The 144,179-nt window shown below is 43.6% G+C and overlaps 1 protein-coding gene and 1 long non-coding RNA gene across 11 annotated transcripts; one reads left to right on the top strand and one right to left on the bottom strand.

Annotated features, from left to right (window-relative positions):
• Positions 1-60,391: 60,391 nt before the first annotated feature.
• On the bottom strand, positions 60,392-96,802 carry LOC128934944 (uncharacterized). 9 transcript variants are annotated; one of them, XR_008482905.1, is made up of 10 exons: positions 94,309-96,802; positions 86,444-86,491; positions 79,936-80,184; positions 77,816-78,160; positions 74,848-75,115; positions 70,613-71,424; positions 69,828-70,098; positions 64,484-64,548; positions 61,684-61,810; positions 60,392-60,653 (listed from the first exon to the last, which is right to left on the bottom strand). It is a non-coding gene; the product is annotated as an uncharacterized LOC128934944 (long non-coding RNA). The 9 variants fall into 9 exon arrangements; XR_008482904.1 differs by lacking the exon at positions 60,392-60,653 and having other exon boundaries at positions 60,702-61,810; positions 70,613-70,726; positions 71,350-71,424; XR_008482909.1 differs by lacking the exon at positions 60,392-60,653 and having other exon boundaries at positions 60,702-61,810; positions 77,816-77,996; positions 78,109-78,160.
• On the top strand, positions 93,265-107,182 carry NR2F2 (nuclear receptor subfamily 2 group F member 2). Of its 2 annotated transcripts, none has more exons than XM_054272889.1 (3): positions 93,265-93,646; positions 101,471-101,998; positions 105,226-107,182. In XM_054272889.1, exons 1-3 carry the CDS (start codon positions 93,604-93,606, stop codon positions 105,498-105,500), a joined length of 846 nt encoding a protein of 281 aa, XP_054128864.1. In that variant the 5' UTR covers positions 93,265-93,603; the 3' UTR covers positions 105,501-107,182. The 2 variants fall into 2 exon arrangements, with proteins under 2 accessions (XP_054128864.1, XP_054128863.1); XM_054272888.1 differs by lacking the exon at positions 93,265-93,646 and adding an exon at positions 98,192-99,643.
• The last annotated feature ends 36,997 nt before the right edge of the window (positions 107,183-144,179 follow it).

The raw sequence follows: 144,179 nt of genomic DNA, 5'->3' as shown, positions 1-144,179 counted from the left end.
AGGGGAGCAGTATTTGGTTTTGAAATTCATGATGTGGGCTAAGAGATATAAAACTTTAACCTGTTCTGTCTGAGCACAGGTTTGGAAAGCAGGAAGCTCTTTGCTCCAAAGCCAATTATCTACAAATATTGACCTGTTCTCTTATACAGAGAACTCTGGCTATTTATCCTGAAACCAAGTCACATAGGAAGTTGTATTAAAGGGTCTGGGGACCAAATTATCTCAATTTTGTCCCAATACCTTGTTACAGGGCACTCCTCAGAAAGGCCTTGCAGGAAACAAAACAGTGTATTAAATCAGATGTGATTAAACTCAATATAAATGATACATATTAATAAAACAGATTTCTTTGTCTGAGAAGCAAGAGATATTTAAGACAAGGAATGGGTTGGGAGGACTAGACTGAAGGAATAATATTCAATGTTAAGAAAATGAAGTCATAAAATCTTTGTCAAGCATTGCTCAACTCTTCAAACCATATGGAGCATGACTGCTGGGCTTCATATAATGCCCCAAATGTTTTTCATTTTCTATTCCACCGTTCACAGCAAAGGCACAGTGCTGTAATCCCGTCCTTCCGTTAACTACCAATTGTTTCTTTTGCCAACCTTTTTGCTTTAAAATATCATTTTTTATGAAGGATAATGTTATATAGTGGAAAACTGTAAAAATTTTATGGATAGCCTTGGTGCTGAGAAAATGCATTCTTTTAACAGTTTTATTATATATATATTTTTTTGTCCATTACACATTTACAGGGTTTTCTCCACTGTATATATGTGTGTTTTATAGTTCATTCTAGACAAAAGGCATTATGTTAACAGTCCTATCATTTAGGACTTTAATTCACTATTATGTTTTTACCTTTTTGGGGAAAGAATATTATTTTTTTTCCTTCTCCTTGGTAGTGCTTGCTGTTGTTAATAAGAGTAATGGGTAATCCTAAAATGGGTTGGATGTGAATAACCACGGAATGGTTCTGTGAGCCACCAGAACAAGTGTGTAGGTCCAGCTCCCAGCGCATCACAGGGGATGATTTAGTCCCAATATAAGGCAGGCTTACAGGTTATGGGCCCTCAGTCAAATGTTAACCAGTTCCCCAGTCTCTGTGCTTCCCCCATGTCCTTCCAAGCATCTGTTAACCAGCTCCAGCTCTTGTGACATCCACTGGCAGGTAAATCAAGGAGAAACGTGCTCATATCAAAGGAACGAAATACATTTGCTTCAACTTTAAGAGATTCCTATAAACTCCCTTTTGACATTCCTTCCTACTAACCGGCCCATTCCACTCTTTTAAAGATTGACATTTCTTTGCTCTACAGCAGGCCTCAAGCCTTTAAATGTCAGCCTGCACTCCAAAGGTGTAGTTATCATCTCCGCTGGTTCACAACCAGCCCACTGCAGCCCTGCCTGTCTTTGAAGCTGAGCTCTGAGGCAGGGCTGAGCCACTGGAGCCTTTTCTCTCCCTTTCTGTGCTCTCCTGAGCAGCCCAGTACCCAGGAACAGGACCCAGGGAGGATTTCACACTGGTAACCACAGCCCAGCCAGGTCACCACAGCCAAAAGAGGATCAGAAACTGAGAGAGCAGAGGGTCAAGGATGCCAATCAGAGAGCATGACCTCCCGAAAACCTCCTGTTATCCCAGTTCCTCAGCCAAGTGGTTTTGAAACTTTTACAGTGATTAATGGGATCCAATTTGAGATGAAATTTAAGAGCAAGGGGGTTTTTTTATGCTATGGATTTTGATAGGATATGGTCCTTACACTTTCAAGCAGCTAATCACATTCACAAGTAATTAAATAGTGCAACTTGTCTTCCTTCTTTTCACCATAAATTGATATTTGCAGCAACCCAGAACTGCTATGGTTATAAGGGATATATTTTTAGCTCCATTGTTCATTGTCTTTCATACACGACATTTTATGGGCAGTCCCTGATCACCTTCTTTCCCCCTCTAGAAGAAAGGAGTTTCAGAAAGTTTCTACCACAAATAGAACAAGTTGATCACACAAGACTCAAACTCAGAGGTGGGAGACATGAATCAGATTTCCTTGTTAGACGTGGCTAGATCATCAAGAAAAATTAATAATAATTAAAGTAAAAGTAGAAGTACTTTTAGAAAGATAAAACCCTATGTTTCCACTTGCACAAAAATTACTTGCACTAAAGTCAGACTCTAGTTCTATGTTTACATCAGGAGTCATAAATTGTGAATATCCAAAGCAAAGTGTTCTCAAATAACCTGCAAGCCAGATCAGAAATTATTTAACTAATAATTTGAGATGATAAACAGAACCCCCCAAAAAAAAATAGAGCAGCAGATTATTTGCAGACCATTCATAAACAGCAGAAAGAGATTAAATATCAGATAAACGATTCATTATGGATTTTTCATTCAGTCTGTGTGTGAACATGTGACCAGAGAAAACCAGTTATTTCCATTCCCTGGATTTTTGCTTTAAATGAGCATGCTCAGTATAGGCTATTGTTTAGTTGGATTACAGAAGCATTTCATAAGAAGGGCTTCCCCATTTATCACTCAAAAAAAAAATTAGAATTTAAAAAAAAAAATGAAAAAAGTGAGGACAACGACCCTTCTGGAGTCTGAGTATACATATGTTCAAAGTAACTCTGCTGCATAAGCCAACAGAAAATTGGCCCCCAAAATGACTTATAAAGGGATTTTGTAAGACATGAACAGAACAGCATGGGCTCTGGCTAGGCAAAGTATTCAGAGTTGTAATAGAAAACATTTATTTGGCTACAGCTAAACATCCCAACACATGTTAGCATTTGCTGCCAATATGCTTCCTAATTAAGAACAACATAAAATCATAGGAAATCCTGTATCCCTGTCTTCATGCACTTTCCTTGTATCTTCGGTGTCCTGGCTCTGTTTCTCAAGTAGAGCCTGCACAAGAGAAAGGTTAATTCAAAAGTAATGTTTTGCCAGCCATTAACTGTGTTGTCATTAACAAGATTAATGTACATTCCACTATGCATCACCAAGTGCATTCCCCCTCCCGCCCCCACCCACCCCTTAAACAACTGCTCCTATTAAAACCTAATGAGCAAAGCACAATTTAAAGAATAGCACCATTTCTGTTGGGCAAAGTGTCGTCTGTAAACCATATAAAGCTGCAGGATTATTACAGATCTAATTGAAGGGCAGCCGAAAAAAAAAATCTGTTCTCTTTTGGGCTATGAAGTCCTGGCCGTGTTTATATATTTTATCACAATGAACAGATTTCAAGACGAAGGGCAGACTAGTATCTGCTTTTCTTCCTATCCCCCTCTTCCTTCAATCTCCACTCTTTCTTCATCGGAAACCATTCCGAGGCTCCTGCTGTGCACAGTCCCACACCCAGGTTACCTCCAACTCATCATCCAGTGATTACTGCACAGATAAACAGTTGACTGGATCCTTCTAAACAATCATGAGATACATTTTTTTATAAGCTGCTCTTAGAGGGCCCTAATTCATCAGCATGGATGGAGCCTGGACTCTCTTGCCTGGCCAAACTCACTGTTTTTCCCAGCGGAAGCAGCAAACAAATTGCTGGGCAATTATACAGAGTGCTCCTCCTTCATTTTCATATTGAAAGGGCCACCAGTTTGGAGATCAAAAGATCAGCCATGAGACGCTTCCAGTTTTTCATCAGATCCTTGAGAGTTCTCAGAATTATTTATTTTATTTCCAGAAAATCCATACTCTCCGCCCTGCTCTTTTCCTGCTTGGTTGCTTTACATTTCTGTTCCCTCCACAACTTCTTTTTTTTAAATCTATTTATTGCATGTTTTTCTTGGCTCATTCTCACTTTCCATTTTTCATTATTAGTTCTTTATGATCTTCTGTTTCCTTTTTTTTTTTTTCCTCTGTCATGGCTGCTCTCCCAGTTGTTCTCCTCTGGGGCCCTGAGTTTCCCTTAGCTAATGAAACTAGAGCTGCCTACCTCCCTTGCTTTTGCAATCCAGCTGTTTCCTTTTTAAAATATAAACTCATCTTTATTCAGTGAAGTTCCTGTGCAGGGTCTGATCCTTTAAGAGGAGATTGCATTTTGTGACAGCAAGTGGGAGGGAAAAAATAAACTTTGCTGGAGGAAAAGCCCTTTGGGTAGAAATCCAACCAGCTCGCTCTTGGAAGGCAGAACCTTCTGCAGTAAAACTGGGTCATTATTTCGCTTTGGCACCTTGACATTGCAAAAGTCTCCTCGTCAGTCTCCCCTCCCTTTTCCTCCTAAAGCCTCCCACCTTGAAAGCTTAACGTTTCCTGGCCTCTGTGAGAGTGTAGTCCAACTAACACCACAAACCTGGATTTTATATGATTAGTCAGTGAAAACTTGCCAACTTTAGGTGCTGCCTGCCAAGTCAAGTCAATTTACTGTGATGCTTTGACTGTGCAAGTAGGCCTTAATCCCCCTTTAATCTCCAGTGTACCCTTGACATCATGGAAATTACTTACAAAGCTAATGTCATCAGATGATCCATGTTAGCTATTTCAGTGAATGTTCTTCTGCACAATAGAGCAAGTTTACCTTGCAAGACACAGGCCCCAAAATATTTTCGTTTAATGAGCCCAGCAGATATCATCTTACAAATGGGGAATGAAAACTCCTTCTTCTGCACTGTAGCTCCCCAAGCCTCATGTGACTTGGAATTTACATGCAAGCCAAGCATCAAGTCAGTGTATTTTATTTCATGTCTGATTGATTGGATAAAGAGATTTGCATAGTAGCCACAACAGCCATGAGTGGTTAGGAAAGCAACTTTCCCTTTTCAACTCTGCAAGGCCTCTCCTGTGCTGACAACATTGGTCCAACATAAAAATATCTAAAATAATAATTTTTGAAAGTGTGTTCAGCCATCAAGAACATAATGGAAATGGAAAAATCAGGCCATGTTTTGCACGTGGCAACCAAGGTGAGAATCAGCATGTCTGACAGCAAGGAGCCAACTCTGGTATTATTTATTGACTTAATAATAAGGAATTCCATTTATATTCTCGCCTTTATCTCAAAATGACCTATAGTTCTCCATATAACCAAAGAAATTATGGAACTAAGGTAAAAGTATAATTTCAGCCATGACAGGAGCAGTGGCAGTGCTGGGAGAGGAGCAGGACACATGGATAGCCCGGGCTAAGGCTGGGGCTGGGGTTTGAGACAGGAAGTGGAAGGAATGCTATATACCCTCACATCCATGGGATGAGCTCATGGTTTGGAGAGGAGCAAGGTCGCCGGGGTCAGCTATCTCCTGTAAAAGAAGGAAAGCCTAGAGGGCTCATTTTAAAGGTCTGCAGAGGTGAAGCTTGTCCTTATGTCAGGAGGACAGTGCTCTGCATAGGCAGTTTGTGATTAAGGACGGACTAATTAGTGTCTTAGAGGGAAGAGGAGCACTTACAAATGCTCCTTCCTGGGTCACTCAAGAGGCTTTTAGGAGTGCCTCCTCCCAGCACCATCCTACCTCTCCCTCATTTAGGTTTGACATTGCCCCCTGAAAGCCAAGGAGATGTCTAACATTCATTTGCTTGGGAACAGGCCCAGATACTTCACTTGTGATACAAGATGAGAAAATAACACACAGCAGAACCTCTGTGACCAATAGACCCTGAGAAAACCAAAAAAAAAAAAAAAAAAAAGGAAAAAAAAAGCATATATCAAAATGAAAGAATGAAAGTGCAAAAGATTGCATGTGCTCTGTATCTGTGTGCAAAACTCCTTCTTCAATTGCAAAGTGCAAAATTGGATGTACAGGACGGGTATTTATGTAGGCTCTTGGAGCATTTGAGAATAAACACCAACTTTCCTTCAACATATGTCTCCAGTCAGCTAAAACTTTTCTCACTGTCAGAGGGGATCTCTTTTCTTCCCAACCATGTGACCCCGGGGACAACAAGCAGTGGCTCCATGTCAAAGGACATTACAACAGTTGAGGGAGAGAGTAAGATACAAATCCAGATTCAGAATTTACATGGGGAATAGATGGTGCTAATCCGCGTCAGTGAGAGAAAGGGAAAATAAAAATTAACCTGGGCAACAAAAACTAAGAGATTGTTTAATTAGGAAGGTAAAGTACAGCCACCCTCTTTGAGGTTTCGCTAATACACTGAGCTCTCAGCCTCCCAGGCTCTCACAGCAATTTTTAACTAACAGATGCAGTCAAGCTTTCCGTTTTATATTGCCCTCATAACTCATGATACACAATCTTGGGCTGTTTCAGAAGGTCCAGCTTGCGATTTCATTCCGGAGCTGTGGCGCTGCTCCGCTGCCAGCACCTGTGCCCGACATCTGATCTTAGGGCTGGAGCACATCCTCTCCCCCCTCTTCCCTCTGCGACACTGGCTATGCCAAGCCAGCTAAGAAGCATTCCAGCAGATTATGAAGCACAACTATCTTGGCCCTCGCTGCTCAGAAGAAACTGGACCTGGCAGGAATTTTGCACGCCATTCTCGTGGATCTAAAGCGGGCTGCAGGGGCAGGCCTGTGTCCATGTGCTCATCCGTGACCACGGGACACCAGGAGCCCCACATGCTATCCTTAGGTCAAGGATAATGGCAGGGACAACTGCTGGGCTGAAACATGGCATCAATGAAATGGACACATTCTCAGAAAAGGTGGCAAAGACGTAAATGGGAGGCACTGGTGCTTCCAGAGAATTGCTTGGATTACTGAATCCGTACTGGGATGGGTGTACCAAACATGAGGGAGAGAGGAAATGGGGAAAAGCATCATGTTGGGTGCTGCCTCAGGAATACTAAGGCCTCCTAAACAAAGGCCATTATCTCTGAGCCAGGCATTTGGATAGAGGGAAGTATGAGCCTAACTCTAAGCTTCCACAACTCTAATCCTCCTGGGACAGTGACAGGAATGAAACAGAAATCCCTCAACACTGTCGCTCTTTTTATAGATCCCAAAGCAATGCAACGAAGAATGGAAAAGCACTTTGGTGTCACAAAGTGCACAGGAGGGGTCACGACAGATCAAATGATTGAAAAGGAAAATATGACATTCACCTTCTCCTGAACTGCAAAAAACAGGGGAAAAAAGAAAGTTCACCATTCTCTCTCTCAACTGAAGGATCCAAAGTAAGGATTTTTTTAGTAAGGATTTTTTCCCAGAATATTAGAATCCCCACAAAAAATCCTGCAGCTGTTTTAACAGGAATCAGTGGTCGTTTCTCATCAGTTTTGAAGGTCAGAGCTCTGACTCCTGGCTGTCAGGCAGGTGAGCTAAATGGGGCTAAGGCCAGTCCCACAAGAGGTATTGAGGCACCTCACTCCTACTGAAGTGCCTAAATATCTTTGTGGATATGGCCTTTAATCTTTGCATGAGCTGTGATCCCAGCAGAGAAATCTGAGTCCTCTAGATGAAATCTTCACTTCTGCCTGATCCAGGGTAATTCCAAGGATTACTACTCAGAATATTGGGAGAATCGACTGTCATGCTGTTTCCAGGCAGACAGCACTTTCAAGTACCCAGCTAACACAAGCTGCACACCAAGCTCCTGTGTCAAGCTAAAGGGTAGGAATTGCAGTGAAATCCTATTAACCAAGGGCATTACAGTCATTAAGTGAAGCGCTGAATGCAATTTTGTGTTGAGGAACAAGAGGAAGGAGATAAAAAAGGAAACTACATCTCATGAGAGAAGGGAATTCCCTGTCCTTTCAGATGGAAGCTTTGGGATTTGGAGACATTGAGAAGCTCCAGAAACAAGACATACAACAACTGACACATGCTATTTTTTAAATTTCTTTAGTGCAAGACTACATGCTTGGTCTTGCTTGCAGCTCTGATACTTTATGTTCCCTTTTGCCTTTTAATGCCAAGGGAACTGATAGGCTTTATAGTCCTGCAAACAGACAGCATTCCACCTGCATCCGCCAAAGCATTTACAGATTTCATTAATCTGATATTTTAATTGTTTTTGAGATTAGCAAACAGCGGGGCCTTTGTTCCGACAATGTCAGTGCTCTCCTGGAGCAGTGGCAGAGGTTGTTTGATTTTGGTATATTGAGGCTGTTGATAGGACAGGGAAAGGAACATGACTCAGTGCAGGTGATTCATAAGGATCACAGACTAGAAGCCAGCTTCTCTGGAAGCTCATGACATTTCACAGATCAAGGAATAAAATGTTCTACTGGGTTGTCCCTGCACAGTAGCTCTGTGGCCACAGAGCTCCTGTTCTACCCATCTATCTGCTGTTGTCTGCCAAAAGTACAAATCATGTTTGCTCACATTTCAGGGCTGTTAAATTAGGAGCAAAGGACTTTTCCTCCTGGATTTTATGCCAAGTGAAGTAGGACATTTAGACTGATTATAGCTCTTTCCAAATGTCAAGGCAGGGTCAGAGTGGGATAAAAATGAGATTACCAGAGGGGACAAGAACAGAGAAGGATCAAAAGGAGAAAAAGATGTAGTGTTGGGAGGAAAATGGAAAGTGGAAAAATCAGACTACCAAGTCTTTACCAAGAGTCTCCACAGGGCTGTTGAGGCAGAAAGACCAGACATTACTGAAGAGGACAGTCCATAGCTGTCGGGTAAGCAGTGTCCCTGCCAGTCACCATAAATGTCCTGATGCAAACAATAAAAAGAAAAGGGCATGATAAAAGTGTTACACAACTCGGTCAATACCCTGCTCAAATCAGAAGAGAGCAGGGTGGAGATAAGGAACTCCAAAGGGAAGCAACAATAAGATCTGAGCTCCTGTAAAGCATTTCATGGGGAGGCACCTACCAGCAAAGCTTGGATGAACCAACAGTGATTTATCCTTAGGTCTGAGGGGATAGAGGTGGGTGACAGTGAGGAAACGGACTTTTCATATATCACCTGGAGAGACCAAAGAATACAAAATCCTATCTAGCTGTTCTATGGACTCCTAGTTATGCCGTATGGACTACACCAAAATGTATCTGTGAGTTCCAGGAACGGTTCCTGCTTTTTCCACACAGGATAGCCCAAGCTAACAACACTTGGAGTGTCCCTTCCATGTATGAATGAACTTTGTTGGTAGAAATGCCCCTCAGCCATTACCCAGCCCCATGAGTTTTACAGCACAGCAGACACTTTATGGAGTGGCACAGCCAGCACACCCTGTTGACTTTCTAGTAGCAATAGATTTTTTTTTCCTTTGCTTGAGACTCCTATGATCTTATTTACAGAGTCAATTAACAAAAGATAACCTCCCATTGTGCAATCATCAATAAATCAATTGTGTTAATACTATCTTGGAATGTCCTCCACTATTTACTTTAATATTGTTGACTGTCGGCACTTAAGAAAGGCAGCACCTTCAAGTTTCACTTGATTATGAGCAAATGGATTTTGTAGTAGCCATTAATAAATATAAATTGTTTTGGAAAATATTTAAGTTTGTCGAATTTAACCCCTTCCTGAGCATTAAAAACTGCCCCTTATTGAACATGTTTGACAACTACTTCAAGAGAGTGAATCCCACACTCTAAAACCATACTCCTGCCCCTGTGTATTTTAGTGGTTTACCACTCTTAGAGCTCTGAAGTGTAATTATTGATATAAACATATAAAAGGCAATATATAAAAGACAATTTAACCATCCAGCTCAGTAAAGTGCTTTTCTGTCATTTAGCAGATTCCCACCCCAGGTAGTTTACTCCTCCCCTTAGCTGATGTGTTGCTGCATTTACTCATACTTTACTCCATGAGCAGTGCCACTGCTTTATCTCCACCAGGATGGACGATGCCACATCCATTAATGTTCATCAGCACAGAAGGGTCTGTTAGTCACACTGAATTGTGCCTGCTTCCACAGCAGGATGATTTATATCTACATGGCTGCTCAGCATGAGCAAGGACAGTGGAATGTTTCCCTAAATAGACAATATATAGGCATAGGAATGGGGCAGGGTCATGTTAAGGAAATCCGATGCCCTCTGCTCATTCTGCAAGGACCTCCACCCAAAGCTGCCACAAAAACATTTCTTTCTGGGCAGAATACAGAGAGTGGCAAAGGGGTAGTTTAGGTTTTGTTGCAGGCTGTTTGCAATCTCAGGCAGACAAAAAGCCTGGTTTTTGGTAGGCATGTATTTCAGGTTTTTCATTGCACACCTAACATACTGAGGGTGTTTTCATGGTATGGCTCCAAGAAAGCCTTAAAGAACTTCTGCTTTTACAGAGAACTAATACAGAATCCAGAAAGTTGCTTTAAAAGAGACAATTAGCATGTCTAGTGTAATTCTTATGCCATATTACCTTCAAGGTAAGAAATCAATTATTTCACTTATACTCCTATTGCTCCACAAGTCAGTAGCCTTGGCAGTAAATTGAATACTATGCTGCCACAGACAGCATCTTCCTTGTCAAGCATGCATCTCCATTCTTCTCTTGATGATGATTGGTGACTTTAGAACTCACATGACTTCTAGATAATAAATGAAAACTGTCATTGTTCTGAAGCTGTTGGGAATCTTTTTTTTTTTTTTTCCCTTTCCTCTGCTTTGACCTCATTGTGATGTATTGTCTACTTTAGGGTGTTTGGAAAAGTAAGGGAAATTCTAGGCAAGGACTTTTAAAGGAAAAACAGACCTCTAATTAGATCCCTCCAAGAGACCCTGCAGTGACCCTGTTTAGCCAGACATTAATGGATGGGCCTAACATCCATGTCTGAAAGTGCTGTCCTGCTCAAAACAGACCCAACAGAGGATTTTTGCTGGTGCCCAAGCTGCTGCCAACCTCATCTTCATCTTCCTCGTGGGCTGCACATCCCTGACATGCCCATTGCATGGCAGATGTGTGAATGCACACTCAGCCAGGTCAGGGCATGGAACAGCCTGATAACCAACCTTACTGAGGGCTCAAAGGGCCAGCAGCTCTCAGTGAGGCTAACCTGGCCAAATATTGGGTGTAGATGTGAATTAAATTGCAAGAGTGTGTAATTAAGGCCAGAGCTGCCTTCTATAAGCAACCTTGGCTAAATTGACCACTCCTGTAACTATCTGCAGCTTAAACACTTGATACTCATCCATTCATTTTATCAATCAGGAAGAAAATTAAGTAGTTTTTTTCAGAGAATACCTTTGGCCAAAACCCCACGCTAGACACTTCCAGAACTTCAGAACATTTCAGCTCTTATAACTCAGTATAACTCCAAAACTCAAGCTACGTTTCAGTGTTCAAATGCTTTTTGAATTGCTCATCTGGGATATAAATCAGAATTAGGTTTCTGGAAGAAAGAAAATATTTTGTGTTTTCAGAGGCCTGTAGTGGAGCTGGAACTGAACCAGCTGACTATGGGGAGGCATGAGCAGAACGTGACAGAGGACTGAGAACTTGCTGACAGGGCAGTTTCTTTGAAGAAAGGGGCTGTGAGAGAAAGGAGTCACAGAGCCGGATGAAATGCACAATGTGGAAAAAAAGAAATTCAACAGTTTAGTCATCATGCATGCAGCTCAGCCATCATCACGTGTAGGTGAAAAACACAATCACACCATGCAGCATCTTTGGTTAGCTTCTTAAATAAAGAAAATCATATACACCAAATGTGGTGCCTACCTCTGCTTCTGTGGCTGCATATTGACATACTGGCTAAGGGAGACACAAAGTCTGGAAAAATAAGTTAGAGAAGGGTGTTCCCTGATGGATCATATCTTTCAGCACAAGAGAAAGTGGTTTGGACATGTTTTGCACTTAGTTCTGAAGTGACTACATTTGACTCTCTGTATTAATTGATTATAAGACCAAATTATTAAAAGAAATGAGAAGAAGAATGAGGCCTGATCAAAAATAAGGGAATATGATGCAGATAAAAAAGTTTCTTTTAAATATGGGAATTAAGACTAGGAATTAAGAGATATAAAATGTGTGTAAATGCCATCATTTAGCATCATGGACCCCCAAGCCCACTGAATACTCTGGTAATTTAAGTTGTTAATTTTCCTTGCTGGGTGAATTAATCCCAAGGTTTTTGAAAGTGTAAGGCAGCAATGCCCACACATGAGGAAACCACTGCAGCAGAAACATCTCCTTTATATCACCAGGAAGTACTTTGAATTATACCATTGGAAAGTGCTTCTGAACATGTATCTGCTCTGCTGCAGTCTTTATGGTATCAAGCACTCTGCTAGCTCTCCAAAAATAAATAACAAACCAGTGCCTATCCCTTCAGTATGGATTTTTGCTCCTGCCTTCTGAGGCCACACAAAAATAAAGCAGGAAAGTAATAATCACATGGAAATTATTCTTGTGCTTTCTTATATACACACACATCTATACATGTATATAACAAAATCATGCCCTAACCACTCACCTTGTCAGCATACAGGCATTTAAAATATCTCCCACCTGCACTGCACAGAACACATGGCTGAATAACCTGCTCTCACACTGAACTGGAGGGAGAAATGAGCGATACATTATAAATAAAAATAGTCATGGAAGCAGTTGGTTCTTAATCTCTCCCTATTATCTCTGGATCTGCAACCAGAGTTCCAGAAGATGATGGGCTGCACGAGACAACCCTTGCCCCTTTTACTCACTCACCCAGGTGATCCCCATCCACTTGGGTACAAAATAAGTAATGCAAGCAGAATCTGTATTTAAATAATTGTGGCATAATAGAGGGAGTAAAGGCTAAGAAGGAGCTGTTCTGGTCCATTGGGTAAATATTATGATCTTTACAGTGGAAAATAAATGCCCAGCTATCTATGAAACCAATAGAGCTGTTCCCGTCTATCAAATTATACCTTGTGTTTTTAAAAAACAATTTTAAATGGAGTTGCTCAGATCTGTAGAGCACATTATATGATTTGGAAAGACTCTGAATACATATTTATCTGGAAAACTTAAACAGCTCTCTATAAATAATAAGCACTGGAGGGGGGGTAGGTGGAAACCCTGTTTAAATATGTCATTGCTTTGCACATAAAAGCAGATGAACAGAGAACACCCCTTCCCACAGGAATATTACATTTGATCCTTGTCCCTTGTCTCACAAGCTGAGATGTGTCAAGTTAGGTCACTCTTAGATTAGACACCTCCTTTGGCTATTGCAAAGGATGGTGCTGACAATTCCAGCTTGTGCACTGTCCTCTGAGTCAGCACTGGATCCCTTTTCTGCCCTGACAATGCTGAGGTGTGCTGAGCTGCTGTCTTTCAGTGGTGTCTAAAAGAAAAGCCCCCCCTGCACAACTGCAGCCCATTAACGTTTCCGCGGCGCGCTTCGCGAGGCCGGGGTGCCGGAGCCAATGTTCTGAAGAAGTTCCAGCAGAAATAATTAAATTCCCACTCAGGTCTCCCTGCGGTTCCAATCGGATGTGGAATGCTTCCTCGCGTCCTCCCCCGGTGTGCAGTGTCACTGTACCCCATTAGACAGCTGTTGTGCTTGAACCTGGGGATAGCTCCCCACCAGCCGCGGGTGACGCTAATTCCGCGTAACGCTCATCCAGCTCACGAGGCTCTTGGTGACTTAATTAAGGTGCTGGTTAAAAACAGTCTTGAAAAAGTATAGTATACTTCTTTCCCCCTTTTGGTAATATATTTACACATTTAACAAATAAACCACATGGTTATCACAACAAAAAGCAGGAACACAGAGTGGATTAATGGCTGTATTACCACTTGTCCCTATCCCCAGGCTAAGATGGATTTGACCAAGTCCTGCCCCTCAGTCATTCACGCTAATAATGCACATTTTAAAGTATATTTTTCTTTGTTTCCAAAGTGCTGTAACTCCAGGTCAAAATGTCAGAAGAGCTTGATATTCTTGCCTTTTTTCAGGTTTTGTCATACCGTTATTTAAACATAGGTTTTTGGATTTAATTTGACAATCTTCATGTAGTTGCTGGCATGGTAATTGAGTCTACTTGTCTTTTTCAGGACACCAGAAGATCTAACTAAGTCAGAATGTCTCAGTTACAGTCCAGATTTCTATTTATTACCTACCTCACCGAGAAAGACAAGGTGAGTTATCATTCAGTACAGAAAACCTGAAAGGCATTTATATGCTTGAAGTACTGTATAACCACCCTGTACAGAAGCACAGGGCTTAAGTAAATGTGTTACAGCACAGACAAACCCCTTTGAAACAATACTATTGAGCCCAAATTGTCTCTGTAACTGAGGGTACAAATCTAGAAAGCTTACCTCCCAGCCAGGACCAAAACAAACCCTTTCAGAGATTATTGATACAATGGCTTATGACAGATTGCTCCTCAGCCTTACAACTCACATGCTGTACGATAAATTCAACATAAAGTGACAGTCACAGCAAGTGTTCAAGGCTATAACTAAAAAAAAAAATAAAAAAGAAACCTAATTTTTACTGGAGTTAGAACTCCAATGAACGAGAAAATGTGAACATATACCTATGTATATATCAAAGCTGCAATGTCTGTAAATGCCATCACCATTACTTATGGCTGGGATGATGCTAATATTTGAAAATATTTCAATAGGAAGCCAATTTCCAACCTGCAAATTGTAATCACAAAGACAATATTTCAAGGCTTTTCTTAGGAAAGGATGTTAGTGGACCAAGGAAAAAGAAACCTGCCTGTTTCACTTATCTCTGTAGCAGATTGGATGAGGCCATCCTACAGCTACATCAATTTGGGTGGGAAGTGCCCTCATATTCTTTTTAATTCTGGGCTGCTGCTTGTCTTTTTAAATTAGGCACATTTAGTGAGCAAAAATATACATAGGGTATGCTATCATGGGTAAAAATTAGTGTCATCACTTTAAGGTTTAATCCAATTGTATCCTTCGTGTAGCCTTTAACTAATAGTAGAACGTGTAGAAGAGACATCTTACTTGTGTTCAGATTAATACTGAAATTATGATGGAAAAAACACAAAGATTTACCTACTATAATTATTTTAGTGAAGCATTTTATTATGCCTGAATGCTGGACCTATACTTTTTCCTGTGGTAACGTATTTTAAAACAAAACCATAAGTAAGGAATTTAAGTAAAGATTTTTTTTATCCTTTACTTTTACTGTGCCATTTGACTGCAAAATCCTTATACAGATGTATGTGAATTATAAGTAATATTTAAATTTTGTTTTTCACATCAGAAAAACTTTGGGTAGATAAGCTATGAAGAGTATTTTTTAGGTTATTAAAAAATGTTGACATTTACTGGCCATGTGCCTGGCATGTAGTTGCAAAGGTCATCAATGAGTAAACAGACATTAATGGTTAGCTGGATAACTGGTACATAAACAGGTCATATTAATAATTAACAGAGAGGAAAACTGGCAGTTTATAGCAAGCCTAGGAAAATAGCTAATAGAAATAACTTGGGAAAGGGCAAGGACCAATATTTTAAAAGCATCAGAAAATCAAACCTAGAGGAGACTGAGTTTTAAGACATTCATTTCTCAGTTTTTCTAATCTCTCTCATCTCATGAACAAATTATTTTTTAATTCATGGAGAGCAAATTTATTTGAATCACTGAAAAAAGTACTGCACAGCTGTTCGTTCTGCAATTGATTCTCAGACTGATGCTGTCCTGTTGACAACCCTGCAGCATATAAAATATTTAAAGAATTGGTTCCATCCCCAAACATATCGCTAGTCCCTTTGTTCATTACAAGAAAGATATTAAAATATATGAATATTTGGATTTAATATTCCACCAGCAATTACTAGAGCTGCTTATTAATTCTAAATATATTCTAACTATAATTTAAATTGCCAATGGTAAAAGTTTTACCAACACCTTTTTTTTTCCCTGAAATATAAATTCTCAGCATGTCTCCCCCACATCCTAAAAGCTGAGATTTTTTCTTTTCAGTTCCTTTTGGCTTATCAGCTCAGCAGCAGTTTTCCTGTGCAGTCCTATCTGTTTTTCCAGTTGAATATCAAACTCACCATGAAGCCAGGCCTTACTCTTAGGCCCACAATTAGTCCTAGTTGACTTGGCTCTAAATAGGTCCCTGGTTGTTCAGGTTGGGAAATAAAGGCAGCCAGATCTGAGACTAATTACACCTCTCCTGCCATGTTTTCATCATGAAAACTTCAGTGGACAAGAATCAGTTGGCTTTTACCTTTAATTATTATTTTAACTAAAAATTATACAAAATGTACAGAACTTTACGTTAGAAGGGAGAGTAATTTCCAGTTTTTCAACAATAATCATCATGGTTCTCACACTATGGGAAAATATTTCTGTGCATAAATACTACACTTTTCTAGTGTTTAAAAAATGCTGGGTTTGAATATTAAGCAAAGCACTGCTATCTGAACACTGAGTAAATTTGAAGAAGCATCTAAGATCATCTAAAATATATAGTCAAAAAGCAGAGGGCATTTTAGGCGCACTGAAATAAAATTGGTGGGATATTTTGTGGTGCAACTGAAAAGGTTTCTGGGCCTGTGGATGTAGCACACAATTCATGCTACACTGGCAGGAGAAGAGCCTTTCTCCCTGACTTCTACCAAAATGAAATTTATTAAAGTTTCCTTAATGATATACAGAAGTCACCCTCTCTGTGTGCCAGCATGTGCACAAGCATTTATGTTTTATATATTTTATAGGCAGTCTCAGGCTAAAAATGCAACTCAGACTAATGGCTTGGCTGAAGAACTGAGAATTAATACTTCTATCTTCTCATGAACATATGACCATTTTATTTTGTGGTTCCTGTTCCCTGCTTGTCAAAATGAAATCTAACTCATGATTCTGAAAGCTAGTTAATGATAGAGACCTATTAATTAATACCTGTGTTACCCACCAAATAAAATAAAATATTGAAAATATATTTTTTAAATATTTCTTGTTACAGCAGAATAAGAGAAGAGCAGCTGTAGATGTTTCTACCTTTGATGTTTTTAACATGCCTCTCCTTTTGGCATCCTGTTTAGTATCACAGAAGCACAGACTGGTTTGGTTTGGAAGGGACCACAGAGATCATCTGGTTCCAACCCTCTGCCATGGGCAGGGACACCTTCCCCTAGAGCAGGTTATTCACAGCCCCATCCAGGCTGGCCAGGAACATTTCCAGGGATGGGGCATTCACAGTGCCTCACTAGTCTCCCAGTGAAGAATTTTTTTTCCTAATATCCAATCTAAGCCAGCCCTTTCTGAGTTTAAAGCCATTCCCTTTGTCCTATCACTGCCCTTGTATGACCTGAGGTCCAATCCCACCTAAAACACTTCACTCCCCTCCTCCCCTCATCCCATGAACTCTAGCTCTGTCCAAAGACCAGTACAGGCCTTGAGTTACTAAAGACCTCTAGACTTGATCTAGATTGGAAAATACATCTTTACACAGTAGAAATCTCTGTGAAGGATGAAGATCTGTCCATTTGGTGTGGGTGTCTGATTTGTTAACTGCTTGTTTCAGTGGCTCAGGAGACTCATGATAGCAAAAGGTCAATAGTTATTGATGTTCATTGCAACAAAATTCTGTTTAATGTTTTTAGAAATAGACCATCTTCTATTTGTTCAAATTCCTTATTCAATACAGCTAAGGTTCTTGAAGACTTTTAATGGCTACACTTTAAAATGTAACTACACTTATCCTAGGACAACAATATTTCTCCACCTTCTTCTGCCTTTATGAGTATCTTTTTCTTAGAAATTTACCTTTAAAAATCTATTTATAATTAACTATGCCAATTTTTAATCCTTTTCCTGCCACTAAAATATATACTGAAGAACTTTTGAGTCAAAAGGGCATTTTGGCAAAAGAATATTGCAGCTGCGTTGCCTGACGCATCTTAGAAGATAGTCCACAGGGAGCAGGGGAGCTGAGTAAAACACTGACAGATGTAAATAACAGTGTCACATTTTGGGATGAAAACCAGTTCATGGCTGTGCTCATTAAGAGCAATTTCTGTGTCTCTGCAAGGCTCCACGGAAATGGGGAGGTCTGCACCCCAGGCAGCAGATACTGCAGCGGCAGAGAGAGGAGGCTCGCTCTGCACCGCTAATCCAGTTAATCCCAGCGATTCCAGGGTTCCCTCTGCAGCAATGCAGGCAGAGATGTGCCTGGGAGGAAGGGATGAGCCTCAAAGAGATAGTGGGCAAGGGCAAAGCAGCAGATTGCCCCTGGTGCTCCCGATGTTCAGGGATCTCTCCAGCCATCAGGCCACAATGGTTAACACAAAGCGACACTTTCGTCCCCTGAAAATTTCACTGCTCAGCAGAAACAACGAAGCTGTGCATGGTGGACACAATTTTCCCCAAGGCCCTAATTTGGCAGCCCTTCCTGTGCTAAACCCACCGAGGAGATCCAAAATAGAGGCTGTCTGGAGGATGGAAGGAAGGAGCACAAGCACAGGTTCTGCTCCACCATCCAAGCTCCAGCCTGCGGTGCCCATCAGTAGGGCAGGAAAAAGCAGAGTGAGCTGGAAATGGCTGTAGAAAAATGTGTTTGGGATTTCAAGGGGAAAAAAATAAAAATCAAAATAAAACACATCAATAAAATAAACTGAGAAATAAAAATGTGAAAGCCATTAAAAAACATGGTTTAAACTTAAGAATAAATGCAATGGCATAGTCACATTCTTTTAAAAGCTTCGCTCTGCTCAGAATGGCTTTGTTATTAGTGATTCTTAATGCATGAGATAGTGGTTTGGAATAAATCTTTAAGTAATTCAAAACAAGGACTCTTCAGTAAATAGTTGAAATTAAAGGGGGAGTTAGAGTCATCTGGTTTCCATTAGGATGATAAAATAGTTCACTTGAAACCTTTTACAAGATGCTTTGTTACTGGGAGGTGTCTGTGCATCTCACTCCATCACTAGCCATTTGACACAACATAAAAGGCTTCAAAAGCCATGCTAGCCTTCTTAATCAAAAACTAATTGTAATAGATATTGGGGAGTGTTAACACTGTGACCGCTAGGTTGTATCTTCAGTATATAAGCAGGAGTGAACATTAAACACAACCCTGAGTTGATAGGGCTTATCAGAATTTCAGAGTTAAGTGCTAAGTACTGCAGCCCGGTATCTGCGCGCCGTTGCTTTGTACCACTTTTGGAGTTAATTGCGCTGTAGGACTTCATCTTCCCAACAAAATTTATAGCATTGGCAAAGAAATTGGAAGCCCGCTGAAGAAACTGCAGTTTACAGGAGTTCTGTGAAATCATGGGGGGAAATATTGTGGTTTCTACTTCGGCATCTAAGAAGGGTTCCCTCTGTGGCCCCTCCTCTGCTCGCCCCACAATAAAAATGAATTGTTTCTCCCTCTTGAAGCTTTACTTGCTGCTAGTGCTGTAGCAGAGGAATTGCAGCACCAGCTCCCCAAAACAATGCCTGCCCTAAAATTATCACTAAATTGTCATACATGCATGCTTTACATTCCCATATGTCTTATGATTGTTGACATGAATATTCACAGTGCTCATGGAAACAGCTTTATTGATTTTACTGATACAGTGGGCTCACAGTTACCGATTTTAACTTAATTCATGCATTTTTCCAGATAACAGATGACCTTAATATTTACACACAATTGCACCATAATAAACCCAGGCCAAATCCTCTCCTGTTATGAACTGTTGAAAATGAGAGTTGAGATTTTTTTTTAAGCAAGGGGCTCAGAACCAGGCTGTTGTACAGTGAGGAAATCAGAGACATGGCAATTTACCCCAGCTGAGAATGTAGCCCACAGTGTAAAATTCCTTGTTCAGTGCAGTAAAGTGCATTAAGGAGACTGCTATGTTATTTCTCATGAGTTCATTATAACCTGTATGCTACCAAAATCTCCAGACAGCTGTGTTCCTTTTTACTCCAATTTCAAACAATATAATTAAAAAAGCATTTGATGAAATGTAGACACTTTTACCATTTACACTGGAATGCTGGCACCATCCAAAATCAGCCAGTCTGTAAATACCAGATTAGGATCTGTGTAGTCAAGGTTTTTACTCTAGGAAAGCCTACTCCAAAGAAAGTCTCAACCTTTCTTGGTGAAGAATAAGCTTTATTTGTAAAACCCATAATTATCTCAAATGTTCCGAGAAGCTGAGAGAGCTGCAAATGGTAAAGCAAAACATAAGGAAACAGTTTTGGGCATTTAAGTGAAAGCAAATAAGGATGATGTACTTTTTCCCTATTAGTTTACTGTATAAATGAGAAGACATTACAGAGTGAAATTTAATTAAAGTAATTGACCAAATTGCATTTTGTAGTAGTTATTGTCGTTAGCAGCCCTGACTCCTCTGTCAAAAGGATTTGCTGAAGATTATTTCTAAGGGGTATTTATTATGAATATTAATCTCTCCAGTAAGTACCATCAACATATTAAAATTCACTTGAAGCACTTTATGGAAGACTGCAAACAGAAATGACTGGTGAAAAACAAGGTGTCTAATCATGTTAGCTTGGTTCACACTTGGTTAAACCACAAGTAGAACAGGGAAAGGAGATAAAATAAAATGTATATTGGTTATATTATTATGAAAATATGCTTAAAGGGTGCCTGATTTTCAAAGATACACAGCTGCACTACCAGGAACGCTGATGACTCTGCTGTTTAGGGCAGGTTTTTAAATAGTCTTACACTGTCTCACTGGGAAAGTTTCATTCTCAGCCTGTGTGTTAATTTCTGTTTGATCTTTTCAGTGCTTGTTTGCAGGAAGTTTATAGTTAAAGAAGGCTATACCTCCCATGGTTATAGAGAACTTGGTTCACAGGTGCCACCCACACTACTGATACCATCTTGGGTTTGATATTCCATATCCCAAATTGTTTTGGTCAAGCCCCTTTCTTCAGCAGGGGGAAAGACACAACTTTTAATTACATTATCCATATGAAGTGCACAGAGTTTCATCACTGTGTCTTCCAGCAGTTAGATGAGGCAGTTTCTTCTCTTCAGTTTTGTTTGGTCTTCTTGATGAGAAAATAAGAAAAGCGGAGGGAAGATGAGAAAGTAGGGATTGGCACTGAAAGAAAAGCACAAAGGAAGAAAAACTAGGAAATCTTGATCTGCCCTTTTCAATTTTCCATGCTCTGGAGACAGGGTTTGAGGACTGATGGCTGTATCCTGGAGGAACAAAGGGTGGGTTTGAGTTTGCCAGGGTTGCAAGATGCACATTGGATCAGTCTCCATCCTACTCAGACTCACCTTATTCTTCCTCTCCTTCACCCCTTTGCTTTGAACATTTTTTCTTCCCTTCCAACAAAGTCACCTGGAACTTTCACACCACCTGTGTTTAAAATAAACACCTGGCATCAACTTAGCCATGAGTTGGGCATCCCAAGTTGTGCTGCAGCTCCGGACTCAGATTTGCTTGTCCTTTTAATAAAGGCTCAGAATCACATTGTCCTAGTGCTCTGCCTCTGCTCTGCCAGGAGGCATTCCTTCCCCTCCCTTACGAAACAGGCTGAACATTTTCCCCATGTAAACATTGTTCCACATCTGTTCATGCTGAAGAACATCAGAGCGCCACTTCCCAGAAACCATTCTGGCTATGTGTGACCAAATGCACCACAGAGGAACCAGCACGAGGTCAGGAATTTCCTCAAAGTTGAGGCTGGGAAGAGTCACTTCACCACAATGACACAGTTACTAGGATAACTTTTTTGTAGGTTTTTTTCACCTATTAGTCCCAGTCAGTGTGGCTGTGGCAGTACAATCCCTCTGCACAGACCAGGGTTGTGGAGGCCACTAAAGCACCAACCTGAAAGTGAAAATCCCAAACTAACTCTGATCCTGAATAGAGGAAAAAAAGAGAAACCATTTCAATTGCTGAATATGACAAAAATCCTTAAGGGAGTCCACTGATTACACTACTGAGATTTGTATGAACTAACTAGGGTAAATAATTAGTCTATATTTTAATTAATATATCAGTGCCTGCTAGCACAATATAGTTAAATTTGTGCCACTATTAGAGCTGAATGAAAGAAAATTGTCCTATTTGTAGTGAAATTATAATCATAATCTTTCCAAGAAAAAAAGAAAACAAGAAAAATCCTGCAACTCTTTTTGTGCTGAAAGAAGTCAAAAGGTGCCTTTAGCTCACCAAGTGCCCATGTGCCTCTTCTCTAGGTAGCAAACCTGAATATGGCAAAAGTGTCTCTGGTGAGCAGGGAAATGAGCCACACACACATATATATATGTGACACAGATCACAAAATGAGGGCTAAAAATACAGCTCAATTATTCAAAGTATATAATTTTTTTTTCAAGCTTGACCTTGTTATTACATTGAAGCACCTGTGTCACTTGAAAGGCGCCCTTCTTGCACAAACAAGGAAAAATATCTATACAATGCAATGCAGACCTTTCCCAAAACCTTTCTCCTAGAATAATATTGCAGGCTTTCCCCAAAATTTTGCTCCATGGATAATGTTGCAGTTTTGGGTAACAGAAAACTCCCTCCCTGTGGAGTGCTAGCAGTGTTTTTACACAACCAGATATGATCAAGACACAGAGTGAATCTTTTTTCCTGCCTCCACAAATCAGACTTTCTTCCTCATTGCCAGAGGAGGCAGCTCTTTACCATCTTTCCATCAAGGATGGAGAGATAATAATTTTATAGAATGAGAGGTAATGGTTTTAAGCTGAAAAAGGGAAAACTTAGATTGGATATAAGGAAGAAATTCCTTTATGTGAGGGTGTTGATGCCCTGGCACAGGGTGCCCAGAGAAGCTGTGGATGCCCCATCCCTGGAAATGTTCAAGGACTGGATGGGGCTTGGAGCCACCTGGGATAGTGGGTGGCATCTCTGCCCAGAGCAGGGGGTGGAACAAGATGACCTTTAAGGTCCCTTCCAACACAAACCAGTCTTTGACTCAACAATTTTGTGATTATTAATCCTTTGGAGTTCTCTGTATAAGAGGTGGTGTTCGCAAGAGCAAAGCAGGGCAAGGCTGGCACCAGAGCTCTTATTTGACATTCCATTGGAGCTCCTTTATCCTGAGGGTCAGCAGGAGCCCAGGGATGTGGAGGGAGAGCTCACCAGCAGAACAGTGTGATGGGGGCTATTTTCTGACCACTGCTTTGATGGCACCTAAAGACCTAAAGACCATGCTGGCCCACCCCAGGCCTCCAAAGATGTCAGGGAAATGCACTGATGGGGAGCCTGAGACAGGGAACTGCTTTCCAGCAGCAAAGAGCCCAGCTCTGCAGAGGAATCTCCCTGTGGTGGCTCTGCAGGAGGAGAGGCTTTGCTTCCCAAGGGGGCAGCTGATCTCTGCTCAGTGGTAGCCAGCGCGAAACACGAGGGCTTGGTTTGCAGAAGGTGGGAGGCTTAACACTGGCTGAAAATAAGACCCATGTAAGTTGTCAAGACAGCAGTCACCTTGAAAGATTTAGGCCACACTGTCTGGTTAGCTGTTTGTTCCCCTCACTCTGCCACATTTACCAACCTCCCAACAATTCCTTCCCATTCAACAAGACATTTATTTTTGATCTCCTCGTGAAAGTTATCACATTGGTTAATATTATCGTTCCTCCAAATTTTCCCACTTTTGGCCCACACAAGGCTGAGGATAACCCCTTCCCTGCGGCCCCAGCACCACTTATCAAAAACACAGAGTGAAGGAGGCACCACACAACTCAGTTTTAACATTAATCTTCCCACCAGTTTCTCATTACTTTGCCAATAAGATGATCTCCCTCACACCACGTTTCGATATATTTGACATCTGTCATAAAACTCAGGTCACACATATCTGTCTTCTGGTAAAATGAGTCATCCTACAGAGACCCATGCTACACTGTTCAGGTCTCACCAGAAATAATTATTGATATATTGTCAACACATCCAGCCTACAGTATTAACAGGAATCATAAATTACCAGCCTTTTTTCTACCCACTGCCTAGCAGGGAAACCAGGGGACATACAGCAAGAAAACAGGTACATGGAAGTTGGGCAATGGATCCAGGCATGGCCTTTCACTGTTTTGTGAAGATTTGCACAATATATTTAAGCAAGTAAATAATTTCAGAAGTCATTCAAAACTAGTAATAACTTTCCCTTCGTTTTGGTGCTTTTAGGACTCGTACAGGCCCTGATCTCTCATCAAACCAACCAGCCACAAACTCTCTAAAACTTGTAGCTGATAAACAGCAGTTATTTAGAGAAGAATGATTACAAACAGATAAAAGCTGAACTATTCTTAGTATAAGGTCATTGACTGCATTGAGGAGAAAAATTTAAAATTTAACCTGCAAGGCAAAGGCAACTTTTCTGTTTTGTCACATATATGAGGTGTCCCCCAGCTGATATCATTAACAACTTAGGCATTGGTAACTTAGGCATTAGTTTGTTATTATTCTGCTCTTTTTCTTTTAAACTGCAAGCTCACACAGCTAAAGGTGAATGAAGAGAGATTCCAGCCTGAGATGGAAGAGAGGCAAAGCTGCAGTACAATCACTGGGTTCAAACACTGTTGTATTTCCCTTTGAGGGTTGCTTCAGTGGGCTCCCACCTCCTCACAATTTAGGGACCAGGGGCTCTTCTCGATTCACATTTTCATGTCAGAGGCACAAGGTCAAGGTGGGTACAACACCTTCCTGCAGGCCCAGAGAGAGGAGCACAAGCTCTGCTTTGAGAGCAGGCCCGAGCTGTGGGTGGAACTGGGAAATGGTGATAGACATCACATGATGTTCTGCTCCATCAGCTGCACAGCAAGGCCATTACTGCTGTGATTGAGGTGTGCTGGGCCGCAGCCAGGCAGGCTCTGACCTTGGCCTTTAGCAGGTGAATGCTGTGGTGTGCGGAGCTCCTCCTGTGAATGCTGTGGTGTGCAGAGCTCCTCCTGTGCCCTTTGGAGACTATGATTGCCTTGCTAGAGACCAGAGAGGACCACGAGCACCTTGGGGAGGCCCTCCCTGGGAAGGAAATTCATTTTGTACCACCAAACCTCCACAGGCTGCTGTTGCTGAGGACAGGGGAGTGCAAACCCACCAAATATCACATGCAATATTGTGGAGTTGTGGGAGAATATTCCTCCCTGTATCAATCTAGCACAAATCCCAAAACCCAGCTTCAGTGTCAAAATCTCAAAATTTTTTGTGCAACTTTTTGACACTGAGAGTGATTTACCCAAGAAAGGGTGTTTTGCACATCACAGTAACACTGCACAGGCCCAGCAGCTGCTAAAATGTCACCTCGGTATTTTACATTTTTAGCCCTTCCATATATGCAGGAGCACTGAGAGCACCTCACACTAATTAATAAGCTGCTCTGTATCTTCGTGCATTACCTTTCTTTTCCCCCTTTGATTCACATACAAATTATTTTTAGAAAAGGGAAAAAGATTTCGGGGAGGGGGGTCTAGGAAAAAGCAATGAAGTGAGGTCTGGCACTGCTCATCTGCTCTGTTCAGTGCCTCAGCAGTGTATTAGGTTTGTGGGAAAGTGGAGGAGGGGGAAAATGAGAAGAGTCCCTTCACTCCTGTCACCTCCTTCATCCCAAAACCTCCCAGGTCCTCAACAAGCACCAACTCCCTTCCTTCCTCCCCCTCAAAAAGTCCTGTGGTTTTACTGGCAAAATCCTGGTGGGAATCTTTGAACTGTGCTCTGCCCACTTTCCATCATTTTTGTAAGGGAAATCTGTGGCCCCAAGGCAGTTTGTTTTCCTGGAGTACCTGTGGGTTTCACATACCCGGGTTGGCTGCCTTGGTGGCACCTCCAGCCTTTCTCTGCAGGCACCATGTGATGGCACAGGCACCCCAGATATTCGGTTCAGGTGTCGAGTTCTTGGGCAATTCTGGGCCAAGAAAAGTGACCTGCAGAGATCATTTTAAATCCTGCTAATTACAGTATCCCTGAATCTGCTCCAGTTTTTTTCCAGGTTGAATTTAGCAGATAGGAGTGCAGAGAGGCACTCTTGCTTCTCTTCTTGGGCACTGAGCTCTGACACACCAGAGGATGTCGTCTTTCATTATTAACTTTGGCAGCATTTAAATTAAGTAATATCTTGACAGGGGAAAGGAAGGGAATGAAGGGCCCTGGGAATATTTTTTTTTCCTCCTGTTTAATTGTACTGCATTTGATGTGTTCCAAAAAACACTAGAAAAGCTGCTCTTCAGAGACCAGGAAAAAAAAAGGTTTATAAACCCCCACCAGTTGAGGTAGTTTGGCAGCACATAGAAGGATGGAGAATTATCATCTGTCCAGGGAAATCCACCCCCCACTCCTCCCAACCCTCTTTCAGCTGGTGCACGCAAGATGTTCCTGCTCACTTCATCTTCAAACATTTAAACACTTTGAGGACCACACACCTACAGTGTGTTATTTGCAGGGCTTTCCGAGCCGAAATCCAGCATGTGTGTGTGCATCTGTGGGTGGGAATGGCTGGATAATGTTACCCTGATAGTTGATGATAATATTTCTACCAATTGTTAAGCTTCCTAAGTCTCCACTTTGCAAATGCTTCAGAGGCTGGGTCTCTGAAAAACCCAGCTCCCCTTGCCTAGGGAAAGGGACCAGTCAATAACGTGTTTGTGCAGATTATCTCAGAGGCTCTGATTTACTCCAGAGGGGGAAAAAAAAAGTCTCCCTTACACAAATGCGCCTTTCTAAACACTTCAGGGGTCGCATGGTTCACTGCAGGGTTGTGTCAGTGCAGCCATAAAACGAGGGGGCCATTCGAGCTGTCCTGGGCTGGCAGCAGAGCAGGTCCTGCAGAAACACAGATGTGCTGGGGCTGGGCTCCTCAGAACTGCCTCCCTGCCTCTGAGCTCTCTGCTTTGGGTCCAAACAGGCATTAGGGAAATGTGTGAGGAACAAGAGAGTGTGTTCCTTCAGTGTTTCAGGGGGGGAAAAAGCGTGGGATGAGGGATAATTTTGTTGAGTCAAATTCCTAATTCCCTTCAGACCTGTAAAGTCAGTGGGAGTTGCTTCACTTTCATCTTAACATGCAAAGAGGGGTGAAGTTAGAACAAAGGAAGGTGGAAAAAAATAAATAAGCTGGTTTTTATAAAGTGAGTTTAAGGAAAACCAAAAGAACCAGCAATGTTCTTGGTGTAAGGACAAAGACAAAAGCAAACTGCATTCTTCATAACATGCTTTTATCTCATAATACTTTTTCAGATCCTGGCTTCTGAGAAGTCCTCTGCTCATCTTTATTCCATTTCCTCCACTGTGGTGACCCTTCTGGGCTGTGCATGCCTCACACAAAGCACAATATCTTCTGGGACTTGGTTAAAATACTATTTAAGACCAACTTCAAGCCCACTTCTGATTTTATTAGGCCTTTGCTTCATATTTTCCATCAGTGCCTCCTCTTCATCCACTGAATTAAGGCACAAGATTCTTCTTTTATTTGAAGATATTTACAAGTTAAATCCTCCATAACATTCTTCTCAGCTGTTTTTGTCCCCAAAAAATCAAACCTGACTGTACACTTCTCTGCCAAGTATTTGCATTCTCAACAATTCTCAAACTCCACAAATTAACAATTTCTTGTGGGGCAGGGATTCCCATTCTACTATTCCAAATTTACCTTAGACTGAGCAGTTTTGCACCTCAAGTTCTGCACAAATTTTTTGTTTACTCTTCAGCAGAGAATATCTTTTTAGAGATCCATGGGCGGCAATTTATATATGTAAACCTGATTGCTAGAGTGTTCAAATCTGCCAGAGAGGACAAAAATGCTGTGCATTCGCAATTCAGAATGAGCTGAAAAATCACAGTTTAGATATTTGTAGATTTCCTGGCACTAAGAGGTTCTGACTTTAATAAAACCATCTGGATTCTACTGTAAAATATACAGTAAAAGCTGTGCTGTCCCCATCACAATGTTAGGCTCCCATACTCTTACCCTGAGAGCTCCCAGGCTCTCCCTTTCTTCTGGAGGGCACTGAAGAAATAGATTACACAAAAACTCTGTTTGTGCACAAGGGGGGAAAAAACCCAGCACCAAGGCTAAGCTAAGCAGCAGCAATGAATCACTCGTTTCATTGGGGAAGCAGAGAGCTCCAGTTTTGTTTATCTTTTGTGTGCACAAGTTCCCTGCTCTGGGTCCCTATCTTTGCTGAAAGCCCCATCCCCCAGCAGGCCCCAGCTGACAGCCCCATTGTCCCCATGGCTGTCGTGGGCAGTCGTGATAGATGGTGGCACCCCGACCCTTTTAGGAGGTGCTTGTTCATGTTATGCTCAGAGACCCTTTTTTTTTTTTTTTTTTGATCAATAGTCGTTTTGAACCTTTCCACTCGTGGAGACACACAGATACATTTATGTTTATGATATATGTGTGTATAAATAAGTGGCTGGAGAATTGTTGAGCGAAACTGCTTCAAGAGGTTTCAGCGTTCTGGAGCCCAAAGCAGTGATATCTCATGAGTAAATGTGGTCATTTGCAGTTTCTGCAGTATTTTTTTTTTTTCAGTATTTTAGTCAAAGGAAGAGCAGCCAGAATACTTTCATTGTGGGGAGCACAGAGACTTGAAATAGCTGGGGTTTGATACTAGCCATATTGCACTTCACTTTTCCTCAGCACAGAATGCCAGCTTGTTTCTTCAAATTAAGACAATATGCTTATAGTGATGAACCTTATTGGCCATCTATCTTCCTTTTGTAATCTGGCTCTCATCAAGCTGAAATGAAGCCATTTCTTCTGACTGTGGCTGATTAAACACAGAGTAAACCTAGATCTCTGAGGAGGCTCTAATGATTCTCCACAGGCCTAGTGTCAGCCCAGCACCTGCAGCATTCAGCTTCCCCATTTCCATCATAAAATGAAGCATCTGTTACAGAGAAGTGTTATCTTTTTATCATCGATGGTATCTTTCTGTTTGAATTCACCTACCCCATTTGGTATAAATTACAGCCATTTCATATGTAATGAATGGTCACACAGGATGCACTCTGGTTATTGAGGGTTAAAAGGGCACAAAATCCTTTTACTAAACCTTTATTTAACTTGGTGAAAGTTAAGACTGCATGGCTTGTGTAAAACCCTCTTTCTTACAACAAACAGGAGGAAATACTTACCACAGCTTAATGCTGAAGCATTTTGATATTGCTTATCTAAATACTGGCCTTTGAGTTTTTTGGAAGCGATTCCTGAAGAAACATTATTAGTTGCAGAGAAGAGAAACAGAGAAACGTGTTCATGCCAAAGACATTTCTGTCTCAGTAAGTTGATTAACTATAAGCCTGAGATGTAAAAGTAGACAAGATTTGTTTGCTAGAAAGGGTAGTTGCCAGCTTAGAACCTGCTGCAAATCCCACAGAAGTCAATTGGCATATTTTCAATTATTTCAACAGCATTTGTTTGGATCAGGCCAAAGATCAGGTGGCTGTTTACTTTTTGTGTGGCCCACATGCTCCTCTATGTTTTACCTTCTCCAGCTTTCCATCTGAGCTGAAAGAGGCAATTTCATCTCAGAAACAATTTCTTTTCCTCTGAGGAGGATTTGGGACACAACTTTGCCAAGCATTTTGCTGTTTCCAGCCTACAACATGGATAGTCTGGACAACTTCACATCTCAGAAAAGGAAAGAAAAACTTCCAGAGACTCTAACTCGGAAGTGAAACTTTGCTCACTGAAGTAGCAACGTAAAAATGGCAAAAGCAGCCGTAAAACTGCTGAATAATTCCACTTGGTAACATGTAGCTACAGGATATAGAGGTGGGGACAGCAAGAGCACAATGGCCTTCCTGGTCACATGGACCTGAAAGAGTTTACAGCATAGCAACCACTGTGATAACATCTGAAGATTGCAAATAAGAAGTGGCTTGATGTAAGTGGAGATAAAGACTTCAGTGAGCCAAAGAGCAGCACAGAGAGGCTCCAAAGCAGCTTGCTCAGGTATTGGTGTGAGGCTGTTGGAAATACCAGCACCAGCTATTTCCTGGCAAATTCTTGGGGTGCTGAGCTATTCAGGTGTTACAGAAATCTGGGACAGGAGAGGCAGTTACAGTCCAAAAATTTCATTCCACTCATTGGCCTATGCCACAGTCTGAACAGTGCAGGCCAATGTAGCCCAGCAGCCACAAAAAGCAGCACTGTTCTATTGAATTACAGATCAAACAATCAAAAAGGAAATTATAATCACCAAAAAATAACATATCCACAGCCTCTCTGGTGGATCATAGGTGTTTTTCATTCTTCTCTACAGGTGAAATAATTTCACTCTATAAAATTAACTTAAAATAATGTACTTTATTGTCATAAAGTTTAAACTTTCAACTACCTGTTATTTCCAAAGCCAGGAATTGCTTAATGGACTCATCAGTAGGGGGAGAGGGGAAATCATCCTTGTGAAAATAATGAAGAATGAGCAATTTTGTACCAACATGCATTTTCATGATAGCTTTGCTAACCTGAATTATGTAGTGACTTTCTGCTGATCCATTTTGTAGCAAGCAAAATCATATTGTCCTACCACAAGAGCACACTTGTTATTCAAAATAATTAAGACGTGAGTCATCTTAGTATCAAAGTTGGCATTGGTGATATATGGGGCTGATGACTGATGAGTCCAATGAATGTTTGACTCATGTAGACTTAAAATATGCAGCTGAAAAGCTCAGTTAATTCAGAAGAGACACAGCAGAGCAGTGATAGCATCTTGTAAAAGCAAGATCCAAGACAAGTAGAGATGCAGTAACACTAGTGATGAAAACAGCTGAGGCCTTAGGATTTCTCAGGACAGCTGAATAAAGGAAGAACTTTTTCATTAAAAATTTTAAAATTCCATTGTTTTCCCCTTGACAAGGTACAAAACGTAACAATTTTTTTATACCATTTACATAGTATTTTTTGTAAGCACTGGAAATATTTTTGTTGCCTGTCCATTTCCTTTCATTTTTCTTTTTTGTTGCTTTAGTTGAATAAGAGAATAATATCCAAAATTTCAGTTTGGTTTGGAAAAGCTGTAATAGCAGAAAGAAAAATGAAACTACTTTAACCACTTTAGAGAGTTTCAGTTTTCCTTTGTTTTCCTCTGTAAGTTCTCCAGAATTAACAATTTTTAAGAATTAGTCTGAAAAGAGGAAAAATAAGGAGAACAAGTATGAGAAGTGCAAAAGGAGGGGGAAAGAAAAATAAGGGGAAAAATCCATACTACTACTTATTCTCTTACAGGGGGAAAAAAGGAAAAAATGGGAAATAGGTGTTTAATATTTGTTTCAAACAAAATAAATGGGAAAATATAAAATGATGCTTTTGTTTTAGTCTTTTCTTGTGGATGCCAACCATTTCCCTGTCAGCAACTGTGTAATTGACTTATACAGTGAACATGTGGCAACTATTTTCAGCTGTATTTAGCCAAGTCTGCTGCCTTGTTTCAGACATAATGAAAGCCTCCAATGCCCAACAGTTGCTTTTCCAGCTTTACTATGGGGTCTAACAGAAGCCATTGCACCTAACAGCCTTTGACTCAGTTTAAAAAGTAGCAATGTTTGCATCTAAATATGATTTAGGACAGTATCAAGGGATAAATCTGTGTCTGGTACAATTAATTTTGAAGGCCAGCTCTGGTAAGGATTTCCACTTAGTAGCCCAGTCAAGGTGTCCCAAAATCAGCTACCTTCAAAGCTGCTTCATGGAGCTGTAAAACCAATAAAAGCTTGTACTTCAGCAGCTGGACACCCTGAGGCAAAGAGAAAGCAATCAGAGGCAGAAACTCAACTCCAATGAGTGTTTTCCTCCTCCATGGGACAGTTCTGGGTGACACGAGGGTGTTCCCCACCTCTGTGTCAGATCCAAATGTCACTGGAGTTAACAGGCTGTAAAGCAGTGGGGACCACAGCATTTAACTGCAAACTGTAAAACTTAGGGGATCTTGTTTCTCTACCAGACACCTCACAGAGAAATCTGGTTTGTAATGACTCAAAAACAAACATTTTTTGAGAGAATATATGAGTGTCTCCCTAACAATGGCAAATATCAAGGCATCTAACCACAAGCTTAATGTTAAAGGATTTGAAATCTCTGGAACCAGTCTTAGGTTTGTGTTCCCCTAGAAAAAAAATTGACTGTTTCACTCCTCTTATTCTTTTTTGAAGTGTTTCTCTTTTACATTTAAAATGTTCAAGTGACACAACTATATTTGTGATCAAGTGTCTTCTTGCTGTAAGGCTTTTTTTCTTCACTGATTCAAATGCTGTAATATATAGAGCTCATATATAATGGTGTCTGTAGAGGCTCCATTAATGGACTGAGACTATTCAGTGCTTTATTCCAAGCCATCAAATCATTCTGTAGTTATTCTGTGGGGGAAAAAATTACCTGAGCTAGAATGAAATATCAGAGGTGGACACCAACTTACGTGATTGTGAGGAATATGTGAAAAATGTTGTGATCACAGGAGATGAAGAAACTTTGAGATGAAATTGGTCTTTCACAGAAATATCAGTTCTCTTCATCAACAACAATGCATCTGGACAATGCACCAGTGTCATTGACTTTCACCATTTTAAAGGCTTTTAATACTGATTACTGCCCAGTGAACAAAAGCTTTTCTTGTGAGGAGTCTGAAAAAGTTGATTGTATGTACATTACAGCTGAAAATGGATCAGAGGAGTAGTAAGTTATGAAAGTAGGAACACAAGAGAATAAAACCATTCACTGGGCTTGAATTACTTTAGTTTATCTTCTTAGGCTGAATTGTGGCTGTGGTCTTTTGCAACTCAAATAGAAAGCATAGATCAAGATGAGATAAAGATAACAGAGTATTGCCAGCATTAGGCAATAAAATCAGTAGCAGGAATGGAAGAAAACTTTGATAACCAGAGAGAAAAATTTTTAAAAGTTATAGTAATAGAGGCAAAAGTCCTCCATAGCTACTGCAGTTGAGTGAATTAGGCACTGAGACAATGAAAAGATGCAAACATCTGCTCTTGCATTTCTTCATGAAGATATTTGGAACTGAAATTATTCTGACCAGCTGAAGGGACTGTCTCTGATGTTCCAGTTAAACATGGTTTGAGAGTGGTAACAACTTTCATGTTGGGGCCCACACAGGATGGTAATTGAGATTCAAAATTCATTCAAAGTTCTGTTTTACACTGGGGAAAAAGAAACAATTCTTTTCGAAAAAGCAGTTTGGTTCTCAAATGGATTGTCCAAGGTCTTTTAAATCATGTTTCTTTCCATACCTTGCAAAGAAACTTAAGTTTTATTTAATTTACTTTATGTTTGTTTTAGCACGAAGGAGGCAACAAAGCCACCACTGGAAGAATTTGTGTTGGTAACAAGAGCTCACACCTCAGGAGGAGCACAGCCTGGTCTCCAAGGTTGAGCAGAGTTTGCAGATTGAGCAGACAGGGAAAAAAAGTATCATAAATATCTTTCAAAAACGCATTTTTGCTCTAAGTCACAATGAATGCCATGGAAGCCCCATTGTTGTTCCTGTACAACAAAGCACACACCTTTTAAAACAAAAGATCCTAAATTAAATTTTAGCCACTGCATTAAAGGGTCATTTCCAAAAGATGAAAGTACATACTGTGGCAGTGTAAAAGGATAATAGAGGGCAAAAAAAGAATTACAACACACTCGTATTGTGGAAAAAAGAGCATGAGTTTTGATATCCATGAAATGTTAGATTTTCCGCTATTCACAAGGCTCTGCATTCTTAATATCTGTAAAGAATGGTCATCTCACTTGCTAAAATATAACCCAAATGCTCAAGCCACTCAGCTAAAATACTCCAAAGTAGCCACTCCATCCAGCTGATTCTGCCATTTAGCAGTTCTCCTGTAACATCAGCAGTGTAACCTTAGTCCCCAAAAATTGGAGGGCGAGTTATGCCATTGACCTCAGTCTGATCTGGCTCTAGGACAAGCAGCTGTGCAGTCCCTTGGGGCTATGAGCCATGGGGAAACTCCAGGGATCTGGAAGGGGGAAACAGCCCCAGATGCTTCAGCTGGAGGGGAAAGTCAGAGCTATAACCTCTCCCTGCAGCTGCCAGGAGCCTGAGGTAGTGGGGCCAGGTTTTTGGACAATCACAGAATGGTTTGGGTTGGAAGGACCCTTAAAAATCATCTTGTTCCACCCTCTGCCGTGGGCAGGGACACCTTCCATGAGAACCAGGTTGCTAAAAGCCCTGTCCAGCCTGGCCTTGAACACTTTGAAGGACCTGTTCCACCCTCACAGTAAAGAATTTCTTCCAAATATCTAATCTAACCTGGCCATCTTTCAATTTGAGGTCATTACCCTTCATCCTGTCACTCCATGCTCGGGTCAAAAATCCCTTTTTGGGATTTTTGGAGCCCCTTTAGGCACTGAAAGGTGCTGTGAGATCTCCCCAGAGCCTTCTCCTCTCCAGGCTGAACAATCCCAGCTCTCTCAGGCTGTCTCCATAGCAGAGAAATTCCAGCTCTTGGATCATCTGGACTCACTCCAACATCCTTCTTATCCTGGGGCTCTCAGGCTGGATGCAGAGCTCCAGGTGGAGTCTCACAAGAGTCATCCTGGCACACAAAAATGGAGAAATCCCAAATCAGAGCCCACCTGGTGGCACACTGGAAGGTGCTGGTGCAGCCTCATGTATGAACAGCCAGTGTTGGTGTTGATGTGTGTTCATCATAGTGAGAAATTCACGTGCCCAAGTCTTTAGATACATTGCTCAGACTCCAAACCCTTGTATTCAACACTGGGGGACACGTGAGACCCTCGTGCTGCCTCTCCATGTGTCACACTCTCCAAAGTGCACGTCCATATCCACACGCACCCCTGTAGAGACACTTGCATGCAAGCACTGTCTTCTCAGCCACAGAGCAAAACTGACTAATTAATGTTTGTTGAAATTAATATTTTTGCCAGTCAGTATTAGTCACACTTGAAGCATCCTGAGCTTCCAGTAGGCTGTCTTAATTAAAGTTTTATCTCCCACTTAATGGAAGAATTATTACCAATTTTGATCACTCTTTTTCTTGCAGATTAAAGCAGTGCTGTATCAGACTTTGCATCCCTGTACACAAAGCAAAATTTCTTTCAGATTTCAAAGGCAGGCTGATTTATTTTGCAATATTCTGCTGCATCCTGGGGTGTCTTGGATCCAATGCTCTCACCCCACAGTGCAGAAACCACCAAACAGGTGTTCCCACAAAAGGAAAGGACAGTCCCCATGATGGATATTTTTATGGAAAGCAGTACCATTTGCACAGCTTTGTTTTCCACTGCTTCAGATATTTTCAACAGCAAAAAGCCATCCAAGTACTGCTTCTACTGACAACTGAAGGTTCTTTCTTCCTTTTTTTTTATCAAATAATAATTTAGCAACACTGATTTCCCTAACGTAAGGTCTATTGCCCTCATGCAAGTCTGGAATAATAGCACCATCATGAATGGAATTCAATCTGGAGTCATTCAGGAGCAGCTGAGATCCAAATTCCCCAATCAGTAACATTTTGTTCCAGATTGCAAAACTTCTTGCTAGAGCAAAAACACTCTCTTTACAAGAGTTTAAATGAGTTGTTAGTGACGTCTTCACAGAGAGAGTTGGAGAATTTATTTGTATTTCACAAAGAACCTCTTCCTCTCTTTAAAAGTACCAGTTGTTTTAATTTAAACTATTATTAAAGGTTTCTTGCCCTGAGTGTGGTGTTGGACGTACAACTGTACAGCATCTCTCTATCAGTGGAGGGATTCAATGGCATAAAGACCAGGCACTGGAGTGAGACAGATCCTTGCATTGCTCCCCTCAGCTTGCCAGAATTAATCCAGATTTACACGCCACTCATCCGTAAGGGATGGCTAGTGCCTAATTCTTCCCTCATAACCCTGGAGCAGCAGGGAAGACAAGACCCTCTATGTATTTTAATTGAAATGAATGGATTGGTAAACCAAAATGTCCCTTTTTTCAGTCACAGACTCAGACCTGGATCAAGTGACAGTATGTCCTAGAAACTGCCGCGTCACCAGCACAGTGACCCAAGTCAGGAACTCTTTGGTGGCACTTTTAAGCATTTCTTTTTCTCTTTAAAAAAAAAAAAAAATAGCAGCCAATCTTCCCCTTGTGCCACGTTGACGTCAGGAAACACAGAAATCTACAGAATTCTCTTTAATGTATTTTGGCCCCATGCGGCGGAGCTTAAATAGGATCAGCTCTTTCCTGACAGGTCACAGTATGCTGACTAAGTTTAGTTACACTTTATGATTTCAAAGGCTTCTCCCCCAAAAGATACTCCCCTCTCTCCTCTGTTGTTTTTTTTTTAACAGCACCATGATCAAAGTGCTTTTCAAAATGCTATTCATGACGACTTTGAGCTAAAAAATGAAACCTAAAGTGATTCCGAGCAGCATTTCATTTTTATTTAAGTGATGCATAAATTTTGCACGACTGCTCAGCTTCTTCTGTCCAACCACTATAGATAATAAAGAGTTATTTAAAATATGTGGAATATGTGAATAGTTCTATTAGTGAGAAATGATGCCATGTACATGCCAAAAGCTGAAGAGATGCCCAAGAACTTTAAAATGCCCAAGAACTTTAAACCAGTGCAAGGGTGCTGGGTACCATGAAGAATTAAGGCAAGAATACACAACTGAAACAGATTCATCACCTTTGATTTAATTGCTATCATTTTATTCAAGCTTTGAGTTATATGGAGCAAAGTTTTAAAAAACTGGAGAGTTTTATTATTGCAACTGAAAGGGAGAAAGAGGAATATTTCTGCCACTTGCACAGGGTATCTCAAGCATGTAACATGAAATGCAGCCTTGTGCAGAACTTCAGCAGAGATGAAAAGCACTTTAGTCTCCAGAGCAAGTTTATATTTTTGTGGTGTTATCTGAAATAGCCACTCAATGCAAACTCCATACTTACCTTGGGGGGAAAAGCCAAGTTCTTTCTGCCAGGATTTAAACACCCTGTTCCTGGGAAGTGTATGTTTTCCATGCTCAGACTGCCAAACCTCCTGCACCAGCACTCATTACATGGTCCAGTGAGAGTTAAGGGCAATCTACTTCCCCCAAAAAAACAGACTTTTTGCTCATTTCACCATTCTTTCCTGAAATATAGGGCTTCTCCAGGGGACCAGCTCCAGCTCCTAAGTAGGTAGTATATAATGACATAATATTCTGGGCACAGTGTCTGCGAAGGTACACCCATCCTATATGAAAGGCCGTTACTAAAAAACATTGCCACCTCTTTGGTATCCTTGGGAAAAAATTGAAGGGGAAAAGCAGATTAAGTGTTAGAGCAGAGAAGGGGGAGCCACTGGCATTTGTGCTGCTGATTCTCTTGCAGTTTGGGGGCTGAGAAGTTAATGCATTCAGCTCATCTTGAACAGCAGCCTTGCCTCACGTTATTCATACAACTTAACTCCAGCTGCCTCCTCCTCGTCCCTCCTGCTTCGCCTTGTGCTTCTCAAAAGGCATTTCTCTGCACGGCACATCAGAAACTAAAAATCTAAGTTGCTATCTTACTTCCAAACCAAGCTGTTGTCAGCATTAAACCTACACAATGCATTACAATATAATCCATTTACAGGGTGTCTTATCATGCAAATAACTCAAGGTGCCTCACAATAAAATAAAAAGGACGAGAGGAATAAACCTCAGCCATTGGAACGCACAAAAAGGAAACCTTGAAATTTACTTTTAAACACACTAATGGCTCTTTTCTCCCAGTGAGGCATGAAGAGGGACAGGGCAGAGGATTTGACCAAGGAATTCCTATTAGCATTTGATGTGACTTAAATGTGTAAATCCACCCCAAGGTTACTGGGAGACCAGACTTCTTAAAAGGAGAAACTTCCTCCATACCTTGAAGAGAGAAGATTCATAAAGGCACAAATGTTAGAGGAAACCTTGGTCAACAAAAGATCATCCCATTGGCCTAGATCTAAACAGGAGTAAGGCCTGAATTATTCAATTCAGGGCACAAACCATGGAAGTTCCCCATAATACAGAAGCAGAAATAGTGTTTAAAAGTAAGAACAGCTTTGACCAGGGCTTACCTCTGACTCATTTCCAAAAAGGGTCCTTAAAATTAATGGTCCATTATCAGTGTAGAAGTAGAAAATAAAAGGTGCTTTTTTACCATCCTACTTAATTTGTTTTCATTTTCCATAGTTTTTCCTTAGACTTATAAAATGCTCTTTGAAAGAGATGGATTGGCAGTTTCCCCCTCTCCTTAGCCCCCCTGAGTTGAAGCATGAAGCAGTCAGAAATTATTGCAAAAATGCCAAATACTGGAGATAAAAGGCAGGACTATGAACAAATATGTGAAGGTGCAGCTCTTGTAGCACAGTCCAGGTATTTCCTTTATTTTCTCTTCACCATTTTTCAGATGTACCTGTGGGTTCAAATTAAAAATATTTGGTGAGTGTTCAGGTTTGGGGCATTCAGGAGGGGAATTAGGGGGACTGGAGCACCTCAACCATTAGGAGACAATGGAAAGCATAGGATTCAGCCTAGAATGAAAAACCCATGGATATTTTGGCAGAGTTGAACAATTCTTCCTCCTCCCAGAACAGAAAAAACCTTCACAATCCAAATATATCCAGCACATATCCAGTAGTTGTTTACTACTTTTTAAATGAGTGGGCATTAACACAACATCCAAACCGTAGTTCAGCTAGCATCCATCTATTCCATTCTAATTTTACTGAGGAATGTATAACCTATTTCCAAATCTATACTAGCAGCCATTATAGAAAATTATTATTATGCACCAATATTTGCTCTACTTCTAGGGCTCATTGCAGCCAGCCTTGCCTACAAGCTGGGTTAATTCTACAGACAAATTATCAGAAATATAAATTGCCATTTTACATTTTAAACACCACTCCCTTTCTTTCAAGGTCACAGCAGCCATGGTTTCTGTGTTGCTGAACACTGGCTCTACTCAGATTTGAGTGATCTTTCTCTTCAGGATTTCCATTTCCACATTCGTTCCCACAGATTTAAATCCAGAGTAATACTTAAATAGTGAGTGATTTTCCACATTTCTAAATGCTATCAGATATTTTCCTATGGCCCAGGCTAAGCAGTAATGAACTCCTAAAGTTACTCTAAGAAATAAAAGACTAAAGCAAAAATGCAATTTAAATTGGAAAGCACTGTGTTGTTTGACTTCTCTTGCTTCAAAGTAAAAAGGCCAATTTATTTGCCATTTGAAGAGGATGAAAGCCTTTCTAAGACACTATTCCCCCTTCATCTATCACATATTGCTGGACATGTATTGCACCCATGGTTTGTGAGAGCCCTTCCTGAGGGATCATAGCTAATTTCAGAGGAGACAGAGGGATATGTATCATCTGCCTTGCCAAGATCAGAATCAGGTCTGCCTTGGTAAGCTAAGCTTTAGCTTGAAGAGAGGTTTTTATGGCTGAGTTATAAAAACCCTGCAAACAGGGGAGTTTATGACAGAACCACTGACAGACCCTTAACTATGGCAGTATTCATGGTTACCACTACAAGACAGGCATTATGTTGGAGGGCAGTAAAGTTAAACCTGCCCATAGGGCATTCCCAAATGTTAACTGCTGGTGCATACAGTAAAATTTTTAGCACAGGTGCACTCTCCAAATAAACTTGACTTCCAGAAACCCCCTTTAAAAGAAAAAAATAGGGAAAAAAAAATAAAAGGTTTTCATCTGTGCCACTGGAAACATTTCTATAGTTGTGAACAACTACATTTGATTAAAAACTGTCAGATTTATCTTCTTAGCAGGAGGGAAGAAATATGTGTTTTCCTCCAAAAGGAAATCAATGTGTCTTTATGACAGACACAGGGTGAAAACAGGGATGGTGTCACTTTAAAAGGGGAGGGAGGAAGGAGTGTGACCCATTGGATGTGGCCATTAGCTGCTGGCATAATCATTGTGAGGAAATGCCCTGGTCAGGACTTATATTCTGCATTTACAGGGCTGGTGTATATTCACTGACCCAACAGTTACTACTCACTCTCTTAAGGCACAGCATCTTCAGTGCAGAGGCACTGTGATTCTTTGTCTTCTTCCCATTTCTTAATTAGCACACCTTAATGAAATCTCATGGAAAAGGCCCTTGGCTTTTTCTTTACTGATATTATCACTGCTAGAGTCCAACCAGCTTCTTTAAAACAGCAGAATAAAAGCAAATTCATTTTACTTGAAATAACAGAGATTTTTTTTTTATTATGGCATACTGGTTGATTTAGTGGCCAAAACAAATATTCTCACTGAGACAATGTATCACTGAAATTAAATATATATATATTAACTGAAAAATTGAAATGGAGCTTGATTAAAACCAGTGACTTAATGCCCTTATCAGGCTATTTGACCTTAACAAATGCATTATCAGCTTGGATTATGACAACGCCCAGAGTTACCATACAACATGGTTAAAAGAAAAATCCAGAGGTAAAGATGCTGCCCCTATCCTGAAAAGCTTAGAAGCTGAAGAGAGGTGATGGAAGAAATAAATAATGATGGCACCTCTGAGCAACTGCACTGCAGGAAGATGAAACAACTTGCTCAGTAAGACAGATTTTTGGCAGAGGAGTACAGTCTGTATACCCCAAATGCCAGATCACAGCCTTAAGCAGAAAAATGCATTCTCCTTTTGAAATTATTTTAAATTTAACTAAGCAAAACCACCGTGGCTTTTAATGCCAGGTGATGCTCAGAACCATCCCTTGCTCTGCACAAATTCCTTTTAATGAGGTTCTGCCAAAGGAATCAGTAACTTCACGTGCATCTCCAGCAAGGGCACACAGATTTTTAGAAAGGCTTTGAGAAGGTTTCAGTGCTTTAAACTGAGCTGTCCTAAAATGTGATGGTTGCAAGAATAAATACTCAGTTTTCAGAGTAGGGGCAGCTACTGAGCAGGAGTCTGTCACCAACTATGCTGATCATATATGGATAAATGAGAGAGAATTATCCAACACTCTCCAAGCTGAAATATCTCACTGTACTAAGTGCCAGAGTATTAGAAAAACAGGAGAAATTCAGTGTCACTGGGTGGAGAGTAATAAAAGTGCAATGCAGACACACACAGAGGCTGTAGATGCATCTGTGCCAGAAAGATCTCAGTGACTGTGAATAATTCACTGTAAAGCATCAATTCAGTGCCCCACAAAAGGGAAAATAAGATACAAGATTATGAGTGGAGAAGGAAAATGCAGAAAATATCCTCATGCCATGTATAAATCCACTGTAGTTCTGGTCACTCTGACTCAAAATAGATGCAGAAAATTGCAACACCTTCCTGCTTCTTTTAAGTAAAGAATATCTGAAAAAGAAAAAGGGAGCACAATATCTGGCCTATAAAATCTGGAATAGGGAAGGTAAGTAGGGAATGATTATTCACTCTTTTTCATAATACAATATAGGGCACTTGCTGCAAGAAAGTATTTTTCTCCTCAGCATGAATTCAATGATGGAACTCATTTTCAAAGATGTTGGAGAGAACAAAAGTATAGATGGATTTTAAAAACCATGAAACCACACTGAGTAATATTAAACATCATCTTTGGATGTCTTTTAACTGCAGATTTTGACATCAGGAAGGTACAGAGTTCTCCTTCCAATAATCTTTCCCTAATCTGTCACAGACTATGGCTGGGCCAGGTTTTACTTTGGTTTGACACAACTTGAAGTTTATGGTATCATGAACTTTATTATGAAATTTTCACATAGCACATAAAATTGTGCCAGTAAAATCTGCAGATGACAGGAAGAATTATTTTAGCAAGTGATGGGAGAGGATGAGGTTCTGATTCAGGGCATTCTGTTATGCTGTATTTGCTGCAATGTAGCTAAACAATGCGAAAATCAGGGAACAAGGCTGATTTTATAGAATGGGAAACTGTCTCAAAACATTTGAACCTGAAGTATTTAATCTCCACCTCTACTCAGCATAACAAGGCCAAAACTCTCTGGAGTCCAGAGCCAGAATAAAAAAAAAAAAAAAAAGAAAAAGAAAAGAAAACAAAAAAAGGAGAAAGTTTCAAGTAGAAACAAGGAAATTATCTGCTCTGACAAAAACTGGTAATTCAAATCATTAGATATCTGGGTCTGACTTTACTTTCAAAAGAGAGACCTAACAAAGTAAGACCATAAAATAATCCAGATATTAGAAACAAGCACTGCTGGCAACATATAAACTCAAATTCCTCAGCTGAACAAGAAAGGAGGAAGAGGACTTGATTTCTAAGCAGTGGGACCTGCTGGTGGCAGGGAGTGGCACAGGGAGAATATTGGATAACATGGGGCATTTGACCTTGCTGCCAACAACATGACAAGATGCAAAAATGGAAACAGGAGTTACAGAAACTCAGCTTTGAAGTAAGATGCAGTTTCCCAGTGCTGCAAACTGCTATATTTTGAGATCATTGGGCTTGGACAATGTAGAATTTATCTTCGTCATCATCTGACTTGGAACACCTAGCAGTTTGTACACCCTCTTGTTTGAGAGGATATGGGGAAAGGAGGAGAATTCTTGCGCAAGTGAGAGAAATGCAGATGCTCAACATCCACAAAGCAGAGTCTATTTTTACCAGTCTGTGAATCTGGGGCTTTGCCTTGTCCCCTTTTATTATCCTTGTTGCCCAACATTAGGAAAATATTTATGCTTCAGAGTCCCAAGCATTAGACAGGTACTTGCAGTGTCAAGAATAATTCTCACACCTTGGTGTATAACTCAGTTTCTGGCCTTGCTTTATGCCAGTATTTCTTCCTTTGGCTACATGCAAGATTTCGCAATGCTAGACATGAAATGCTGAAAAGGTGATCAGAGTCTGGGGGGGGCAATGAAGAGGTCTCACAGGTGGCAGCTGGTACCTGTTCCTGTCATGTTCAGGATTGCACTGATCACCAGTTTCAGACCTGAGAGTGAAATTATCCCAGGTCAGGTTATCAGGGACAATGAGGGAATTCTTACTGGGCAGGAATCCCCAGATGTATTTCAGCCAGTTTCTCTGGACTTTAGTATTGCCTTGCTGTGACCCATTCTCTGCCTACACTTAATATTTGAGGAACAAGAAAGGGCAGAGCAGGGGGGGAAATGCACAGAGTTTTAAATAGGTTGCAATCTCTGCTCTTATCATAGGTAATTTGTAGTATTTAATAGCCCTGATATACAGGAGGTCACATGAAATCATTTAGAAGTCCTGTCTGGATTCAATTTCTAAGAATGTATTAATCTCTGCCTGGCACGGGGAAGATAATGGCATTTCCTTCAGCAGAGCCTCGCTGTGTGCCAAGAGCAGGAGCCCGACTGTCATCAGATCAGCCAGTGAAAACTAGAGGGCTGCATGGTTGTTTATTTATTGAGTCATTCCAGCCTGATATTGGCTTTGTGCCAATGCATATAAGGCCAGAGATAAAGAGTTATTCCTGACGATAGCAGGACAATCCATTCCTCCCCATCGCGGCGCAGAAATCCGGGGCTAAATTAAATCCAAGCCCAGATATGCAGGTAACCTGAATCTCGGCTTTCACAAGGGAGAAAAGGTTCAGGAGACAAGTTGGGACAAATCCAGAGAAGGGTCATAAAGGCACAACGAGCCAGATCCCTGCACAAACCCTTTGCTGTCTTTCAACAGCCCGGTGCAGATCTGAACTTGGAAAGGTCCAAAGGAAACTATTTAAAGCCAGGTCCCAGAATGCAAAGTGAGCTGGTGGGATTGCTCAGGAGCCTGAAGTGGCATTTTTTTATAGAGCAAACAATATAAAGTAAATAAAGGAGAATGACAACCCTCTAAAAGAAGACTAAAAGCCTCACTGGTGTGTGCTGCCTGTCAGAGAATACAGGAGCAAAATGCAAGTGTGGTAAAAGGTTCTAGCCTGGAAAAACCTTTTTTTTTTCCTTCTTCTTTAAAGTAATGAAATGGTTCAACAACCTTCTGAGAAGGTGAAAAATCTTGCCTGTTTACATTTGTAAGAGAAGCCTGAATTACCTGCCTTTCCCTTTAAGCATTTTCAGATACAAATCAAACACAGATGGCCCATTATGTTTATGACCTCACTGTCAATTGCTCTAGATAGTGCATGCATTAATTATTGAAATATTTTCATAGTATACAACTTTTTAGTGTTCACATTGTCACAGATAATTTCAACTTTCTGATTAGGAGATATAAACAGTGTTATTTACGAGAATTAATCTCTCGAATGCCATAAAAGTCACAAATATACTGGGGGGAAGGGAGGTTTTCCATATATATGTATATATATGTACACAATGAATCCAGCCCAAAAAAATAAAATAAAAAAAATTGGCCTCAGTCCTGAAAGTCAACATTATGTTAACATTCCCTGTGATACATAAACGATGCCAAAACCTATTACAATTGCAGTAAATTTTGATTACCAGAGTTGTTTGTTATTTATGTCTAGAAGATAAAGATAATATTGGGAATAGCCCTCTTCTTTTCTGCTTATAAATTACATCCATAAAATACTGTGTTCTTCAAAGACTAAGAAAGTTGATTGAGGTTTTTTTAAATTGTGTCTATTCTGCTGCAAGAAAACCAACTTTGGTGAGTGAGCAGGTAGTAGGACTTTTTTTAATTCTCATTTAGTTTCATTATTAAAATTGAGCAGCTCTAGATTATGTCCAGAGTAACAAACAGCTTGTAGGGGTGGCAAAATGTTCATTTTATGGTGAGGTCATTAAAAACACCAGTTCCACCAGAAACAGCCCATTGTAACATGCCTGTTAATCACTGTATAGCTTTAAAAATTTAAAAAAAAAAAATGAACCTTGACTTCCAATACTATTTTTCCCCTCCCAATACTATTTTTCCCCTCCCAAAAAATCTGCATTCATACTGTGATAAACTTTTCTAGGCTTCCTCCAGCAGAAAAGCATGAAATTTTTATCCTAGCTACTGTTTTAAAGGAAAGAAGGAAAGGAGATCACCTGCTCATTAAGGTTGCAAAAGTATATCTATGTAGGAAAAGCTTTTCCGTTTCTTTTACTGATACTTCTCTTGCCTTAGTATTTCTGCAAGGCAAAACTAGAGTGGAAACCCCAAATTTATGGGGTGAAGAATTCAAAGAATTAATCCTCCCCACAATGTTCCAGATGAGCCAACAGAAAACATGCCTTTTTAATATTTCTATTTTCAGCAAACCCCTCCAACCAGCTGATGGCATCCAAAAGAGCAAAGGTAGAATGAGGAGGGGGGAAGGAAGAGAAAGAAACATCTCATGGAAGTAGCCCAAGGGAGAAATAAGTTCATGACTAGCACATTTACACCTTTCTTGATTTATTTAAGGTACAAGAATAGTGTAATATGACCTGTTTGCTTCCCTAACAAGCATTTCTATTTGCAGCAGATCAAGTCCAGACCCACTTCTCGTGGCACAGGCTCCTCTCAGAAGAGCACAGAGCTGAGCCCTCTGCAGCATCCCATGAGCATGGGGGGAAAGAGCAGCTGAAGTAGGAGGAAAAATCCCACATTACTCCTTTTTAACCGAATTTAGTGGTGAGGCAGGATTCTCTCTTTTAACCACAGCCCCCAGCTTCACACATATACCAGCTCTGTTCCAGCCAAGTGGGTTTTGGGTTCTCACAGACCCCAGGTTTGTTTGTGCACCCCAAGGAGGAACCACACCTGACCATGAGACCCTCCCAAATAATTATTTCCCCTCTCCTCACTTCACTCTCCTCAAACATGTCTGTCATAGATTTCCTGATAGTCAAAATAACAGAAAAACATCTGGCAAATAAAAGCCTAACTTTTCCAAGACACCCCTTGTCTCATGATGGAGATTTTTAGGTTCTGCAAGGACCCAGAATTCCTTTAGTCCAATTTACACCCAGGTCCCAACTCTCCATAAGTTTCCTTAATGCAACTTCTTCCCCTGTGGTGTCCTGTGCATTGTTAGAAGGGAATTGGGAAGGAAAGAAGAGGTTTGCTTCTAGGTAGAAGTTTTTCTGACCTTGAAGGAAGGAAAGGTGTAGGTTTTCCATACCCCTGTTTCTATGCAAAACTGCTCTTAATCTATCCTGCTGATTTTGTTGATTCTGAAATTGTTAGCACTGGGTTTAGCTGGAGCTGAGAAACAGGAGAAGAAATAGGTTTCTTGACTTTTTTGGTGGGTCTTTTTTTATTCTGTAGAGGATTGTTATGGTTTTCTATGGCTTGAAGAGCTAAATCTCACACTTGTGATCATTTCAGATGGATTGTCCCTATCAACTCTTCCAGGACTAGTGCTTATGAGAAATAGTAAATATTAACCCTTTCTTCTTTGACTTTTTGCTTCCAAACAGAAAGCAGAGGCCAGATGAAGCTTCTGTCCAGGCAGATAACTAGGAGGTTTATTGTTTAACTATCATTTAACAGCAAACCTTTCCTGCTTTTTTTTTTCCTATAAACTGTGAGGAAAAGTAGATGTTCAGGAAGGACAGACCCTACTGAAACATGTTTGGGGCTGATGGAAGCAGGCTGGCTGTGCAAACAGATCTTTAGGGATTTATGATGATCAGTTTTTCAAGCATTAGGAAAGCCTGAGAGCACATTATTTTTAAATGAGTTATATATTTAGCACTATGCCCACCATTCTTTCAGTTCTAATTTTAGAGGGCAGGGGACAACTCTGGCACTGTTGTAGCCTTGTCTAAATTTAATATAGTTGAGCAGCTGATGATTATCAGAGAGATTGGCTTTTTGCTCCTTCAGGAATTTTTCACTCAGGAAAAAAAAATCACTGCGTAGTACTCTGCTCAGGGTATTGTACAAGCTGTTGTAGTACTTGAGAAGAAAGTGTGCTCTGAAATAGTCTTTTAAGCATTATCTCCTATTCCAGATAGGGATTTTAGATACAGGAGAAGGGGATGAGGTTGGTTTTGTCAAGGTTTTCCTTTCCCTTCTGCAGGAAGAGCAGTACCTCATGTACCAATGGACAACTCCTTATGAGTACAGACACAACTGGAGACAGAGCTCAGGAACTTCCAGGTCACCAGCTGTCCTGTGGGAGGGGAGAGGAGAGGTGTTCCCAACTTCTTGCCCACTGCCAAAAGTCCATCCAGAGCAATGGGTTGAAGACCAGAAGAGGAACTTCTGTAATCCTTCAGCTCAGTCTCCCATAAACCCCCCAGTCCCAGTCAAATGTGAATTTTAACTCTTACCTGGTGCTGCCTTTCTTGCTGTGGCCTCAGTGAGCAGTGTCATCTCAAGCAGCGTATCTGAGTTTGACAGATGAAATGCCAGTCATAGTTTACGGAAACAGGGGCATGATGCAGGCAGGGTGTTTAAGTGTTTGTAAGTGATTAAAGGCAGCATTCAGAGACACTTCAGTATTAGAGGCAAGCTCAATCTGCATAACTCTACACAGTGTCAAAGACTCATTCGAGACAAGGGATGTTTAAGGAAAATCTCTGTAAAAAGAGGCCTTGCAACTTCCTATAAATATTAGGCTTTCTGCCTTCCTTCTGAAATATATTAACAGCCTCAAGAGGGATTATTGATGCTGGCAAGTTTAAACAGCCCTCAGAAGTCCCTGACGCTGTGTGCAGCATTAGAATTTTGCATATGGTTCCCCCCTCATGCACTGAAGTGTTTTGAGGTTGGGGTGGCTGCAGGTCTCTGAGAAAGCAAGATTGATAAAGCAAAGCAATCGGAGTTATTTCCTATGCATGAAATTGATTAAATGCTTCACTAAATGGCTTATAAATTTGGCTCTCATATTTCTGTCACCCACTGCAAAGATTACAGAAATTCCGTCTATAACCATGTTGTATACAATACCAAATTACAAAAGGTTGTAAAAACTAATGTTTTGTTTAAAGTTTTGAGCAGGACCATATGCCTTTGGTGACCTTGAGTAAGCTATTTTAATTCAAAACATTTTAAAGAGTAGAGGAGAAGGAAAAAAAATCCATCTGCATAACAAAACTGAACTAACAGAATTTAGTACTTAGGATGCTGCACATCATTTTTCACTTGTTGCCAGAAAAAATGTTGAATCCCCTTGTACCAGAGTATTCTAATTTTATAGCTACTAAATGTACATGGCATGAAACCTAGAAGCTCAGGTTTCCCCAGATTGAATTTGCTTTTCTTATTTTATGAATTCTGTTATCAAATCTACCTGGGAACTTGCATGGTCCCCTCTACTCTTGAACCCATGTGCATCAGGCACTGGTGTTTTCTTGACCTCATCAACCCTTTAAAGTGAAGCTTTATTGATTCTTGCCTTAGCATAGAGTTTCATTACCTCCCAAAATAGGGTGAAAAACTGAGCCACGGAGACCCTGAGGATCTTTAGATGCCAAAAACAGGTGTGAGTGTAGTTTGCACCCAGATCTGCTTGTTTTCCTTTCACGTGAGAGAGCCACAGGACTTCCCAGAGTTTGTGCAATGCTCTGTGAGCATTGTCAGCTGCTGAGACCCACTGGTACAACATTAATTTCCTGGCTGTGCTCAGCCATGTGCAGTGTTCTGCACACATTTGACAACAGCTGCTGCTCACACCCAGTTGTGCTCTCAGTCCGCAGCAGAACAAACTTTGGGGCATCTGAGTATTCTGTTATTTTAAAATCTTGTGTTGGATTATGCCTTGGCTGCCCTTGTGTAAGCACCTGACCTGGAAACCTAAGCCCTCCCAAAGTGTCCAATTGTGGATGTCCCATCCCTGGCAGTGCCCAGTGTCAGGGTAGACAAAGCTTGGAGCAACCTGTTTTAGAGGAAATTTCCCTGCCCACAGCAGGGGAGTGGGAACAGGATGATCCTGAAGGTTTCAACACAAATCATTCAGTGATTTTCTGACTGTAGGAAAGGACATTACTTAGAAAGCTACAGAAATATAGTTAGCCCCACTGAAATAGCCAGATTTTTTTATGGATCCAATAAACACTGGACTTCTCACAGCCACAAATAAAATTTTACAGGATCCTTTTTACATGGAGCACCATTGTACAGATGAGAAGAGCAAAGTTCAGTGAGCACATTGCTTTTGCTCAGCTTCACAGTGCAAGACCTTTGGCAAAACTTGAGGCTGAGCTCTGGCTCTTTCACTCCCCAGTGCTTCAAGAACTCAACCATTCTCTCCTCAACTATACAAATAAAGACTTTAAGTGATTAAATGTAAGTACTGAAGCGAAGCTCATAGCAAGCAAGAGTGAATTGGCATGAAATGCAAACACAAGCATGAGAAAACAATCCATGTTTTAACCATAAATGCCTGTTTTCTACAGGAAAAGCTGTGTTCTCCCATAACATTTACAAGCCATCTTGTCCCCAGCAAGGATTAACATTTGGCATCGAAGTACTGATCTGGCAAAGGGCTGCCAGTAACGTAATCTTTTTTACAACCAACAACATGCTTAAAGTCTTGACAGACTTGACCTCTGCCCATTGCTAATCCCTAACTTTCTTGCCCACTCAGATATACATCTTTAAAGAGATGGCACCGAATGTATAGCAAACAGCTACACTTGAAGTGATGGTGAAACAAGAGCTGCCCAGGGAAAATCATTGGGTGGAGAGCTAACCCACCCAATGGAACCCAGCCTGGCTGGGATTTTGGCTCCATGGTGGGGAGAGGTTAGCCTGCTCAGTTAGACATTTGTGGAGACTTTGTTGCTGCCCAGATGGGAGAACACACCTTTTGGCAAGAGAGGATGAAATGTATTTGCTTGGATTACTGGAGAGCCCAAAACTGTAATGAGACTCATTGTGCTCAGACAGTCTGAAAAGTCCTTGATCCCGAAGGATAAAGCTAAACAAAGTAGATGAAACTCACACATGGAAAAATGAGATATAAAGAGGCCTTATATTTTACTGAATCAGTTTCTGGTTGAAAAACCAGAGTGGTAGATTGACATTATATTCACAGAAAATAACAGCCAATCCAAAAAGATTCCAGCTGTCTTTTCTTTCATTTGTATGACAACCAGTCCTGGGACACATGCCAGCTCCTCAGATATTGCTGCTCCACAGTCTAGTTATTTTAACTTCTGGCAACTGGTTATTTGACCTCTTGGTGGCTTGTCATTTTAGTATCACTTTCTCTATCTGGATAATCTAGTGGGAATCCTTCTTTTATAATGCAACGTGGTAATTGGCGAGAACACTTAAGCATTGTGCTGTTAAGTCCAGTCTTGAGCTACAGCTGAGGAATTGTGGCTGGGAAGCACAGAAAGTACATTTCAGGGTCTTGTTCATGAATTGATGGTCATCAGACACTGGGAGAAAACAAGTTTTTTCTGAGCCATGTGTTATATATCAGCTTTGGATCACTCCATAAAGCCTTGTGATAGCAAACCCTTCTCCTGGATGAGCACAGGCTCCAAAGGACACACAAGGAGGAGATTTGAACAGCATCATCCTCAGCTTTCACTGGCTTGAGAATGCTGAGTTAGACCGCTCTGGCCAGAGAAACCAGCCAGGTGTAAGACCTGATCTATCCTTCTCTATCCAGTGATTCCAAAGTGGCACAAAATCCAGCGGACTCCTCTGTATCCTATGGAATTCCTCCAGGGATTGGCCAGCACTGCTGGATGAGAGTTGCTTTTCAACAGTTCCAAAGCAGCTTGAAAGCACTTCAGAAGAGTCTTGTGTCTGTAAACAATCTCATCTTCTGATGAGAAAAAGCAGTGAGAAATGTCAACAAAAGGGACAGCCATATATCTTTAATTTAAGGCAATATTCCTTTGTCCACCTTGAGCAGTCAAAGCACAGCCATAGATTTTTCCAGTAGTCTGGGAATGGGATCTTAGAAAATGGTGTACTCAGTCTGACATGGACTTAAATAGGTTTCAGAATAATCCATTATGCATCATGTGTTTAATTGACATAATTAATATTTTTAAGGGGAGCCATTTACATTGTGAGTTCTATACACATTATTTACAATTTCAACAGTAACAGTTAATGCTCTGTGACAAACTATATTGTTTCCAGCTTGTTATCCATTCATAACAAGGTCAATCTATTACCATTATTTTTGTGAATGTAGCTGTTACCTTGAGGCAAAAAGTTAATTGTAAATTACAGAGGAGGGATTATTGAGTTGGATTTTTTAACTGTATTCACTGCAATGTATGGTAATGCTGCTATTTTATGAAACCTTTACATTTAAAAGCATTTTGTTATTCATATCACACATGCTGGACAAATTCACTTTTAAACTTTTCAAGAACTCGCTCAATGGGAAGGGAAGAGCCTTTTGGAAGGATCCAGCTGAACACTCCATAACCACTGCAGTTAAAACCAGATGGAGCCTCCTCTATTTTTCCCCCTTTGTCTGAGGCTGGTCCCTCTGCCACCACCATCCAACACAACTCTGAGAAGGGCTTAGTGCTCTGAGGAGCAGGAGCAGATTTGACTGTAATTTAGAGTAACACCACAAAAGTGATCTGTAAGAGACGTATCTGCAGATTTTATTCAGCCCCTGACACCCAGCAAGTACACAGGGCCACTCTGATGGCTGAACTCTTCTCCTCCCTTCTTCTTATTTCCAATTTCTACTGCATTGGTTGATGCTCTGGCAGGCAGAGTTAAATTTTATATTTACACCCTGCCTTGTTTGCTCCCACCTGAGCAAAAGTCAAAGGGTCCATGGCATTGCTGCTTCCCAGATGGCAGTAAAATTGTCATTCAGAGACTACACAGAAAAGGATGGAGAACCATCATAAAACCTGTCCTTTTTTTTTTTTTACATCATTTTAACAATGCATCTCAGGGCAAAACCCATGAGCTTTCCATTAGATCATGGACTTGTCCATCTCAGTGGAGAGCTGACACCATTTAACTCCAATCTAGATCTGTCTGAAACGCTGATCTCCACTTTAGTTTTCTTCTATATTGCACTTGGAATTAGGTGATTTATATAATCCCATTCTATCCTGGCTTCAATTAAAATACTGTCATTTTATCTTCACAATCACTTCCAGAATAAGAGAAGACAAACTCATAAACACTGAATATTTTGAGCACACTAAAGAATGTAAGAGCCTGATCAGATGCAGAAATGCATTTGCAGTCACACAGAAATAAGAAAGTGTGTTAGAGTTTTATCTTACTTTCTTTACTTAAGAATAGGCAGGTGAGAGTTGTTGGGATATTTCCTTAACCAAGCTATAGGAGATATGTTCTAACTTCTCAGTGATGAAATTTGTGTAGCATGCTGAGGGTGTTTAGGTGAAATTTTATAGAGAACAATTTAAGTCTGTTAGAATCTCAGCTGCTCACTTGAAAAAAATTTATTCCTTTCTTCCTCAAGTCCTGATGAAAAATAAATTTGTCAGGCCTGTGTCTTATATTTCAAATGTTTAATGCGCTATATCAGACCAAGGTTTTTTCCTACCTCATGCTCTCAGAAACTTCAAGGCATCATCAGGCATTAGCATATCAAGCTTGGAATGGGTTAATTAACATTATTTCCGTGGTCTCCTTTGCTGGCAGCATGTTCAAAGTGCACAAAGCTCGGGACATGTGCATTCTTCGTCCAATAACTTGTCCAGTAATTGGTATATTGATTGCTAATGTCATCATGTTTTAGTATATATAAACCCTCTCACTCTATCACACAGCAGCCAACAATCCAAGAAGTCATTGTTTATTCATTGTAACTCCCAAACTGGCCCGTGTCAGATTCTGCTTCAGGCCTTGCTGATAAAAATCAGCAGATGATTGGGCACACACATTCTTGACATGGCTGACCCATGACATCTTAGGGCCAGCAGGGAGCCTGTCATTATGTGTACAATACTCTTCTTTCTTCCCCCTTATCTATTCCCAGATGACTTTGAGATTTTTATTAACTCATTAATGACTGAAGATGTCATTAAAGAAAGTGGGGAGGGAGGGGGAAGAAGGGCATTGTGTTTGTTTGTTTAAAAGTGGGGAGCAGCGAGCCATGGGCTCCACTTGGAGAAAGGTGAGGAGCCTTAAAGCTGAAGTATATCCAATGGAAAAGATCATTAGTTCATTAGGATTAATAAAGCCAAGCTTTAAATAGGGAAAAAAATATATTAGGTCATATTTGAAACAGAACTAAAAAGGGAGGGATGAATTTCTCAACAAAAAGAGCAAAAAAGGCTGGTCAGGTTTATTTAGCACAATCAAGAGCCCTCACAAGCACATAAGGATATGTCCCTGGCACTGCCTGGGTGTTCAAACACTTCAGAATTCAGTCAGAAGGAGTTTTGTGTTCAGGCTTAGAATTTTATCATGTCTTTAAAAGAGCATCACTTCACAAAGAGAAATAGTGCCTGGGTTTATGGGTGTTTTTAATTTTCTTGTATACATGTCAGTTGAAAGGACATTGAAAAGCATTAAATAGTAATAACATCGGAAGTTTTTCTCAGGTTTTTTTTTCCTAAGTTTATGAATTCTATCTGTAAATGTAGAAAACAACTACATATATAATTTTGCAGATTTTTACTATATGGTCAGAATTTTGTTACATTCAAATATATATATTTAAAGCAGAATTTTCATGTGAGTCTGTTGATAGCCTATTTCTGATCCTACAACACTCAGTCACAAGAATTACCCTAAATTCAGGATAAACAGCTAGTGCTACCTTATAGATTTTTCTTCCACCTCAAAATATTGCTTATATTTCTTAATTTCCGAAACAATCGCAAACCTGATACTTTATTGGAAGCTGGATTCATATGACAATGAAAGTAGCCTTTTTCTCCTGAAATTTCTGTGTTTCCTATAATTAGAGTCCTGTCAGTTTAGAACCAAGGACTTAATATTTTAAAGATTGCAATTATTTTATTTTAATGATTGCCATTTGTGGGCTGACTGAGGAGTAGTGAATGTTTTCCTTTCCTGGGCAGCTGCCCTCCATATGGTTGTTGATCTCAGCCTAGAAAACTCTGATGTGATTCTGTGATTCCTGGGTGCTAAAGTGACCCAGAGCTTGGTGTCACCTCCATTGGTTGTCCCTTAATATTCCTTGTTTCCGTGTCTTTCTGCTCCATGAGGTGAGTGGAATAAAGATGAGCCTGTTTCTCAAAGGGAGCTTCAGGTATTGGTATAAAATAATGGAATAACCTCCACAGATTGGACCTGTGAGTTCCTGCAACCAACTCAAACAGGAATTTGCTCATTCCATCACATAAACTGCAGATAACGGATCAGATGTATCAATCTGATCTCATAGACTGAGTACAGTCAGTTTTAGTACTCCTAATAGGAGCTAAATTAAAATAATTTAATTAAACCACATTGTTTGTGACAACTCTCCATTCTCTCCACTCAATAGGTGATCAGATCACCTGGGTCATAGGGCAAACATTTATTCTCAGGAATAATGATAATATTTGCTGTGTCCCAAGTCCTTGTGAAGACAGTGGACATTTTCTCCAATATTAGATGTCATTTCTGGTTTGCCTCATTAAGAGTGATTTCTATTCTTCTTTTGTCTCCTGATAATTAACAGAACATTGTTTGTATTGTAGTGGGAGCTGGAGTTCTCCATCATAGGTCACAGACTTTGTGGAAGATGCTGTCAGGGGCTTTAAAAAACTGCACATACATATATTTTTATATACCTATATTCTCCAAAGGAGCACAGATGGTTTTAAAAAAGAAAAAAAAAAAAAAAAAAAAAAAAACAGCAAGCATTTGCTGGCCTAATCAGCTATGCCCTGATTAATCAAGGTGTGTCATTTCCCAAATGCACCTTTCTGAGAGGAATCTTTCCTTCCTCCTCCCTCTCTGACATCCAGCCTCTCTTCCATCGTGTACCAGAGTGGGAACCTGTCATGAATCTTTGGATAATGGACTGTTGCCTTGACAAACTACTCCTGGTCAAACACGTGGCTGTCTTGGCAACAATAATAGCAAAGTGCAGATTTTGGGGAAGAAATAGAGGTTTTGAGGCCCTCAGCGCCAGACTTTGAGTCTATAAATTGCTGGCCTGGGATGTTAGATGCCTTTTAATATTTTCAAACATCCAGTAGAGTAATGAAAGGACTGTAGGGCTACCCTGATGTAAGACCTCGGGAGAGTTGTTTTCAGAGATCATGGGAGCTCAAAACTTGTTTAAGAACATGAAGTCCTATCCAAGTAATAGCTGGAAATAAGTTGCTTGATTTTTCTATCCCTAAAGACAAATTCTTGTAATAGCAAAAGTGTAAAATCCAACAAAGAGGGGCTTGATACTTTCAGATATTCCAGCCACTTCACAGTAGGGAAAAAAAAAAAAGGGCAGACTGACAGTGAAACTATTTGGGGTAAATAATGAGGACAGACTTCTCAGAAATAAACTGGCATGGATTTGGCCATGAGATGTCAGATTCATAACTTGGGAAATGAAAGCCTCTATATACTAGAGAGCAGGCCCTAGCCCAGCAGTGGCAATTCAGCCTTCTGAGCCACAGGGATTTCTTTATAAGCAGTGGTATATTAAATGTGGGATCGGGCAGGCCAAAGGGACAGCAGTAAAACAGAGACAACGTGCAACGACCAAAAATGAGCTAAAGCCAGACACTAATTACTTCACAGTAATTTGGTTTTCCTGTAGAGTTGACTAATATTGCTTGCTCCTGGAGAGTAAATGCTTTCCCTATCAGTTGTGTTTTAGACCTAGTAAGGTTTTTTTTTTCGTTTAAGTGAAACTGGGGAGAAAGCAGTTTTTGTTTATTTATCTGATTTTGCGCCTTTTTCGACATGAAGATGAGGGGAGGACTGTTACACTGTGCACATAGATGGAGTGGGCTGAGGAGGAGACAGGCTTAGGTCAACAAAACAGATTCATCCATCACATCTGCCAGAGTGGAAAGATAGTTGTCTGGATGCTCGGTCAACCCGAGACCTTTCTGCTGAGTCAACTGACAAGATTGCAGATACTTGTGACAACGAGGACACTTATCCACCAGTAAGTGGACTGAAGACCACCAACACCTTTTTGGCGGTGGGTCTTCAGCTTAGGAAGCTCTGAACTCTTGAACACCAGAGTTTGCAACACTCCTCTCCTTATCGCCTGAGAATCGTTGCCAAAAACTAAGATGGAATAAGGTAAAAGAACAAAAGGAAGGGATTCTGAGGTGCTAATGGTGGAAGGTGTGAGAGTCAGTAGAAAGTACAGTAAAGAAACCCATGACAAGTCATGATAAATGGGTCGTTATAAAATTCATGTTTAGGCTGCACCAGTCTGGGGATAATGCCATTCGTCATGGCAACACTGGGGCACTAATGAGCCCTCATTGCATATTCATGGCTTTGGCGCCTCTCTCCTCTCTCTGCCTCCCTCCCACCCCGAACCAATGCCTGGTAAATATCTCCACCTCAAGCTGAAACTCGACTTAGGCTGCTTTTTTTTTTTTTTTTTTATTTGTTATGTTGCAGCAATTACACTGTAAAAGTGCTGCACAAGATTGATTGCTCTGATCTGTAGTTCAATTGTAAATTAGAATACACATCCCCCTGGGGACACACGGCCCCTATTTGTGATTAAGAAAAAAGCCCCATAATAGACTAATAGCTAAAGTTCTCTCTCTTTTACTTTCAGGCAATTAGCTTGATGAAATGGCCTCTTTTTGTGTACCCTGGAAGTGTAAACCGATATCATAATGAAGTATATGATGTTTATTCTATTATTTTCACCTTGCCATGTATGCAGGAATGCATAAATAATGGCTGCTTTGTCTAGTACATTTACTGATTCAGAAGTAAACTCTGTCTTAAAGATGCAGCCCGTGATCGCATAGCCTTCTGGACACTGTGACTAGTCCCTGTAAAAACTCATATTTTGCCCAAAGAAATTGGAGACCATTTTTGGCCAGGTGATTAAATACTGTTTGCCAGACAGTTTCCTTTATGATGAACCTTAATTGGCAAATCCTCCTAATAACCTTGTGGAAAACAAGGTATGCCCATTTTACAGAAAGGAAAACTGAGGGGCAGATGCTGAGCGCGTTACACAAGCCCACACAGGACCTTAATAAGTACTTAAGAAATCCTACCTCCTGGAAGGTTTTTTCAGGCAATCAGAGGCTCCCTTTCCTCCCTCTTGTGAAGTTATTAATGCTGTCATGGATGGGTCATGGAGTGGCTCTGACCTTACTCTTCCTCACCGGCGCACGACTCCGCGGTGTCACGGTCGCCTCCATTTCCACGTGACACACAGAGCTAAAGCTCTTTCACCCGAATCCGAGGTGGATGTGGTCATGCCCGTTCTCAATGTTGTGTGCTGGATGTTGGCTTTCCCAAGGCTCAATTTGAGCTGTCAGTCTGAGCCAAAGGAGTGGTGTTGTGCAACAGCCTTGAAACGTGGGGATGGTGTTCGTGCAGTCGAGCTCCAGATAAATATCTGGGAAGCAAACTGCCATGTGATGATAGCTCTGGGCATATCAGCCTGCTGAGGAAAGGTGCTCCTGCATTAGCCTTTCACTTTGGCCCAGGATTGCACTTTTGAAGAGAATCCCCCAAATATAACCGTGCTTACCACATCCCACGAGGCCAGGCAGCCTTGGAGCACGCAAACGGAATTCTTTAGTGGGGAATTAAAGCAGGTGATGTGGTCTGGGAGCTGCAGCAGCAGCTAACAGGAATTCTGTCCACAGGAGCATGCTAGAGTTAGTCTGAGTAAACCTCCACCTGGGCCAGTCCCTGCTCCTCAGAGCAGGGTGCAGACAGAGCTTTCTTTGCCCATTTGCAGGGCTCCTATCCAAGGAGTTATGACAAACCTGGGTAGTATGGTAGGGAGGACGTGTGAAATGGCCTGAAAATCCTGCCTGAGGAAATGCACTGCTTTATGTACACCCAAATCAGTTTGCCTGCAGTAGAAATGTCTCCATTTAGTTTAAATTCTATGTGAGAGGGGTTCTGTAGGGGAATATAACAGAGCTTGGAAACATTTTGCTAAGAAGCACTACCAGTGCAAACCTTCAAAGGGTAACTCTGTACATGGCTACAAAACCATATTCTGTTTAAACTTGTTCATCATTGTCTTCTTGCATGACAGCCCTGGCATTTAAAATATGTTAGGGGTGACACAATACTTTCACCTGGTGCAGACATATATCACTGGAAGGATGTTCTCATAAACAAAGTGCTGCAGGCTATGATCTTATCATTCTCCTCTTCCTTCTTCTCAGTTCAGTTCAATGACAAACACGTATTTCTCTTCTTTGCTCCAGTTTCTGCTCTACGGGAGCCTGGTGCTGGAGCAACAGGTGATGTTGCAAATCAGGAATGACAAGCGTTGGTGGTGGCCTGGTGAGGGGAAAGCATCAGAAGGAGCAGAAAACAAATGGAACAAATTTCATCCCAATCCAGCTGGTGCAGTTTCATGGCACGGGCAGAAGTGCACTGGTGTGTGCGTGCCTGCACACGCGTGAGATTTTTTGAGGAAGACAAAGCAAATTAGAGTGTTCATGTGTAATTAGCTGACTATTAGTGTGGTTCAGCCAAGGCAATAGGCAGACAGTTAACTCGAAGATAGCTCGCAGATAAAAGGGCTGGGAAGGGTGTTCTGGGGAAAGCTGGAGGTAATAGTTCAGAAGATAAAATCCTGACAAATTGAGCAGGCATCTCAGAAGTTCTTTCCCCACACCATTAGCACAGTGAAGCTACACAGGCCTTCCCTCTCTGCCCTACAAAGCTTAACCCTTCACGGCATCTGGGGCTCTTTACACTTGGATAGCTCACTTCTGAATTATTTAATTATCATTTCCTGTTTAGATGCGTTCGTTTGAAATAAAACTGTGAAATTTCCTGCCCTCCTTCTTGTGCTAGCATATGAAACAGAGATTATTACCCCTGCAGAGGCTGGAATACCTCCAGCTCTTTATCTGAGAGGGTGTGTGACCAGGTCTAATAAAAATATCATTAAGCATCACACCTGGGGAGAAACAAAAAGTGTGTCCGAGTTCAAGTCTTTGCAACTTCTGTGAAAAATGTGGGTGTTTTAGTAAATCTCTGTGCTAAATGAAAATGTCATTATAATTTTCACTCATTTTATAGCTGACAGGGAAGTGCTTTCTTCTGTCCCTTGGGAGTTTACAGGATTTCATATTTTTTCAGCTAATTCTGTGGCTAACCAATAAGCTGCTAAAAAGTGAAAAATCTAACTGAGCCATTTGCTTCAGTAGTTTCAAAATATTTCACTTTTTTACTTTCACTTATAAATTAAAAATTAAAATCAAAAATATTTCAAAGCAAATATACGTTCACTTAGAATAATATTATTGCGACACTTGCAATGATTTTTAAAAATCTTTAACATCTTTTTTTTTGCAGCGGAGAAGCCTCATGAAAACTTCATTATTCAATCCAAACATTTTTGCTTGTTTGATATTTTCCAGGAAAAAGTTCTCATGGAAAACCCTAGTCACAATCCATTTTTATCATTAATTCAGTATATCAGGGAGTTCTTATTTGGGATGACTTCCAGGAAAGAATAATTGAGAACTTCATGCTAAGTTGATCCAGCAGCAAAATTCTCAAATACTGCTGAAATTATCCATACTTCTGAGTATCCATTCATGGAAAACTTACATTTCTCTAAGGTCTATATGCGCATGGCCCCTTCAATTCCTCTCAAACAGGATTGATTAAAAGTTCTTTTTGTTGAAGTAAAAGTTTATCATGGGTTTTGCACAACCTGTGCACCGTTTCTCTGTCAGTGTGTAAACTTTGCAGCAGGACTCTTAGAACTTTTTCCTGCAAGGAAAATGCACTCGGGGTATTCCAGATGAGATGGTCTTTTCTGTGATTCCAGACACAGAATTCACCAAACAGACAGGAAAACCTGCACTGTCGGGGTGGGTAAAGCCACATTCACTGAAGAACATGTTATTTTTTGCAGGAAAAAAAATCACCTCTCAAGGTACAGTTAGCAATTTCTGCTTCATAGCTATTCTTTAACCCCCAAAAGAAAATTCCCACTGCTACTTTTATTGCTTGTTTGTCCAAGCCTTGTGCAGGCATTTGTCACGAGCCAAATTTGGAGCGAATTCTCTGCAGAAGAAATGAGGAATGAAGAGTGGGCAAGACTGTGTTGGTGTTTCTGTTCATCTTGAAGGAGGGAACCTTCTGCTGCAGCTCTCAAGTGATGCTCGAGGGGAAGAACAGCACGTACAAGGAGGAGAGCCAAGTGCCTGCCACTAGAGAGAAGCCCTGGGGACAGCACCAAGGTAAGGGCCCTCACCAGCCACTCAGAAAATGCTTTCCTTGTGACTTTTGCTGCCCCACTCACCTTCCTCCCATGTCCTGTCGTTTCCCTCATCCCATTTTGCACAATGACAGGGAAGCCTGAGGTTTTACACAGGTTTCTGAAGTGAGGAGCAAGCTTTCAAACAACTGCTTACCTTGCCTAAAAATAGGAGTAGGGTTACACCAGAGGTCCTGCAAGCCCCTCACCATCTCCTCTGAGCTTAGGGGTGTTCAGCCTGGAGAAAAGGAGGCTCAGGGGGGACATTATCACTCTCTACAAGTCCCTGATAGGAGGTGCAGCCGGGTGTGGGCTGGTCTCTTCCCCCAGGTAACAAGCCACAGGACAAGAAGAAGAAGACTCAAGTTGCACCAGGGGAGATTTATGTTGGATATTAGGGAAAATTCCATCACTGAGAGACTCATCAAACACTAGAACAAGCTGCCCAGAGAGGAAGTGCAGTCACTGTACCTGGAGGTCCTCAAAAATGTGTGGATATGGTGCTCAGGAACATGGTTTAGTGCTAGACCTGGCAGTGTTGGGCTCATGGTTGAACTGATGATCTCAGAGGTCTTTTCCCACCTTAAGGACTCCATGATTCCATGGCCCCTGTGATTCTGTGGTCCCACCTTAATGATTCCATGATTTAATTGCCCCTGTGGCAGAAACTCCCAGCAAATGTACAGAAAAATGTCAGAAGTCAAACTAATTCTTCTCATGAGGTATTTCTCTCATTCCTAGCACGCAGTGCATTAGAGACTGGTAATAGAAGTTGCATAAAACAAGAATGTTTAATGGTATTTTAAGTTGATTATATTTTTGGTATTCTTTTGGCAGAAAGTCCTGCAATTTAATTAACTAATTGTGCTGCATGACAAAATTTTATTCACTTTAAACCTCTTTTGCTCCTTGTATTAACATAGTATATAAATATTCCCCTCCTAAGAACATTCTCCATAACATTTGCCACGGTATAAACTTCAGCCCCCTCCTCCCAAAGAGTTCTAAATTTATCTGGTTTATCCTGGCATGGAAGCAGATACATACAATTACTGACAAGACAACCACTATCAAACCCAACTGTTGTTACCCAGACTGAAATTCTTCCAAAAATTAATTATTTAAAATAATCCAAACGGTGCAAATATCCAAAGATCAGACAGATCCATAAAACTTGCCTGTAGCAAAATCATGCAATTAGAATCATGCTCATAAGTGTTGCAGTCTTAAAACATTAATGGAAGGAGTTATTAAAATTGTATTTGATTTGCATTATTACAACACTGAATGCACTATGGAAAACTGAGTCCATGAGTGAGGTGCAGCACAAACCAGAGTATTATTATCTCAGTTGGAACTTTAAAATAGACTCTGCTTTACAGTTCTGCCTGAATTTTCTTTAGTTTTATTGCTCTTGTAAATTGATAAGGATTCCTGGTTTTATATTAGAAATAGAAAATGAGGAGGAGGATAAGAAAATAGTTGTAGATAAAGACTCAGAAAAGCAATTTGAGAAAAAAACAATCCTTCCCAAAGTAAGTAATTTTTATCAGAAATAGGATGTGTTGTTGTGATCATAAGTGCCATCAGAAGCCCCAAGAATTGCAGGGTTTCTGTAGACAACCTAGAGAAAAGTTTCCCCAAATGTGGAAGCAATTATAAAGAAATTCATGACTCACAGTAAGAATTCCTGGTTTTATTTCCATTACAAATAGTCTGCAATTTGTGCATCTCTGTCTGACATCTTTTTATTGGGCACTTACCCTCCCTGACATGTTTATAAAATTACCTGCTTCATTAGTGGGGCATCACCAGCAAATCTGATGCACAAATATTGCCTTTAATCCAGCAGAAAACAGAGTTTGCTGAAGTCAATGGAATAATTTCAATCAATTCCAACAGAATTAGAGATAAACCTGTGAGGGTTAAAAAAGATATATATATAACCACTATTACAAAGTGGAAGAAGGAATACAGGGAATTTTCTTTGCAACTGAGATATTTTTAGGTTTTTTATTCTTTAGAATCCCTGTACAGGCATGTCCCTCATGCACAGTTGTCAAAAATAGTGTTTAGGCATTTAGACTCAAGTTGATTTAATCCAGTACAGAAGTGTGCTCTAAATTTTTCAGGGCAGTGAAAATGTGAAAAAATACTATCTTCATGTTCAAAAACTCCATTTCATTAAGAAGAACAGTGCTAATAAATTAAATAAATGAGATTATTTCTATTAAAAATAGAAATAGTGTCTTGTTGAAAAAATACTCCTTCTTCTGAACTTAAACTATGCTTTAAAATTCAGTATTCAGATCCTTAGCAGGTGTAAATCATCACAGAAATTATGCTGTTACACTTTACATGATATTACCAAATTGTCTTGCTGGTAATTAAGAATATCCTCTATGGAATAAGGACCAATGACAGGAGAAAGTATAAATTGATATTGTCTCAGCACGCCTAAGTGGTAGACAGAAATATTCATGTGCATAATCTTGCACCTTCCCTACATGATACCCAGTGGGCTGAAGTAATAGTGTACAGAATTATCTTGGAAAAGGCAATTCTCAACAGAAACTAAAGAATCTTATGAGTTGTCTGTGTTTCTCATAATTATACATGGCAAAAATTAAGATAAAACTAACAGGCATGCTCTTGGAAAATGTTTCTTTAAAAATGTTTCTTTAAACTTTCTGCATATTATACTCAAGTGTTTTCCAAGCTCAAATTTTCTGTATTTCATTCCAAGAAAATCAGTATCCCTTTCTCCATTTCTCTTTATGGGTCTATCATGTCTGTAATGTACAGCACAGGGAAACCAATGCCATTCCTATTACTCAGGAAGGCAATGAAGCTGTTCTGATCAAAGATGAAATTTCTGAATTCTGGTGTATGAAATTCTGATGAAATTTCTGAATTCTGATCAAAGATGAAATTTCTGGTGCAAATTTCAGGTGAAAGGCCTGAATTCAACAGACTTCCATGAAGGGGCAAACAGCCACTCTGTCCTCTACAGCACAGCTCCCCTAACTCACCAACAGAGAGCCTTGTCCAGAATCAAACTTCTCTTTAAAATGCAAGTGCTCTCCTTCCTCAGTATTAAAAGCGATTCTTGTGAAAATCATTTTCTTCTGATTCTCGTGGAAATTATTTTCAACATCTCCATTAAGGAGATGCCCATTATGAACAGCAGAGGCTCAGGGCTGGAATTTCAGGAGTTCATGAAACATGCTCTGACATATATGTTCAGCCCATGGCTCTCCCCAGTATGCTTTGGGCTTCAGAAATCACTTTGCTTTAATTCCATCTAAGTTACTGTGAGGATACAAGGTCAAAATTCCATGGAACATGATGTTACATCCATGGAACATCAATATACAGCTGATGACCAAGTCCCTGTTTTCTCTTTTTGGATAAAAAGGTCAATATGGGTTTCATTATCCCCCAAAATTAGTCAACTGAGAGAGGAAAAAATACAATGCATAGTGGTGAATGATGCTTGGATGCATGTGTTTAAAGTGTCCTGCTAGTGCAGAGTAACCAGAATCATGATGTCATAAACATGACATTAAAAGGCCAAACATATTAAGACCAAAAAATATTCTGTATAGATTACTAGTGAGCATCCTTATGGCAGACACTGAGGGATATTCTAGATTCTAGCAAGAATCAAGAAAGAATTCGGCATATATGTACATATAGGAGGAGTTTTTGATCTCACATAAAATGTAGAAAGCATAAAATACTGTGTATTAGAGGTCCCCTGAGCAAGAACTATTATCTCAGCATCAACTGCAAACACACTACCATCGGAAGGCTTACTCCAAGGTATGAAAAAAATCCACTAACAGCAGGAAATAGAAAGGTTTGAGAGCTCCTCTGGAAGCCCTGAGAACCAAAGCAGGATGGCTCTGTGCAAGGCAGGCTCCAGCAGCACGGGCCCTCCAGGAGCTCTGATCAGGCACTACCCTGATCTTCATGTCTGCACACTCCAAGTTGCATATCAGCATCTTTCTGAAGCTGCTTGATGTGTGAGGCTCTTTTTTAACCTCTTGGTATCCTGTCTGTATGTGGAATGCAGAGATGTGTGTTTTTTTCCTTATTAATATAGAATAATAAAATAACGTCACCTGTTGTAATGCACCAAGAACTTTGTGGGAAAATTTTTTCCCACAGAGGGAAAATTCTGTGTCCTGCCTACTGAATGACAGGCACAAGCAGCTCCTTCTGTGCATGTGATCACATCCCACTTTGTGCGCGTTGGAGCTTTTCAAACCTCCAGAGTTTTGTGTTTAGCAAAGCAGATGTGCAAATGGAGATCGGGGTGACCTCCCCTCTGAGAAGCAGGCCTTTGACACACATTACTCCCCTGCTGACAGCACCACAAGTGTGGATCAGTTGGCATTTCACACCTGCAACTAATGCAGAAGTTGTAACAATATGAGTGAGCATTAGGGAGAGAAGGGATCCTTTGGACATAAACCAGCTATATTTAACAGGAAAGGTGCAAATCCACATTATGACTCAGGATATGTATTAGCTGCAGCCCTTCCATAACCTAGAAAGAAAGAATTATATCCAAGGGAACTTACCTCAAAGAGTTTCTCTCTCCTCAGGCAGAAGTGATGATTAGGCTAAAACTGGCCATTTGTTTTATCTGTGGGTCGGGAATAGACAATTTAGTCCTTGCAGCTTCAGCTGTCTCGGCTCAAGATCCTGACCTACAATAAATACCTCTCCAATCAATAGAGCACTGAACTTGGAGCACAGCCAAGGACCTTTCCTGGCAACTTTGGCCTGGACTGAGCTGACCTGGTAAATCTGCAGTGTTAGGGGAGAGATCTCACTGAGGATCCTGAGTTCTCCAAGTCCTCCAAGCCTTGGGAAGTCTGTGCCTCCAGTTAGGCTGCTGGGGACAGGAATTACAGCAGCTTTTCACATGCTATTTTCTTGTTGGTGACAGATGCTCTGCACTGCTCCTTGGGCTGTTTGGACTTTCCTAATGCTGCAGCACATATCCTACAACACTCGTCACTGCTCAGGGCTCTCTTCACTGGAGCAGGTCTGAAGCTGCAGAGCATTTGGGGTTGGAAGTATTTGCCCCCCCATTTAGGAGTAGCAAATTTTGTTGAGTGGACAGAAAGGTTCCACCATCCTTTGTACCAGCATGGTCTGGGAGCTCATCTCTGGATGAGTTCTGCAGGTTTCTTTGCCAGTGTCTAAAGGTGGCTGCCCCGATCCCTCCCTATAGCCTGATGCTTTCTGCCTTTCCTCCTGCCTGAGAAATGTCACTGCTGTGAATGGGCAGCTTCAGCTCCTCCTGCCAGGCTGGGAAGGAGCCACAGCAGCAATTCTCTCCTTGAAAATCAGGGTGCAACCCCCACCAAAAGGGGCCCCTGGGCAGTTACGTGACATTTCCTTGGGAAAGGAAACCGGTTCGTCACCTCTTGCTTAACGGTGTCACCTCAAGGCAGAGCTGAGGAGCACCCATGGGCACCAGAGATAAGGTTGCATTAGTAACACCCTATCCATCTTGTTCTGAAGATCGTGGAATCATAGGAAAGCTTGGGTTGAAAAAGACCTTCAAGATCACCTAGTTCCAAGACATTCTGTTTTCCAGCCTCAAATGTGACATAACATTAAAAATGTGGTGAGAGTCTCACTTACATAAATGTTAATTTATAGATTGTCCTACCAAAGAAAGTAAAGCATCTCTCCCAGCTCATCTTCCTGATTTCTCTTAGAAGATAGAACAGCTCCAAAGTAGATGAGAGCTGTCACCATCCATGACCCCTTGGGGCGAGAACTGTATGAAAACACAGAAAAGGTGTTCTTAATGCAGAATGACATAAACTACAGATGAAGTATGTGTGAATACTTTTGTGTAAGGTGACTGTATGAATGTACTCTGCAAAATGCATTTTGGGTGTCGTTGAGAATAGTAGTGCACAAAATTCAAAGTTACCAGGAATATTAAAACAGGTGGGAAAGGCACAGAATAGACAAAGGAAATTGTAGATAAAGGCAGGAAAAAGGGAAAGATGATAGATGTGGAGACAGCTAAGAGGATGACAGGTGACACAGGCAGGATGAGGTAGGACAAACCCAAATGGTTCATTAGATGGAAAAATGTCTCTCTGGCATTGTACTTTTAGTTTGTTTTTCCACAGTGGTGTTACAGTTCTGTTTCTACTGCTACTGCAAATGCAGCACTGAAGTTCTCCTGATTAGTTTTTCCCCCCTGTGTAAGATGTCCTTTATGCTGTGATGAGATCATTTGTGTATTAGTTCATTTTAATCTTTTCAGAAGGAATCCAGGAACTGTGGTGAGGTCATGACTGCAGTAATGTCTAAAAGGATGGTTTTATAGAGGAGGGGAGGAATATTCCTCTCATTTAGCAAAACTCTAACAGAATTGGTGGCTCTCAAGTGTGTTGGACAAGTTAAGGTTTGGGTTTTTTTCTGTTGTGTGTGTTTGCAAAGGACAGTCTGCTTCATACTCTTGTTTTTCCCTAAGTATTGCATAAATCTAATAAAGGTTGCAGACAAAGCACCCTGTTAGAACTTCACCTGAATAATCCTCTAGCATCATCCCGACCCATGGCACCTCCCAGTTTTACAGTCAAGAGCATGGTAAATAAATCCAGACTCCTCTGATGGCCTGAGTGTCCTCACATCAGACCTTCTGTACCACTGAGAAGGCAGATGCCTCACTGAGAGCATCCTTGTTCCCATATCAAGGAGAAAAATCCTTGGGGCATGCCCCAGGACCATGGTATCACTCTTTAATATGATATATCTGTGCCTCATGGGTCAATGGAGCAATGTCAGGCATGAGTTTGGACCGTGACATTTCAGGCAATGACCCAAAAATAAAAGTGCAAAAATTTCACTGTTACTCTGATTTTCACCTCCAGTCTTTCCCACTCTCTGTGGAAGTGACAAGACTTAATGATACAATTCTGAAATGTCTCTGGATGGATTTAATACTGGAAAGAGACATGTAGACAGATGGAATCACGTACCTTGCTTTGCCATGGCCAATGTATTATATTTTAAGGTGTTCTAACGAACTTTAAAATTATTCCCCAGCATGCATTGGTCAGAGGGGTTCTTCTGAGTTTGCCATCTTCCTGGATCCTTGAGATCGTTCCCTCTGGATCTGTTGGATCAACAGCAGAGTGGTGATAACAAATACACTGCTGCTTTAACTGTGCTTTCCCTCTCTTTGCTAAATGGATTTGTGCATACCGAGAGTTACACTGCTCGTCTTTTAGCAACTTCAGGGCATCTGTCATGTGCTCAAAACCAGTTCCCCTCTCATATCTAGAGACCAAATGTCTTGGATGATCCATGGGACACAGAAGACACCACAGGCTTAGTTTTGCTCCAGGGGTTTGAGAGATTTAGTTACCCAGAGAGGAGTGGGAGATTAATGGTGCTCGTTGATGGTGACAGGGACCTGAGTGCTCTAAATCCCATCACAGGCAGAGAAGAACCCACCTCTACACACTCCTAATATGCATAACTATGGAAAGCCTTTTAAATAAAAAAGACTAATTAATAATGCCTAGTGGTCTAGGTGTCTAAGTATGAATTGTCAGGGATTTCTGCAGGCTCAGGGAGGTGGGGAAATGGGTTAACATTGCATTGTTTCAAATTACAGGGTTTTAGATTGTTTCAAACGAGAAGCAGAGAGGGTTTCCACACCAGATTTGAGACTTTTATTCTCTTTTATTTGTACTCAAATTTCGGCTTCAGCTCACATTGTCATTCTGCCCAGGCTGCTTCCCAGACCAGCTAATTTGTCTACCTGTGTTCCATTTTAGCCTTGGTTTTAATTTGAGGATGATTCCTGCTAATACCAAAGACTGGATAGGACATCCATTAAAAGTCTACACAGCAATTGAAATGGAAAATTCCAAAAGAAACCCTATTAGAGTTTTTCTCCATCAAATCAACATTACAGACTTCTTATGCATTTCTTAATTAGACATTGATATTAACTGGACTGTTGCATGATTTAAATCTAGCTCTTAATCTCAGCTATTCTATGCTGCTGTAGTTTTTATGACATCCAACCAGCGACTGCTTTATGCATTAATCTATCTGGAAAACCACCTTCACATTTTTTTTGTCTTTTTTTAGAAGAATAAAGGCCCCAAGAAGGAAATGAAAGCTTTTGGGTTCAGCCATTAGTAATTTTCTGCTTAGTATTTGAAAAATTGCTTATTTTAATTGCTTCATAGAAGAAAAAGATATCAAAGCTAACATTCTTTCTCTCCAAACTTTGTAATTATTTCTCTCAGACTCTTATTTGAAATGCCTTGAAAGGATTTTCATTGAAATGTAGATTTCTTCTCTTTCAAAAGTACTTTTATTCCCCTGTGCTTCTTTCCCTTTTTTTTTTTTTTCCTATTGACTTCCTCTCTAGATTTAGAGCAAAAACATAGTCTCCAATGTCTGGACACTGCAGCATGTGTCACACAGATGTCCCCAAAGTGACATCTTCTTTAAACCTAACCTTCCCATGGCCTATAGACTGTGCTGACAATTTGCCTTAGGTCTTAGTCTGGTACCCTTGGGCTTCCTCCAGGGATAGCAAGGAAAAGTCATAGGTTTTATAGGGGTTTGCTCTATCTACTAATGCTGAAAAGTATTGTGTGATTTGCTAATTAATATCACCACCAAAATTAGGAAGCTAATGGAAAAATTCTGTAAAAACGTATGAGGGTATCAGTGAGCTGAAGCCAAGGCAGAGGTAAGCCTTGTACAGTTTTGGGTTCTGTTTCCAGCAGTGTAAATTCTGAATATCCTAACCCAGAGGGGAATTTACTAACCAAACCCTGTAGTTAATTCTGCATTGTATTTAAATGTCAGTAGCACAAAGCCTGAGGATCATGTTGGCCTCCACAGTAATCCTTGATACCAATACAGCAATAGCAGCAAGAAGTTCTTTATTTCACCTATACATTTTCAGAGAGCATTATTTACTAATAGATTATGATCTGGTCAAAGTGATCTATACATTCATTACATCTGGAGTGGGCTTTCATAACTCACAGGACCTAAGAATGAGGCAAAACTCGCACTTGTTTATGGTGCTGCAGTTCTGCTCAGCAAGAAAAGGTGCAGAGAAAACACTGTCCTAAGCACTTGTGGTCTGCTCTGGGTCCCAGGTGATTTCTCATGCCAGCTCACAAATATCCTTAAGAGCCTCAGAAGAGTGGGGATGTGGCTGCCCCAGAGCCACCTCAAAATGCAGCTTTGCAAATCAGTCACCCCACAAGCCTCGTGCAGCCGTGGCTGAGGTTATCTCCCCGGGGAAATCTTCCCAGTGGAACAAAACATTTTGAGAATAGAAGATGGAAATGAAGCTAAAGCATTCTCAATATCAGATTTTGCACACTTTTTTTTTTTGCAATAACACAGAGGGAAGAAAGAGAATAAGAAAATGAGTTAGAGGGAGATGGAGAGAGAGATGGTCTATTAAGCAAAGCTACTTTTTTACTCTCTGAATTTACAGTCCTGATAGACATCTCTTTTCAAAATTACTCATTTTTTATATTCAGATACTACAGCTTTCAGTACTAGATCCTAGATTTGTCTGGACAGATTACCCTCTTATTTCCACAATGAAACTTAATTATCCTTTTTATGTCTTCAGAGACTTCCAGTTATTTCCTGAACTGTTCCTGGGGACAGAGAGCAGCTGATGGGTCAGTCAGTAAAGTAAATACTCTGCATCCCTACTGTTTTTAAGACAAAAGCCCCTTGGCCCCAGGTCTTTTTAGAATATTTTGAGGGCTAGCACATATAATTTGCTCAGATCTACTTTTCTGAGCTTTTTTACTTTTTGTGACTAGGCAGAGACTCATCATTTTCTCACCACCTTTCCGTGTATTGCTTGGAAGCATCTAAATGTGACTAACTCACCTGGAATCCGTAGAGGGATATTTGAATGCGTCATCCCTGAGACAAGAATAACTCCTCCTGAAATCCAGGGTGGAATTGACTGCGTGGCTTCAAACACCCCTTCCTGTACCCCTGCTGTTGCAGCAAGAAGGAATGCATCCGAGTGCTTAGAGCCCAAATGAATAAATAAACAGGTTCAAAGCAATGGCAGGAGCACGTAGGGGTGTGGAAGTTGCTACTATTGAGTAGTTTCTGGATTTTAGGACACTCCAGGTTTCATCTGTAAAGAAAACTATAACACATAATCCACTGTCACTGCATTCTGTCTGAGCAGAGCTAACACAGAGCAGTCAACATGAAAATATCACCTAAAATAACCCAGGACCTGCAAGTACTGAACAGAAAATTATGAGTATTCATTCGGACTTTGAGAATTATTTTTTAGCTTTTTTTCTTTTTTTTTTTAAGTCTCAGTTGTTCAAATTAGAAAGTAAAGAAGCGTTACAACTAATTAAAATATAAATTGGCCACAGAAAATCACCCAAATCATCGGGAAGTAGAGAGAGAACACAACTGGGCATGTGTTATAGAATCGTGTGTGAATTAAATGCTAAATCCTAAAGGGCTGACCTGGCAAAATAATATTAATATATAAATAGAGTAGGTGTTGCTGTGGTACCCAGGTACACTTTACTGGGTTGAACAAGTAGTGGTCAAATGTAGTTTAACTAGGCTGGGATGAACAACAGACTTTGTATGGACTTTACATATTGTATTCACCCCGAATTAAACAAAATTTCTCTTACCCTGGCACAGTATTCACACTGCAGTCGCATCTCTGCATGGAAGTTCCTTCTTCCAAGTCAAACTTGTGACCCCAGCCCGAAAGCAGGAACCAGCATGGTTCAGTATCACTGAGTCTGTCATACCAAAACCAGAAATTAAGATGTCACTGAGGTATAAAACACAAGTTTCTCTGTCACACCCAACCTACATTTTCTCCAGATGAGCTCATCATACTCGGTTTCCACTATCCTCAGAGAACAGATAATCTGTTTTCTATAAATACGATAAAGAGTGCTTCAAACGACATGACATTTTTTCTATTCATCATTTCGGTGATTCAAAATAAGTGTGAAGGGAAAAGATGCTGAAAGCAACAAGCAGCAGGAGCCCAGGACTGAGGAGCTCAGGAGGCTGAGTCCCCATTTTTGCTGGGTTTTGATGGATTCTCCCATCTCAGACCTGTCACCTGAACCTTCAGCCTGGGTGCATTTACCTCCACAGGGTCCTGCAGCCCCGTGAGCTGCACAATAAACTGGGTCCTGATCTCATCTCTGCCCTCACTCCCTGCAACTGGAAAAAGAGTGATAAAAAATAATAATAAGCCCAGAATAATTATGTATTGTCTTTTTAGTGAAACAGGCCTTGAGCACTGAGAGCTCTCCACTGGGAGAAGTCCCATTTAAAAAATCTCCCTGACATAAAAATGAATCGGATCCTGTTACATGAATGGCCTGTATTTACTATTCCTTTCACTTACCTTCTAGTCGTTCATTTTCTGAGCTGACTTGAGATCTTCCTCTGTTGTCAGCAGGAATTGGGTAACAAGAACTTGCTGGAAATAGAGTGGTAAACAAATAAACAAACACAGAGAAGGACCTGCTGACTTGGCAGATGCACTATTACAACCATGATGTAAAACTATCAAACAACAAATGCAACTTCTGAATGTCTCATGACTCACATCACAAACAGTGAGGGGGGAAACTGAAAGAGAATTAATGAATTTGGAACAACACTGGATTTTCAGATCATAGGAAAATCAGGACAAGTCTGGGTTGAATTCTTGGTCTGAATCAAATATTCTTCTTCCTGTAGCCATCAATCACCACATCCATTATCTGTAAAAAATGCATCACTTGGACTACCCCAACAGCAATGACCACTCTACTATAACCAAGAAAATCAGTCAGCATCTTTGCTCTAGGGTAAGGAAAATATTTGGACACTTCAGGAGTACTCATTTCTCCTCCCAAGAGCCCAAAACCTCTAAGTGTGTTACCAGGGCTCCTTGCTTCATCTGTTTCAATTTTGAAGCTCTTGGAAAAGGTAACAGTTCACAACTGCTGCAATGGTCTTGCCCCAGGGAGATGGACAAAGCAGCAGGGCAGAGGCAGAAACACCACAAGGAACCCAACGGATGTTTTCTTGGGAAAAAGGGGAGATTAATTAAAGGGGAAAATCTGCTGGTCATTAAGTGTCCTGGAGCAACTATTGTGACACTGAAGCAGTGAGTTTCTGTGTGGCTTTAAGACATCTGCCCTGAGGAAACATTTGCAATTGAAACTGTGTCCTCCTTTTCCCAAGTCTCGGATTCCCATGGGCCAGCAGTTGCCTTGCTAAATGAAATGCTTCTTTAGGGAGACTGGCTGGCCCCAGGGATTGGTAATGCAATATAGAGCCTTTCATCTCTCACCCATGAACCCAAGTCAAACAGAGTTTGGTAAATGGCCAATAACCCCTACAATTCCAGGGCTGTTTGGTGACCTGTGCGAAATGAGGAGGGTCATCTCTGTGTCTGTTTACTAGAAGGCAAGTGTCAACTTCACCATAAAAAAGGACACAGTTACTACTCATTATCACCCAATTTAACATTCTGAAGACAAGAGAACGAGCCTGGAAAACTCAGCCATCTTCTGACCCAACCATGGCGGTCCCAGTACATCAGGGCTTGAGGAACATTAATGAGGACAGTTGCATTGTAGCAAACCAGGCTGTGCCTCTCCTGCCAACCAGAAATCCAAGTCTGAGCCACTCTCAGCTGCATGTGATTACAGTCCTTCCCAGATCCACATGGAAATCCACAGGACTCTGTCCAGTTTTTGGGTGCATTGGGCACTAAAACACAACCATGAAGTTACACAATGCTGCAGGCTTCTGCAAATCTGCATTTATGGTCTTAAATAGGCACAGGCAACTCACACAGGGACCCAGAATCCAGCACTGACAGAGTTAATGTGCTGAGGAGCCCTGCACTGAAAGGCTCTGTTCCCTCACCCATGGTGAATATAGTGTTCTGGTTACCAAAATAGCTGTATTTGGAAGGGTTGAAGGCCAGAAGCTCACTGCAGTACCCACTCTTGCCCTATGCACTGCTCATTTTAAGGTCAGACCTTTAGCATCAGGAATCTGTTAGAAGAAAGAGGAATCGCTTTAAAAGTTGTTGCCACTCTGGGGATTACCCTGGAAGGTCTGAGAGGGTAAAGGAAAGGGCAGGGGCAGATAAACACTTGGCCACATGAAAAATCAGCTGCCCCTAAATTTCAATACATCTGCATAAAACTCCCAAAACTGCAGCCAGCTTGTTCTTCCTCACAGTGTTCCCAGTCACCAGTCTCATTTTGCAGCCCTTCTCCTGCCACAGCAATGCTAACTCTGTCATTGTCAGCTGAGTTACTGTTTAATCCCTCCTATCTTGATTAATTGCATTAAATTGGTATACCTATGTTAATTAAACAGAAGATGGCAGAGGCAGCTTTTACTTCTTGTTCTTTTGTGTAGATCATTTCCCAGGGCTTCACAGGTTGTGGAAAAATAACAATACAGACACACCACACATCACATTTCAGCACAGCTGATAAAGCTATTTTTCCCATACAGTGGTCCATGATTCTTTTTGCATATCACAGTACAGGTTTAATTACCACGCTGCTGCTGCATGGCAGCTCTTCTTGCTTTTTCTTTTTTTTTATTTGTATTATTTGCAAGTCATAATCATGTTTTCCTGTCATCCCCGAGCAATGTGCATGCGTGCGTACAGGCAAATGCCAAGCCTGGAAAGGAAATTTGATGCGTGTCCATGAATTAGAGTTTTCAAACTTTGGCTGAAGATTAGTACATGTAAACATAGCTCTGCCCCCTTCATCTTGGATAATTGGTCACAAATGCTACTTGACACTTCTCAAATCAGACACTTTACATACTTCTGAGCATAGCTGAACTTTTTTGGCAGGAATTAATTTGCTTTGCAACTTAGCTGCTCATTCCTGGCCCGATCCCTGCTGCAGTGATTTCAGGGCAATGTTCTGCCCGTGTGAGGAGCACAGAGGCAGGACCGGATCTGTTTGCCAGCGCCGACGAGCCCGGCTCTGTTGACTCCCTCAGAAAAACAATTACTGCAGCTAATGTTCTGCCCTTTGCCAGCCTTGATTAACACTGGGGTTTTTACCTTCAGGCCCCTCTTTCTATTCCAATGACTGAGCAAGTTATAATGCATCAGGGGACATCACAAAAGAATGGGGAAGGAGATGTAGCATCCCCAGAAAATGCAACTTTTGACATACCAAAACCCTTCCACAGCTTTATGGGAGATGGTCACAGACACCATCCAAGGAAACTCTCTCATTTTTTTTTTTCCTGCCCTTCCTGCAAACAGTGCACGCTCCAGCAGAGAGGGGAAATCCATTTCTGGAGTAGTGATGGAGTTTGAAGCAGGCACAGAATTTCGTGCTATTAAAGAGCCCCCTGTTTGCTCTGACAGTTCAGTGTGTTTACTCACCCTGCACCAGCACTGAGAGAGCTGAGCAGACCATATGCTCACTTAGAAGGGCTGCCAGGTCTCAGGGAGCATTGCTGTGCCTGCTCCAGGAGGGGTCTGGGACAAGAACACATTCCATGAAGGATTTCACTAGGAATATTGTATTTTATCTGGTGATTTATTTCTGTCCAGTCTCTGGACTAAATGGCAGATTATCAGCATTTCCATGTAGATCTATGAATAACCAGTAGAAAATCTCATTTGCCCTTTATTCACTGAGATGTTGATAAGCTGCAGCATATTAAAAATATTTGTCAGTTTGTTCTTCTCAGCTATCAAGTAGGGTATGTGCCAGCATGGCTGCTTCACCCAGAAAATGGAGAGAAAATGACTAAAACAATGTCGGTTCTAGGAGAAGGTGACCATTTGCATGAGTTATTTTAGGATTATTGCCTTGCTTCTAACTAAAACTTAAATCTGTAAATTATATTGAGCCCCTACCTGCAGAAGCAAAGGGTGGAACTTTGTGCTGTGCTTCAGGTGTAGAGAGGAGCAAATCCCTGGTGGTGCACTTGTATTTCCTTGGTTCTCAGGGCTTCCTGCAGCTCGAAGCACTGATGAGGAGTAGCCAAGACAGAAAGAGTCCCCACCTCTGGCCTCTTGTGCCATGACCAAGAGCTGGCCCCAGGGCCAGGGAACCAGCTGCATCAGCCACCTTTGAGTGCTTGGTCCCCCTGCTTTCCAATCATGGTCTTGTGATGCTTCATCCCTAGAAAAGAAGGGTAGCTCCTGTTATCAGAAATATGGCAGATTCACTGGGGAGAAGCAATAATTGCCCCAGAATTCAAAAAAAAGACATGGCATGTTAGTATGTCTTGAGTTTTTATAGGTTCATGGTTTAAAATAAACAAATTGAGATGTATTTTGCTTCCTTCTGTTTAACTCTGATGTTTGAATCACTGTGGGAGTGGTGGGTATGATATTCCTAGGTTGAACAAGGCAACAATTGGCCAAGAGATATAGCACAGCTCTAAAGTCTGAGCTAAGGAGGATGCTTGGTTTCCATTACTATTATCTATGACTATAAATTTAGCTTTCAGGTCCTAGACATTTTAAAATAACATGTCTAGTGTTGGAATAGGAGACTATCAGAAAAAGTGAATTACAGGTTACAGGCTTCCAGGATTTGCAGTAAAAGAACTATTACTGTAATTACACCTGTGGAGTCCTCATTTATGTTGTTATTAGGGGAAAGGATGGGAGAATTAGGATGTATGGAAAGAAAACATTGCAGAAGGGGAGCTAAATAGTTTAGCTGGGACAAAGAACTATGATGGCTCCTGGTCACAGTTGTGTTTCCAGCACATGAAATCACCATGTGCATGTGGACCTGAAATGTCCAGGGATTTAGGTGAAACCACTATGGATCACCAGTATCTGGTACAAATAGAAACAAACCTGAGCCCCTAGATTGGGAGCTGATACCTTTTTGTACCATTGAACACCTCCATGGTCTCTGCTGGGTGCAAATGGGGATTGACCAAGTGACTCCATGAGCTCCATTCTTCAGAGACAAAAGTCCTTCCCCATCCTCAAAGAAGATCAAACCCAGATTCTTGAAGATTTGGAATTAGACTAGAATAGGGAAAAACAAAATCTTTCTTTTTAGGGGAGAGGTGAATCTCCATTTTGTCTCGTTATTTTGTCAGGGCTGAGTGGCCATTATTAGTCCATGGCTACTTGCTGGTGTAAATCCAGTGTCACCTCCTGGATGTCATTACTTAAAGTCAGCAAATTTGTGCTTCAGTGGCCGAAGATTTGCTTGCTTAATGCCTGGTTTCATCAACAAATTCAGGCTGGCAATGACATCCTACTTGTCTAAGTTAATATACAGCTTTGCACTGTCCTTGTTTCCCTTCCCATTCAAACTTATGGCTCTGTGTTGGTGTCTACCAAAAACCAGCATCACAGCTGAAGAGAATAAAGTGATGAACGAACATGAGGTTTGCATGTAGATAATTAGAAGTCCGGCTGAGTAGATCACATTATTTAATGTATCATCATTATGTTTGTATTTAAAAAGCATTTAAAATATATTATTTCTTCTATTACTCCATCTCTTCAGTGCTCTGACACCAGGGTTGAATCGTGCTGTGTGTTTTGGTAGAGATTTGTTCTCTAAAACATGATGGAACTATGTGGATCCACTGTAATAAGTGAGTTGTCCCTGCTTGAGGAAACTCTTGTGTCAAGAGTAAAATCCTTGTTTGGCTGTGCCGCAAGAAGCAGGATGGTATTTAATTATGACAGCTGAAACTCATCTCCAAGTGCAGACAATATTGATTTGTTCCAATAGAGAAAAGGTGGAATTAAAAAGCTGGTTTACTTAGAAATTTACGTATTCCTAAAAATGTCTGTTCAGCTCATTTTTAAATTTGATTTCTTATCCCAGGTGAATTACACTGCATTTCTGAATCTCAAGAACTGCCTGTGCCCGATAACAGCTGATCGAAGTATACCAGCATAATTCAGTTGTTTTGATTGTAAGATTTTTGCTTGCTGCTTTATTGGACAATGGTGTTTGCAAAAGAGAGTTGAAGAGCACCAGAGATGGAATTACAGCCCACAGTTGGTGCATGAGACTCAATATTAGGATAGGACCACAGTCTATAAGGTCAGTGGCAAATTATACCAGCTAGCAGGCAACATCAATGCCTGGTTCTGTAAAAAAAACCAGCAAGGAGAATCTGTGCCAGAGTCCCAGCATGACAAATGAACTTGGGCAAGTTGAAGATAATCATGATTATTTAATATTCCACAGCTCTACAACTTGATACTCTGTGGACAAAAGATCAGAAGTCTGCTGAATCCAAAGTTTTGAATCTTTGGGTCAATATGCTTCTCATGTCTTCAACATTGTTTAATTTAGGAGGAAACAGTTCTGAGCTAAGATAAGATCTCAGACAAAATTGACGTGGACTCACAACATGGCCTAACATAACAATTTAATCTGTCCTGTGCTTCCCCTGAAAGAAGGCTTAATAACTGTGGTATGATTTCACCTGCTGCTTCTAACATTTGCTCATTCTTTTTTCCTGAGCAAATTTGGATTATCAGATGGCGAGCAGCTTTGTTCATAGTAGACAAACTTGAATTCATTTAGGATTAATAACAATAGGTTCAATCTTGGATTCAATGGCAGTTCTTAATGAATGGAGTCTTTGGAAGATAAATGTTTGTTTGTGTGAAAAGAGAAATAATTAATTCTCCATTTTTCTGGGTATGAGGTGATTATAGTACATATCACAAAATGTTTTCCCTGTGTTTCCAGCCCTGGGTATAAGAACTGCAAGAATGTTCCCCAAGCCCCAGCATTGCAGATATGAGCCATTTTGACCTTGTCATTTCAAAATCTGAAGTTTTGCAATGAATTGCTTGTGTGAGAAAAAAAAATGTATCTCTTACTCACAGTACTCTCAGGTGCTCCTGGAGATCTGATGCAGGTTAGTGAGGAGGGAGGGAGGAAGGTCCACATCACTGCGATCCATCAGCAGCCATGGGTCAGCACTGGGTCACTTGCATGAAGGAGTCAAGGCTGGATTTTGGCCCAATCCTCACCATTGCCTTAGACATGGGCATCTTCCAAATTCCTCTGGGAAATCCCACGTTCTTCATCACTGTCCCTGTCTCTTGGGAAGCAGCCGGAGCCCACCGTGCCCGGCCAGGAGAGGCTGTGCTGCCCAGCACCCGGTACCCACTGACCTCAGGAGGAATTAACAGGCTCCAGCAAACGTACCCTGCAGGCAATTTTACCCTGCAAAAACATCACCCACATTGCTAGACTTTAGGACAACAAATTAGAGCTTTTAATATGCACTGGCCGCTTTTTTTTTTTCACCCCCCCATCCCCACACCACCACCATCCCCCCTCCCAGCCCAGTAACATCCAGTTGCTTAATTCCATTTGAAATCACCCGGGTTAGGCACCTAAATAATCTTGTCCTTCATGCCTGTCAACATCTTGAGGCACCTAACCACCTTTAGAGATGTGGTGTGAAAGCTTGTGAACGATGCAATCGAGGAGGGAAACAAAAGACAAGTATCCCTATTTGCTGCCCAAGAATCCACAAAGAATGCTGCTTCAGCTCTGCTCTGATTTCTAATTAGATTATGAGTGATGTAGGACTCTGAAGCCAAGCTGGAGTTTGTGCTAGCACTTTGCATGTATGAATGACAAAGGGACACCACTTTCATATTGATTTAAGCAAGCCAGTGGAAGAATGTTTAAACATCAAGTGCTTGATGTCCCAGTTTGCCAGAGCACCTGGAAATATCAAATTAATTCCAGGTGTTCTGCCATTAAGAAAGGCTTGCTGCTTTTACAGCCACACATACAAAATGTGGCTCCCAGTTCCACAAATAAAAACGGAATGGTTTCTGCTCCTAATGCCTCGGTAACTCCGACATATTGCAAGTTCTGGAAAGAATTTTAATCTACATAGTTTTTTTTTTTAAATGGGGAGGGGAGTGAGGGGGGAAAGATTTTAAATATGCTGCATACAATTTGTGATGGTCATCTCTAAAATGCAGCTCCATTATCCTTTTCCATTTGGAATGAATGAGGCTAATTAATTTCAGGCCATACTTGATGAGGTCAGCACCATACGAAGGGTGCGTGCTAGACATTGCTAATCTCTTTCAGCTGAGAGTGATGAATTAAAGATGAAGCATTCCTTTGCAGGCCTAATTTAGAATGTATATCAAAAACCTACAGCAAATAATACTATACCCTACAACAAAGGAAAACTTGTTCTCTCAGGCTCCCATGTAGGGTTGATTTTAAAGGCATTTTCATTTCGCTTTGGAATTCCAGCTGTGGATGGGTGAAACAGTTCAGAAAATTCAAGCTTTCTCTCGTTCTATTGCTTTTATGGACAAAAGTAGGCAAGGGGGGGCTAAGGGGAGAGAGAAACTGGTCCGTGTTTGATCCTGTATGTCCTGTGATTCTGACTGTACGCTCGGCATTTGGGAAACCAAGCACCTGTGACGTGACACCCCCCAGGGCCACACTCACATCTTGCTGTTGGGGATTCCTAGGTCTGAGGGGAAAGCAGTCAAGGGTCCCCTTTGGTTCAGCAACATCCCAAGAATGTTTTGTTGGACATTGCTGGGTCACCCAACAAGGACAGGAGCTTCCAAGCCTTATAGAGCTGTCATTCTCCCCAGGGATAAACACCTCCCTATGCAAAAAGGTCCCATCACATCTAGATAGCAGATAACAAAACTAAATGGAACAAATCACTGTGAAAGCAACCAGGTCTGGGAGCAGGACAAATTTCTACAAAACTCCCAAACTTGACTGGAGCTGAGGCTCAGCCAAGTTTTGCCACCTTTCCCTCAAGGCAAAGCCACCCACAAAGTCCACAGGGGTTTCCCCCAAGCGAGGGACTGCAGGATTTGTCCCTGTGGGCAGCAAGAAGCTGAATTGTCATTTTGGTAAAACAGAGACTTATGAAATCCTAACCCAGCCTCAGAAGGAGGCTGCAAACAATAGACCAGCATCCTCCCCAGCATTTCTCTGCTCACTACCTGGCAGTTCCTTGGAATTCTTGACAGGTTGCTGCAGCGAGTGGAAGTTCCCAACTGGTGGCCATAAGCGGCTGCCGTCTTTGTATCCCAGTAGTCCTCATTAGAACAAAGCTGCTTCGAATTAAATCCAATCTACATGCCGAATCAATCTTTCAACCCTTTGATTGCTTCTGAAAATATTTATACTTCTTAATAATGCACATTTTGTCCCAAAGCCTGTGATTAAACCCAGACAAGGTCCGGAGAAGCCTGAAGTATATGGGGAAGGGGTTATTTTGGACAGGAAAAGAAAGATAAAGACACAGGTTTTTCCTATTGTGAAATCATTAGAGTGTATAAATCTAGCAATTGCAGTTGTATAAGCATCAGAGTGGGGTTGTAATAAATACAGATTGGAGTATTATAGTAACCAAATGGAGTTTATGGATTATGTTCACTAGTTCATATTTCTCAGCTACTACAACCTAACTAGCTTCATGCTGCACTCACCTCTGGTAATATTCCCTATTAATATTCCCTTTACGTGTTTGTGGGGGGAAAAAAAAAGTTAGGATTCAACTGCTGCTCTGTGTAAAACAAATATGTTTAAAGAATCATGCCCTCCAAAGAAAAAAAATAAACACGGGGATGCTGCAAAGCGACCGTGTTCGAAGGGCACAGGCTGTGGCTGGCTGAAATCGCCCTGTTCTGCTGAAAGTTAATAACTTCCATCTGAGTGGGATCTGCTCCTAATGCAGGGCATTTGCTGGGAGAAAATTGGGGTGTAAAAACGAGGAAAATAACTTCTGCTATCCCTTACCCTGGTGGATTTTTAGGGTGGTAAATAATAAGCTTTGGCTGGAGATGAGAAGCGCACAAAGGCTTTGAAACTGGGCTGTGTGGTAAACAGCGCGTTATTCCCTTCTCAAAAAACAAAGTGAATCACAGGTGAGACATGAGGAGATGAAGGGAAGGAAACATTCCCTGGCTAAGAAATAACCCAGACAGGGCCAGATCCTCCAGAGTGGGGGTCTGCCGTCGATTAAGAAGGTGCTGGTGGCTGGGGACGCAGATCAGATAAAGGCTCTGTACCTGTCTCCTTCCTGAAACACAAATGACTGCCCTTGTCCCTTAAAAAAGGGAAAAATTGACTTTGGAAAACACACCATGATAAATCTCCTAGGATATAGTATGCAGTGTCTGTGTGAGAGGGAAAGAAATCCTAGAAACTAAAAGTCTTCAGTGCTTATTTAATATCATTGTCATCAGCAGCATCAGATGGTAAATGCAGGTAATATTCCTCAGGAGTGGGCTGATAAATGCTTGTGGTAGTTTTGCTCGTGACAGTTTCCCCTTTCATAAAGGAGAGAGAGAAATATTCTCAGCTAAAATATTATTCATTGACTCTTTCATCACGTAGTTCATTATATTAAGTTGTTATTTCCTAAATATGTTAGGGGGTGGTAATATTATTATACATATATCCTGAGTCATGATGGCTGTTTTGCATTAATGTATGATTTGGATGCTCAGTCTTTAAGGTAGAGAGAAGGGGTGTGTTTATCATGACCATAAATAAGGGGAGAGCAGAGATTGTAAAAAAACTCTCATAAATAGGGATGGATCCAAAATCTAATGACACGCATGAAAATTCCTTTTGGATCAGACCCCCATCAAAACTCTGTATTATATAACCAGCATTTTCTGAGTATCTTCTATTGTTTGACAGCCCTGATTTCACACTGAACTTGGAGTTCATTTCTGAACAGAAGCTTTTTCTATAGAAACTTTTAATCATATCTTATTGTGAACACACACATACCATCGAGGATATTGTCTTATTAAAGAGTTTAAGCCTAAAGGTGTATGCCTACTTTTAAAAGAAATTTTCTGATTGTAGATAACTGCTCAATTTGATTTAGTGTCCAATGATAGTGATGGGGTTGATAACTGAGCATTCATCGGTAATTCATCTTGTGCTAGTAGAAATTTACAGCAAAGCAGTGCTTTCCCAACACTGACAAGTCCTATTAATCTTCTTCAGACACATTTCAATAGGTGTCTCCATCTGTGCCCAACATCTAAACACTCTGGCACCACTGGGGACTTGGAGACACCTTCATTTCAGGTTACACTAGTGAAAATGTGATACTAGATTGTACTCTATTTTTAACCTAATTCTCTCTTTTCATTCAATTAGCCTTTCTTGCCTGCATTTTTCTACTCGTGTGTAACATCCTTTTCCCAGGAATAGCTTAAAAATGAGATTTAGTTACTTAAAGAGACAGAATCTGCCAGGGCAAGAGCAGCCAAGAGCTTAGCACAGAAAAGCAGAATAACAAAGCTCAGGGACACAGCGTGGAGACAGAATTGCCACTCACCAAACACATCCCGAGCAGCAGTCCCACAATATTCCCCTCCTGATGCACCTCTTGCAGGCACCACAGGGTTAGGACAGGTCTGAAACTAGAACTGAAAACAATTGCAGGATGTTTGGGTGTTGAAATCCCAAAGAGCTCTGTTTGTTCGCGCTGCACGGGGATCCCCACCATCCATCCCCACTTCGCTTTACATATACAACTAATGCATGAACAAACACAGAGCAGTCAAATTACAGCAATAACATTTATGGGTGGATTATGTTCCAACTTCCTCACTTATTATTAAAAGCGAGTAAATTGCGAAGCACATGGAAGAGGTAGGGTGCAAATGCAGGCGAATTTCCACTCTGAACCAAATGTTGTTTTTTCACTTTCAAAGCTGCGATGAGTTTGCGAGCAGACGCAGCACAGCTTTAAAGCTTACTCATTCAAAAATGTGTGTTTGGGTTCCTCTTTTTTTTTTTTTTTTTTTTCCCTCTCTCTCCCCTCCTTACTCCATTTACATTTTGCCTTTCAAAGAGGAGCAGATGCACACCATTTGGGTTTGGGTGGCTCCTACTTGCTCTGAACTTTCTTCTGAAAAGAGCAAACCGTGAGCCATGCGTCTGCTCCGCGCTGCAGAGGCAGCCTCAAACTTTGTTTCTGGCTTTATGAAGTTCTCTCGTGAGTCGTATTATAGATCTAAATGACCTTATTGTAGGTGGCAAGTTTAAATGTGCCATATTAATAACTTGTTATCCAAGACAAATTAAGTCCTTATGTGTCAAAAGCACTCTGTTCTGGATTACCTACAAGACAAGTATTTATTGAATAAACGTTGGATCCAATTTCATTTTAATGTGACTGACTGTATGCTGCAGCCCCTTAGAATGAGATAAAAACACTCAAACCTACAACTGTGTTGCAACATTACACCTAACTTGTCTATTTCTATTATTGTCTTTTTAACATGGGATCTCAAAAGTGTTTGGGGGGGTTTAAGGATTTAATATTATTATTGTTATTATTTTTTCTGAAGAGCAAGGAGAGAGATAGAAAAAAAAAGACTGGCATTCAGCCTAAAGAGAAATCATTGAAACAAATTAATCCTATGCCGTTTAAATTGACATGGTAATCCATCATCAGCAAAGGGAAACTCTGAAAGCAATCTAGAATCTGCAGTGTTCTTTCACTGGCCCTCAGGCACAAAGACAGATAGTAAAAGAGGAAGGGGGGAAAAAAATCATAAAAGTTAGCAGCACCTTGGCATAGGGAAGGGCTAGAGAAAGCAGCTTTCACTTTTTCCTGCTTTCAAGCAGCCAGCTCAGAAAGCAGCGCTGATTAACCTTCAGTCACTGCCTGCTAAGGTTTGCTTGTGTGTCAGATCATCTTCAGCCGCTGGGATGGGAGTTATTTCAAATAGTGCAGAGCCCCCGTTCTGTATACACTCCACCATTGAAAACTCTGCCAAACATCAACTTGGGCATTTCTGCTTACAGAGGGCCTTTTATTAGCCTAAACTTGATCATTCCAAATGGACAATAAATTCTATCTGCAGAGCCCTGCAGAAAATAGCTGTACTATCCTTGGGAGTTTAATAGGCAGGATTTTCATAGAGCTAGCATGAAAAAAACTGGGGGGGGGGTTTATTTGGGTTTGGACTCAGGGTATTTTTTTGTCTATCCCCTGCTTTCTCAGTGGGGCTATCCACCATAATATATGTTTCCCAAGAGATTTTTCAAACTAGTTTTAAATATCTAAAGTGATGAGACTTTGTGCACCTTTAAAATTTTATTAGACTTACGGTCAGAAGAAAACATAAACCTCTTGGGCCTTGAAAGCCCATTGCAATACAGCCATTATCCCTATAATGTCAACAGAGCTACAAAATTCTCTAGAAATAAACCTTTTAAGAACAGCTTTCCCTGCTTCATGTTTTCTTTTAAGGTCAGTGGTGCATCACTTTTTTGGAAAGCGTTTCCCCTCTCTGGCCAGGTTTAGCAGTGTGAAATAGAATGTATATTACTAAATGAATAGGTTTAATTTTAGACACTGAAAAAATAAATAGAAGAAGAGAGCCAGGGCAGGAATAATACCTTTCAGTTAGAAACAGACATAGTAGAAAGAAAAAGTCAGAACTTTAGTGCCAGGGGCAAAGGGGTGAAAGGCTGGCTAATATGAACCATATCCAACATCTGCCCTATTTTAATTTAGCAGGGATAAAGTTTCTTCTTTTTTATTATTAAGAAAACTTTATGTGGCAGAGAAACCCATGAGCTATGTTATCAAAACTGTTTTATTGTCACACTGAAACTTAGAACTATTAAGAATTGGCGGGGCAAAGAGATAAAAACTCCCCTTCTCTCTCCTTTTATACTCTGTGACAAGCCTGGGCTCGGGTCCTGCTGACTGGGATGTCCTTTTCATGTCTTTATGAAGTACTGCACTTGGGGCTCTAATATAAAGGGGAGGTTAATTGTTCAGGATGGGTCCAGATGATTGATTCTCCAGGTTTAAAAAAGTAAATTAATACATTTTAAAAAATCTGAGTATTTAAAACAAAATCCTGATGCGGTGGTCGCCCTCAGAGTGAGCAATGGTGGTGGGGCACAAGTGTAAAGAAGGGCTGGGCTGGGGACCTGTATGAGAAACAGCCCAAGTTGCCAGGCTGGAACATGATCTCATTCCACCTAAAAGTTTTCCACCTCAATAGTGCAAATTCCACTATAAAATAACAAAGTGTACCACACCACATGTGAGTAGCTGTAGGAGTAAGAGAGCAAATTGGTTTCTGACAAAAGAAGGATGAATACCTTCGGATAATCTAAAGTTAAAATTTGATTGAAAGCATAACATTCCTCTAAGCATCAATATGCTTAGGATCCAAAATATGGTTATTTTATTACCAGTTAATACTTAGATCAAAGCAAAACACTGTAGCTGGAAGGGACATTCTCTCTGGAAATAAAGTTCCATGTAATTATTTCCTATTAAAAACTAAAACTGGTCTCAGATTCAAAAATTTGGGCTTCCTTACATGTGATATAATGCAAGCTTGTCAAGAGAGAGCAGATGTACCATTTTTCACTGTTTGCTGGTATCTCTTTGCTTTAAAGTTTTCGGTTTAACTTTAACCCCTTGAATGTGAAAGATTCTCATCCAATTTACCTCGATCAGACCAGGGAGACTGTTTTGGATTATATAGACTCATTTCCTTATGATAAGAAATTAGGATTTGATATGAGCTAACATCATTTCAAATAAAGCCTGCGACTGTAAAGAGGTAAAATCTAAAGAAAATGATATGGCGATGGGTAGGCAGCTGAAAGTTAAATATTAAATTGTAAACAAAGGTTTTACTCTTGGGCAAAACAGCTCATCTTAATTCAGTTCGAGACATGGAGTTTAAAATATGCACTCAAAATACTTCCAAGAAAGCTGCAACCTTTCAGAGGAGAGAGATAAGAATGTATTTTAATTATGAGGTTATAAATATGCGATAGATTTAATTTTTTTTTACCAACTCCTGATGCGCTACGTAACATTGTTCAGATGCAGTTATACATTTATCTGTCTGTCTCTATTCCTGTCCAGGGTTTTGCTTTTATTTTATTCTTTCTCTTTTTTTTTTTTTTTTCTTCCCTCCTGATAGCTCAATCTCTATTTATGGCATCGTTGAGACAGGGCCTGGGAAAAAAAAAAGAATCTATCCTTCTGTATTTATAAACCACCACAGAATAAATAGGGAATGGTTCCTTTTTACAGCTGAAGGGCTGGTATTATAAGTAGCAATATGAAATATTTAGACACATTATTTCAAGCTTCCCGGCTGCTTCTGATTCTGCTAATTATTTTTGATCTGTCAGTCAGAAATAAAAAAATAAATAAATAAAACTTTAAAGAGTTCATTAGGACTGCGGAAAGGAAGAAGAGTCAGATATAAGGCAGCAATTATAATTTGGTTTTAACATGTTTTTTTCATTTTTTGCTGACTCCTCAGCTACATTGTTTAGTAGAAGGATGGCTACAATATACTTCTACATTAAAGCCTGTTAAATAGGGAAGAAGCTGAGACACTCAGCTGGGATATTGTTTGCTAGCTCAATTAGTATCCCAAGAATTTCAAAGTACAATAAATGTATCTGAAGATCATATCTAAACATACTTACCAAAAAGTACCCACCTCTCTCAGCAGTTCACATATTTCTGCCTTCTAACTGGGAGGGGAGGAAAAAAAAAAAAGAAAAAGAAAAAAAAAGGCAGTTCGATGTGTAGGTTAAGATTGGCGTGTGGCAAGGTTTGTGTGAGATACAAAGAAATCTGTATTTCACTCAACAATTTCATTGCTTAAACATATAGTTTAGAAGCATCTTTTCCTTAAACATGTGGTTCAATAACATTTTCTTCAAAGGAACAACTCTGTGTGTTAAAAGATTTAAGAACAAAGAATGTGCTGCAAAATGCAAATTCCTCCAGTGTTACACTGTGTATGCAATTATGTATGTAGGCAGATAGATATAATTTGAGAGTTATTAACTTTCAACATCAATGATGTACCCTGAATCAATACAATGTAACTACCTATTAAAATATAAACCAGGTGTGTTCCCAGGCAAATATAGTCTCAGAAGCTTTTCTAGATTTTTTTTTTTCCCTTTAAAGATTACAGCTCTACTGTGGACAAGAAGCTCAAGAGATTGGTGCTGGTCCTAAAGATGGAGATTGCTTTGCTTTTTGCTGATGGTTCTAGAATGTTTCATTCCCTCCACGTTTAGGGGAAAAAAAAAATTTAAATAATAAATAATATTGAAATGGTGTGAAGGGGATGAATTGTCTCACAAATATCCATATATTTATATATTTATACGCCTCCGGATGCATAGGAAAGAGAAAAGTTCCCTATTTCCATATTTCCTTTGGCTGAAGGGAGAGAATGAAGGGAGCAGAAATCATTTTAAGCTTTGCCCTCCCGGCGGATCGACCCCTCTCGCAAATCCCTTTCTCCCGGCCGCCCTCCCTCGCTCACAGCCCCGCGCAGTTAACCTTGGAGCCGCGCCGGGCAGGGAAGGGTTAATGAAACCCAGCTCTTTACGACCTCCAGGGTCAGACTCTTCCTATCTGCAATCTAAGGAATTAGGTAAGGAGGTTATAAGATTATAGTGAAAGGAGTTATAGGCCCTCGTAGCCTCACACCTGAACATATTGGGCTAATCCGCTGGGATTCTTAAAAATCGCTTCAGCTATGGAAAACTGTTAATTAGGCTGGGTCTGTCCCGAGGTTTCCTGTTGCATTACAGATCCAGCCGAGCTGCCTGCGCTCCTTAGGCTCGACTGAAACGCTCCTAGTGTGCCCAACTTTCTGTCCCTTCTCCACAGCTGAAATCACCACCAGCCCCTGATTTCGGGGTCAAAAAAAAGCAAAGCTGGGGGAAAATTCAACCCCAGAGATGAACAAAAGTCACCCCCCTCCGGTCCCTGAGCCCTGGGTGCCCGGCTGGCTATTTGCAGCTGTTTCTAACTTCAGTGTTTGTTTACAGTAGCAAAATTAGCACTTGGAGGAGAAGTGAAAAGCTGTTTTCACATCAGTTTTACTCCTCGGTTCCTAGCTTGAGATGCCTTTCCTCCCTCCCAGCAATCAGCATCATTTAAAGTGCGGCACAAACTTTCTCTCGCTGCTTTGGCTTAGTTGTCTGCAGTCGCATCCTATTTTCTGCTGAAGAAAAATACGCGGGGAGAAGGCAGCATGTGAACACGGGCCAAACATCACGGATTCGAGGCAAAAAAATAATATTCATAATCCCGAGCATCCCCCCAGAACGTATTTCAATGTGGCATGGCAGAGCCCTGCCCTAGTCCCAGCTTTCTGCCCTTTGGCACTCAGATATTTGCTTGTCTCCAGCAAAGTTTTCTTTAATCCGCCGAGACACCCCAGGGCTGTACCTGAGCCACGGCTAAATTGCTCCCTACAGCCGATAAAATCCTGCAGCAGCAACTCCCCAGCTTCAATACTTAAAGCAAGGGCTGCTTTTCGCCATTTTGTCATTTGCAGAAATGCTGAATTTTTTTTGTTTTTTTAAATTTTTTTTTTCCTATGCCACTTGTGGTCACCCTCGAATGGCAGTAATCTGTAGATTACATATTACGAGCCTTGTCATTATGTGGATAAAATGAGGTGGTTAAACGCTAAAATCCATTTTACTCACCACATTTGCTTGTGGGGAGGGAGGGGGGCGGGAAGGAGAGGGGAGGACAAACTTGTAGGAGAAGGATTGAAACCCCTCGGATGGGAGCTGGATGTGCTGTCAGAGCCCTCTCTGCCTGCTGGGTACACGGGCTGGGCACCCCTCAACTTCACCTCCAAGGCAGGCAGGCGCCCGATCACTCCAGCCCTTCTCCCTCGCTCCTGAGCCTTTTGTCCCCATTTTCGTGGTGTCTCAGCTTTGCTCCACAGAGGCGACTTTTCTCTGCCTCTCCTGGATTTGCTCTGTAGCATTTCTAGGCTCCTACTCTCCAGCTCTCCCCCCGTTTGCCTCTTTCATCTGCGTCCCTGATCCCTCTCCAGCTGATGTGATTCTTTAGAAATGTGGGTCTTATCCCGTCCCTACCTTTGCCGGCTCTGATTAGATATTATTTTTTCATTGGCTCTGCTAAAATGGGTTCCTCCCTTTAATCTCTCGGTATATTTTCCCCCTCCCGGTATAACCAAATCCATGAAATTCACAGCCTCTCTCTTTGACACGACTGGTTCGTCTAATCACTCCATATCGATTTCCCTAACTCTTTTCATCCAGCTGAAGACACATTTTAAAACACTCCAAGCCAGAGTGTGCTCTTTGCTTTATACACACTAATAAAATGATTTACCCTTCTCTCTCTGCTCTCCTCACAGGAGAAAATCGTTCAAGTCGCGGCTATTTGTGTGTGATCAGTAAATATTTAGTGTGGCGACATCCTCAGCTCCTCTCCTGATCAATACGCAACCCAACAGGAGGTGGACTATTGTCCGGGTAGTGACTTGCTGAGATCTCCTTTAGATGAATCCTTTGCCCCCCATACTGTCTGTTATGATTTATCCTCGAAGGTGACCAATAAAGCAAAACCGAGTCTTTAAACCCGTCTGTTTCTAACCTGTTTACCGTGCCATTAAAGCACCTAAGCGAGGAATGGCTTCTCCATCCCCGTCTCCCACATCCCTGGCATGGGCTGACACACGCAGGGCGCTGCTGGAAAATGGGGATCAGAGCGGGCAGCTCTGCACCCCTGAACCTCTGTTCCCCTTGTTCCCCTGCAGGAAAGCCCCGGCCGCTCTCTGCGCTGCGGTGTCACGGCTCTGAGAGGGCGATTCCCCGCTCGCACCCACCCTGCAGCACCCCCGGGCACAGCTCAGCCCCAGCCGGTGCCCACGGTGTGCCCAGGGATGGAGGGTGCCCCAGCAACTTCCAGCCCGCCTCCCTCCTCCTCCTCACCGCATCCCGCGGCTCTGCCTGCCCCAGGAGCAGGCTGGGGCAGGGCTGCTGGGGGCTCAGTGGTTTGTTGGTTTGTTTGTTTGTCTGGGGTTTTTTGGTTTGGGGTGGTGTTTTGTTTTGTTTTGTTTTTTTTGAACGACATGGAAAAGCTGCAGTGAAGGAAAATAATAATAATAGTAATAAAGGAAATGGAGAAGAGCTTTAAAGCGCGTTTCCTGTGGTTAACCATAACGAGAGCTTTCCCAGAGTGATAAAATGGGTAGCAGGAGAAGTTCGCGTGTGGATGTGTGCGTGCTTTATCCTGATGCGCTCTTTCACTGCTGGCAAAGCCAATGCCTCCCCTTGTAACACCCCAGGAGCTGCTGTGCCCGCCGAGGTGTCCGAGGCAGCAGTGGTGCCTGTCTGATGCAGCCTGGGTGCCTCCACACAATGGCCACCCAGTGATCTCTGCATCGCCTCTGTGTGCTCGCTCGCACCATGCCCTGCAGCCCACAGAGGTGCCCAGATATTTATTTTATCCCCGTGCCTGTGCCTTTGCACCTCAGTTCTGGGTCGGAGGCGTTCATCTCTGGAAATGGACATTGCCTGCACAGGCGCTGCATAAATCCAGGGCTGTGTATTACAGATGTGCGACTGTTATTCAAATGTAAAACCAGCTACATCCACCTGTTAACTTTGTTTAGAAACCACTTTCACTAATGGCTTTTCTCTAACTTATTCAGCCCGTTACTCGAGTATAGGAGGCAATGGAGGGGAAAAATCCATATGAAACCCTGCTCACAGGCTCTCTTCGAGAGGACACTTTCCACACCTTGCCTAGACAGGGCTCCTATAGAGCGCTTATCTCTCGAATATATCTTTATACTAATGCATACTTAATTGGTCTGTCTTGACTGTCCATATAAAACAATTTAATTAGGGTGCTTTCTGCTTTGGAAAGAAAGAAAAAAAAAAATCTGCCCAGCATTTATTGTATTTAGCACCAATACAGGCAGAAAATGTTGCACAAGTTTTTGGTTGAAAGAGCACCTATGTGTCCATTGAAGGGCGTTGATCCGAAAAGACAGAGAGGACAAGTAAAATCGATTTGAAGCAACCCTCTCTGTCCCTTTCACACCATTCAGACACTCCATTCCTTCTAAGACAAAGACCCAGCGCCTTGGGAATGCTGGCAAGGCGGGGGGGGAGGGGGGGGGGAAGGAGGAAAAAAGGAAAAAAAGAGGGGAGAAAAAAAAAAAAAAAGGAAAAAAAAGCTTCAATCCCCCCAAGCGAAAGGGAGAGCTCTGAAATTCCTTCATATTGCTGTTATTTACCCCCGAAGATATGTTCAGCTCCAGGATTTTCTTCAATTCGGCGTCTAACACTGCTGCTGCGAGGAATGTCCCTGGAAGGGGAGGAGGTAATTATGGCTATTAGTGCTGCGCGCCCAGCCGCAACCTTGGTCACTCGCAGGCTTTTAGGGTTAAAATAGCCCTCACCTCTGACCCCTGCGGAGCAAAGTTGTAGCTATTGCCACAAGTTGGGCCAAAGTTTTCAAATCCAGGGCTGGGCAACACCGGAGGGGGCAAACTTCTCCCTGGAATTATTTTTGGTTGGGATTTAAATCATCTTTAGTCTATTTAATTGCCTTTCCCTCCTCCTTTGGCCAAATAATCCCTTTCGGAGAGGTGGGGGGGATTTCAAAACGCCCTGCTCTCGCTACCTTTCCCACTGCTCTTTCCATTTAGGTTTAATTTGGCAGATTGTTTTCAAGCATGAAAATGGTTATCATCAAACTGAATTACTGGGTCAGCCTTTCATCCAGAGATCTCAAGAATAAAAGGGGGGGTCGGGCGGGGGTGTCCCCCCCTTTAGGCTTTCTCTGCCATGACCCGTTCAGCTTTACAGAAAAAATATAAAAAAGGAACATTTGGAAAAATGAAGAAAGGACAAAAAGCTTGGATTTGTCTCCTGTGCTTTCTGCACACCTTCACGATCCTCCCCTGCAAGGGGGGATTTTGAAAGGGGGGGCAGGGGGTGCTCAAATTGAGGAGGGGAGGGAGCCCACAGATGCAAGTACCCCTCTGGCAATAATAAAAATTCATTCAAGTGGGCTATGTCTCCATCTTCCATGTACTGATTAGACTTAACAAGAGTGGAAACTTGTGTAGACCATATTTATGGTATTAACAAGCAGTTAAAAGATTTATCCTTCTTCTGATCAATATTGTTCGTGGCCAGTCCTTCCCCCCCACCCCCCGGGCCCTCCCCGAAGGCTGCAATGACAATCGCCTTCATACTTTTTCATCACCGATCGAGGTGGCAAAACCCTTTTGTAATTTTCATTAGCCCAGTAAACATGCAATTAACATGCAGCACTGTGGTTAACTTAATTCCTGTTTTAAGGCAAGGACAAGCAAGAAATGGAAGAGCGTTTGTTCCATTTGTCAAGTATGACACACTCCCTACCCTAACAGTTTCTTAAAATAAAAGCTCGGCTCCCCACCACCACGACCACCACCCCTCTTTCCAGAAACCCCCCACACTGATACACACACACACACAAAAAGGAGCAGGAATCCATTAGTTGGAGAGTATTCTCCTGCCAAAGGCGGTATAATGTATTCCAAATTTTCCCAAGCCCTCACTGTACCGGGGTCCCGTTCCCCCCACTCCCCCCTCCCATCCTGGGGAAGGGGGCTGACTCGCTGATATTTCTCGTGGGTGAAAGATTCAGCCTTTTCCTAACCGTATTTTTTTTTAATTTAAATAAAATAAAACTAAACGTGCTTCCCATGACTAAAAGTTGCCATGTTTGTGAAGGGGGTGGGGAAAAATGTCTCCAAGGGTTTCAATTAGCAACAAATGATTATTGCAACGGATTTTTGGTAATGAAAAAATGTGGAGTACCTCTTTCGAGCTGGGATCTCAGGGGCAGTGAGAGAGAGAGAGAGGGGGGGGGGGAGAGGGAGAGAAGGAGAGAGAGAGAAAGAGATTGCTGATTAGCTCGGATTCTTTCCCAACTTGCTTTAGCGTGTGCTTGCGTTCCCTGCCGACCCTACACAGGACACTATATATTTTTTCCCCTTCGGTGCATGTGTTGATAGTCCAGCCTGTAGTTGTTTGCGGTTGGCTTTTTCTTTTCTTTTTCGTTTTTTTTTTTTTTTTCCTGCCGGGGAGGGGGGAGGTGGGAAAGGGGGGGAGGGGGGGCTGAAATCCGTCGCATCCATCCTACCCCCACAGTCATTAACTTAGGAGATTTCCCTCTCTTATTTTTTTTTTCCTCCCCAATTGGAAGGGTGGGTTGAGAATATTTTTCCCCCCCTTTTTTTTTCCCTAATTTTTTTTTATTTTTTTAAGTCTCGCCTTTCCAGCTCCAAACAAGGTGTAGCGAGACGCTCTTCCTTCTAAGGAATGAAATGAGACAAGGATCACTCAAAGACATCTCCTACCTTGGGCTTGGGGATTTTTTCTTAAAGGCAAGGCGCACATTCCTAAGCAGCTGTGTACAAAGCCCCCCCTGAAATCTTGTCTGTGTAAAGTTAGAGTGTGTTCAGGGTGTTTTTTTTTTTCCTCTCTCTCCCAAGGCTGATCGCTAATAATACATCGAAAGCACTTCCCTTTAGGTTGTGGGAAATCTATTCCCTTCACCTTGCTTCCTTTTTTTCCCCCCCTGAAGGCTGTAACTTTACTTTTTTTTTTCTCTCTCCCTCTTTTTTTTTTTTTTTTAATCAGTTTGCACAATCGCTTAGATAAACACCAAGAAGGAGACTTCTCTTTAATTACCCAACGCACATCTTTCTGGGGGGCAAACAGCGGTCTGAATTTTTTTTTTTATTTGTTTGTTTCACCTGCCAAACTAAAGGAGAGGTAGAAAAAGGAAGATGCAAGCGATTTGGGACCTTGAACAAGGCAAATATGGTTTTGGTATGTTTACTTATAGTTTTTTTTCTTCTTCTTTGACACTTTTTTCGGGCAATGTGTTGTGATTCTTGTGTTTCTCTTTTAAGGAAAACAAAAAATCCAAAAAAGCAAATGTTAGCTAACGTGCGTCTTAAACGATCGTTTCTAAGGTTACGTGGGTTGCTCTAAGGAGGGGAAGAGGGGAGGGGGGCAGACCCAAGTATGTGTAATTGCAGCACCATCAGTTTAGCACGTCCTTTAAGCTAAATAAAGCAAAAGCAGCAAACAAACAAACAAGCGAACAAACCCAAGGACCGGAGCCGCTTTCCAGGTCCGAGGCAAAGCGCCTGCGAGTCATTTCCCCGGGAGCAGAGCCCGCTGCCCTGCCCGGCGCCGGGAACGCTCGGGCGGAGCGCGGACCGACCTGCTCCGGAGGGTGGGAGGGCAGGAGAGGGGCTCTGAACTTAAGGGATAGCTATTAAACTGCCCGCGATCGCGTCGCTCCGTGCAGCTGGCAGCGTTTATTTGGGGTGGGGGGAGAAGGGGGAAAAAAGAAAAAAAAAAAAAAAAAAAAAAAAAAAAAAAAAAGAGGTTGTGGTGAAGGTAAAGCGCCGAGATCCCCTCTCCCCATCCGGTCGCTTCCCTGGCTAAGCAAGTACAATGGAAAGAAGCTGGAATATACTCACCATCCGAAGGTGTGGTTGGCAGTTCGGCTGAGGCTTTAAGGCAATTATTTATCCTTTTTTTTTTTTTTTTTTAAGTATTATTGCAAAAGACGTAGATCTGACTTTAAGCGGCAGAAGTGTTTTGCTCTGACAACAGCAAGCGAGGCTCGGATCCTCGTTAAAAAAAAAAAAATCACAAAACAGGATCTCCCCCCCCCCCAACCCAATCCCTTACCACTATCCCTTAAAAATACCTATTCGGCACAGCTCTCGCAGAAACCCTGATGCAGAAATCTTATAGTCCGGTCTAGGAGTGCCCAAGCCAATTAATTTTAAATCCTTAGGAATTAATCAGATTAAAATGTACAGAAGTTTCATTCTCGTATGCATACGTGAGCCAAAAGTCGTTTCCCTTTAAGAGATCCTTTTCTTTTAAAGTTGAATTTTAGGCAGATAAGAGACTTACACTAGGGGGCAGCCAGATACTGTACTTGCTCCAATCTTAAGCAATTTTTTTTCCTCTCTCACAGCATATGCTCTGATTTAGCACTGTAAATTTTTCAGAGGACCCAACTCTGACAGCCCCTGGTGATTTTCAAAGTACCACAAGCCAGTGGTTAAAAATTGCATTGACTTGGAAGTTCAGAGGCACACAATAGGAGCCACTTTCCCTATTCATGGAACTTCAGTGTGGTGGAAGAGAAAAACACACACATACTACATTGAGGGAGAAGAGGAATTCATTGAATTCTGTTAGACGTAACTGCTTTCCACTGAGTTCAGAGCGAAACTCGGTATTTGTTCGATGCTGTATTCATATTGCGATTTAATCTAGAAAGAATTAGAGGACTGTTAGGCAGCTTTCTGCCAGGAAAGCAGCTTCCCCCTCCTTCCTCCTCTCTTTTTGAAACCTAAAGATTTACACCGGCTCTATCCCCAACTCAATTTTAGCAAAATAAATCCTTCCACTCCCTCTCATTAAAATAAATTTACATCTGCAGTAAAATGGCAGGAGGGATGCTTTTGTTTATTTGGAAAACCAACACGGTCTCACTTTTAAACCAGAGCATTTCTATTGTCATTAAGCCTCGGAGAAGGACAGTGGAGAATCTCCCCCTTCCTTGCGAAGCGCTCAGGTTTCGAGGATTATTTAGCGAAATTAGCTGCAGTTCATTTTTTACATTCATCTCCTCTGTCTCAACCCACTCGCAGGGGTGTTTTCAAATAAATAGCAAAGCATCTAATGGTGCTAATAGATAGTTATATCGCTGCATCCCTCGAAGAGCAAATAGTTAATCTGGGGCATTCTTCATTAATGCTTGAGCAATCAGCGTATACGGCGGCTTTTAAGCGTATATCAATGGTTTTTCATTTTTACGATCATACGTTCAAACTATTAATATTGTGCGTCCTGTTAAAACCGCTTTCTCTTCTGATTTCTGCATTTGTTAGGACGGCGTTTATGTTTTTTCATATGGTGAATTAATCCTGTTTACTTTGTCAGATTCGAGACAGGAAAGGTTGGTGTTGGGTTGTGCTTTGGGTTTTGGCTTTTATTTTTTTCCTCAGGAAATCCAACATCAGCAACAATCTGTGGCTATTCTGTATTTTGAACTCCCACCTTCTCCTACCCTCCCCGAAAGGTCACCTCCTCAGCTCTGGCTTGTTTGGAAACCATAAGGCAGTTCCCCACATTTTAACCTGGAAAGATTCCTTCCCCACTTTCTGTCTTCCCAGTCCTTCCTGGTCACTGTTTCGGGTAAAGGTTATTTTTTGCTCCGTGAGGATCAATGGGAACGCTGCAGCCTTGTCTTTGAAATTGAGTCGCAAAAACCTCTTCGCCCGTGGGGTCTGAAACACGCCAGGTTTCCCGGCAGGACACCCTCAAGGCGAGGTGCTTTTTACAACTTTCCAACCATCTCCGCACCTGCGGCTTTAGCCACACGTTTTATTTCTGCGGCACGAGTGCGTGGGCATGTGGCAACATGAAAAAGTGTGTGTGAGGAGGTGCGGGGCAATGAATCCCTGACAGAGTTGTGCCCAGGTCTGTGTCCCCTCGGCCGTGCTTGGTGACCGGCTGGGATGCGAGCGCTCACAGACGCGTGTGTTCGCGGAGGAGGAAGGGTCCGGCCGGGCATTTATCTGTCTGTGTTAACATGTTTTCTATTTTATCTCTCCGTCCCTTCGCTTGTTCGAGTGTCTTTTGGCCATTTTCACCGGGAGACGGACTCGAGTCCCCGCTCCGCTGGCCGGTAGCTCCATTCAGCGGGAAATAAACACGTCCCCGTGCTTAGCTCTGTTACCTGCTCGTGGTACAGAACGGAGGTCGCGTTACAGAGTCGGGGTACGTGCGGTCACCAAACCCCCGAACCCGCAAGACCCCGACATAAAGTTAAAGGGGTTGAGGCGAGCCACGCCGTGGCGATGCCGTGCGGAAGGCTCGGCTGTCACGCTCTGCGGAGCGCCGTGCCGGGCTCCGGAGCTGCTGCAGCGGAGCCGCGCTCCCCTCGCTCCGGGGCGAGCGGGACCCGGGAGCGCTCGGGCGGAGCGGCGGAGCCCCCGCGCCCCGCCGGGGCCGGGCGGTGCGAGCGGCCGCTCCCGGAGCGCGGGGCAAGGGCGCGCTCGGCTCGGCGCGGCTCAGCGCAGCCCGGCCCGGCTCGGCGCGGCTCCGCGGGCGGCCGGGGCTCGGCTCGGGCGGGCGGCGGGACACGGGCGGCCGCGCCGAGCGCAGGTGCCCGGAACGGGGCCGGGGGGCTCTGCTGTGAGACCCCCGGCGGGCTCCAGCCCGCACCGCGCTCCCCGAGCGCTTTCGGACAACCCGCGGCCGCCCCTTCCCCGCAGCGGCGGCGGCGGCAGCGCCGGGGCTCGGCTTTACTTTATTCCGTGGAGTTTTACCTCGGTTTAGCGCCTGCTTGCCGCTTTGCACCCGGCCGCCCCCTCCGACCCCCGAGGCCGTGCCCCGGCGGGCAGCCCCAGGTGAGGCGGCGGCGGCGCCGCGCTCCGCACGCCGGGCTCGCCCTCACCCCTGGCCCCGGCGGGGCGTGAGGGCGCGGGGCGGCGGGCGCGGGGCGGCGGCCGGCGCTAGGACCGCGCGGGCGGCGGCGGCGGCCATGGCGGGCCGCGCAAGGGCGGCGCGGGCCAATGAGGGCCGGGGGGCGGGGCGCGCGCTCCTGGCCACTCAGGCGCCGGCCCGGTTGCCTTATAAGGCGCGCGGTCGCCATGGCGACGCGCGCTGAGTTGCAGCAGCCGTGTCAAAGTTCACTCTCCCGCCAGCGGGGCGAGCGGCCGGCGGGGAGCGCGCTCGCCGCTCCTCGGCCCACACGCCGCCCGCACCGCCCGCCCGCCCCGCCCCGCGCCGCCCCTCCCCGCCGCCGCCAGGGGAGGGGAGCGGGGGGGAGCCCCTGCTTCTTTTTATTTTGGGGCGGGGGGGGGGGGGGGGAGCGCTGGCGCGCTCTCCCCGTGGTGATTTTTTTCCCCTCCTCCCTCCCTCCCCGGCTGAGGAGCGATGCTGCGCGCTGGGTTATGATCCTTCCCTCTCTCTCTCTCTCTCTCTCTCTCTCTCTCCCTCTCCCTCCTCCTCCTCCTCCTCCTCCTCCTCTCCTCCTCCTCCTCCTCCTCCTCCTCCTCCTCCCGCTCCCCTCTTTTATCATCCTGGCTGGCTGGGCGCTGCTGCGCTGGCGAGTTGACTCCTTCCCTCCCCCCCGCCCCGCGGCCCCCCTCCCCCTGCCCGCGCCGTGAGCACCGGCGGCGCGGAGGCGAGAGCCCACTTGCGAGGCGGCAGAAGCAGCATAAGGCAGCGCGGCGGCGGCGGCAGCGGCGGCGGGAGCGGCGGCGGCGGGAGCGGCGGCAGCGGCACCCGAGCGGCGGCGGGAGCGGGAGCGGCGGCGGGGACGCGGCGCGGCGGGAGCGGCGAACCGGCGGAACGGGGCAGAGCGGAGCAGAGCGGCGGCGCCGGAGAGGAGGAGGAGGAGGAACAAATAAACAATCATAATAATAATTCATAATAATCGTAATCGTAACGATCATAAGAATTTTTTTATAAAACAAAAAAAAAAAAAAAGAGAGAGAGAGAGCGAGGAGGAGAAAAAAAAAAGCCAACAGCCCCCCCACACCCCCGAGCCCAAAAGAGGGAGCGAGAGAGAGCAAGAGCGCAGCGGCCGGGCGGAGCGGCGGAGAGGAAGAATTAAAGCGAGCGAAGGAGGGAGGAGAGACAGAGCAGAGAGAGAGGAGGAAAGAGGAGGAGGAGGAAAAAAAAAAAGCCCACAAAAACAAAGCGATCGCAGTTGATGTTGCTGCTGCAAGCTGGACTTCCAAAAACTACGGCGAGACCGACCGCTCTCCGCGCCGAGAAGAGTCTCCTCCGCTGTGCGTGTTTTTTTCCGCTGTGTGTGTAATCTTTAACCTTTTATTCATTCTTATTTTGATGGCTTTCCTGAATGGCTGACTGCGAGCTTCCCTGGACCTGGCCCCCAGACACCCGCCTCTCCTCCTTCAACTACTCTGCTGCAGATCAGCTCTAAGAGAGAGAGAGGGAGATCTTTGAAGAGATTTTTTTTTTTTTCTCCTCTCTCTCTCTCTCTCTCTCTCCCCCTCTCTCCCCCACCCCCACCACCCCTTTACTTTGCTCTCCTGGAGCCCAGACAATCGACTCGCACCTCGCCCCCCCGCACACACACCTCCATCGCCCCGTGCTTCTGCACCTTCGCCGGTACCGGGAGATCCCCCCCACCCCGACCCTCCTGAAAAAAAAAAAAAAAAAAAAAAAAAAAAGGCAAAACAACAAAAGAGAGAGAGGGAAAAAGAGAGAGAGAGAGAGGGGAGGACAAAAAAATAAAAAGACTGCTGCAAAGCTGATCTGAAAAGCAAAGCAAACAAACTTTGAAAATAAAGGGGGAACAGGAAGTTTGGCAACGGTGTCCAATAGATATGGCAATGGTAGTCGGTGCGTGGCGAGACCCCCAGGACGATGTGCCCGGAGCTCAGGGAACGCAGCCTTCGCAAGCCCCGCCGGTGCAGGGACCCCCGGCCGGGGCCCCGCACACCCCACAGACCCCGGGGCCCGGGGGCCCTCCCAGTACGCCAGCCCAGACCAACCCGCCGAGCCAGCAGAACCAAGGAGACAAGCAGCAGCAGCAGCAGCACATTGAATGTGTGGTTTGTGGGGACAAGTCTAGTGGCAAACATTATGGCCAGTTTACCTGCGAGGGTTGCAAGAGTTTCTTCAAGCGGAGTGTAAGGAGGAATCTCAGCTACACTTGTCGTGCCAACAGGAACTGTCCCATTGACCAGCACCACCGCAATCAGTGTCAGTACTGCCGCCTCAAAAAATGCCTCAAAGTTGGCATGAGACGGGAAGGTATTGGGATTTCATTTGTTTTGCAATTTTTTTTTTCACTCGCTGCGTTTTGGGGTTTGTTTGGTTTTCCTTTTTTTATTATTTTTAAATAATATATATAATTGCTCTTAGCATTTTTAACTTTCCTCTCCAAACCCCAAACCCAACCAGAACCTTTCCTTCCCCCCCACCCACCCCCCTCGAATAAACCAGCCAGAAACTTTCTCGTAATGAAAGAAAGCGGTGTTGGGGAGGGTGGGCAGGGAGGCAGGGGCTCTCGCATGCTTTCTCCTGCACTCGTAATTGATTTGTGTTTGTTTTGATTTTGCTGATGGAGGTTTATTGAAAGTGGATTTTTAGTTTCACGCTGCTTAGGAGCGAGATGATGATTCTGACGTGTGGTTACTTTTCCTTCGTGTTTCCTCCTGCATGCTCAGCCTTAGCCCCTGTGCCCCGAGCAGCCCTGTGTGTGTGTGTGTGTGTGTGTCTGTGCGTGTGTGTACACACACACACGGAGCCTCCCGAGATGCACACACACACATACACATACACACACGCATATATATATATCCTCCAGCACCCTGCCTTAGATTGCAATTTTACACAGGCGGTTCAAATTACTATTACAATGGGACTCACCCTACCGAGGCTCTACAGCACTCCACTGTGGATTCCCGGCCGGATTTTTCCTCCTTTAAAAATATACATACACACACACACATATCTCCACGAGTGTGTGTGTATACACACACTGCCGTGTGCCTGCCTTTGCTGGTTGTTATTTCCTCACTTTTCTCTTCTTCCTCTTATTTTCTTGCTCCTCCGGGAGAGGCAGGAGGGGGTAGAAGGGATGGGGTGGGGGGTGTAAGGAGCAGTCCAGAAGTAAGTGTGGGGTGCTCGGATCTCTGCAAGTGGAGTCTTTGTGATATAAAATTAGACGGGAAATGTGAGCCTGCAGTTTTCCAGTGCGTGCTCTGTGTCTGGACGCTGCTATGTAGGTTAAGGGTGAGGGGGCTTGGGACTCGCCGGGCTCCTCTCTTTGTGTTTCTGCAAGAGTAACTAACCTTGGAATACAGGCGATAACAAATATAAATCAAGCACATTTTTAGGCGTTCTCCCTTCTTGTCGTCTCTCTGCCTCTGAGCCCTTTTTCTCTCTCCTTTTTCTCTCGCTGTCACCGTGTAAATTTATTAACAAAATGAAAGGCCCACTTTCCATGGGCAGCGGGGGAAGGTGCCTTTGGATAATGCCCTCAGCCTCACCAGGGGACCTGCCGGGGATGTTGTGGGGTGATTTCGCCTCCTTTGGTATTTTTTACGAGAGGGGGGGATGTATAATACCAGCAGCAACAATGTATTCAGTGGGCGAGAAACGCGTGTGGGACCAGAGCCGGGGATTTCGAACTGAAGTGTTTCTTCCTTCTCCCCTCCTCCTTCCCCATCCCGCTCCCCCAGCCTCAAACCAACGAGCTGGTTTAGGTGTAACGGAGGAAAAAAACACACAAAGACGTATCCTGCATCTCTGGAAGGAGGGGGTGGCGGTGCAGGGGAGGGGGGGATAACCGGACTGTGGTGTGTTTTGGGAAGTGAGGAGCCGGGCTCCCACAGCAGCCCTGGCCGAGCCCACAGCGTCCCTCAGCTTTTGTTGTTGCTTGACTTGACCCGAGAACTGCGGAGCCTTAGAGCGGGGCCGGGGCTGAACTCTGGCGGGGAAAATGCACGCTTCCCCCCGAAGCTGGCCGGGTGCGGGGTCACACAGGCACGCACAAGCACACAAAGCAGGCTGTATTGGAACCGATGGTCGCAATTCAGATATTAATAGCTGTAGTTTCTTCTCTATTTACTGCAGCGGTCCAGAGGGGCAGAATGCCACCCACACAGCCAACTCATGGTCAGTTCGCCTTGACAAATGGGGACCCTCTCAACTGCCATTCCTACCTATCCGGATATATCTCCCTTCTTCTGAGAGCAGAGCCCTACCCCACCTCCCGCTTTGGCAGTCAGTGCATGCAACCCAACAACATCATGGGCATCGAGAACATTTGTGAACTGGCAGCTAGGATGCTCTTCAGCGCGGTGGAGTGGGCCAGGAATATCCCCTTCTTCCCAGACCTCCAGATCACAGACCAGGTGGCCCTCCTGAGGCTGACCTGGAGCGAGTTATTTGTCCTCAACGCTGCCCAGTGCTCCATGCCCCTCCACGTAGCTCCGCTCCTGGCAGCTGCTGGCCTCCACGCTTCGCCAATGTCTGCTGACCGAGTGGTCGCCTTTATGGACCACATACGAATCTTCCAAGAGCAAGTAGAAAAACTGAAAGCATTGCATGTCGACTCTGCAGAATATAGCTGTTTAAAGGCCATAGTCCTCTTCACCTCAGGTAGGCGGCATTTCTTTGCTCCTTTTTTTTGTTGTTTTGTTTTGGTTTTTTTTTTTCTTTTTCCTCTCCTCCTTCCCCGGGCCCCCCTTGAGAAGTGTTTGCTCTTGCAATGTGTTATTGCCTGCACCCCATGCCCGCTCCCTGCCCCCCGAGAGCCAGCGCGGTCTCTTTTCCTTTTAGGAAGCGGTGCCCTGTGCTCTGCCCTGCAGGGCCTCGGATCCGAGCATCCCATCTTCTAGGGAGTGCAAATCAGAGAAAAAAATAAAATAAAAATAAAATACACACACCCCATTCATTTTAATTTTTTTTTAAAGAAAAAAGCAGGCAGCCAAAATACACCCCAAGCCTAGCTGAATAATGCTGGGGACTGGGAAAGAAGGGGCCCGGGAAGAGGCACCCATTCGCCACGAGAGACTGCGCTCTTCCCATTGAAAATAATATTTTATTTAACAGTATAGCTCTGGGTTGTTGCATTTAATGACACGCATCCAAACAGCAGCAAAATCTGTTTGATGTTGTTAAATACAAGTCGTCCTATCAGTGAAACCACTTTAAAAAGAGGATCATTTTATGGGCAGCCAGGAAGGGAAAAAAGCCCTGCAGGATTAAAAATTGAATTAAAAAAAAAAAAAGTTAAATGCACAAATCTGAGTTTAAAATATGTTCCCTGCCATCTCATAAAATAAAATAAATCAACTTTGCAAAGAGCTGTCTCTGATTTAAACAGAATGTGGCAGTGAGCAGTTCTGTGTCATTTAAGCTAAGGGGAAAAGTTTGCATTTGTACCCAGCAGGAACTGCATAGTCCAAAGTGAGTAGCGGGTGCGAAAAGATCATTACCATAAGTAGACAGGGATAGTATGGAAAAGTAAGAGGAGGCTGAAGCTGCCGCTCCGCGGTGTAATTCCGGGGTGGCACAAGCATGACTCTCCCGAGGAAAAGACCTCGAGGTGTTTCTTAGATAATCAAAGAGGGGAGGGGGGGGAAATATGTGTCAACTTTTGCTGCCTAGAAATAGTGCATGAGTTATAAAGCAATAATTGAGTGCGTTGTGAAATCTAATTAGCTTGCACTAGAGTTTAACCTGGGTGAGTAATAATCCTGATATTAACTCTGGAGGCTAAATTTTTTTTTTTTTTTTTCTTCTGAGGGGGAAAAAAAAAAAAAAATCTGCTCGCTAATTTGTGCAATACGTTATCTCAGATCACTAACTTTGAGGCTGCACCGGCAACCCAGTGTGCTGGAGCCCTGGAAGTTTGGGGATTAAATTTAAAAATACATATATTTCGCCTGTAACTCATTCGGACGCTTGGGAAAGTGGCCACGCGATAAACATATGAATGGAAGCAGGACCTGCAAAATAATTACTCATCAGAGTTTTTTAAAGCCTGATATCAGGAAACAGGAAAAAAATGTAGTTTATGTGGGAAAAGAAGGGCTCACAATCCGTTCCTTGTTGTGTTAAAGGGGGTCTGGGGAACGAAGTCATTTTCTGGACTTTGTCCAGGTTCTGGGTCGTGACCTAAACTTCCTTTTATATATTATTGCTTTACACATAAAAAACTTCTCCTTTTTTTTTTTCCTCCCCCCCCCAATTACTGGTGTTAAATCCTGAGGTGATCAATGAGCAGGGCGCATCTAGCCACAGGGAGACAGGGATCCCGAGTGGGAAGGGGTGTCCGTGGGGTGCTTATTTTATTTTTCTGTCATTTTTCTAGGATGCATTTTCCTCTCCCTCGCTCAGCCGCTCAACGAGGATCCCACACACGCTCACATCCCTCCCCAGCCCCTGCCCAGCTCACACCCACACCAAGGAGTTTATTTCCAATCCTGCCTTTTCTCCCAAATCACTTTTTTTTTTTTTTACTTTTTTTTTTTTTTTTTTTTAGCCTTCTGAGAAAACAATCGTCCGATCCTGTCGTAACTGTTTAATTTATGACTATTTTCAAAATGGGAGGCCTGGCGTGTAAATTGCCTCCCAACTAGATAAACGTTTCTTGTTATCTGATTCTGGGGAAGACAGCCGCATGCAAAAAAATATAGGGTGATGCTTGCAGCTTCTGCAGCACCCCAATAACCCTCCCTGATGTAAAGCAGACGCACATAGATGCATATAATGTTTGCTGCAGCCTCTTTTAAGAGGGAGGGGGGAAAAATCTGGGTTCTAATGACTCGCAGAATATGCATGTGTTAGCCCTGTGCCTAGGAAAGCCACAGGGAGGTCAGGTCACAACCTGTGCTCTTTCAGCACAGACGTCTCTGATTTAAAGGGAACTTATTGTATTTTAGCGTATCAGGGAAAAAAAAAAAAGAAAAAAAAAGAAAAAAAAAAAAGAAAAAAAATGTCCAGACCCTATCAGGGAGTTTTCTTCTTGTAAGGGCCTTTAGGTTTAAAAAGAAGAAGAAGAGGAAAAAAAAAAAGAGGGGGGAGTGGAGGGGGGGAAGAAAGAAAGAGAAAAGAAAAGAGGGGGGAAAAGAAACAGCTCAAATGAACAGAGAGATCACAGTTTGCATGGCTGCCTCTGAATAGGCTAAACTGACAAGATCAGTTTTAAAGGGCCACTTAAATCAGTTTCAAAGACTGAAGAAAAACGCGTTGTCTTCTTTGGGGGAGAATCTGTTGCTGGATCCGGGGCGCCATTATCTTTGGCTGGGCCAGTTTTTTATTATTATTATGATTTCTATCACTGTGAGTAGTAGTCCTTCTCATCACAGGGTTAGGCTCCCCCCAATTATTTTCCAAGAAGGGGGGGGTGTGGAGAAATAGTGGCTCCCTTTCCCCCTTTTTGACTCAAGGCTTCCCCGCCCCCCCAGCCTTTCCCCCAAAAACCACAGAGATATGAAATTAGGCTTGGCCAGCACCTCCTTGCCACCCCTCAGGTCTGTCGTGCCATTAGGAATCTCGACCCTGGGAGCTGTGCTCTGTCCTAAAGGAGACCCTCTAGAAGAGAGAGAAATGCAGACACACACACGCACACATGCACAGAGAGATTGTCCCTTTTGGTGAAACCCACTTAAACTCTGGGGGGCGAGGTGATGGCGCACCATCTACTCTTAAACCTAGACATTTGGAGAAAAAAAAAAATCAAATTAAAAAATTAAAAAAAAAAAAAACCACAAACCACCAAAACCTTTTTAATCTGATGATTGCTTTCTTTTTTTTTTTTTTTTAATCTTTTCTTTCTTTTTTTTATCTTTTTTTTTTTTTTTTAATACACTTTCTTCTAGATGCCTGTGGTCTCTCTGATGTAGCCCATGTTGAAAGTTTACAGGAGAAGTCACAGTGTGCTTTGGAAGAGTATGTTAGGAGCCAGTATCCCAACCAGCCAACACGATTCGGGAAGCTATTACTACGTCTCCCCTCCCTTCGCACTGTCTCCTCTTCTGTCATAGAGCAATTGTTTTTCGTCCGTTTGGTAGGTAAAACCCCCATAGAAACCCTAATCAGGGATATGTTACTGTCTGGCAGCAGTTTTAACTGGCCTTACATGTCCATTCAATAAAACATCCAAGAGAGAGAGAGAAAGAGAGAGAGAGAGAAAATAAAAGGAAAAAAAAAAACAACAACACCGAGACAAAAATTAAAAAAAAAAATAAATAAAAATTCAAAATTGAGAAGGGAGATGTGAGTGAAAGGAAAGCAAATGACATTTGGGTTCTGGTTGTTTCTTAAATTTCCTTCTGCTAAGAAAGGATGTAAAAGGATGTTACAAGTTTGCTAAGAGAAGACAGGAAAAAATTAATGGACTGTGAATTAAAAAAAGAGACTGTCAAATGAACTTTTACAGAATGCATTAAAAACTCCCGTGTCGTTCAGAAAAAAACTTGCTACTTATCATTTTTTTTGTAAAAAATAAAAAAGAGGGAAAGAAAAAAAGAAAGAAGAAGAAAAGAAACGATGGTGGGCTTTTTCTTTTTTTCTTTTTTCTTCTTTTTTTTTCTTTTTTTTGGGGTAAACTTTTTAAAAAATCTCGCTTAAAGTGCATTTAAAGGAAATTTGGAGAAAATTAGCAGAACGGAAGCAAGTAAGTCTTTTTTTTCCAAATTATTAATTGTCCTATGTGTCTATGTACCTATAGCTGTTCTTTTTGTATTTTTCTGGTTTCAAACCAGTTTATTCTGTGGTTCTATAATAATTTTTGATATAACCTTGGCTTCTTTAAAAAAAAAAAAATAAACTGTGTATCCTTAAAATATATGTTCTGAAAGAATTAAAACTGAGTCCACGAAAGTATCATAGGAAGAAAGGAAAAGAGAAAAAAAAAAACCCTCAACAACACAATGATGGAAGCGCACTTAAGGTGGTGACCCAAAATCTAGCTTGAAGCTGAGAGAGCTATAATTATATAGACCCGAATGAACCACACGTGTCATATAACTCCCCCCAAATCTAGGTTTTTTTGATATTTCGGACAGAAAATGAACTGTGGGGATTTATTATAGGTAGAAGGATTTTGTGTCCAAGACACACTACGGTTTTGATTTAAAAGGAAAAAAAAAAAAAACAAACAAGCAAACAAGCAAAGTGAACTTTTGTAATTTGAATTGGGTTCCACATAGTTCATCATGAATTGTTATTAAACTCCTCTATCTGTTTGTATATTTGCAAGCCCTTTGTATTATAATAATTGTTGATATTTTCCCTTTTTAAAAAATACCATTGAAATCAGCATGACAAAATAACACTGTTGGCACTTATAGATAACGTGATTGATTCAGTATCTTAGAGTTTACAGTTTTGTGTTTAAAAAAACTGAAGGTTTTTTTTTTTTTTAAGTGCAACATTTCTGTATACTGTAAAAGTTATAATAACTGAACTGTTTGGTCGAGTCTTTGTGTGTTATATTCCAAGGAAAATTGAAAGTATTCAGAAATTAAAATATTATTTGATATCTGAAACTTGTTTGGCTGTCATAAATGTCTTTCAGAAACCACATTACTTCTCTATAGTTTGCAGTCATTTAAGTCCATAGGCGATTGATTTGTTTACTTGTCACAGTAAGTTTGTAGCAGATGTATTGTAGTGTATTTACCTGTTTAATTCCGGGATGGGGGTGGAGGACTTAAGTTCGTGGTTTATCTCTGGTTTTAGGAAGTACTATGCTGAAATGGTAAACCATCAACCCCCATTCATCTAATCCTCCTGTTAATTAAAAATGGATTTTCTGGGGAAAAAAAAAAAAAAGGCCCTTATTTTTGTCACACTTAAGTGCCTGCGTAGGAAAGGTATTGTTGTGAAAAAGTATTAGAAATCTGGAGATCAGTATCTATTTTATGATCAGAATGGGGCGAAAAATCTTTTGTAAATGTCTGACATACGCGCACAAGATCATTCAAGCAAGGTAATAGCAGTATTGTAAATATAGGTCAGTTGTTTGCAATGAGTTTTCTTTAAGTATGTGTGATTTTTTATAATACTCCGTAGTTGCCATCTATCGTTGTCATTGAGAGGTCTTCAAATGGAGTGGCTTTAGCTTCTAGCACTGAGGAGTCGGTTTTTAATGTGTATATACTCTCAAGTGGATTTCTTTTTTTTTATTTTTTTTATTTTTTTTTTTTAATTTTTTAACCTTTAGACTGTGAAAGCATGACCACAGGTCATCTCTCTCTTTTCCATATGGGCTCAGTGTCTGTGTGTATGCTGGCACACAGGCAGGCGTGGGCGTCCCTGGATGTGCCCTGTGTGTGGAGGCACAGGGCCCTCTCCTGCAGCTCCCAGGGACCTGCCTGGGCGGGTGGCACAGCCCCGGACACACCATGGGCAATTGGAAAAAAAAAACCCCACCAAATAACCCAACCCAAACATGAAGGAAGGCAAGATGATGTGGTTTTTGCAATGGGTTGATATTTTATTTCGTGTGTGTGTGCGTGTCATTTATTTTTTTTTTTTCTCTCTTTTCTTTCTCTCTCCCCCCGCCCGCCCTCCCCTTGGTCTATAGCAGATGCTTTGTATGTGAAAGCTTGCAATTTTGTTCTTGTCTGAGGCTTCCCCCTCTCCCTTTTTACCACACGTAACTACACCATGTTGTGGTTTCACAAAAAGAGAGAGAGGGAGGGAGAGAGATCATTCTGTAAAGTCGATTAAACCCTGATCTTTAGTGTGTTCCAGTTAGACACATCTGTACTGGGGGCTGAGGGGCGTATGACTGTGAATTTGAGCAGAGTTTTACATCTGAATCATGGCTCCTTTTCTATAAATATATAAATATATATAAATATATAAATATACTATTATTGCAGGGGAATTGCTGACCTCTAGATTTAGCTTTTTCTATTGCAAGTGCTATCCATGTGAGTGTGTGTGTGTGAAGTTTTTATGCTTACTAAGAACACAGGATCTTGACTTGTTTGTTTTGTGTTAGTTTATTGTAAACAACCATTTGTTGTAAATTGTTATTGGCATTAAATTATAATTTATGATTTTCAAATCCAAAACATTCTCTGCTTTTTATGTTTTAAAGCCTGTAAGCTATCTCTGTATTTATAAGTTTCTTGCAGCGAGCTTTGGTTCACAGAGAATAATAGTAAACAGAAAATGCACCAGGGTTAAATAAAAACACACACACACACACACACACACGCACGCACACACACAAGCCCCGTGTATATATGTTTGGAATGCTCAGAGGAGGATTTGTTTAGGGACTTCAGTTAGTTTTAAGTTTATAGCATTTAAAGAAAGTTTTTCTTTTCATGCTGAGTTAGAACAAAAGATCTATCCAAAGATTGAATTGGACAAAAGAGGAGGGTTGGGATGGAGAAGCTTGTTCTATGTTGAATTGAGGAGATCCTTTTTTTTTTTTTTTTTAAGAAAAGCGAAAAAAAAAAAAAAAGCTGTTAAACATGGCGACTCTTTCCCTCTAAGTGTCTAATTTATTTTTTTTCCTTGCGGTTCCCCCACTTCCCAACCCTCCCTTTTATTATATTTTCTGCTTTAATCTGATCTCAGCTCGCTCTATTCCTTCCCCCCTCCCCGCCATTCCTGCCACCGGGACTGGCGGGGAAAGACCCAAAGGCGACCCGGAACGACAGCGAGAGCTGCGGAGCCGCCCGCGGTGCAACCCACAGCTCGGGAAAGGTCTTCTTCACCCCCCCTTCCCCTTCCTCCTCCTCCTCCCTGCGCTCTGCCCTCCCCGCCGCCGCTCTCCCGAACCTGCCCGGCCCCGCCGGGGGGGCGGCGGCCCCGCGGGGCGCGGAGGGGGCGCGGGAGGAGGCGGCTCCCCAAGTTCAGACAAAAGCGGGGGCAGGGGCCGGAGGAGGCGCCGGGCGGGCGGTGCCAGCCCGCGCGTGTGAGCGTGTCCGTGTGTCTGTCCGTGTGTGTGTGTGTGTCTGTGCGTGAGCGCGTGTGGCAACCGCGCGTATCTCCGTGCGCGGCGGGGCCGGCCCGGTGGGAGGTGGTTTTTTTTTTGGTTTGGTTTTTTTTTTTTAATTTATTTTTTGGAGGTTTTTTTCCGGAGATTCGGAGGAGCAGCGGGGGGCTGCGCGGCGGCGGGGGCGACGCGTGGGAAAGTGCGCGGTGGGCGGCGGAGCGGAGCCAACATGGCGGCCCCGGGCCGGGCGCTCGCCCCGCGCAGCCGGGGGGGCCCCGCGGCCCCGCTCCGCGCCCCGCGCAGCGCCCCGAGCACCGGGAGCGGCCGCGGCCGCGGGCGGCGCTTCCCCCGCCGCCCGTATCCCGTCCGCATGTCAATGACCTGTGGAAGCATCTCCCCCGTGCGAGCGCGGCGCGGAGCAGCGGGGTCACACCGACCCCGGGCGGGATAGCGGGGTCTGCGCCCGCAGCGAGAGCGCGGCATCCTCGGGATGGGCCCGAAAGGGGAAAAATAATAAAAAGGGGGAGAAAGCGATAGGGATAGCGAGGAGAAGGCAAGGATGTTTCGAGGCGCTCCGTAACCGCCGCTGATAACGAGCGGGATGTGGGAATGGAGATGGGTTTTATTTTTATTTCCTTCTCCTCTTCTTCTTTTTTGTTTCTTCTTCTGCTGCTGCTTCTTCTTTTTTTTTTCTTTTTTTTTTTTTTTTTAATTAAAACTTTAGTGGGTCCTGGGGATCGCGCTCGCTTCGCTTTGCTTTGTAGAATGGAAAGAGATACACGGAGAAATGCAGGCCTTGTCAGGATTTATTGAAGTTGGGTTTAAAAAACGTGCTTCAGATGATTTTTCCCATTTTCTCAGATTTCAAAGGCTCCCCGCAGTGCGGCTGCCTAATTAATGGTGAAATTCAACTAAATCTAATTATGCAGTAATTTTAAAGCAGTTAGTCCTGGGCGCTGCTTTGTAATAGGAACCCAGTTTTTAAAGTTTGCTTAATGTGTTGGTTTAGGGAGCTGGGGAGGAGAAGGGTGTAAGGGACAGAGCTGTGGGGTTGTTTTTTTTCATTTCCCCCTTCTCCCCTTTTTCTCCCCCCCCTTTTGTAAAGCAAAGAAATGCAAAATATAAACCCAAAACAGGCAGCGAAAGGCAAGGAGAGAGGCTGTCTTATCCCCTCGTATGTGATAGGGGTATTGAGTGAGAAGCACCAGCGAAAGTGTAAATAACACAGTAGTTAATAGGGACCATAAAGGTATTCCTGGCCTGTGGATTTCCAAGTGCCGAGCTGTTTTAGAGAGGATCTTGAATCCTGCGGTAATAAAGGGGCAACGGAGACACACAGCGTCTCTTCTTGGGAAATAGAAACCAGATTTCAGCTATTGAACATCTATTGTCATTAAGAGGAGAGGCTTGTGCTCGCGAAGTTATAAATCTTATCACCCTTTTGATAACACAGTTGTAATCAGTTAGCATCGCATTCAAACCCAATTGTAAAACTGCCTAATTTAATATGTCATACATGTCATTAAAACTTTATTTTTCCCACTTCTCTTTTTTTCCTCCCCTCTCTCTACCCATCCCCCCCCCCACGTAAAATGTCAACAGATCTGGCTGGTAACGTGCAGCAGGGAGAGCCCGAGGTGGCTGCGCTGCTCCGGGGGCGAGCCCGGTGCTATGATGAAGAGGGTTTGCTTTCTTCCCATCTAGGTAATCGGAAGCGTTTCTGTCATATTAGAAGTATAGGAGGGGGAAAAAAACACCCCACCCCATAATAATAAAAATAGAGGGGGGTGGGAGGCAAGGGAGAGAGGAAAATGAAATCCTTCTCCTTCCTTCGGAATTGCCATCGCTCAATGAAGTTCTTTGAAAGAAACTTGTCTTATGATTAGCTAAGCAAACACATCTGCTTTCCTAGTTTGGGCTTAGCTAATTATCAAAACAAAGGGGCCGTTTCTTCTTCTACCTTGCTGGAAAGAAGATGTTATTTCAGGAGTCCTGTCCCTCCTCCCCCTCCCTGATCCACACACACACGCAGCCCCCGTCCCAGCCCTTCCCAGCGAAGCACCACGCTCCTTTTATTGGGATTACCGATGGGGAAATCAGTTTGCGCACTCCTCTTCCTAATGTTAAGCTTTATCATTACCTTCCTTGGAACAATATTTTTCCAACCAAATGTCCCTGCGGCAGGGCGGAGGGTGGAGGTGGGAAGGGGAAGGGAGGAGGGGGAAGGTGGTTTTGAATTGCGGACCAACTTCGCAGCTATTTGAATCAAGGCTGCACTCGGTTGATTTTAGTTGACAGAGCGTGTGTTGAAGCTGAACTCTATAATTTGCACTTCTGTTCTTTTATTAGACTCGGACAACGAACTAATGAGCTTTCCCCCACCACTGTGTCACTTGTATTTATTTTCTTTCGGAAACTTTTAGATAGAAGAAGTGTTCTCGCAGAAGGGCAGAGGTGGAGGGAAGGTTTCGCGCGGCGCTTATTTATTTATTTAATTTCCTGGAGGTGCAGGGATCAGCTCTGTGCTGGTGCGGATGTGTCTGTGCGTGTGTGCGTGTGTCCCTGTCCCCGGTGAAAGGCGACCCACGCGGTGTTAGAGGAGGAGAAGCTCCGAGCTCCATGTGTTATCCGGGCGATGCTGCCCTTGGAGTGACTCGGGTGGTGGGAAGGTAACGCGGAGGCGAGCCTTGCGAGACGCCCGAAAACAAAATAAATACATGAATTCGCGTCTAAAGCCTTGGTCCTGAAGGCAGAGGCTCCGCGGTGCGGGCGCGCTGTGGAGCGGAGGGCAGTGAGTGGCGTGAACCCGAATTTGATCAGATCTCTGCAGGAGCGGGTTAACTTCATAAAAGCGAGAGGTGGCTTTAAACATGTACCTGAGAGACGCTGGAAGAAAAGGGCTTGAAAGCATATAGAAAGGTTTTAAATATACATGTATATTTAAGAAAGGGAGAAAAAGCCCAAAAGAAGGGTTTCCATACACAAAAAATAATAAAAAGGGGGCGAAATGTTTGTCACTACATGACCACCAACGCACGAAGCCGTATCCATCGCTCGCAGCCTGCTCCATCCGTGCGAGTCGTGAGATATTTTGAATTTTGATTCCAGCGTGTTTTCTTTGAACTGGGCCTTTCGGTTTATTAAGGCAGGAAGAGGAACTCAGCAATCCTCTTTGAAACACGCTTGGTTTAACTATTTTACACAAGTTTGCCCAGGTCCCTGGAGATTCTCCAGTTGAAGAAGATTGAAATTAGAGTTAAAAGCTGGCGGGGGGGTGGTGTGTGTGCTGGGAGGGGGTGTAAGAGGGGTAAGGGGGTGGAGGGCGAGTGTGGAAGAGGGTGATGAATCCATTGTAAATGCTCTCCTGTATTCCTGTGTGTTGGGGAATGGAACAGAAATCTGCGTCGCCTTGTTTGATCCGTACGCGCGCATCTGCGGGTGCGAGTGCGTGGCTCGTACTCTGTATGGAGACATGCACACACATCTCTAGGCCACGATTAATATTCCCAGAAATGCAGGAGAAAGAAGCTGGCATTTAGCGACCATACGGAGAGGAGCGCGCTGCCTGCTTCCCAGCAGCTTCGCTCCCAAACTTTGCCTTTTCTTTTGTTTTCTTTTCTTTATTTTTTTTTCCCCTCCTTCTTGTAAATTGCTGTTAACGTGTGTCTTTATGTTCTGTCTATAACTAGGATGTAATCAGGCGCCCCATGTCTCTCTCTGAAAGCATTTAATAAATGTCTATTAAAGCGCTACAAATGTAAGATAAATTTAGTGGCGCTGCTGTCTCCCTGTATCCAAACGGTAATGATGGATTTATCAACAGGGATTCGCCTTCAGCGCGGTGAGAGAGATTTACTCAACAAATAAGTCGGGAAAGCACCCACCCAAATACAATCATTTATACGGAAACTGATTTCTTTACAGCACCACAGATTCGAGGGAACATACAGCTTATTGCTTTTTTTTTTTCTTTCGCTTTTTCTCTTTTTTTCCTTTTTTCACCCGTCCTCCTTTTATTTCCCTCCTTTTTAACATAATCAGTGGAGCTGAGAGCGTGTGTTTGTCTCTGTTTTGGGAGTGTTTGCCTGCTTATTGCTGGTGGAAGCTCCCAGACTCGATCAAACCCGGATCAATGCCTAATTTCTCGGCATCACCCTCTCCCTTCTCCCCCCTATTCTCACGTAATTTTTTTTTCCTTCAGCCCCAAAATATCGAACATACATGTGTTCGGTATCAAAACCCGTCGAGTCTCGAAGTCCAAGATGAATAATAAAAGGGGGGGAAATTGTCCCTGAATTATCTGCGTGTCGCTCCATAAATGCTTGCGAGCGGCTCTCAGGAGCCACAGCACCTCGCAGAGATGCTGCCTACCTCTGCTGAAATTTCCCTCTCCTCTTTCTCAGCCTTTGCTTTGAACCCTACCCAACACCCTGCACGCGTATAAAAGGAATGAGCTCAGAAAGAAGCACCATTCATTGTTGGATTCAAGCACTGTCAAAAAAAAAAAAATTACTGAAATGCAGCCACATAGCGCCCTTAAGATTATTTCCCTTTCCTAGAAAGTAGCTCCCAACCTCAGATTTCTCCCCCCTCCCCCTTCTTCCCTGGTTTTATTCCCCCCCCCCCCCCCCCCCCCCCCCCCACGCACACACACCCTTGACCACATCTTTCTCCGATTCGCCTTGGAAAAAAAAAAAATTGCATGTGCTGATGTGATGGAGCCCTTTAAACAACGGGCATGTGAAAGCTGCATTCACTCTGAAACATTACCCCTATTTTCTGAATTTCCTTCCTTTCAAATAGCCGCTCGTATCTTACTATCCTGGATCTCCTGATTTAAACATCCTCAGTTCTGGGAGCTTGTTAGATACATCTACGTTTTAATTTAATTTAATTTCGGTATTGTACTTAAAACAACAATAAATAAACCCGAGAACCTGTGTTTTCCTTTGCAGAGAGTTTTTTATTCTTCTCTAGAAATTTCATTGAGATGTCTCTGTACTTTGTTTGTCAGTTATCTTTGTTCCTTTTAAATAAAGGGCTTTTAAATGGACTTATTGCTCCCAGCGTGGGTTCTTCTCTCTAAATGTTAGAAAATTGTGCCATCTACCCGCTATTCTAAGTACTGTCACACTCGGAGACCTCCAAGGACCTTCCAGCCCCAACTTCAATACAACTGTGTCAAAGGGTGCCTAGTAGCGAGAGGAGAAAGGTTTGCGTGGATTTTACAGATTTCCAGCCTGAATCGCTCTCTGAAGCGCCAGAATGATCTGCAAAGATGCAGTTGGCTCCCTTTGATGGCTGGCGCTCCGGCCCCAGCTCCAGCCCAAGCCTTTGCAGGAACTAATGAAGCCTCCCTGCCTTTAGCTACATCGCACTTTCTCTCCAGTGCATAGTTTTTCCTGCTAATTTTAGACACGAAAAGTGTGGGTGTGCAGGGAAAGGGGGGGGGGGGGGGGGGGGGGGGGGAGGGAGAGGGGGCAGTCAGTCTTCTGTCGTAATTTTTTTTTTCTTTCTTTAAGAGAAATAGTCAGATATTTATAGCCATGGCCTCTAATGCTGAAAATATAGCGTCGTTAATTGAAAAACAAAAGTTCGCTCGCTGAGGTTGGTTCTGGCTGATTAGCTGGGGATGCTGCTGGCTGTGTTTCCAAGGGCGGGATGAGCAAAACAGAAATGTATATAAACTTTACAGGCCTTTTTATCTCCACCCCAATACTTTGCACAGTAACCCAGTTCTACCTCATTAGCCCAACTGGAACATTAGTGTTCAGGTTTAAAATTAGATTTCAAAACCTTTCTTGCTCGTGGGTAAGTAGAAATAGTTGGGAAGGTGTCTCAATCTTATTTTTTTTTTCTTTTCCCTCTAAAACTTAAAATCAGAAGCGCCTTCTAAATCAGTTTAAATGGATTACCAATTTCTAGGTTTCTGTAATGGTGTAGTTACATGTCTTCGAAATTATTTTCGCACCTCTTAAGAGTATCAGGAGAGAATTGAGGGCGCTGGACGAGTGTTTATGTGCGGGGAAAAAACAGTGATACGCTTTATGACTTTTATGACTTGTTTCACACTTGTTCGAGAAATGGAGTTTTAAGCAATGTACAATTAAAAACTATATTGCTATTTGGACAAATTCCAAGAAACTTCAGAATCAATTAGTTTAGATCCTTGAATACTTGTTGCTAATACGTATATAAATGTGTGTATATATATATATATATATATGATATCAAAGAGCAAGAACGACTTGCCAAGGACAGCTCTGCTCCAGATGTAATTTTTAAGTCCCTGCCATATAGCTGCACAGAATCGCTTCTCCGATTTCTCATTTTTCATTCATTCCTGTCGGAATATCCAGGCATCACAGAATCATTTTTCTCTCCCTTTTTTCCACCCCCCTCCCCCGCCCAATCCCCTCTTTTCGTGCCCTTTCGAGCTTTCCGGGAAGTTTCGCCATTTGTTTTTGTTTGTTTGTTTATTTGTTTGTTTTTCCGTTTGATACTTCCCAGCGTCCTTTTAACCATTCCCGTGATTATTCCTATTGGCCAGGTACTGGGGTTAAAACTTTATTCTTCTCTACCCACAAACTCCCGCCCCGCAGGCGAAGCCACATTCAGCCCCTCTTAATTCCCAGGTTTAAAGATAATCCGAATTTTGAAAGCGGCTCCACCAGCCGCTCTCTTCCCTTGATCACAAACTGTTTTGTCATCTTAAGTGCGATTTTCCATCCTTCTCCAATATTTTTTTTTCCTTGCCCCAGAGCCTTTTTCAGACCACATTTCCACATTTCTGCTGCCTGAGATGGGCGGTGGGAGCGGGGCTGCTGCCTTTGGGGCCGCAGCGGCTGGGGCTCAGCCCCGGGCATCTCAAACCATCCCAAATCCTCCCAAACCATCCCAAACCATCCCAGCGCTTTCCTTGGAGATCACTGTCCGTCCCCATTCTTTGCAAGGTTTATTTTTCTGGACAAGAAAGTCGTCCCCCGCTGCAGATGTAATGGATTCCACTCGCAGGTTTTCCTTCCTGCAGAATCTAATCTCAGCCAACAAGTTTCTGCCCTAAACTCCTGCATCGTTATTAGTGAACGACCCCTGGAAATTATCTGTACAGTGACCTCAAATTTCATCCTCTCCGCAGACAGTTTTGCTTACCCTTAAAAAGAAGCTTATTTTTTTTAAGCTCACTAGAGTAAATAATAATAACAACAACATTAATAATAATAAACTCTGACAGAAACATATGCAAAATATCTTGAGGATAAAGCCTTAAATGAGACATTGACATCCAGGCTAGTTTTTGCATTGACACTGCGTGAGGCTCAAAGGAGCAGTGAGAGGCAGGGCTGCCATCCAGCAAACTTTGCTGGACTTTATTCAGATAAAACTCGATCTTTCCCTCGCTGAAGCCAGTGGCGAACTTGTACAATAGGAGGCAGGTCAGAGCACATCACACTGCCCATATTGTCTTCTGAAACATGGGAAGAACCCTGCCACCTTCCTCAGCTGCCTTTAAAAAAATTATTTTTATTACGTTCCACGCCTGATAGACACCCCCTCCCCGCTCGCGTTTTGTGTTTCCTAGTCCCTTTATAGGAGGATGATTCATTTTGCACTGTCACTATTTTCAATTTTGTGGGTTTACTGATGTCTTACTAAAGGGAAAAAAAAAAAAAAAAAAAAAGTACACTTTTCCTACCCCAAAGGTCTCATTAGCCTCCGCTGGCTGCTTTTTAGACAGCAGCTCAGTCTCTCTCCTCCAGCTGAATTTGTCCAACCCCTTCATCTTCTCATGTTTTATTTCGAGGTCTCACTGAAATAAAACCATTAAATCCCCGAAAGGTCAGCCTGTCCCCGCTCTGATATCCCCGCAAGCCGAGGTTCCGTCCTCGCTCCCGTTCGGATGCGCTGCGGGGATGCGGCGGGGCCGGGGCTCGGGGCGAGCCGGGCTCGGGGTCCGCAGGGTCCCCCGGGACAGCCCCAGCACCGCCAGCGCTGCTCCCAGCACCTTCCCCCTGCAGCTCCCCGCACGCTCCGGCCAGACCTTAACGCTGTTTATATTATTATTATTATTATTATTATTATTATTATTATTATTATTATTACTACTGCTGATATTCAAATGGGCGCCCGTTTGTCCCCCGCCACCAGCGTGTTTCACAGCGATTATCTCATATCTTTCCTGCAGCAGTAAGCTATCCTTCAGCCCCGGGTCAGGCATTGATCTCTCTGCAATGTAACAAACGGCCGGGTTAATTTTCCCTCATTACCATTTCCATAGCTCAGGCTCCACACGCAGGACGGAGCCCTCCAGCCCCGCGGCCGCTGTGTGCGGCTCGGGGCGCGCACACGGACGCGCGGCCGGACAGACGGACGGACATGTGCGCCCCAAACCCGCGCAGCCCCGCTCCGAGCACCCCCGAGCAGCGCGGGGCTGCTTTTCTCTCCCGTGTCACCTCGCCTGACCCCCCCTCTTTGTACGGATTTGGGGTTTTCTTTGGGGTTGTATTATTTTTTAAACGTTGTTCTGCTCGCTATAAATTAGAAGGATTTTTCTTTCTTTTTTTTTTTTTTTTTGTTCACCCCGTTTACTTCTTAATCTTTTCTTTTTTTTTTTTTCCTTCTTTTTTTTTTTTTTTTTTTTTTTTTTCTTCATCGAGTCTTTTCATTCACTGGTTGCAAAAGAAAAGGGGGTTGGTCAACACCAAAATGGCAAAGTTCAGCTTGGAGAAAAAAAACCAAAAAAAAAAACCCTCCAGCTACCTACAAAGGGGCTCAGGGCTTTGTAATGGCAGAAAGAAACAAAAATGAAAAGAAAATTGCAGTTGAGGCTAAAGTGTGAGAGTGTGTTTGTGTGTATGTATATCTGTGTGTATTTTTAAAGGTTTCTTTGAACTGCCTTTGTGCTGACTAGGCAAAGCTCCTTGCCAATGCTAGTCACGGTTTAAGGAACTTTGAGTTAACCTCTTATATCGAATGAATCTTTTCATTTGGAAACCAATAAATCTCAATCTCTAGCCACCTTTTGTAGAACAGGCTGGGGCTTACCAAGGCGAGGCTGAAGCTTATAATAAAGAAGAGATAAAGTTTGCCAAAGTTTGGGTTGGTTTTTTTTTTTTTTCCTTTTTTTTTTTTTAACCTTCCCCTCCTTCTTCTTCCTCTTCTTCTCTTGTAAATAAAAGTTTTGGAGATGGCAGCATTTGGAAGCAATCCGGAGAAGGACTTGGATCTATGCATTGTTTCACAGTAAGCCTATTTACTTAAATAGAGTCTTCAGGGATTGAAACACGAAAATGATTTATAGTTTTCCAACAAGTCATTATTTTGGTCAGTTGTTGAGGGTGGGGTTGTGGAAAAGGAGGGGGGGTCCATACAGTCTAATAATCAATGTGTGTCTATGGAAAGTGAAAAGGGAGGGGTGGGGAGGGGAGGGTTCTGTAGATAAGTAGGGTTAACACTATAAACATTGCAGACAATTGAGTTTTCCCATCTGAGCGGGAGTTGGGGAGAAAAGGGGTCTTCACATTTATCAGGCATGGGAGAGGGGGAGTGTGGGTGGACGAGAGAGAGGGGGAAAAATACATTTCTCAAATCACTCCGGACTCACTCCCTTTGGTTTCTGCCTTGCACTTTTGCATTTTGGGGATCATTTCTTTGAAGTACTTTGAAACCCAGCGTTTCATCTAATCTTTGGACGGGAGACTTGACCACGAGAATCAATGTTTTGATTTATTTTTTTAGTATTTATCTCCTGTCCAGTCTCCCTCGCTCGCTCGCCTGATTATTCCATATTTATACTCGTGTATACATAATGTACACATTATATATATAATGCCCCCGTAGACATCTTTTAAAAAATCATTTGCAATTTCTCTTGCACGGAGGCGCAGTTCACTTCTCAACCCCTCTCTTTATCCTGTTTTATTTCAAGACGCTGTCTTCTTGCCGTCTCCAAATTGTTGCCATCCAGGAGTTATTAATTACTCTTACAAGGCGGGAGATTCTTAACTAATAACAAAGTTGTAAATTACCACCTTCCCTCAAATATTTCTCATTTGTCAACCCTGATTGATTTGATTAATATTCCACCGGCTGAGATCATTTCAAGTTGCACTATATAATCAGCAGCACCAGGCTGCTCAGCAGAGCTTCTGCTTGCGGAGAAGGATTTTCTCCAGCCCTTGAGCTGAAGTGTATTTTGCACTTGCTCCAGAGGAGGTATAAACGTGGACCTATCGCTCAAAGGACTTTAAGGTGCAGAGGCTGAATGCGGTGTCGGGAAATTAAATGAGCAAAAGCGTATATGTTTGGTTAAAAAAAAAGGGGGGGGGGAAGATTTAAAAAATCAGTAAAGAAAAAGAAACTAATGATAAACCCTCATGTAAGCCTGGAAGAAAAAGAAGACGCGGGTTTCAGCCCTGCTTGCGGGGCTGGTTCAGCCCTCGCCTGAACTCTCCCACACTCCCTCCTCGCCCTGCATCCAGACTGTCACATCGCCTGCAATAAACACCCAGCACTGCGGTTCGTGCTTTGCTTGTGGCCTCGGACGCAGAGAAATAATACCAATAGCGCTTAAATTAACCCCCCATGCCTTGAAGTGACAGACAATAAACTTGGCTTCAGCCCCTCTCGCTCCGCCGCGAGTGGGACTGGGATTCTGGTTCGAAACCATCATATTGACTTAATTACGTGGCTGTAAATAACGGCCCAGAGATCATCTTTCTCTGCTTTTAAAGGGGGGAGAAAAAGGAAAAAGGTCATCTGGGTGAGCCTTCTGCCCGGTGCCGGAGCGGAACCTCCGCGCACCGCCGCGCGTACGCGCAGCCCTACGCTCCTAGAGAGCAGGGTGTAGGAAATAAGGTGGAAATGGCTAAATAGGAGTGACCCCTGCGTGCCTGAGCCGGGGCAGCAGATCCCGCTGCTGTCCTTGCGACCCAGCGACACCCGCTCCCAGCGCCAGCACTTCAGTTTTAATCTTAATTACATTAAGTGAAGTAGCGGGCTGGCCGTGGGGTTGGACGTGGTGCTGCCTGGCAAAGCATCGATCGTGGCTATCGCCTTTCTATCGCTGTTCACGACCCACCTTATCTGCGGCCGGGGGGCTGGGGGGCTTTTTTTGCTTTTTTTTTTTCCTTCCCCTCCTTTTGGTGGTGGTTGTTGTTGTTGTTGTGGTTTTGGTGTGAGTGTAAATGTAAAAATGAGAGACACGAGTGAAATAACATTCCGCCCAGTCACCTGCAATTCAATATGCACACGAGAGACGCCGATGTATATGAGACGATTTTAATTATGATTAGAAGACACACTCTGAGCAAGAAAATAGATTTGGAGGGAGGGGAGGGCGGGGAGGGGGAAAAGGGGAGCTGGAGGAGCATTAATGAAATCTTTCCCCGCGATACTAAAAGAAACAAGTGGTTGATACAACGGAGGTGATTTGTCACCCAACTGCAGAGGGGGGTGGGCGATGGGATCTGAGCATCATTCCTTTCCTCCCCCCCCCCGCCACCTTTTGAAGCACATGATATGCCATGATGCCTGGCAGGCAGAGCCCGCACCACGCCTGTGCCGGGCTCTCCCCGCCGAGCCCCCCCTGCCCGCCGGCCCCGGCTCCGAGCAGCGCCGTGCTCAGGCCTCGAGGAGATGGTGTTTGTGCACATGAAACCTTTTGTCTCGGCCCGCGGATCGCCGGCCTCTCCACAGACAGCGCCAACAGTTCAGGGTCACCGGCGATTCCCAGCCGCGCTGCCTGCGGGGTGGGGAGGGGGACACGGGCAGAAGGTGACCCCTGTCCCGGACGGTTGTCGCCCTGGGAGCCGGAGCGGAGGCGGTGGCCGTGCGGGGATGCCAGGGGAGCGGCCAGGACCTGTTCTGCCCCCGGCTGCGCCCTCCCAGCCCCGGCGCGGCCCCCGCCCGCCCCGCGCCGCTGCTGTGCGAGAGCCGGCTATTTTTCTCAGGATGTGACTTCCAAGTGGCATAATCTGTGGGAGTGTGAATCTGTTCTCGTTATGTTTGTCCCCTTCGGTATTTCTACAGGCTCTTTTATTTTTTCCTTTCTTTCCTTTTTTTTTTTTTTTTTTTTTTTTTTTTTTTTTTTTTCCCTCCCATCTCTCTCTCTCTCTCTCTCTCTTTTTTTTTTTTTTCGGTATAAATTAACTCCGACTGAAACCACCAGATTGTTCCGAGGAGACTACCTCCCTAATGACTTCATCTCCAAAAGTTGACTGACACTCTAGCGAACTGCCAACACCTGTTTCCCAGCACCCAGACTCCAGAACCCACCAGACCTCGTAAATTTAGCTTCTCCCTTCTCCCCCCCCACCCTCCCTTAATAGATGACGTGAATATCTGAAGGGAAAGGGGGAGGGGGAGATGGAAGTAGGTCACATTTGAAACTTTTTATTTTTCATCTCTTCGGAGCGAAAGCCGGAGATAAAAGGGCCGGACAGCTCCTGCCGCGGGGTGCCCGGGGCTGGTGGCAGCCCTGGGGTCGGGGTCGGCCTCCAGCGCTGGCAGCTGCCCGCTCAGGCGGGGTTTAGGGGCAAAGCTCACGCCTGCCCGGCAGATCTCAGGGGCTGCAACCATGACCCGAGCCCTCTCCTCGCCTCTGCCTTTTCCCGAGGATGCTGCAGGTCTGGGGCTCTTCGGTCCCACCTGGCCCCGCTGGTCCCTGATGCGGCCTCGCTGCAGGGGTGATGCCAAGCAGGGCCGAGGGGACAGCGATGGGACAGGGCCAGGTGTCACTTCGGGGAGAGGGACAGACCGGAGGGGCTGCCCTGGGGGAAGGAGGGGTGGGAAGGCGGCCGGCATCGCCCCCGAGCCTGCGGGAAGGATGGAGATGGCTCCAGCCCGAGGTGGCCGGGGCAGGGGAGGTGGCAGAGGTCCCCTCGCCAGGGTCCCGGGCTGTCTGGGCACTTCCCTGCTCCCCGTCGTTCTCTGCACGGGTTTCAGAGGTTCAGGAGAAAAATAAATAAAAAATTAAAAATTAAAAAAAAAAAAAAAAAAAAAGGAAGGACAGAAATTAAAAAGAAAACTATCTTGTCAAATAGGGCAAGTCTTTTCCAGCTGCAGCCTTGCTGGAGGGGCTGCGGGGAGCAGGCACCATGAGGCCGGAACGGGCACCCCGACCCGGCGGTGCCGCAGCCCCTGCTCCGGGCGGCCGAACCCCACCTGTCCCTGCCCACCGTGCAGGAGAGCTCTGCTCGGCTCACACCCTCCCCCAAACCCCCCACCCTGCCCGGGACAGCCTTTGCCAGCGGGCCTGGAGCCCAGCACGGGAGGAGGGCGAGCAAAGCCCCGCAGCGCCGGGTGGCATCTCGGCAGGGCGCTCCTTAATCCCGACATCTCCCCTTCCCACCCCTCTCCTCATCCCCCTGAGGGCCCTGAACCCCCTGAGGGAGCCGGTCCGCTCCCAGAGCATCCGGGACAGAGGTTTTGCACACCCTGGGCAGAGGGCAGAGCTTTTGGGGGGCACTGGTAGGGTGACTTTGGAGCGCTCTTAACCCCGAGCGGAAATCCCCAGCTCCCGGAGCATCCCGCCCCCCGCACGGATGCGAAGTTGGAAGTTGTCTCCTCTTGAAAAGAACCCCCTGAAATTAATAGGCTGCGAACATAATTAATAGGTGGAATATGCAAAACGTTTGCGGTGTTTAAAAGGCTCATGGCAGGTCCGCGTGTCTGTGCGAGATACTGAGATGTCGCAAGGGCTGGTTATTAATGGGCAGGTTTTACGTAGCTTAAGAAGAGGGGGGGGGAAAAAAGGGAAGAAAAAAAGAAGAAAAAAAGAAACCAGGTTTTCTTTTTCTCACTTCTCGCTCTCCCTCTCTCTAATCCAGGAATCATTAGCAACCCCCTCTGGCTACATGTTTTGCATCAGTGAAACATTATGACATAGTTGTAATACAAACTCCGCTGACTTGCTCTGCATCTTGTGGTAGGAAGTGCAATAGCAATAAAAGCATTTTTTAAAAAAAGACTCCGGGCATTAAGTTGTCTACCTGGAACACTGTTTTCTAAACAAAAAAAAAAAAAACAAAAAAAACCAAAAAACCAAAAAAAAACACCAAACCCCAAAAAAACCCCCACAAAAAATAAAAAACAAAACAAAACAAAAAAACCAAACCAACAAAAAACCAAACAAACAAACAAGGTGGTGTTAGGACGGGAAACTTCTCAGCCTAAGGGATCCACTGTCCGCACTGGACAGGGGGAATTTCTTCCCAATCTTTTTACCCTCCTGTTTTGTTGGGGTTTTTTTCCCCTTTTCCATAATTCTGAGTGTTTTTCATCATTTCTGGGTGTTGCTGCATCCCCCGCACTGCCTGCTCGCATCCCCGGGCTCTTAACAAACCCCGACCGGGGACATTATCTCCCCGCAATATTAATTGTCAAAAGCAGCCTTTGCTCAATTATCTCTCTTCCACCTGTCGCAGCTGTTGGGTTATATTGTTCCCGGTTGAAATTCTCTCTGGAATTAAAAAATAGAGCTATTTTTCCTCTTCTTTTCTGCTTTCTTTGAAAGAATGCAATTGTGCTGGAGCCGGCCGGGGGCCCGCCGCCCCGTACCTCTCTTATTTTCTCCATTACTCATTAACTAATATTCGCTACTTTCTGCTAAAGTCAAATGGCTCTTAATAGCTCTTTACATTCTCGGAATAACATGTGGATGCTCTTGATCAATACTTAATAGCACGTTTCATGCTAAACAACTGCCATGTGTGCTGGCGGGCAGGAGTTCTGTGCGAACGGGAGCGCGAAGAGGACCCGGGGGATCTCTGCCCTCCGTTGTCACCCAAAGCCACCAAAACCTTGGGAATTGGGGACTTTCCTTTCCTCCCTGTCTCTGCCGCTGCTCCCTTCTCGGAAGGACCGAAAAGGATCCCCCCAAATCCTCCTTCCCGCGCAGCACCTGCCTGCGAGGAGAGATCCGCGGGGTGCTTTGAAACGCGCATGTGGCACTGTCCCTATTGTGAGTCTGCAGGGGCCTTCCTCTTTCTTTTTTTTCCTTTTCTTTTTCTTTTTAATAATTTCCCAAATGAGTCCTCCAAGTGCTGGAACTGTTTCGAGACTTTACGTTTTCATCATCTTCTTTACATTGCATTATTCACTGCTTCCTTTTCCATTATTATTATGATTATTCCCTTAAGCGACGTGGGAATTTCGAACTATATCAGCGCTAATGCTGGTGTTTGGGGGGTTTTACCATTTAATTTATTTTTTTTTTCCTGGGGAAAACAAACAGATTTAAAAAAATGTTAAATTATCTTGAGAAATAGCAGTGGTACGTGCTCCATAAGGAAATTACTCTGCCTTCCGAGTATCATTTTGATTTAAAGAAAGTAGTTGGTAGTAGTTAATGTGGGGGGTTTGGGGTTTTTTTTGGTTTTTTGGTGCAGAAATTGCTGCCATAGCGAGCAGAGAGAACTCCTTCAATTCTGCTCTTTTCACAAGAATGTCCAATCCTACCGCAGCAGTTTGTGCTCCGGGACACTCCCGAGCTCAGTTTCCCTGCGAGGTCAGGCACCACCGTGCAGGAGGGCGAAAAAGACATTTAAAAATTGCAGAGAAAGCGAGAAAACCCTTTCTGTTCTTTTTGAGATTTTGCTGCAGGAGCTCCGCGAGTGCTGTCCCCTGTGTCTGTCCCTGTGTCTGTCCCTGTGTCTGTCCCCTGGCGCTGTCCCCTGGCGCTGTCCCCTCGCTTCGCGCCCCCGTGCGCGGCCCCGCAGGTGCGCGGTCCCTGCGCGGCTGCAGTTGCGCCCAGCGCAGCGAGGTGGCGCTGGGGAGCGCGGCGGGCGGCGGCGCGGGGGGACGCGGGCGCGCAGCGGGCGCGCAGCGGGGTCACCCCACCAAAAAATACACCCTCCTAACCCACCTTACGTGCTTTTTATTAAAATACAACCCTCCCGGTGGCAGCTCTGACCTTCCCCGATTCCCCTCTGGAGCACACACCTTGCGCACCCGCGCTCTCCCTGCGGGCATCCCGCTTCCTGCGCGGCGGCGGAGCGGGGTCAGGCCCTGCCGGCACCTCTGCTGCACTTTTAGGGTGGTCAGTGTTATTTCAGCGCTCAGGCGTTAAGAGAAAGCAAAGGTAGGGAGCAACCTGTCTGCTTTGTTTAAAATGATTCCCCCTCTCGCCCAGCTCTGCCCCCCTGGAAGCGGCTCTGGCGCGGGTTTATTAATAAACGCAGGTTATTGGTAATAGTTTTATGGAGCCAAACACGCTGCGGGAACCTGGCCGCGCAGGGAGGAGAACTCCCACAAAGGTGAATTCCCAGCGTGGGGAGCAAACACAGAGCCGCCAGTTCTTCTGCGGCCAGGGAAACTCCTGAGAGCTTTGACGCGTGCTGTCATTGAGGAGTGCCTTTCTCTGATTTAGATCTTTCTGTTTACTCTTTTAAGGTCTCTAAAAAACGTGGGGAAAAAAAATTCCTTTATGGGTCTATCCTTTTTCTACAATACCTGCAACCTTCTGAGAGATGATCGCTTTTAAAGAAATGTCTTAATAGTGTATGAAAATTACTCCGTGAGCTAAAAGGATCCGAGATACCTTTCCTTTAATGGTTTTTAGAATATGATGATGATTACTATTATTATTCCCCCCTCACGCTCCCCCCCATATATTAAACAGCCTCGACAGGAGTGTGAGGAAGAAACGGACACAAGAGAATTATTTACGGCTAACCCAGTGCTAACTTCCACATCCCCGTGCGTGGGCACATGTGTGATCATACATGATGCTTCCTCCCTGTGAGTGCAGCATCTCGGTGCTGCTCTTCCTCTGTCCCCACTTTTCGCCTTCCCTGTAACTTTTGGAGGCTGGTGGGTTGATTTTCTTTTTATTTTTGTTTTTAATCTCGGCGTTAGGCACGCAGGTTCCCCCATGCAGGTCAGGTCATTAGGAATGTTAACGTCGAGACAAAGAATTATAAACACGATCTCCAAGTCTCTCTCAATTCATTTCTTCAACCGTTTATTCGGTTTAAGTGATGAAAAGTGACAGTTCTGAAATAGACAGCTTTTAAAAGTAATGAAGTCAGATGACGCTTTAACCTGTCGATTGCTATAAATCAACTTTGAAAAAGATGAATGAACAATATTATTTGCTGGCTTAACTAGGAGTTAATACAGTGTCGCAGTAGGAGCTGCGGGAGCGCAGCGGCGTTGGGTGCTGCCGCCTTCCCCGAGCCTCACCCGCCGCCAAAAATCACAATGTTCAAGCAGCGAAACATTCCTCCTGGTGCGGAAACCAGTGTCATTGTCACCGCTTTTATTACGGACCCTCGAAGGGAAAAAGGGGTATTTAAACGATCCCCAACATCCATCTGGGAAAGGGAGGAATCAGCTATTTTCTCTTTTTTTTGTTTTGTTTTTTTTTTTTTTTTTTAATTTTATTTTTTCTTTCCCCTTGTCGTTTTTAGAGGCCTTTCGAGCAAAAGTCTCCCCGCGTTACTGGTATATAAGGCCAAACTGATCCGTGTATCTCCACCAGGAAGGTTTTCAAAATAAATATGGGCCATTTCCTCCCCTTTACCTGATTCCTTTACTACCTGCAAGCTTGTAGGCACAGCGTGGAAGAAAAAATAAAAAGGGAAATAAATGAAAAAAAGAAAATAGGGAGGAATAACAGGAGAGGAAAAAAATCGATTCTTTTCGGGGAAAAAAAGATAATTTTCGTGGGCGAAACAAGTGCAAGCGTGATGGGGATATCGCCCGTTCCTCCCGTCCCTTCCCGGCCTCGCGTGTAACCCGAAAAGTACTGAAAAAGGAAGGAATTAAAAAAGAAGGAATTCCTTTCTAAGGGATGATCAGGAATGAATCAATGACCGGGTTTATGTTCTGGGTTCGCTCCCGCAGCTCTCCTTGCGCCCTTCCCAAACCTCGCTCGGGGCCGCAGCCCCGGGACGGGGTGCGGAGGCTTCGCCGCTGCCCTTGGGAAATACAAATACCGCCCGGGGGTTGATAAACTTCTCCTTTTTTTTAGTTCCTGAAACGGTTTTAAAATAAGCTGTAAACAGAAAAACAAACCACGAGAACTCTGCTTGGGATTCAGGGCCGGGATGGATTTTTTAATCGCCTTTTTTCCCCCCTTTTTTCTTTCCCGAGCACAATATAAATCAAAGCGCTGCTCATCCTTTCCCAGCACTGATAACTGTCCTGGATGTTTTTTTTTTCTAGTCCTGGGTTGTTTTTTTTCCCCCGGGGTGGCGAGGGGCAGAGGTGGCGAGGGGCAGAGGTGCGCGCCCGAGCGCGGAGCTCTGCGCACACCCGAGCGCGGCTGCGGGCGGAGCGCGGGAGCGGCGGCCACAAACGCGGGCCACGGGCTGGGAATTGGGGCTGGGGGGGTGTCTGAGATGTTACCCGGGCTTCTTTCTACAAAGTGTTATCGATTTTAGGCGAGTCTTGGCGCCCTCGCCCCCCCCCGAGAAATGTCAGAGCAGAGAACTTGAGAGAGAAGTTTCTCTGCCGCTTTAAAGGTGACCTTTGGGAAAGTTTCCGCACTTTCTTTTTCACCGCTCAAGGACTTCATTTGAAGTTCCTTGTCTGACTACACTCTCTCCGAAGCCGAAGCTGTCTCTTACATTGCACTTCTCAAGTCTTTATCCTTGAAAAATATGGAGACGCAGATACATTTTTCTTCTTTTCAATTTTTTTTTTTTTTTATTTCCCTAAGAAAAACAACAGATCCTCCGCAGGGACCTCTTTCTCTCGGAGAAAAAAAATAGCCTCTCTGTTTAGAGAGGACCTCGGGAGGAAGGAAAATGCCTTCTATACCTGTTGCAAGCGCAGGTTGCCCCAGTGACTCCCAGTGCCCCCAGTTTGAAGCAGCAGCTGCGGGGAGCGCGGGGTGGGGCGGGAACGGATCCGCGCTTGCCAGGGGGGTCCGTGGGTGCGGACCCCGGCCCGTGCGGGGCTCAGCGTCCCCTGCCTGTCCCACAGCCCCGCCACGCTGGGGGGACGCGCTTCCCTCGCCCCACACCCTGCGTGGACTTCCCAGGAGCTCCAGGGAGCTTTCCCCGAGGTTTATTCGCACGGAGGATGCGGAGAAAGCGGCAGGCGAAGATTTATGTTTACGGTAGGAGTCTGTGGGGCGAGCTGGGCCCAGTTTGTGTCACAGCCCTCGGGCCACAGCCCCGAGCTGGCCTCGCCTCGGGCGGGCGAGCGCCCGGCCCGACCAGCGCCGGGGCGCCGGCATCGGGAAAAAGGCCACGGAAAGAAACTTTCCCCTCTCTGATTGTGTTACCTTTGGCTTGAACGTGTAATGAAAATCCTCGGAAAATGTTACACAACACGAGGATAGCCTTTTGGAGCGAAGCGTCCAGAAAAGCCTGGCCGCTTCCCTGGGGGCGAGCGGCGTTATCGCCCGGGAAGCACAAACGCGTCCTCAGCGATCCCTCGGCGCTTCCCCCCTTCCCGGGCCACCGAAACCCGAGCCCGAAAATAATATAACCCGTCTGCGGCCGCAGACACGGCTCTCACCCTTACAGTGTTACAAAAAGCATTTAAATTAATCAGGGCGCTCCCCACGGCTGCTAATTAGGCGGGGAGGGAAGGGAGGGCCGGCCGGGGCCGCCCGCGCCGCGCCGGGAGGAGCCCACGGGCGGCACCCCCGGGCCGGGCTGAGCGCTGGGGAGGGACCGGGGGCGCTGCTCGGGCCCCGCGGGGCGGCTCGGGGCGCTGCCCGTGCCTGCGGAGCCGAGGGAGGGTGGATGGATGGGGAGGATGGATGGATGGGGAGATGGATGGGGCTTGGCGGCACACGGGGACGCGCCACTTCCACCCAGCTGTCCCGGCTGACGGCGGCATTAGCGAGGACACTGCAGCCAGGGAGCTGCACCCTCTTCCACCCCCACACCTCCCTCCGTGCGCCTCCACTAAGAACTGGAGAGTGGGTTTATTATGTTTTGTAAAAATTCCATTTAATATTATTTTAATTGCCCAGATCTCGCGATAAGGCAAAACTGGCGAGAGCTGGATTCATCCCCCCGCCCCCCTCCACCAAAGTTATGATGGAAAAAGCGGAATAAATCAGAATAAATCCATCTCTGCACCCCATCTCCACTCAGTACCCGGGGGGGCAAGTGGGGGGCTCATCCCTAAAGCTGCACTGAGAAGCTCCTGCTCGGGGACAGGGGATGCTGGGGAGAGGCGAACAGCCCCCAGGAGACCCCCTTCTCCCAAAGTCCCGAACTGGGTCTTGCAATGTTTGCAATCCACACCCCCCCCTCATTTCACCACTCCTCGCAGGAACTGGTTCTATCCCCAACCAGCCAGGCTTGCAAAATCCAGTTCGGGGACGCACTCTAAAAATTATTATTATTATTATTATTATTATTATTATTATTATTATTATTATTATTATTATTCCACCCTGCCAATGCCATCCACCACAAGCGAAGGGCTGCGGGGTTTGGGTTGTTGGGTTGAGGGGTTTGGGTTGTTGGGTTGCTGGGTATTTTTTTTTGGCCGTGGCACAAGGAGGGGCTGCAGGGCGAGGCTGGAGGGGCTCAGGTGGAGCCGGAGCCGGGCCGGGGCCGCTGCCCCGCTCCGCAGCGCCGGTGGCTCCGCGCTGCGCTGGGTGGGTGGGAAGCGGGGCAGGCAGGCAGGGAGGGAGGGCTTGGAAAACCGTCCAATTTTGCTGTGAAAGAAAAAAGAAAATAATCCTGGGGGGGTGGGGGAGAGGGACTGCGGTGAATCGGTGTGAAGGAAGTGGGATTATTGCCTTAATTTTGGACGTTGATAAGCGAATGAGGTAAAAACAAAACTCGCTTCATTATGTACAACAAAATGTAATTTATACCCAGGGATGCCTGTCCACTGAGATTTACATCATTTGCTGATAGCGATCACACTTATTACTTTTCTTCAAAGACTTTTTTTTTCCCCCCCTTAAAAAAAAAAAAAAAAAAAAAAGAGGGCATTTGTGCTAAATTGCCCAATGCTAGTGTGATAACTGTCAAAAGTTTGACATCAAAGGGAACTAATATTATTCAGTTACCAGAGGAGCTGTCTGTCCAAATAAGAATATCTTAATTACTGAATCACAACGGTAGAAAAGGGAACAGATCTGAAAAGGAGAGGGGCTGGCGGGGGGGGGCGGGCGGGGTTGGGGGGGAGCTTTCAGTCTGTTCCTTTTTGATGAACCATCTATATTAGGCCACTGTGCGATTCTTAATCATGTTTAGTGGTTTATACCCTTTCTCTCTCCCCACCGGTCCTCTGAACTTTATAACTATATGTAAACACGTTGTCAGTTTGAAAATAATCTTCTCTGGGTTCTTGTTAGAAGAAATTTCAATCTTCTTCAGTTCTAGATTAGGCAGTCTAGTTTTCTCTATCAGTGAATGGACTGGGTTTCTTGGACAATAATGTGCCAATTGTTGATGGTTTGTGACCCATAAAATGTGAGGGTGACTATTCTGGCTTTGGTATGTAATTATGCAAAACACTTTCTATAAAGGCTTGCCATCTGATCTAATGACAGTCCCTGCGGTCTATTTCAAAAAGGGAGGGTCTCTATACACAGCTCCTGAGAGAAAGAAAAGTAACATTTTGTTTTAATACAAGTTTTATGGGAAAAATGGATAAACACAGAAACAGCTGAACACATAGGCGAAGCGTTTTGGGGGCAAAATCAACCAAGGAGGAGATATTTTCATAAGTTCAGCAGAGCAACACCACGGGTCCACAACATCGGGGTAGGGACAAATGATGTGAAATCCCCATAGGGAGGGAAAAAAAAAAAAAATTATCTTCAACTCCTAAGCACCTTGGAAGAGATGGGAGGTCGCCGGGGACGCCGGGGATCCCGCACAGCCTCCCACCTCTGCGGGCTTTTCCATGCCACAGGAATCATTCATTCCCCCTTTTTTGGCTGTAGAGCAAGGCGGGGTTCTGCCTTAGCCAGCCTGTGACAGCGAGCTGGGCACCCGGGATGGCACCCACCCTGCTTCCAATGGACGGCCGTTCCACCTGAGATATTAACGCCAGCAATGTAAAATGTAATAAAAATAACCAGGATCGACGCCACCAGCTCCATCTCCCTCTCCAAAGAGCCTGGACAACACAGGGTTTCTTAAAACAGGTGAACAGGAGGGCAGGAAAGAGACATAAACGTCCCCTTAAAGAAAAGGGGGAAAGTTAGAGGTGTTTGGGGGTGTTTTGTTTAATACATTATTTGTGTTTTTCCCATTCCTCCTCGCCCCCTCCCTTCCTGCTTTCCTGAAAGGAGGGACGCTAAAGGGCTCTGGCTGCTTTGGTTGCTATCAAATGACATTGCTGCTACGTCACGGGACAAAACATAAACACTGCTGCCAATTTAAACTGATGTATAAAGATTAATGGGAGATGAAGCATACTAACAACCTGGATTATAATGGCAGGAATAGTTATTATTTCTCCAGAGCACATCCATGTATATACAGAGAGCCATAGGGAGCAAGCAGTGATGGCTGGAATTTTCTCTCTCCACATAGGCATGATGCGTGTGTCCACTGTGACACGTTTAATTCCCCCGTGGACTAAAGTAATACGAAAAAAGGAAAAAAAAAGTAAGCAAGAAAGGCTGATTAAAAGGGAGAATCAACAAAATATCAACATGCCACAGAGAGGAAGGAGGAATAGATAATTAGAAGCAAAAGAGGAGCAGGTAATTATGATCTGAAATTAAACATGATGTTTAAGACGTCTCCTTTGTACTGCAGCGAAGATTTCAGATTCATACACATAATAAACACTCAGGTTGTCATCTGGAGGTGCAAATCTGAAAGATATTCCAACAAATGAAGTGCTGGCAGAGAGAGGTATAAAGAGATCTCCGCCTGTCAGGGGTCAGACAGCCTGAGATTGCTTCTAGAGATCTTTTGAAAATTTCACACGATTGAAGGCTTAGGGGCTTTGCTGTGTTCGCATTTCAAACTCAGATCAGCGGGATCACAATCAAAAATAGAGGTCTGGAAAATTTTGATGCAAAGATGGCCACAGGCTCCACTGATTTTTTTTTTTTCCCCTTCTTCTTCTTCTTCTCCCAGACAGACACTCTGACATGACTATGATCCCGGGGATGACAGAGTTGTCAGAAAAGAAAGGGAAAATAGCATCTTGTCTTGTAACTTCCTATCAGTCAAAAGGAATTTAGGATCCTCTTTCCAATAAAAGAGAGGGAGAAGGAGCAAGAGGGGGAGCGGGGGAAGACGAGGCTTTCTTACCGAGCAAAGAAAAGTGAAGAGAGTTGTGTGTTTCATAATTAATATTCCACACCTAAACGTTTCTGATCTCTTCCCTTTGCAGTCCTCCCACCCCATCACCTTCTTCTTCTCTACAATTTCAATTTTAGATCAATCCAGGTCCTCTGAAACAGTGTGCACAAGTGATGAAATACTGGCTACATGTATATCCGTGTCTAATACTGTACCATTCATCCTATATTCTTCCACGAGATATATTTTTTTTACTCGAACTTAATGTAACTAGGTCATTTTTGCTACAAACATCTCCTACCGTTATTGTTTTATTAAAAACATTAAATGGTTCTAATAAAATATGTTTAAAGTCTAAAAAAATAAGTTCTAAAAACGGAAGGAAGTAGAAAATTTAGAAGCGTCCTGTGAGCCGAAGAACAGCAAAAGAAGGATTAAAGCAACGGGAATTGAGTTAAAACATATATCCAGTATATTCTATTTATAGCTCTTTTGGCAAGGTCAGGTGCGATAGGAAGTGTTTTATCATCTCAGCTATTTCAAATTAATTGCTATTGATTTGTTGACCAGGAGGAAGAGTAGTTAGCTCAGGTCTAATTATTGTGGTTTCTAAAAGAAAAGATGCGGGTAACTTTCCAAAGGAAACGGGCTGGGTTTGGAAACCGGACCTTGCCGGGATGCTCTGTCCTAATTAGCTCCGAGGCGAGTGCTTGGCACCTCGAACCGCCCCAAAGTTTCCCAGTTTGCATTTAATTCCTGGGTGCTCTGCAAGACAGGTCCTAAGAATTAGTGAAAAGTGCCCGGTACTGCTCATCCTGCATGGATTTTTGTGGGGTTGATATTTTAAAATCAATTTGTGTGGTGCCGTGTGTGCTGTTTGTGCTGCTTCAGGTAAAGAGAGGACAGGGAAGCAGCAAAAATGTACTTTTGGTAATTGACCATTTATCCATTTATATATATATATATATATATATATATATATATATATAAAATATTTTTTCTTTATTAAGAAAAAAATTTTTACAAGAAAGATGATTTTTTTTTTTTTTTTTTTTTTGTCCTTGGAAAGGATGAAAAAGGATTCGGACTTCACTGAGTAACCGAAGTTTCACGATCTTTTCAGAAATAAAACGTAACCACCCTTGCCATGCTGGGAGGCAGAAAAACACCTCTGAAAAATGCCTAAAATGAGGATATTTACATTGTTAAAGTTGTGATAAGAAAGTCTGTGTGTGAAACCGCCAAAGTTTCCCGTTCCCCCGCTCCTCCCAAAAAAGTGACAGTGGTAACTCTGGCAAATGACATCTCAATAATGAACAAAACATTCTTTTTTTTTTTTTTCTTTTTTTCCCCCCTTGCCATCTGAAGCAGCCAGTTAATTAACAAATAACCCCCTCATTTTTCGTGGACCCCACTTTTTCTAAATGAAGGACGAGAACTTTAAGAGGAAAAATTAACAACGAACTTGAGGGTGTGAAGAAAAATAAAACAAAAAAACTTTTGAGGGATGCGTTTGGGGTGTATTTTGCTCTGCTGGGAATATTTCAGAGTTATGTCACAAAAATAAACCTAAGCGGTAGTGGAAGCAATTTTTTGAAGATAATAAACAAGGCTAAAGAATGTAAAATAAAATAATTCGAACATACAGAAATGGGTTGTTTCAAAGGATTGTCAGAAATACCTTTTGGGGGGAGCTTTTGTTTTTTCTCCCTGAAAAGATGAACCAGAATGAGGAGGATTCGGGGTTTTGTGCCCCTGTGCCTGTACCTGGATGGTGACGTGTTTGCAATCCAGACTTTCGGGCGCAACTTTAGAAATAAGGAAATAAAGACAGAAAATCGGAGAAACAGAATTAGAAAGACGCACGATTAAAAGCGTTCTACGGGGAGTGTGGAGAAACAGAAATAAGCCATTTTTTAAGAACCATTTCCCTACTTGGGGAAAAAAAAATCCGAGAATTTTTCCACATGTACAACATAAATTCCAGCTTCTGCCGAATTCCCCGCTTTCAGCTGAACAAATTGAATTCTCGGAGGGAAAAAAAAAAGCCGAAAAAATTACAGGAGTTCTAACTTTGCCACGGAGCTGCCCTGTAAACCAGCACGTTTGCGCTCGCATCTCATGGATATTTTTTAATCTCTGGCAAGGACCCGTCCCGCTGCGGGGAGTTCGTACCTGGTCAGAGGGGAGGGAGGGGAGGAAAAGCAGCAAACGAACTTGGCAGGAGGAAATCGTTGCCGTTCCGGGCAAGGACGTGGGGCAGGAGTTTAACTCTCAAAGTTTTACTTGGGAAGAGGAGAAAAACTGAAATATTAAGGAGGCGGCTTGCGGGGAGGGCGGTGGGCGCAGGGTTGGAGCGGCGATGCCCCCTCCCGCGGGCTGAGGGAGAGGAGGGGGAATTTGTATTCCTTTCACCCTAGAGATGGACAAGATTGTCCTGACAACTGCAAAACGCGGGGGTTCGGACCTTTGTTCTGCGCTGCCGATTGCAATTTGGAAGCGGCGATTTGTGTTTTCTCCCTTTCTAAAGAAAAACAGGACGATCCGTGGAATGACTTTTTTTTTTTTTTTCTTCCCAATAAATTTTTCACAAACCGAGAGTGGATTTTGAGGGGGTTGTTTTTTTCTTTTTTTTTTTCTTTTTTTTTCCCTGCTTTTCTTTTTGTTTTGAAGCGTGGCCAACAGCTCGCTAAGAAACGTGGAAAATAAAGGGAACTCTCATGATGATTTGGTGAAAGAGTCCCTAAATAGGGGCAGGAGCTGGCGGACGGGCCCCATCCTGTCTCCTTTCCTCAGGGAAACCCACCTGCCTCCCATCCTGTCTCTACAACTCCGGGGGGGAGAGGGAACTGTGTTAGCTTGAATTCCCAAACCGGGATGCCCCATCCCATATTCATCCCGCCCCGCCTCCATCACCCATCCTCCCCTCCCGCTGCCCCACAGCCACGCAGGACATCCCAGAGGAATCAATCCCAGCTGGATCTGGGTGCTGGATGTGCCTCCCCTTGCCCCATCCCGGCTCCTCTCCGGGGGTACCCCTTGTTTCCCACCCCACGCGTGTTTGTTTGTGAAACCACCCCAATTCCACGCGTCGGGCTGCAAACACCTCCCACGGCACACAACACCTTTCCCTACACCCCCAAATCAATGAAATCCTCCTGAAATCTCCCCAGTTGCGGCAGGAGGTGGCAGCGAGTGGTGCCGAGAGTGGAAAGAGGCGCTGCGCTCGGATTTTCCCCGGGGTTTTTCACACTGAGGGGGGATTTGGGGTTTTTCTCTCACCCCTGTTCTATGAGCACCTCGCAGCCCTGAGGTGAAACTCTCATTGCATCCTGCACGGGGTTAATCCCGCGCTGGCAGCGAGTGTTTAACCACAATCTATAGGTACGGCCTGTAATGTATAGAATGCCCCGCGTGTGTCCCCTTCACGGACACGCTGGTGGCACACACAGCCCCAGCCGCGGGTGGGTGTCCCATTGTGTCCCACTGAGGGTGCCAGCCTGTGCCCGAGCTGTTTGCAGAGGGCTCGGTGCCTCCCGTGGGTTTGGGGCACCGGGAAAGGAGGGGAGGCACCGCCAGAATTATTCCCAGGCACCAAACGCTGCTGCTGTGGAGATTTCACATGATCTCCCTAATTCCACGTTTTGTATTTTATGATTTCTTGCCAGCATCACAGTGTGTTTCTGTTTAGATATACTAAGCTCCTTGAAATTAATTAACCTGTGGTCAGCAACAAAAAAAAAAAAGAAAAAAAAAAAAAAAAAAAAAGGAAAAAAAAAAGGAATACTGGTTAAGCTATATTCCTTTACGACGTTTGGTCACAGTTAGTTACAGAATTTTCCAGCTGTGAGGATGATGTACACTATTTATTGTAATTGAATTGCTGTTATAACACCTTTCAAGAGGAAAAGTGATACATGACAAAAGTTGAGCTGACGCGGGGGCCCCCTTTCATCCATCCCCCTTCCCCCCAACTCCCCGCGGCTTTACACCCTGGAGTAAAAACTTCACTCGGGGGTGAGGACCTGGGGTGGGTGAGGGCATCGAGTGGATGAGGACCTCCAGTGGGCGAGGACCCGGGGTGGGTGAGGACCCGGGGTGGGTGAGGATCCCTGCGGATCCCCCGCGGCCGCGCTCCGCTGCCAGCCCGCAGCCAGAGGCGCTTCGGCCGCGCAAACTGCGCACCCTGCGGGAATTCCCGACAGAAGCGGGCACTGAGATCAGCCCCACGCACCCTACGGGAATTCCCGGCTGGAGCGGGCACTGAGATCAGCCCCACGCACCCTGCGGGAATTCCCGGCTGGAGCTTGGGGCGGGCACCGCTCTGAGCCCTGCGCACCCGCGGGAATTCCCGGTTGGAACTGGAGCGGGCACTGCGCTGATCCCCGCGCATCCCGCGGGAATTCCCGGCTGGAGCCTGGAATGGGCACCGGGCTCAGCCCTGCGCATTCTGCGGGAATTCCCGCTGGAACGGGCACCGGAATAAACCCCGAGCATCCCGCAGGAATTCCCGGCTGGAGCGGCCACCGCTCTGAGCCCTGCAGTACCCTCGGGAATTCCCGGCTGGAACCTGGAGCGGGCACCGGAATCAGCCCTGCGCATCCCGCGGGAATTCCCGCTGGAGCGGGCACCGCGCTCCGCCCCGCGGGTCGCTCCGTCAGCCCCAAACTGGCAGAGCAGGGGGAGAAGGTGCAGAGGGTTCTCGTTTGTAGCCCAAAGCGCCGAAAAGAGCCGCTCTCATGTTCGGGAGGCAATTGGATTTGTTTCCATCCCACGCGTAATAGATTCTCTGGAGCATCTGAGAGATTATTTTATAAAGCAAATTCAAACCAGGCTGTTCATTAGATCGCATTATTATGAAAAGGGAATGATCAGTTGGGAAAAAAATCTACCTAATTTGGAGGGAAAAGACCGCAGATTTTAAATAATTTCTGTAACTTTTGCTACCTTTGGCGGTTTTGGCAAGAGAACAAATAAAAACCCCGAGGAGTTAGAAGTGTTTTTTCCTCTCTCTCATATTTTTTCCCTTCTCAGTGCCACACAGCAGCCTTTCCTCCTTCAACTTCAAAGAGCACTGAAAGGACAAACATTCTGATACAGCTAATAATACACGGAGAGAAAGAATTTGCATTCCTTAGCAAATATAAGTGCTCATTAATAGAATCATGTATTTGGCTAAGAACATCTTGCCAGTACAGCTGGGAGATAGAAAGTGGTCGTGTGGGGAGGGTTGGAGAAAGAGTTTTGATTGACGCTGTAGGAGCCACATCACCCCCCCCTTTCCCCCAGCCATCTATATCAGGTCGATGATTACTATTAAAAAAAAAGTAAAAAAAAAGTAAAGTAATAATCATAAAGGAACAGATGGGGACAGAGTGCCCTGCGACTTCTGAAAGGCACAGCAAGGACTCGCTGGCTAGAAATTCATCAAGATAATGCTAATTGCGCTCTCAGGCCGTGCCGGGGGGTCCCGCACCCGCGGAACATCCGCGGCACATCCGCAGCACATCAGCGGAACATCCGCGGCACATCTGCGGAACATCTGCAGAACATCTGCCGCAAATCCGCGCCCTCCCAGCCCCGGGACCTCCCCCACCCCCTCTGAGCCCGCGGAGGGTGGGGAAGGGCGTGGAGGGCAGCGATCCCTCCCTCCCTCCCTCCATCCCTCCCTCCATCCCTCCTTTCCTCCATCCCTTCATCCCTCCATCCCTCCATCCCTCCATCCCTCTTTTCCTCCATCCTGCCATCCCTCCATCCATGCCTCCATGCCTCCATCTCTCCCTCCATCCATCCATCCATCCATCCATCCATCCATCCATCCATCCATTCCATCCATCCATCCCTTCCTCCATCCCTTCCTTCATCCCTCCATCCCGCCCTCCATCCCTCCATCCATCCATCCATCCATCCATCCATCCATCCATCCATCCATCCCTCCCTCCATCCATCCATCCATCCATCCATCCATCCATCCATCCATCCCTCCATCCATCCATCCATCCATCCATCCATCCATCCATCCCTCCATCCCTCCTTTCCTCCATCCCTTCATCCCTCCATCCCTCCCTCCATTCCTCCCTCCCAATGGGTCTGGTGGGAACCAATAAATCAAATCAAAGTTGCCTTCTGATTGAAACTTTGTTCTCTTAGCTGAGCTGAGGATGATTCTCGTGATTTATCCTTATTTTACACTCGTGAGAACTCTGATTTAGTTTTGTATTCCCCACTGTAAATCTGAACTTGCTGTTCCCTGCAAGAGGAGTCTTCTCTAAGAGGGAATATGTAAAAATCAGCTTGACACAGTCCCCAGGAAAGTTTCCAGACACTCAGGTGGGCAAACCTTTCCTGTTCTCAGCACAATAGATCATATAAAAAAGAGAAAACCTTAGAGAAATTAAAAAAACAACTCAGCCTTTTAAGGTGATTATCACAACTTATGCCTACATTTACTGATTCCCACCTTTCTATGAAGAAAAATAATAAAAATATCTGGCCAGCAGCGACTGAGTAGGTGTGTCTGTGAGGAGACTCTGAATTGGAATTGCAGCTCAACATCAGGACTATAATTTGTTCTCCTGGGTTCCCAGGCTTAAAAGTGTCATAATTATCAGGATTTTAAAGGTGAACAATATATTTCAAACTGTTATTTTGAAGGAGCCTGTGAGTTTATTTTTTCACTTCAGTCTTGAACATCAGGTTTGGATATCTTTGTAGAAGATAACCCTTAATTCAGCTGCAAGGCTGAGAGTTTACACAAAGTGAGGATGCTTTGGTGAGAGTTTTACTCCATCAGATTTTGCTGCTAACAATTTCTTTCTAGGTTTTAACTGTTTCAATCATATTTATAGAAGTCACCCTTTCTTTCTTTCTAGGTTTTAACTATTTCAATCATATTTATAGAAGTTACTTTTATCTGTGAGCTTCTTTAGTTTTAGTTAATTTGGAAGGATTTTTTACACATTACATGAGTGTATTTTTGTTTCTCCAACACAGCTGAACACAGCTTTGGCTTTAGTGGACTTTATTTCATTGGAGATGCACATGAATGCCAGGGAATGCATCACATGTGGTTTTCCAGGATGGTTTGAGCAGAAATACGCATCGGCTTCAAAGAAATCCTCTATTTTATCAATATAATCTGTAGAAATTACCAGTCAGGGGCCTGCTGTTGGTTTAGGTCCAGTGGTCATGGGTCTAACAACCTTCTGACTGAGCCTGGGGTTACAAAGTCAAAGATCTGTGCTTGCTTCAGCAGGTGGGACCCTCCATCTGAGCACTCTGATGTCTGCAGTGCCTCTTTGTTGTGTCCCAGTGGTCCCCAGCCCACCAAGGCCCTGGGATAATAACATCAAGCAAGGAATGCTCTGTCTTTTTCTTTCTTTTCTTTTTTTTTTTTTTTCCCCTCACCTCTCCCCATCCTTTTTAACTCCTGTGGCTGTGAGCAGCCTCAGAGGGTCCATGAGGTTAACAAATTGGGAATTTCAACCCCCCTTTGTTCCAGCCTCCCCTGGAACGCTCCTGTTGGCCTTGAACCCAGGAATCCCTCCTGACCCACAGCCCCAAGGCCCCCGAGCTCACAGGGACAGCCCCAGCAGGGGAGTGCCCCAGGGTGAGGAGCCCAGATCTTCGGGGATGAAACAAAATGTTTCAGATGTGATGAATTGGACATCTGTTTCATCAGAGGGGGAAAAAAGGGAAAATTCATCAGCCCTAATGAGAGATGCAAAGATATTTTGGTCTGTTGATAGGCTGCCTCCTGCTCCTCACAGCTGGAACAAACACTGCCTAATCTATTGGCCTCTAGGAATGATTTTTTTTTCCTCCCCTGGGCAATATCTTTTCTTCACATCAGATCACTGGAGTATCAGTAGCAGGCACTCGATGCTTTGCATTGTGCTCTTTAGCAGTTTTGGGTCACTGCCAGCCTCCAATGTACCTGCAGGTTCCCTTCTCCCTGGGATGTGGATCCATTCCATACAGGATTTCTTAAACATGATCTCCTCTTCCTGTGCAAGTTTTATTTTTTATTCAGGAGCTCTACGAGAGCATTTTGTTTCTCTGTTAATGTGATCAGGGGATCTGCTTTTACCCCAACCTTTTCCTATAGGATTCAGCTCCTCCAAATGTTTCCATACCCTCTAAATGTGGTCAAGAGGCAGGAGGGACATGTTCTTTGTCACCCTGGGAACACCTCAGTGTCACCCATCCCCTGCACTAGTCCATAGCTCAGTGCTGGTGGACACTCCCTGTGCCAGCTGCTTTATCTAGGGATTGATAAAACCCCATTTTGATTTTTACTAGCAGCTTTGTGTGGCCTCTGAATGGTCTTACAGCACATCCCTGGACCTGGGGACCTTTTCCTCTTTGGAAGTGTGTTGGTTTCATGCACAAATTCAGCTTTTGCAAACAGAACCCTTCTTTATGCAAAATTAATTTTTCTGTAAATACAATATTACTAATGGAGCCTTTTCTGGAAAGAATTTCCTCCCCAGCTCCTACTCACTTCATTCCCATGCCCTGTGTTATTCTAGGTGCAGGGCTTTTGCTGTAATTTGTATTTTCCTCCTTGCAGGAGGTGGCAGGAGGCCAAGCCCTGCCCGAGCCATCCTGCACACCATGGGCTGAAGGAAGCCATGAAAGATGTCTCTGCCTCCAACCCCAAGTGTGTGCTTTTCATCTGCAGGGCTGTGCCCAGGGATGATGCAAGCCCAGCTGGGATTTCAGCCAGGCACTTGCAGACCAAGTTTTACAGCACTGCCTGAGAGGGGCCAAGCAGGCATCTGCCTTTTCCTGGCCCTCCTTGCAGCTGCCCCAGCAGTGGCCACTTTCCAAAGTGCTGTCACCCACGTTTATTCAATCCTTGATGCAGTAGAGGCTCTTCAGGAAGCTGCAGGATCCTGTCTGAAGCTCCTGATAACACCTTGTTGTGCTGTTGACACGCTTGCAGATCCTGTGACTCCCCATATTTCTTTTTTTAGAAGTAGCATTCCAGCTTTCTCTCTCTTTTTGTTTTTTTTTTTTTAAGCCTCCCTTTCATTACATTGTGCTGATGGCACAGAAAATTGTCAGCTGTCCATTCTTTCCCCAGACAGGGAGTATGTCTGTATGTATATGTATGTATATATGTATGTATAATCAAGGCGAGGGGAGGAGAGGGTCAGGTGTTGCTATGGAAAGAGACTATTAATCTGTGACAGAACTGCTACTCTGCGAGGTGAGAGCCTTCCCCCGCACAAAACAAGCCTTTAAAGGGGAGCTCACCAGCCTTTCTCCAGGGGACACCTGCCCCAGGTTTGTTGATTTCATAATTTGCTCCCCTTGTTGCTCGACTTTGGTTGTGGCTTTTCAACCAGCTTTTCACTGCTCTGAAGGTAGCCCAGTCTCAGCTAGTCTGGATTAAATTAGAGAGAAGATTTGTATGAGGTCATGCCCTGAATGCTTCACAAAGAGCTTGATGGCCAGGTCCTGCAGATTATCATAAGTTTCTCAAAAATCCTGTGATGGTTTATGCCAGGCAAGCACCTGCTTACACTCATCAGACATCTCTCAATTTTAATAGATGCACCCAAAGAGAAAGAAGTGGAAATTGAAGCAAAGGGAGAGATGAATCCCTTTTCCATCTATCCTGTAAAAATGATGTCCCTTGCAGACCTGGGTATCACTCTGGTCCATACTGAGCATGGTTTACACCAGGGACTGTCAAGCCAACCAGGCTGCAGCAATAAAAGCAGTTCTGCTTTCATTTTCTAAGCCCATTTCTGACCAGGAGGATGGAACAGAAGGAATCCTCCTTTGGAGGTGCCTTTGCAGAGCTGGTTTCTCTTTGCTCATGCATGGACATCCAAGCACACACAAAATTGCTTCATCTTCCCCAGGCCCTCAGTGAGGAGGGGTTTGAAGCAGCCACTCCTGACCCACAAACTGATCTTCATCTGAGGGCCCCACAAAGCCTAGCACACAAGTTATTAACTGTGGCAAATTGATTGCATTAAATTTAACGTGATAAAAGGTAGATTTGCCAGCTGAATGTCTCATCTATAAAACTGCAGTGTCACAGACATCTTTCATGAAAAATCCTTTCCTTAGGATTTTTCCTCCTGAGAAGCTGAGAGGCCTCAGGAACAAAATGTAAACAATGGTTATCTGCTGCTGTGGAATGCAACAGGTGCATCTGTGATTGGTCTCATGTGGTTGTTTCTAATCAATGGCCAATCACAGTGAGCTGGCTCAGACAGAGAGTCTGAGACCGCTGCCTTTGTTATCATTCTTTGCTATTCTATTCTTAGCCAGCCTTCTGATGAAACCTTCTCTTCTATTCTTTTAGTATAGTTTTAATGTAATATATATTATAAAATATTAAATCAAGCCTTCTGAAACATGGAGTCAGGTCCTCATCTCTTCCCCAATCCGAAAACCCCTGTGAACACGGTCACACTGCACTCTGGGTGTTTTTACACCTTTGGAAGAATTCTCTCTCTGGGTGTAATTTTAACCCATAGCTTTTTCCTGGCTTAGCAATGGAAGTAGAACTAAAGAGTTAAATGAATTTCCTCCCATACAGCAGGATTTTTCAATCCATTTCACTTTCCCAGCCCCTGCCACTCGTGCTGCTGACTGCAGAGCTGCCAGTTGGTGCTGCCTCCCCCGGTCACTTGGAGCCTGCCCCATGGACCACGGGGTCTTCCCCAGCCAGAGGCTGAGAGCAGCTGCTTGGAGGAATGGGAATGAGCAGCACCAGCCTCTCCCAGGGTCACTGGCCTGGTGTGATGCTCACGCACACACCAAGCAATGTGCCACAAGCAGCATTTCATTTTTGTTCTGCCTGGCAGTCTCAGTTTCAACTTGTTAAAATTTTTTCCTTTGCATTGTATATTCCTGTATACAATAAGAGTTGGCTTAAATATTAAAGTGTTAACATTTCGTTTGGTGTCCCTTATCTCCAGCATTTTTACGTTTTCTTCAGCAGTCATTTGATTGATTCTGAGATTTTTGTGCTGCTTTGGACCTTTAAAGCCTGGTAAGAAATCACTGTGTCTAGTTTTTAAATCTTTGAGATCTGAACATAATTTCTCCCCATGAGCACAGGTGTGTGTGTGTGTGTGTGTGTGTGTGTATGCATACATGTGTGCACAGAAAAATGGAGTTATGTGCCTCTCTGGAAACCAAACCTGGCAAAAGGAGGGCAGCTCTTTCCTCTATAACACCTGGAAATTTTCCGTGATCCCTTTCTGTCTTTTTCAGAGTAGATTTTGCTGCAAAACCAGGACTCAGAGAAGGGCTGTGGCCTCAGTGTCATTTCTCCTTCACACCCAGCTCAGCAGCAATGCTTTCAGTCAAGAATGGTGATGGACACGGGGTATCAGTCACAGGGGCTCTCATAAAATTCCCAATAACAAACCAGGTGAAGTTCTGTGGTCCAACCAACACTGCTCAAGGAATTTGAGCACCAAGGCGCACTGATCATCAGCTGCTGCATGGTTCTACCAGGTAAAATAACAGGAGTATAAATTAGGAAAAAACCCACCAGCTGACTCAGAATTTTGCCATACATTTCAAGATGCTGCTATCAGTGGTCACTGGTGACAAAATGACTGGTGAGAAGAAGAAGGAGGTCATAAGTAAGAGGCAGACGAAAGAAAAGTCATGAAGAAATAAAGAATATTTTCCAGAGCAAAGAGATTTC

The sequence above is a fragment of the Melozone crissalis genome, unplaced genomic scaffold, assembly GCF_028551555.1.
Source record: "Melozone crissalis strain CALT ecotype California unplaced genomic scaffold, PUWL_Pcris_2 ptg000014l_1, whole genome shotgun sequence".
Lineage (NCBI taxonomy): Eukaryota > Metazoa > Chordata > Aves > Passeriformes > Passerellidae > Melozone > Melozone crissalis.
This window is presented reverse-complemented; position numbering and strand designations above follow the sequence as displayed.

What these genes read in the sequence shown, in the direction of transcription:
- NR2F2 (XM_054272888.1), top strand. Translation starts at nt 99,214, where the DNA reads ATGGCAATGGTAGTCGGTGCGTGGCGAGACCCCCAGGACGATGTGCCC. An exon ending in AGTTGGCATGAGACGGGAAG is followed by an intron (nt 99,644 to 101,470) that starts GTATTGGGATTT and finishes TATTTACTGCAG; the next exon opens with CGGTCCAGAGGGGCAGAATG. An exon ending in CATAGTCCTCTTCACCTCAG is followed by an intron (nt 101,999 to 105,225) that starts GTAGGCGGCATT and finishes ACTTTCTTCTAG; the next exon opens with ATGCCTGTGGTCTCTCTGAT.